This window comes from Phaseolus vulgaris, chromosome 9, assembly GCF_000499845.2.
Source record: "Phaseolus vulgaris cultivar G19833 chromosome 9, P. vulgaris v2.0, whole genome shotgun sequence".
NCBI classification, from domain to species: domain Eukaryota; kingdom Viridiplantae; phylum Streptophyta; class Magnoliopsida; order Fabales; family Fabaceae; genus Phaseolus; species Phaseolus vulgaris.
Window position 1 is genome coordinate 523316 of NC_023751.2, and position 144179 is coordinate 667494.

At 33.1% G+C, this 144179-nt stretch overlaps 14 protein-coding genes across 20 annotated transcripts; 5 read left to right on the forward strand and 9 right to left on the reverse strand.

Annotated features, from left to right (window-relative positions):
- Positions 1-515: 515 nt before the first annotated feature.
- Positions 516-3475, forward strand: LOC137820406 (arginine decarboxylase). The gene has a single exon (XM_068624485.1). It carries the CDS (start codon positions 1132-1134, stop codon positions 3184-3186), a length of 2055 nt encoding a protein of 684 aa, XP_068480586.1. The 5' UTR covers positions 516-1131; the 3' UTR covers positions 3187-3475.
- Positions 3476-14574: 11099 nt separating this feature from the next.
- On the forward strand, positions 14575-17469 carry LOC137822626 (uncharacterized). Of its 4 annotated transcripts, none has more exons than XM_068627539.1 (9): positions 14575-14834; positions 15076-15150; positions 15715-15739; positions 15835-15867; positions 15947-16068; positions 16184-16314; positions 16617-16831; positions 16921-17132; positions 17207-17469. In XM_068627539.1, the coding sequence occupies exons 1-9, from the start codon at positions 14832-14834 to the stop codon at positions 17294-17296; spliced, it is 906 nt and encodes a 301-aa protein (XP_068483640.1). In that variant the 5' UTR covers positions 14575-14831; the 3' UTR covers positions 17297-17469. The 4 variants fall into 4 exon arrangements, with proteins under 4 accessions (XP_068483640.1, XP_068483641.1, XP_068483642.1 ...); XM_068627540.1 differs by having other exon boundaries at positions 17211-17469; XM_068627541.1 differs by having other exon boundaries at positions 16993-17132.
- A 9792-nt stretch (positions 17470-27261) lies between these two features.
- LOC137821776 (small ribosomal subunit protein bTHXm) lies at positions 27262-27724 on the forward strand. Its single transcript, XM_068626529.1, has one exon. It carries the CDS (start codon positions 27319-27321, stop codon positions 27565-27567), a length of 249 nt encoding a protein of 82 aa, XP_068482630.1. The 5' UTR covers positions 27262-27318; the 3' UTR covers positions 27568-27724.
- Positions 27725-30773: 3049 nt separating this feature from the next.
- LOC137821855 (NADH dehydrogenase [ubiquinone] 1 beta subcomplex subunit 9) lies at positions 30774-33444 on the reverse strand. Its single transcript, XM_068626635.1, has 5 exons — positions 33194-33444; positions 33074-33115; positions 32726-32807; positions 32089-32144; positions 30774-31065 (listed from the first exon to the last, which is right to left on the reverse strand). Exons 1-5 carry the CDS (start codon positions 33317-33319, stop codon positions 31024-31026), a joined length of 348 nt encoding a protein of 115 aa, XP_068482736.1. The 5' UTR covers positions 33320-33444; the 3' UTR covers positions 30774-31023.
- Positions 33445-34786: 1342 nt separating this feature from the next.
- Positions 34787-40985, reverse strand: LOC137821854 (kinesin-like protein KIN-7E). Of its 3 annotated transcripts, none has more exons than XM_068626631.1 (15): positions 40195-40985; positions 39679-39905; positions 39363-39452; positions 39179-39279; positions 38961-39074; positions 38812-38893; positions 38669-38736; positions 38515-38580; positions 38304-38428; positions 37393-37729; positions 37005-37106; positions 36765-36894; positions 36009-36640; positions 35299-35618; positions 34787-35206 (listed from the first exon to the last, which is right to left on the reverse strand). In XM_068626631.1, exons 2-15 carry the CDS (start codon positions 39896-39898, stop codon positions 34927-34929), a joined length of 2667 nt encoding a protein of 888 aa, XP_068482732.1. In that variant the 5' UTR covers positions 39899-39905; positions 40195-40985; the 3' UTR covers positions 34787-34926. The 3 variants fall into 3 exon arrangements, with proteins under 3 accessions (XP_068482732.1, XP_068482733.1, XP_068482734.1); XM_068626632.1 differs by having other exon boundaries at positions 40469-40898; XM_068626633.1 differs by having other exon boundaries at positions 40375-40897.
- A 6554-nt stretch (positions 40986-47539) lies between these two features.
- Positions 47540-49506, forward strand: LOC137820554 (uncharacterized). The gene is made up of 5 exons (XM_068624696.1): positions 47540-47777; positions 47863-48253; positions 48465-48474; positions 48573-48909; positions 49385-49506. Exons 1-5 carry the CDS (start codon positions 47540-47542, stop codon positions 49504-49506), a joined length of 1098 nt encoding a protein of 365 aa, XP_068480797.1.
- Positions 49507-51642: 2136 nt separating this feature from the next.
- Positions 51643-52697, reverse strand: LOC137821982 (fructose-bisphosphate aldolase, chloroplastic-like). Its single transcript, XM_068626810.1, has 2 exons — positions 52540-52697; positions 51643-52107 (listed from the first exon to the last, which is right to left on the reverse strand). The coding sequence occupies exons 1-2, from the start codon at positions 52648-52650 to the stop codon at positions 51829-51831; spliced, it is 390 nt and encodes a 129-aa protein (XP_068482911.1). The 5' UTR covers positions 52651-52697; the 3' UTR covers positions 51643-51828.
- A 780-nt stretch (positions 52698-53477) lies between these two features.
- On the reverse strand, positions 53478-57404 carry LOC137822071 (endoglucanase 24-like). The gene is made up of 4 exons (XM_068626974.1): positions 56722-57404; positions 55364-55663; positions 54652-54813; positions 53478-54481 (listed from the first exon to the last, which is right to left on the reverse strand). The coding sequence occupies exons 1-4, from the start codon at positions 57136-57138 to the stop codon at positions 53876-53878; spliced, it is 1485 nt and encodes a 494-aa protein (XP_068483075.1). The 5' UTR covers positions 57139-57404; the 3' UTR covers positions 53478-53875.
- Positions 57405-71074: 13670 nt separating this feature from the next.
- LOC137822067 (zinc finger CCCH domain-containing protein 19-like) lies at positions 71075-84807 on the reverse strand. Its single transcript, XM_068626971.1, has 10 exons — positions 83766-84807; positions 83576-83655; positions 80889-81073; positions 75992-76913; positions 75772-75899; positions 75067-75126; positions 74937-74987; positions 74272-74342; positions 73373-73527; positions 71075-73283 (listed from the first exon to the last, which is right to left on the reverse strand). The coding sequence occupies exons 1-10, from the start codon at positions 84491-84493 to the stop codon at positions 71218-71220; spliced, it is 4446 nt and encodes a 1481-aa protein (XP_068483072.1). The 5' UTR covers positions 84494-84807; the 3' UTR covers positions 71075-71217.
- A 1664-nt stretch (positions 84808-86471) lies between these two features.
- On the reverse strand, positions 86472-90037 carry LOC137822068 (protein LATERAL BRANCHING OXIDOREDUCTASE 1-like). Its single transcript, XM_068626972.1, has 4 exons — positions 89651-90037; positions 89277-89524; positions 87108-87435; positions 86472-86862 (listed from the first exon to the last, which is right to left on the reverse strand). Exons 1-4 carry the CDS (start codon positions 89894-89896, stop codon positions 86626-86628), a joined length of 1059 nt encoding a protein of 352 aa, XP_068483073.1. The 5' UTR covers positions 89897-90037; the 3' UTR covers positions 86472-86625.
- Positions 90038-91689: 1652 nt separating this feature from the next.
- LOC137822069 (protein LATERAL BRANCHING OXIDOREDUCTASE 1-like) lies at positions 91690-95829 on the reverse strand. The gene is made up of 4 exons (XM_068626973.1): positions 95468-95829; positions 93351-93598; positions 92347-92674; positions 91690-92153 (listed from the first exon to the last, which is right to left on the reverse strand). Exons 1-4 carry the CDS (start codon positions 95708-95710, stop codon positions 91917-91919), a joined length of 1056 nt encoding a protein of 351 aa, XP_068483074.1. The 5' UTR covers positions 95711-95829; the 3' UTR covers positions 91690-91916.
- An 864-nt stretch (positions 95830-96693) lies between these two features.
- Positions 96694-101223, reverse strand: LOC137820104 (zinc finger protein GIS2). Of its 2 annotated transcripts, none has more exons than XM_068623924.1 (4): positions 101038-101223; positions 98785-98998; positions 98357-98449; positions 96694-97516 (listed from the first exon to the last, which is right to left on the reverse strand). In XM_068623924.1, the coding sequence occupies exons 2-4, from the start codon at positions 98907-98909 to the stop codon at positions 96946-96948; spliced, it is 789 nt and encodes a 262-aa protein (XP_068480025.1). In that variant the 5' UTR covers positions 98910-98998; positions 101038-101223; the 3' UTR covers positions 96694-96945. The 2 variants fall into 2 exon arrangements, with proteins under 2 accessions (XP_068480025.1, XP_068480027.1); XM_068623926.1 differs by having other exon boundaries at positions 98785-99410; positions 101038-101175.
- A 3494-nt stretch (positions 101224-104717) lies between these two features.
- Positions 104718-105988, forward strand: LOC137820555 (uncharacterized). Its single transcript, XM_068624697.1, has 3 exons — positions 104718-104796; positions 104910-105001; positions 105482-105988. Exons 1-3 carry the CDS (start codon positions 104718-104720, stop codon positions 105986-105988), a joined length of 678 nt encoding a protein of 225 aa, XP_068480798.1.
- A 15848-nt stretch (positions 105989-121836) lies between these two features.
- Positions 121837-122523, reverse strand: LOC137820558 (uncharacterized). Its single transcript, XM_068624699.1, has one exon. It carries the CDS (start codon positions 122521-122523, stop codon positions 121837-121839), a length of 687 nt encoding a protein of 228 aa, XP_068480800.1.
- Between the last annotated feature and the right edge of the window lie 21656 nt (positions 122524-144179).

Consider the following 144179-nt stretch of genomic DNA (forward strand, 5'->3'; position numbering starts at 1 on the left):
TGATAACCACTGGATATTTCATTTGATCTAAAATTCTATAAATATAATTTTCTGCTCTAAAAGAGTATTAAATTTCATCTTTTAAGACATTTAATATCGTATATATAGCTTTTAATAACTTCAGTAGGATTGAAGAATATTCTCCAAAATAATTTATTTTAAAAGTGTTTAATTAATTAATTAATGTAATATTAATTATGTTATTGTATTTGATATTTTTGTGGAAAGAGTTAGAGTACTAAAATTAAATAATAGTGAAAGAAGTTAAATTATTTGAAGATAAGAGTTGTAGGAGAATAATAGGAGAAGATGAAATGCAGGACAAGTAATAGCTGGAAATGGCGAGAAAGAAAAGGGTTTAGGAGAGAGGTCCCACAGTGCAGAAGCCACGCGGCAACTCGACGCTGATTAATCGCAATAATGATGCAGAATCCTTCTAAACTCCAAAAACATTGTAACTACATTTAATTTAAGCATAGTTGAAAGGAAAATGGATAATTTTTTTATTTAAGTGAAGGGTGGTGTGGGAGCGTGATAGACACGGAAATGTGAATAATAATGTTGAGGCCCAGGGCCCAAAAGCCCATTACGTTGCTTCCCTAACCAACCCACCCGTCTTCCTAGTTGCTTCCCTCGTTCACAGCCTCTATAAATTGGCTTTTACGTTCATGCAATTCTCGCCCAGTCGCACCTTCGTAGAAGCCTTAATTTTCTCTCTCGTTCCTAATCTGTAACTCCTTCAAATACTGTTCCAGCCTTGTACTCTGTGTCCTTCCCTCGTTTGCGGTATTCACTTCCGTATTTTCTGCATTTTAGTTTTAGATCTCTCTCCAGCACCAGATCTGGTGCAGGGAGTGGGTTGGGTTGGGTTCAACAATTGTGTGAGTCTTGCTCCTGAGGGGTAGGCGTGGGGATACCAGAGTCTTTTCGGGAAGGAAGAGAGGGGACTCTCCGTTTTCAATAGATCTTCCACTGTCTTCTTTTGAGGGGGAAGCCGGGGCCTCGGCCTCGGCGGCTTTCAAAGCCCCCACCTTCACAACCCTATCAACAAAACCCTAACCGTATTCTTTTCTTTTTTCCCTCTATTTTTATTCATTTTCTAATTCATTTTGATCGTCGCCGCCACAAGAGATGCCTGCCCTGGCTTGTTGCGTGGATGCTGCACCACCTCCCGGCTATGCATTTGCCGGTGACATCTCTTTTCCGGCGCCGGTCGCCTTTACCGACGTTCCTCTGCCTACGACAGACGACAACACTAGCCATTGGTCGCCGTCCCTCTCCGCCGCTCTCTATAACGTCGACGGATGGGGCGGCCCCTACTTTGCCGTCAACGCAGCCGGGAACATCTCCGTGCGCTCCCACGGGTCTGCCACCCTGCCGCACCAGGAGATCGATTTGCTGAAGATTGTCAAGAAGGCCTCCGATCCTAAATCTATCGGCGGCCTCGGCCTTCAGCTTCCCCTCATTGTCCGCTTCCCGGACGTTCTCAAGAACCGGTTGGAGTGCCTGCAGTCGGCGTTTGATTACGCAATCCAGTCTGAGGGTTACGGCTCCCATTACCAAGGAGTTTACCCAGTGAAATGCAACCAGGACCGATTCGTGGTAGAGGACATCGTCAAATTCGGTTCGCCCTTCCGGTTCGGTCTGGAGGCAGGTTCCAAACCGGAACTCCTTCTGGCTATGAGTTGTTTGTGCAAAGGCAACCCTGACGCGTTGTTGATATGTAACGGCTTCAAAGACGCGGAGTACATTTCTCTTGCCCTGGTCGCCAACAAGCTCGCCCTCAACACCGTGATTGTTCTGGAGCAAGAGGAGGAGGTTGATTTAATCATTGAATTGAGTAAGAAGCTTTGCATTAAGCCTGTGATTGGGCTGCGTGCGAAGCTCCGAACCAAGCATTCTGGCCATTTTGGTGGGACTTCAGGCGAGAAAGGCAAGTTTGGTCTGACCACCGCTCAGATTCTGAGGGTTGTGAAAAAGCTGGACCTCGCTGGCATGCTGGATTGCTTGCAACTGCTGCATTTTCATATTGGTTCTCAGATTCCCTCGACAGCGTTGCTTGCAGATGGCGTGGGAGAGGCTGCACAGATTTATTGTGAACTGGTTCGGCTCGGGGCGAACATGCGGGTCATCGATATTGGAGGTGGACTGGGCATTGATTACGACGGTTCCAAGTCGTGTGACTCTGATATATCAGTCGGGTATAGTCTGGAGGAGTATGCTTCCGCGGTTGTTCACGCGATTCAGTGTGTGTGCGATCGAAGGTCCGTTAAGAACCCTGTTATCTGTAGCGAGAGTGGAAGGGCCATTGTGTCTCATCAGTCGATCTTGGTTTTTGAGGCGGTCGGAACGAGCACTACCGTCGGCGGAGTCTCTTCGGCATTTTCTGCCCCATATGTGGCGGGGGATTTGTCGGAGGACTATCGTTTTCTGTCGGAGGCGGCGTTTGGAGGGGACTATGAAAGCTGTTTGGCGTACACGGAGGAGCTGAAGGAGCGGTGTGTGGAGCAGTTCAAACAGGGGGCGGTGTGTATGGAACAGCTGGCAGCGGTGGATGGGTTGTGTGAGTTGGTTAGGAAGGCAGTTGGGGCTGGGGAACCTGTTCGGAGATACCATGTGAACCTGTCTGTTTTCACTTCCATTCCTGATGCGTGGGGCATTGAACAGGTGTTTCCGATCATCCCCATTCATCGGTTGGACGAGAAGCCTTCCGTTAGGGGTATTCTCTCGGATTTGACTTGCGACAGCGATGGCAAGATTGACAAATTCATCAACGGGGAGTCCAGCCTGCCGCTGCATGAAGTTGAAGGAGGTAGTTACTATTTGGGAATGTTCTTGGGTGGGGCCTACGAGGAGGCGCTCGGTGGATTCCACAACTTGTTCGGCGGTCCCAGCGTTGTGAGGGTGTCGCAGAGTGATGGCCCTCACAGCTTCGCAGTCACGAGGGCCGTGCCGGGTCCATCCTGTGGAGATGTTCTTCGAGTGATGCAGCACCAGCCCGAGCTCATGTTCGAGACTCTCAAGCACCGTGCATACGAGTATGTCAGCCACGACAATGCTGCGGTTCTGGCCTCTGGGCTTGCTCGCACTTTTGACAGGATGCCTTATCTGGTTCCCCTGTCTTCCTTTGGTGATGCTGACGCCGCTGCCGCTCCCGAGGACGAGGGCGTGCCGTGGTCTTATTAGGGCTCGTGTTTGCTTGAAATGGGTTTCGCATTCTCATTCCATTTCTGTCTGTTCGTGTTGCTTGTTTGTTGTCGTTCGTCGTGGTCGTCGAACTCTTCAATTTTTCTTTTTCAGCTTTCGCTGTTTTTAGTTTAGCACAGGATGCAGGACAAGGACAGGTTCAGTCAGTTATTGTTTTCTGCATTTTGTTTCGAATCAAATGTCTATTACTTTCGTCAAGTTCTAGAGTAACAAATTTTATTGTTGCCTTGCTTGTTATACTTAGAATAAAAATGTTCTGTTATGGACATTCATTTTTTTTTTCGCACTTTTTTGGCTTGTTTGTGTTTTGTGGCTCAAAATTGAACTGGCTTCATCGTGTGTGTGTATTGAGTGCTGTGTGGTGAGGCATGGAGATAGCGTAGTAGAAGAAAAAGGTTTAAAGGGTTTATTCTGATAGTGATGCCATTATTGTTGGTGGGGGGGCCTTCTGAAGATTTTTGGCGTTGTGTCGTTACTGAACCTCAATGGATGTTTAAAATGCGGTAGGTAAAGTATATGATGCATGTGGGTCGTGGTCTTCTTATTCCTAGTTACAACAACTTCAGAATTGGCATTGGCATTGGCAGGTAGTAATAGAGAAACTAATTTGCTTGTTATCTTGTTTGTTCAAGATTGGGATGCCGTGCTGCATTTGTTGATTTCTTTGCGTGTGGGGTTGATTGGATGCTTGGCGTAGCCCAATCATGCAAGACACGCGAGTTCTATGAAGGGATGTTTTTATAAAAAAGAATTCTATTCTCTATAACTTTCACAAACATGTTACTGTTACATTACATATGCTTCTGTAGCATATTAATATAATTTACTGTTTGATAAAAAAAGGTTCCAATCTCTGTTGTCATAATAAGACAACAAGTTTTTAAACCAAGAAGCCTGCTTGCCCGCTTAATTTTTACTTCATTAAAAACATTTATATATATGGAAGGTTGACCTCAATCAGACTTCTCTCTAGGATGGAAGCCCTCATGAAAACATCAATAGCAATTAATTTTTTTAGATTTTGTATGCACTAACATGGTGGTGGTAATTCAAACAGGTAGCCTGTTAGGAACATGCATGCTCGGATTTTGTATGTACGCCCAATACTAAGTTTTGGTTGAACAAAAAATAAGTTTCGTATTGATTTAATATTTTAGTTATATGATTTCCTTAAAAATTATACTTATACTATTAAGATTTTAATGACTTGTTATATCTAGATGTGTCAAATAAAAGAATAGAATGTAGGTTGAATTCTTGACCACTTCAACTTGGCCCACAGTTGACCAGAAGATATCCCACAATTTTTAGCATTGAGGTGGAAGAGTGTCGATTGTATATGTTTGGTTGAGAAACTACTAAGAGGACATATAATCTCCAAGTCTTAAGTGTTGAAACATGAAGAGATTCAGTCGTATAAGTAAGTTGTGTAGGCAAGTTACCATACACTAACCCAATGCCAGATATTTACATTGTTGTTTAGTTACCACTTTGAAAGATTTCCCCCACTTGACTACCGGTTATAATATCATGATGCTGACCTACCACCACAATACTAATAAACTTATAATTTCCCCTCTGAATTTGTTTCTTTTGTACAAGATCTAAGATAATTTCGTCAAAGGTTATATCTGATCTGAGCATCAAAATCTTATCTTTTCGTTTCCCTCACATGGCTAGAGAAAGGAGATGTTGTTCAGAAATGTCGATGCAGAGTCTTCTACAACATCTAGTTCACCAAGTTTCATTCATCCATCTTTGGGAAACTAGTGACATAGAGGTAATTCTACTGTTTCATCTCGATGCCCTTAGTAGTATTTACTTTCTTAGATAATTATTAGCTGACTATCAACTATATATCATTTTTACATTTATTGTATGAAAAAACTGAGTGAAAACAAGAAACAATCCATTAGAAACAACCCAAATTTCAGTCTTTCACTGCGACAAAGTAATAAAAAATGATTGTTTCATAAATTAGGGCCGTACACATATACTAGCCAATAATTATACTTAAGTTGATTATGGCTATGAGTGTCAAAAGATAAAGGAGAGAGAACAGTCCTTTCATAAATTATGGCCGTATAGCCAATAATTATACTTCCGTTGATTGTGGCTCTCAGTGTGACATTGAATCTCACTAATGCTATTACAAGAATCATAATTCACTTGAAAAATGAGATTATTTATTCTTTCATACACAATAATTATACTATACATACATGACCCACCACACCCTCCAAGTGTTGTCGAAATTTACCCAAAAATGAATGTGTACAAAATGTTTATCTTATTTAGCATTTATCATTTTCTCTGAACATAGAATTAAATATTAGGTTCAAAAATCTTGACCAGGCTTCGGACACAAATCACATGTTAATCTTGCATTGCATACGTTCCCTACAAGATTTATAATATTAAAAAAAAGTTTAAAAAGATAGAATACTTTTGAAATGAAAATTAAAAACTCAATTACATGAATCCTAGTAACAGCTTTTTCTTTAACTGCTGTGGCACGAATGTTCCCATGTGATTAAATTTTTGTTGTCGGGTAAGATTTACATATGCTGGAGCTACTGTTGTTTGTTTCTTGATTATTTAGTTATGCATTGCGCATGTATATTGGTTAAGAATGAAAGGCTGTGATGTACACTCTGCATGCTTATCTACAGTTTAAGGTTGTGGTCACGCTTAGTCCTTTGTTTTGTCCACGTGTTTTGTGTTGTTTATTTTGTTCTTTCGGGTTCATGCAATGGACTTCAATTTTAAAATATACTTGCTTCAACACTCCTGTCTCATGTACAATTTGGTGTTGTATTATCTTTAATCTTTGCAAAAGTAACAGCTCACTAAATATCTCCATCACAAGACAAAAGAGATTACCATCAAAAGATAAGAAAGAAGCTCCATAGAACGTGATACATTGATGAGGTTTTTCTTCGGATTTTACTTTTTATTAACTTCTTTTTAATTAATATATTTATTATTTAATCCCTACAAATTTAAATTTTTGTTAGAGATTAAAGGGTTTTTTATTCACTACTTTTCTTCCACATATTTAACACACTCAAGTTTTTTTTCTGACTCGCAATATAATCTTAGATTTTTAATTTTCAAAATTTAAATAAAAATCAATTTATGATATTTGCAAAAAGGAAAAATGTATTCAAATCAAATAAACATTAACACTGTCTTTATTTATTTATTTACATATTATTTTTTGTTGACGCATTAAGTTTCGATCACAATGAATAATTAGTATTTTTGTCACTGCATTATAAGAACACATGTTCATTTTATACAACTGATTTTATAATAAATAAACACTTAAATAAATAATTTATATTATACTTAAAATTTATATAAATAATTTTTAACAAATAAATTATATTTTTAAATTTACAATTATAATACTGTGATATATTATTATTATTATTATTTAAATTATTTTTTAAAAATATTGGAAGTTAAGATAGAATTGAAAGCATTTAAAATAATAGATTGAAAAAAAAAATAAGAAGTTAAATTTAATGATTTAGTTGATGTTAAAAGCATGTGAGTTTGTGGAATGTTTTCATAAAAGGTAATTCATAAAATTATTAATTTTGTTTTTCTAATTCATATAAATGAACATAAATTTATATAGTTTATATGGTTGGTGGAAGTATCACTTTTGCTTCTCAAAAGTACCAAGGTAAGTTCTTTAGATGTTTTTACTCTGTTGTGTGTCTAAATGTATTCTAGAATTATAAAAAGTTCTTAAACATATTTTAAACTATACACATACACTTTTTTTTTCTTAAAGCACAACAGACGAAGCCAATAATTCCTTTAGTAGATAAAAAAATCACTTGCCCTTTTGAATTTTAGAATCACATAGTTTTTAGTTAGGCATGTAAGTTGAAGATTTTAGAGGAATAAGAATAGGGTTTTTGGAATATGAATGGAATAGATAGGAATGCGGAATGAACAAGTTCCATGCTCAGCATAATACACCACAGGAATAGGCATATAGTGTGTTGTTATCTTTACCATTATGCATGGTGCTTCGAAGGTGAATAACCACTTTATGGGACCATTCATTGAGTTGACAGAATTAAAGTTAAACCCAAAAGCATCTTTTAATCTGTTATGCTGTTTATGGCGGTGAATTAATTTCCCTTAAATTGCTCTCTGTATATTCTCTGTATATTATGTATGGTCCATCTTCATTAATAGTAATAATACTTTCACTTTAGCCACTTTCCAACTACTGCACCTTCTCCAGGAGGAACAGATCAAAGCTTTGAAAGTGCCCAATTTTAACTGAAACACTGCACGGGTATCATATTCCACTTTCTACAGTTTCAATTGGTTAACAATTTTCAAATGTTGCTATGTTACTCTTCATTTTTGTAAACCTTAGTGACAGAATAGTCAAAAGGAATAATTTACTAGGCATGGTTTCGTCTCATCTTTTTATTCTTTTTCAAAATAAGAAAATAATATATTTATTTTCATGTTTGATGCTATTCTTAGATTTTTTTTCATCAATAGAAATTCGGCTCAGATTTACAACATTTATTCTCATAAACTAATAATATACTTTTCATGTTTTACATCCTTTTCACTTTTATGATGAAGGAATGAGAAAAATTATTTTAGTAATGGAATTCATAAAAATAACAAGAGGCAATCAAATATATTTTTAAGAATATATTCTAGTCAAAATTTCGTGTGATTGATTGTATTAGAATATTTATGCTTATTATTTTCCTTATATAACCACTACAAAAATTTATAATTTTAGTAGAGGTTTATTAGTGGAGGTTACTATAACCTCTAGGAAGACACACTTAATAGAGGTTATTCAAATTTCTAATAAATTACACACTTTTTAGAGGTTTTTTTAAATTTCTGGTAACCATCAAGTATTTTTTTAATAAAAATAAGCAGAAGTAAAGAATTGTAATTATGTTCCTTTCAATTTGCTCTTGCTTCTCCTTCTTTTTAATTATACTATGTAATGTATATCCTAGGTTTTCATTTCCTTCCAACTCAGAGCATTATTTTTCGTCTTGATTTTTAACAGGTATGCCTTCTTTCAAAATTCAATGGCCTCATTATCTTCTTTCCCTCTCTGTTTTGCCTTTTATTTTCTCCTTCCACCTCACCACCACCATCATGTATCGAGCATACTCTTTCTCTTCTTCTTAATCTTTCTTTTTCAATTTTTTTTCCTTTATTTTTTTTGGTTGGGTTGAGTGTGGGGAGCAAGAGAATGGAGAAGAAGAAGACTCAGAAGGTTAAGGGGAGGACACAATCACGAAGCTCTGGGAACAAGTAGCTGAGGCAGAATGCTGTTGCACCGATCTCGGGAAAAAGAGAATGACAATGTTGCATACTAGGAAGAGTGCGAAGGGACATCACGAGAATGCGAGGATTTCAATAAGTGTTTGTGATGTTGCCTTTGAATTTGGTTAACCACGGTGTTGGTTTCATTGGAATCCTCAAAACCCCTCACCTATACGATTCCATTTCTGAATTCAAGGTTGAGTCTTTATCCATGGAATTGATGGTATGTTTCAATTTTGGGAAGTTGCCTATTTGATCAGTTTTTTTTTTATATCTTGCGTTTTTGTTTGACTTGTCTTTGTTGGTGCAGATTTTATTTGAGGGAAATGGGTTCATGTTTGCTTGCAAGGGTATAGATTCAAAGAAAATGTGCGTGCTTATTTTTCGGTAACGGGAATGACACAAAAGAGAGGTCATTATAATTTTTTATTAAGATAATTGAATAATGATTACGGATTAGGGAGATGTTCTCCACACAAGCTGGACACACTAAGCCTGTGTTTGGATTGAGGGGATGGCACTCTAGCCGCAGATGGATGTGGAGTGCCACCCCGTTTGAATTTGTTGATGGTGGAGGGTGAGGGTGAGAGTTAGGGGAAAGTTGGCCAAAATGAGGGACCTTTCAGAAGTGAAGAGAAAGGAGAGGGTGAGTGAGTGAATGCCAGGTAGGATGAGTGCAAAGTCATTTGTGCCTTCAGTATTGTGTGTGAATTTTGGACGTATATGAGATGACTTTTCAGCAACGTGGAAGCATGCATGCACAGTGGTAGGTGAGGAAGCTTTTCAGCAAGCACATGAGATTCCTGACCATGGTTCATGAATCTCTTTAACCAACTTCAATGCTCAATGAATGCATAACTAAGTTGGTGAGAGAGAGGATGACCGTAATAAAGAGAGTGGTGCAGCACTATATATCTGGCATATGCAGTTCTTCACAAAGCACAAAGAGTTCTTCACAAAGCACAAACAACATATAGAGAGCTTGGAGAGGGTTGTGAGTAAGCATAGTGGTAGGAGAGTGCGCTTGGTTTTTCGTCTCTGACCTCAGGTGAGCTTTGTGTGAATTTTGTTTCATGCATAACCGATTAGCACTGAAAATGAACGTATCATATAATCGATTATGTAAAGAAAAATAATTGATAATCGATTATGCTCATGACATAATCGATTACCTGTAAATATTTTCGTGAGAGAATCGATTATGGTGATTTTTGAACTACATGCATAATCGATTATGTGACATAAACTTTTGGATAATCAATTATGTGCTGTTTTGAACAGAAGTGATAATCGATTATGTTTCTTAATTTTTCAGATTTTTGATTTTGTGTTTTTTAAACTAATTTTTGAATGATTTTTTTTTCAGACATAGTTTCATCTTCTTAGACTTGCATTGTATTGTGGTTTTGTTATGCTCTTTTGAGGTAATGTGGGTTTTTTTTTTAAATTGTATTTGGATGTTTATTTTTATTTTAAATTTAATTTGTTTAAATTATTTTAAAATACTTGTTAATTAGTTTTTAATTTTAGATGTGAATGTTTAAAAAAACTAAAATAGTTATATTAGTAAATTAAATATTGTGTTAAGTTGATTATCTAAAATTGTATCCTGTTAATGGAAAAATTTCATGAAATTTGAATATGTTATTTTTGTGATATAAATTGAATTTACAGATTGAAATTAAAGATCTGAATCTATTTTTTTAAAATATATTTATTAAAAAGATTATAAAAATTATTACAGTAATTTAAAAAAACAGAAAAACCAAATATACAGAAGATTTTTTTAACATTTAACAATGTTAATAAATAAATTTATGAATGTGTACATAGTAATTATTTTTTTTTAACTTTGAAGCTGTTAATAAATAATTTTTTTGATTTAAATTTACAGAATAGATTATTTTTTTGAAATTATTATTTTTACAGAATGTAAATATAATTTTTTAATGTTATTTTTTAAAACAAATATTGTATTAATTAAAAAAACAGAAAAATATTACATAATAAGTTAATTTTTTTAATAAGATGCTTACATAGTTACTATTTTTGAACATTTAATTCTTTATGAAAAAATAGATTTATTTATTTGAAATGATTATTTTTACAAAATGGAAATAGAAATTTTCAATGCTATATTTTATATTTTTGGACATTTTACATATACATACCATAATTATATGAAATACATATAATTTATTTATCATAGTTTACATAAATTTGTTAATGTTATTATGAAAAAATTAAAACAAATATTGTAGTAATTAAAAAGAACAGAAAAAATTACATAATAAATTCGATGTTTTAATAATATGTGTAGATAGTTAATATTTTTTTAACATTTAATGCTTTATAAAAAAACCATTTATTTATTTGAAATTATTATTTTTATAAAATAGAAATACAAATTTTTAATGTTATATTTTTTTATATATTTTTATTTATTTTACATAGACATACCATAATGTTATGAAATATATATAATTTATTTCTCATAATTTACATAAATTGTTAATATTATTATTTAAAAATTAAATCAAATATTGTAGTAATTTAAAAAAAAACAGAAAAAGGTTACATAATAAATTAGAATTTTTAATAATATGGTTACTTAGTTAATATTTTTTGAACATGAAATTGTTTATAAAAATAGATTTATTTATTTGAAATTATTATTTTTACAGAATAGAAATAGAAATTTGGAATGCTATTTTTTATATTTTTTAAAATTTAGTTCTTTATAAATAATACATTTGTTTATTTATAGTTAATATTTTGACATAATGCATGAATGCTGTAAGGATCTAGACAAAATTACTTTAGAGTAGAAGTGGTATATTTTAAATGACTCCTGAATAATTTTAAATGAAAAGGGCATATAAATAGAAATTCAGTTATTCAGGTTTCATTTTAAAAAGAACCATCATCTCTCTAGAAAGTTCTTTTCCTTTCCTCTCCCTTCCCTCTACAATTCTGACTTCCTCGTTCATCTGTTCGACGATCAAAGTCCACCATCAGATTCCTGGCAGTGAGTACTACAAGACTGCCCGATCAGAATATCTGATAGAGTAAGTTCATTTTTGCTCTTCTCTTTGAGGCAAATTTGGAACTTGTTAGGTTGTTTTCTTCTTTGCTTGCATGTGACCCTTTTAGCTTCAGGGTTAATCTCTGTTAGCTCAGGGTCTTAGTGATATAGTTAGATTTTTTATTAGGACTCTGTGTTCCAGGTTAAGTTACCTTTGGGTTCTTGGTGGTTTTGGAGCTATTAGAATATCTGCTAATTTTCAGGTAAGGGAAGCTAGCCTTAATTTCCAATAGAACACTAGGCTAGAAGATTTGAAGGTGAAATTGGATATATGATTGCTGTTATACAACTATAATGTTGTTGAGTATTGGTTGTTGATGTTGATTAGAGTAATTTTAGCTATAACAGGGACTTTGTTAATTTGGGTGCTATGTGGTGTGATTTCGATCAACCTAAAATATTTTCGTTCAAACCAAAATTTCTGGATGCTCTCTGGTGTGATTTCGATCAACCTAAAATATTTTCGTTCAAACCAAAATTTCTGGGTGCTCTTTGGTGTGATTTCGACCAACCTAAAATATTTTCGTTCAAACCAAAATTTCTGGATGCTCTCTGGTGTGATTTCAATCAACCTAAAATATTTTCGTTCAAACTTCTGGGTGCTCTCTGGTGTGATTTCGACCAACCTAAAATATTTTCGTTCAAACCAAAATTTCTGGATGCTCTCTGGTGTGATTTCAATCAACCTAAAATATTTTCGTTCAAACCAAAATTTCTGGGTGCTCTCTGGTGTGATTTCGATCAACCTAAAATATTTTCGTTCAAACCAAAATTTCTGGGTGCTCTATGGTGTGATTTCGATCAACCTAAAATATTTTCGTTCAAACCAAAATTTTGTATACATATATGAATATTGCTATTTTTATTATTTTAGCATAGTTTATTTTAGATTATTACTATTGTTGATAACTTTTTGGATATATTTAGATTATTAGAAAGTTAAATTATATGTTATGATTGTATGGTGTATTGATGTGTTAAAAGAAGTGTGCAATGATGTGAAAGTAAGATCAAGACATAGTATTTTCAGGAAAGAAAATACCGTGTTAGGATTGTTTAGGATGTGCATTGACTAGGGATTCGTCTAGAAGGAGATATCCTGACTCTACTGAGATAATGGAATCATATAGATGAAGTTATTCAGGTGGTGAGAGTCGAAGGAGGTTCATATGGATGGGTAAGTTGTTTGAAAGATAACTAACTTGACCTGTTATATGAGTTAACCCTGTCATACTAGGAGAGAGATGATAATGAGATTATTTATGCGCATAGCTGTGTGGATTTCACAGTGATTTAGTATGACAGGTGCCGATCTCTGAGTCTAAGTCAATGCACGAGTCTTCCAGAAGTAGGGTCAAGTGTCTATGTGAGATGAGTCCGTGGAAGTCTGACATGTGAAAGAGGAATATTAAATTTTAATAGACACTTGATGATTTGAGAATTTGTATGAAGCTTGATGATTTATGTTTTATTAATTTCAAAGAGAAATTTTATAGAATTTTATTTGATATGGCTAGCTTACCCTGTTATTTGTGATGATTGTGTATTTACACGGGAGCAGATGATGTTACAGGTGATTGAGCTCCTCCTCAGTGAGAAGCTGGATGATGAAATTATTTTAGTTGAAATTTGAATATTTGTTTTAATTTTATGTAGATATTAAAGTTTTATGAAGAAAAATATGTTTTGCAACATTTTAAGAAAGAGTGGTGGACATATTTGTATTATGTTTATATTTTCTTTTTAATATTTTATACAGATTTTAGTTTTTAGATGTGAGAAAATTTAGGGATGTTACAAATGCAAATTTGACATGTTATAAATTGTAAATGTTAATGTTACATAAGTTTTTATAGAAATTAATAATGTTATAAAAAGTTTTATTGTTACATAATGGAAATGTAATTAAAATAATTAATAATGTTATAAATTTTTTTATTGTTACGGAATGTAAATTTAATTTAAAATATTATAAATATTATTGTACTAAAATCCTAAAAAAAAATTAAGAGAAGATATATTTCTTTGTTGATTGATTAAATTATAATTTTTTTAGTCTATATTTATTTTGTTATATTAGATAAATTAAATGATAAGTCATTTAGAGAAGAATGTTTATTATAATTATTTAAAATTAGATATTAGGGTTACTGTATTGGTGTAGTTTTACATCGAAACGGTAATAGCATTCGGTATTATTAAATATTATTAATATTATTAAATATTATTAGTATTATTAATATTGTTAAATATTATAAATAGTGTTAATATTATTACTTTAGATATCTGTGGATAATAGTTGGTAGGTAATAGAAATAGAAGATATAGAAGATATAGATGCATTACTTTCTGCTCTTTAAAAGCTAAAATTTTAGCCTCTGTTTTGGAGTCTAAACGTAATAATCCAAGTACCCATGTCGACCCGTAAGCACAAAATATATTTAAACAAAATTTTGATGAAATATTTAAAAAAATATGAAAAAATAACGATAAGGATGAGAAGGCTAAGCAAGTGTGGGTTAGGTAGGAGCAACTCTCCTTCATTAATTTTGCATCTCTAAATATTATTTTTGGTATAAAACCGATGTTTGATTGGAACAGAATTCTTAGCTACGTGGGTTTTGTTATTTTTAAAGAAATTTCTGCACATTTTTATACTAACGTCACCCTAAATCTTAAACCTTAAACTCTAAACTATAATCTCATTACTAAGCATTCTTGCATAAAAAAATTTATTACATATCACAAACATTCCACGCAAAATTTTAATTATAAGTTACAATATATCTTATTTATTTCACAGGTAAAAAAAATGATTTCTGAAAATATATTTTTACCATGCAAATTTTGTTTATAAAAAAATTAAAATTTGTTCTGTGGTGATAGAAGATCCGATTCTACGCTTCATCTTGCGTACTTGTTAAGCACGCTAAGAACATATACGATGTAGATAGATAGATCTAGCTATCTAAACTCACACCAAAAATCAATCACATGGTTATCTTATACCTTCAAAAACAACAGTAAACATCAGTTTTTCTAGTTTTCTACTTCTGCAAGCTCCCTCCCATTTTCAAGTTTCCACCCAACTGCATTGAATTTCGTATCTTTCATAGAATAGCCCAATTTCTAAGCTTGGGATTTGGAAGTTTAGTCGTCTACTTTATATATTCAACTCTTGATACGTGTGAGAGGAGGAAAGAAAATGGTATTCTCTGCATAAATACTATTTATTTCAACCCGTTGAACATTATCTAAATTATTCATTTCAGCTACGTTACTTCTAACAAAATTTCTGTGTACTTCGTATTTTTTTTCAACATTCTTTAATCTATTTCGGCGTCTACACGTTTTTTACAGTTTAATTAAGAAGCATGCTTTAACCCGTATTAACTCTCTAGTTTACACAGACAGTGAAATAGAACCGTGATGAAGTTTTGGTATTGCAGTTTATTGACGGATATCACGGGACATCATCATTTGAGCAGACATATACATGTTACTCTGCTTCATTTGTTGAAAAGGTCACCATTTCTTAATTACCACATCAATACTACCTTGTTTATGATTAGGATAAACTAAAACTTACTTGCATGGATTTGTTTGTGAATCTAAGTTACGTGGTTATTTTGAGTTTCAAAAGTTTAGTACCCCGCTTCTAGCGTAGACCTTTGCAACGCATGAAAATGTTACGAGTTTTCCTTTCTTTTTTTAAGTTTAGTTGAGTTTAGAGAATGGGAAAATAATATGCATGGTTATAAAACTTTGCTCAATCTGCCACTTTTCACGAGTGAATGTGATAGAAAAATTATTGAGTGATATTGAATTATCATTTGTTCATCGTTCAATTAACCGTTATAAGATATATCATAAAATGTTATTAATTGTTTTGTATTAAATTTAAAAATTTAAATACGTGTTAATTAGATATGAGTTGAAAGAATAAATAATGATTATTTTACAAAACATTCAATGTAAACTGCAGATAACTTCATCCTTTTCAATAAATTGATTGTATGAATGACCCAGAAATGTATCTTACAGAAAATTATTCTAACTGTCAGTTCTTTTCTTCATGAATTCTGCAGCCCGAAATTGAAAATGGTGATAAAAGTAAGTTTCCACATCTAGCCATGTTTGGTTTAATACTGTATACTCTTTGTTACTCATCTAATGAACTGAATATGCTATGATTGTTGCTGCTTCAGTTATAATGCCTCCTTCAGCCCTTGATCATCTAGGTTAGTTTTTCAAGTCTAAACTTACATGTTGATGTCCAACTGAAAAATAACATGACTGATATCGAGTGTAATCTTGCAGCATTTTTACGTATTGATTATCCTATGATGTTTAAACTCACAAATGGTGCTTCTGAGCGGGTTTCTCATTGTGGGGTTCTGGAGTTCATCGCAGATGAAGGAACTATATATATGCCATACTGGGTAGGACTTTAGTCCTTAAGAACTGAAACTTTGTGAATGTGCTTGTTACAAGTTGAATGGATCTCCAGCTCTCTAGTTTCTTAATGCATTGTTTTTAACGAGATGTTCTATACAGATGATGCAGAATATGCTTTTGCAAGAGGGAGACACTGTACGAGTGAAATATGCATCACTTCCAAAGGGAACATACGTTAAATTACAACCCCACACAAAGGACTTTTTTGATATCTCCAATCCAAAAGCTATGTGAGTTGTCGATGATCGAATTAATACATATTAAACATTATAAACTAATATTTCTTCAACACATATCCTTGTAGCAGTGTCAATTCAGGGCTTATGGCCATCAAGTATCAATGGAAGTATTATGCGTATTTCAATATTTGCTTAGATATATGGCATAGAACCAATATGGTCATTAGTGTATTGTTCATTCTATAGACATTGTTACATCTTCTGTATATATTTATTAGACACCTTCTCTATGTTATTCACCAGATAAATAGAAGTATCAACCTTTTAGACTTTGATCTTATTATACGATGCAGCTTAGAGACCAGTTTGAGAAAATTTTCATGCTTGACTACTGGAGATACTATCATGGTGACATACAACAACAAAAGGTATTACTTGGATATTATAGAAACAAAGCCTGCTAATGCTATAAGCATCATCGAGACAGACTGTGAGGTGGACTTTGCTCCTTCCTTGGATTACAAGAATCTTGGAAAGCCTACTATTGCAGACAAAACACAAAAGGAAGGTGGATTCATGTTCTTTAGTTGGTGTCTTTTTGCTTATGATCTAAGTTATTTTCCCTGAGAATCTTACTTGACTTTTATCTCCTCACAGGTAAGTTCAATCCATTTGTTGGGACTGGCAGACGCTTGGATGAAAAACCAATTCCTCCTGTTTATTCATCAGGGCATAAATACAAAGGAGCTGATGTTCCAAATGTGAATGCTGTGTCTTCTGCAACATCTAGTTCACCAAATTTTGCTCGTCCATCTGAGAGAAAAGTAGTATTTGGATCAAACTTTTACCGTACAAAAGAAACAGGAAAGGTAATTCTGCTGCTTCTCCTCAATGCCTTCTTCAGTTTTCCCATTAGATGACATCGTTGTCCTATTTATTGTAGGAAGAGATGGAGCCAAAACCAGAGCCACCCCGTCAGAAGCAACTAAGATTTCAGCCTTTCGTAGGGAAGAAGTATTCCCTAATGGGTTGAGTGATATAAAATCAAAGTATTAGATTATGATATGAATCAAATAAAAGAACAAACTGAGTATCGAAGTTGCCTTTGGTAATCAAAAGTAAAGGAAATAGAAGAATGCTACATTCAAATATCAGGCGCATGCCACTTTTATTAACCAATAATGATACTTACCGTGTTGTGTACTAGTTTTAATGTCCATTGCTACTCATAATCTTGGCTTCTTTTCCTCCCTAAATAATGTGTTATTGAATTAATGTTAGTAATGTGGTCATATTTCTTTGTGAGGCATGACTAATGTGTTCACATGATAACCTACTATATATAATACTAGTACGTTGACCCGTGAAACGCACCGAATTTTTCTAATATTTTATATTAAATATTAATATTAAAAATAATAAATTTATTTAGATATATATAAATTATTAAGTTGATGAAATGAAATTAAATATATTGCAATAGTATAAGTTTCTTTTAGTATATTAATGAATTTAATATAATATAATATAAATAATAAAAAATTCATGAATATATTTTTGCCATAATAAATACATTACAATATCAATATAATAAAATAATTTGAACAAATACATTATTATATAAACAATTATCTAATACTATGTATCTATTACGTATTTATGGTGAAGTCCTCTTCACCAACCTCATGTTATCTTCATACTATAATTTAATCTGTAAAAAAAACTCTCCAAAAAATCTTTGCAATTAAAAAATAGAATTCAATAGATTATACCAAGTACAATTATTACAAAAAACTATCAGTAAATGTGTGTTTCTTCCCGTAACAGATTGTAGGCAAAATCATATTAAATTATGAATTCACCTTTTATGATATAAATTAAATTAAAATGTAATGTAATATAATACAAATAAAACATAATGAAATATAAATACAATGAAATACTATTATATAAATAACTAAAGACCTTAAAAACCATACAACAATAATAAACATATATACATTATCAGGTTTCTAGATAAAAAAAGCAACAATTATAAATAATTTGAACAAATTTACATTATATAAATAATTATCTAATATTATGTTCCCATAAGATATTTACGAAGAAAATGAAGTATTGTTCACCAACTTCATGCTAAGTTAATATGAAAAAATCTCTCAGAATAATTATTGCAAATAAAAAATTAATTCATTATATTATACCAAGTACAATTATAATAAAAGTAATAAAAAAATGTGTGTTTCTTCCAGAAACATATTGTAGGCGAAATCATATTAAATTATGAAGTCACATTTTGTCATATAAATTAATACTTGTGCACATAAATCTTTATTGTCAATTTATATAATTCATAATTATATAATATATAGATTTGTGTCTCCGTGTCCCTGTGTCAGTATCTATGCTACATAGATTAGTAGTCCACAAATTAATTATAAATAAAAAGGAATGAATAAATTTTTGCCATCACAAACACATTACAATAGAAAAAAATAATTTGAACAAATTTACATTATATAAATAATTATCCAATATTATGTTCCCATAAGAAATTTACGAAGAAAATGAAGTATTGTTCATCAACTTCATGCTAAATTAATATGCAAAAATATCTCAGAATAATTATTGCAATTAAAAAATTAATTCATTATATTATACCAATTACAGTTATAGTAAAAGTAATAAAAAGGTGTGTTTCGTCTAGAAAAATATTGTAGGCGAAAATCATATTAAATTATGAAGTCACATTTTGTCATATAAATTAATATTTGTGCACATAAATCTTTATTGTCGATTTATATAATTCATAATTATATAATATATAGATATGTGTCCCCGTGTCTCGTGTCCCCGTGTCCCGTGTCCCCGTGTCAGTGTCTATGCTACATAGATTAGTAGTCAAAAAATTAATTATAAATAAAAAAAATGAATAAATTTTTGGCATAACAAATACATTACAATAAAAAAAAAATTGAACAAATTTACATTATATAAATAATTATCTAATATTATGTTCCCATATGATATTTACGAAGAAAATGAAGTATTGTTCACCAACTTCATCCTACACTAATATGCAAAAATCTCTCAGAATAATTATTGCAATTAAAAAATTAATTCATTATATTATACCAAATACAGTTATAGTAAAAGTAATAAAAAATGTGTGTTTCTTTCAGAAACATATGGTAGGTGAAAATCATATTAAATTATGAAGTCACATTTTGTGATATAAATTAATACTTGTGCACATAAATCTTTACAGTCAATTTATATAATTCATAATTATATAATATATAGATTTGTGTCCTTGTGACCCCGTGTCAGTGTTTATGCTACATAGATTAGTAGTCAACAAATTATTTATAAATAAAAAGGAATGAATAAGTTTTTGCCATAACAAATACATTACAATAAAAAAAATTGAACAAATTTACATTATATATATAATTATCTAATATTATGTTCCCATAAGATATTTACGAAGAAAATGAAGTATGTTCACCAACTTCATGCTAAGTTAATATGCAAAAATCTATCAGAATAATTATTGCAATTAAAAAATTAATTCATTATATTATACCAAGTACTCATATAGTAAAAGTAATAAAAATTGTGTATTTCTTCCAGAAACATATTGCAAGCGAAAATCATATTAAATTATGAAGTCACATTTAGTCATATAAATTAATACTTGTGTACATAAATCTTTATTGTCAACTTATATAATTCTTTATTATATAATATATAGATACGTGTACTTGTGACTCTGTTTCTCCGTGTCAATGTTATGCTACATAGATTAGTATTTCATAAATTAATTATAAATAAAATTGAATGCATAAAATTTTGCCTTAACAAATACATTACAATAGAAAAAAATAATTTGAACAAATTTACGTTATATAAATAATTATATAATAGTATGTTGCCATAAGATATTTACGAAGAAAATGAAGTACTGTTCACCAACTTCATGCTAAGTTAATATGCAAAAATCTCTCAGAATAATTATTGCAATTAAAAAATTTATTCATTATATTATACCAATTAAAGTTATAATAAAAGTAATAAAAAATGTGTATTTCTTCCATAAACATATTGTAGGCGAAAATCATATTAAATTATGAAGTCACATTTTGTTATATAAATTAATACTTGTGCACATAAATCTTTATTGTCATGTTATATAATTCATAATTATATAATATATAGATTTGTGTCCCCGTGTCCCGTGTCCCCGTGTCAGTGTCTATGCTACATAGATTAGTAGTGCAAAAATTAATTATAAATAAAAAGGAATGAATAAATTTTTGTCATAAAAAATACATTACAATAGAAAAAAATAATTTGAACAAATTTACATTATATAAATAATTATATAATATTATGTTCACATAAGATATTTACGAATAAAATGAAGTATTGCTCACCAACTTCATGCTAAGTTAATATGCAAATATCTCTCATAATAATTAGTGCAATTAAAAAATTAATTCATTATATTATACCAAGTACAGTTATAGCAAAAGTAATAAAAAAATGTGTGTTTTTTCCAGAAACATATTGTAGGGGAAAATCATATTAAATTATGAAGTCACATTTTGTCATATAAATTAATACTTGTGCACATAAATCTTTATTGTCAATTTCTATAATTCATAATTATTTAATATATAGATCTGTGTCCCCATGTCCCCGTGTCACGGTCTATGCTACATAGATTAGTAGTCCACAAATTAATTATAAATAAAAAGGAATGAATAAATTTTTGCCTTAACAAATACATTACAATAGAAAAAAATAATTTGAACAAATTTACATTATATAAATAATTATCTAATATTATGTTCCCATAAGATATTTACGAAGAAAATGAAGTACTGTTCACCAACTTCATGCTAAGTTAATACACAAAAATCTCTCAGAATAATTATTGCAATTAAAAAATTAATTCATTATATTATATCAATTAAAGTTATAATAAAAGTAATAAAAATGTGTGTTTCTTCCACAAACATATTGTAGGAAAAAATCATATGAAATTATGAAGTCACATTTTGTCATATAAATTAATACTTGTGCACATAAATCTTTATTGTCAATTTATATAATTCATAATTATATAATATATAGATTCGTGTCCCAGTGTTCTGTTTCCCCATGTCAATGTCTATGCTACATAGATTAGTAGTCTACAAATTAATTATAAATAAAAATGAATGAATAAGTTTTTGCCATAACAAATACATTACAATAAAAAAAAAAATTTGAACAAATTACATTATATAAATAATTATCTAATATTATGTTCCATAAGATATTTACGAAGAAAATGAAGTATTGTTCACCAACTTCATGCTAAGTTAATATATATGAACATAAAATAATACAGAGATAAATAATTAAAGTATAACAAACTGACAAAATTTGTTTAGAAAATTAGTAACAATAAACAGTTATGTGTAAACAGTTATAATAATAATTATTATTTTGATATTTAGAATAATTAAAAAAAATTATTTATTTAAGTAGGACATTAAATAATTTAGGATTTTTATGTGATTAAAATTCTTAAATTATTTAAAAATATTACTATTATAAATTTTTATCCAAGTATGACATTCAATAATTTAAAATTTGTGTTTATTTATATTTTTAAATAATTTAAGAATTTTATGTATTATAAATTTTTATTTAAGTATGACATTCAATAATTAGAATTTGTATTTATTTCTAATTTTCAATAATTTATGTATTTTATTTATTGCAAATTTTTTATTTAAGTACTACATTTATTAATTTAAGATTTGTATTTGTTTATAATTTTAAATAATTTAGGATTTTTTTTATTTCCATTAAATTAAGTATGACATTTTTTATTTCCATTTAGGATTTTGAATAATTTAGGAATTTAATTTATTTAAAAAAATTATTTATTTAAAATATTAAATCATTTAGATTTTGTATTTATTTAGGATTTTAAAAACATTATAAATGTTATTTATTATTTAGGATTTGTATTCATTTAGAAATTTGAAAAACATAAAAATTTAATTAATTTAGATTTTCATTTAAGAATGACATTAAATAATTTAGAAATTTTATTGATTTTCAGTTTTTATTTAAGAATGAGATTAAATGATTTAGGAATTGTATTATTTTGAATTTTTATTTAAGAATGACATTAAATATTTTTTGGACTTATATTTATTTGATTTTGAAAAACCTATAAATTTCCTTTATTTTAGTTTTTTATTTAAGTTGGAAATAAAATAATTTAATATTTTTTTATTATTGAGTATTTTGAAAACTTATAAATGTTTTATTTATTTGAGATATGTATTTATTTAGAATTTTGAATAATCTGGTAACTTTATTGATTTTTGATTTTTATTTAAGAATGACATTAAAATTGAGTGAATTTATATTTATTTAGGATGTTAAAAAACTTATAAATTTGATATTTTTATTTAAGTAGAAAATAAATAATAGGACCAGAAATAGTAAGAAAACATAATGAAAGTATTGTCAGAAAGGTAATTAATGTTGTTGAAATTTTAAAATTTTAAAATCTGAAAAATTAAATATTTGAAGATTAATAATAATAATAATAATAATCCTGGAATTGGAAATAAGTGTGCAGCAGAAGAAGCCAGAAAAAAAAGATATGAATCAGAAAAGTAATTAATGATCTTGGAATTGTAAAATTTGAAAATATGAAAAATTAAATATTTTAAAATTATTATTAATAATAATAATCTTGGAATTGGAAATAAGTGTGCAGCAGAAGAAGTCAGAAAAAGAAGATATGAAACAGAAAGGTAATTAATGATATTGGAATTGTAAAATTTGAAAATATTTTAAGATTAATAATAATAATAATAATCTTGGAATTGGAAATAAGTGTGCTGCAGAATAAGTCAGAAAAAAAGAAGATATGAGTCAGAAAGGTAATTAATGATCTTGGAATTGTAAATTTTGAATATTAAATACATTAAAGTTTTGAATTTGAATTTTGAATTTGAATTTTGAATTTGAATTTGAATTTGAATTTGAATTTTGAAGAATAATATAATGCGAATAATCTTAACGTTAAAGTTTTTCGGAGGAATACATTAATGCGAATAATAAAATTAAATACATTAAATATAATTAAATACATTAGATTGAAGAATAACTTTTTATGAAGTTTAACTTATTTATGCCAACACATTATTATAAACAAATAACACACATTTCATGTCTCTTTTCAAAGTAAACTATAAAGTAACATATTGAAATAAAAAATACAAAATAACATTCCATAATAATATTTAATATGAAATTACAAAATTTGACCATGTATCTAAACAAAACTTGATAACAATTAATTTTCTCCGGTGGACATTACAACAATTTGCAAATTACATAACTCTATAATAGTAATGGAAGCTCTATAATCAAAACATTGTCTTTGGAAAATTAAATTCAGAAGAATACAATCTTGAATTTTCCTAGCACTTACAACACCATCATATGAATTCCACTATGAAAGATCAATTTGTGGTCTTCACAAAGTGCATGGATATGACAAAATTTCCTCCATCCCAACAAAATTTTTTGCTGCACATCTTTGAGAGGAAGTCAAAACCCTAAGTAGCCCAAAAATAACTTCATTAACGATTTTATCAGAAAAAAAATGAACAATGAAAACAACTCTGAGAAAAGAGGAAGGAAAAGATTTCACCTTGATGCTTGAACATACTATTGATATGAACGAAAATTCATTCCACTTCCACTACACAAAGCTGCACAAACTGAGAAATATAGATGAAAAAAAGGTGTAAAAAATTTGCCACAGAAAGTTTAACAACAAAAAGGAGATCTCTTTGAGTGGTTTAACAACAAAAAGGAGATCTCTTTGAGTGGAAGTCCAAATCCTAAGTAAACAAAAACTCCATTAACGATTTTATCAGCAAATAAACAAAGAAGTGGTAAAAGAGATGAAAAGAATAAGCAGAAACATGAAAATAATGAAACTTTGATAAGAAAAACAAAAAAAAAAATATCATTTTTATGCTATGAAACGTAACAACAAAACACAGGATCAACAATGTGAAGAACAAAGAAACAAGAAACGGTAAAAGAGATGAACATAATCAACAGAAACATGAAAATAATGAAACTTTGATAAGAAAAACCAAAAAAAAAAATATCATTTTTATGCTATGAAACGTAAAAACAAAACACAGGATCAACAATGTCAAGAACAAAGAAGCAAAGAAATAGTAAAAGAGATGAAAAGAATAAGCAGAGACATGAAAAAAAACGAAACTTTGATAAACAAAACCCAAAAAAATATCTCTTTGAGTGGAAGTCCAAACCATGAGGACAGACAAACTTACCCTGGAAAAGATTTTACCTTGGTGCTTGAACATACAATGGATATGAACGAAAATCCATTTCACTTCCACTACTGGTTGCGGAAGAAACTGAAATGAAATGTAGATGAAAAAAAGAAACTGAAATGAAATGTAGATGAAAAAAAAAACAGCAGAAACATGAAAAGAACGAAACTTTGATAAGAAAAACCCAAAAAGAATAAATAATAACCTGGAGAAATAGGATGGAGAAATAGGAGAGAACCGCAGGAAACCCAGAGAAGAACCGTGCAGGAAACCCAAAGAAGAAAAAAATCATCAGAAACATGAAAAGAACGAAACTTTGATAAGAAAAACCCAAAAAGAAAAAATAATAACCTAGAGAAATAGGAGAGAAGGAAACCTAGAGAAGAACCGTGCAGGGAACCCAGAGAAGAAAAAAAATAATCAGAAACATGAAAAGAACGAAACTTTGATAATAAAAACCCAAAAAGAAGAAATAATAACCTAGAGAAATAGGAGAGAACCGTAGGAAACCCAAAGAAGAACCGTAGGAAACCCAAAGAAGAACCGTAGGAAACCCAAAGAAGAACCGTGCAGGAAACTCGAAAAGAAAAAAAATCATCAGAAACATGAAAAGAATGAAACTTTGAAGAAAAACCCAAAAAGAAGAAATAATAACCTGGAGAAATAGGAGAGAACCACGGGAAATCCAGAGAAGAACTGTGCGAGAAACCAGAGAAGAGAAACCGGGGAAGTTGAAAAATATGGGAGAGAAGGAAACAAAGAGAAGAACGGTGCAGGGAACCAGAGAAGAGAGACCGGGGAAGTTGAGTAATAGGAGAGAAAAACGCTGAAAGTGTATATAAAGAAATGGAGTATTTAAAGAAATGGGATTTTGCACACGTGTAAGTCATATAGAGTGCCACTTGTCACTCCCAGAATGAGTTTCAGCTTGCTATTTTTAGTTAAAATTTGAATTTTTTTCTTTTTGAATTTTTTTTAAAACTTACCCTGAAAGTGCCTTCTATTTGTTATATTTATAGATAATATAAAAAATATATATTTACAACCTATATAGAATAAGGTTGTTAATGTATCATTTTTCATATAATATATTACGATATTTTAGTTATATGGGAAAGATAATTGTAAAAAATTGTATAGTATTTAGTTTTCAACTTACACAGTTATGCTAGTTCATTTCTAAACTATTATGTACAAGAATATATGTGATACTTACGCAGTTATGCATGTAGCATAGCCTAAGTAACTGATCATAATATTTACAACTATCCTGTTTTTGTATGGTTTGAGTTAGAGTAGATTGATGAAAATGTGTTAAAGTTGTTCCAGACTAGACTAGGGTAAATTGTAAAATTTGTAAAATTGTGAGAGGATTCGATCGAATATAATCATTTTAAAACTTAAAGAGTTGTAATGTAATACTTTTAAAATTAAAAATAACAATGTATGGTTTTAAAATGAGTGCCGATATAATTTACTCAATAATTAAAATATTTCCAACATGTTACTATATAAAGAAAATAATTTACACTTGATTATGAATATTGTTCTATGAATATTATTAATAAATATCTAACTCCACACATATTTTTCTGGGCTATATTCAACAAGTTGTGAAATAAATTTTATTATTTTAATATTTCAATATTGTAAGAACTACTGTTTATATTTACATACTGTTTCTACTTTATAAATATTGAACAATATTTGAAATATTATTTTTAAGATATATTTTTTGTTAAAAGTTAAAAATGTTGAAATGTGTTTTTAATAATTTAACCTTCCAAGTCAATTATAATAGAGCTCATCTAGTTCACTCATTCAAATGAAATTTATTTGAGTGGAAATAAAAATATAAATCTGGTACCAATAAAAATTATTTGATTCAAATTGAAAATTAGACTAAACTCAATCCATCATGCACACTTGCCATTTCTACTTTTTTTCAATTTATATTTTGAATTTATCTGTTATATTATGGTTCAATTTAGATACAATTTAAATTATTTTCACATTCTCATGTAATCATAACCTGTTGTTGATTTTGTTATTAATAATAACTACTTATTTATATTTATTTTGGTTTTAATTAAATTTGCTGTTATATTTTTAAAATGTACTTAATTTTTTTAAAAAGAAGATAGTCATATTATCTTAATACAATAAAAGAAGTTAATGGTGTAAAACACGAAAATAAAAGCATAAAAAAATTGTTAAATGAGGAAGACAATGTTAGGCAAAATTACCATTTTTTTCTTAAGAAAATAGATTATGGATTCTATAATCTATATTTTCTATTTATATCTCTTAAATTTTAGAATTTGAAAGGTATTGAAAATACCTTCTGAATTTTGTAATCTACAAATATCTTTCGGATTTTATAATTAAAATATATTATTTTAAATAAATTTATTTTGAATTATAAAATCTGGAACGAAAAGTATAATTCGAAGTTTCTTCACATCATGAAAAACATCAATAAAATAAAAGATATTTCTGGTATTTTAAGAGGGGTGCGCAAGAAGCTTTTAGAAATGCAGGACAAAACAGGCGAAGTTGGGTAAGGCCCATAGAATATTGAAACGTAGCCCGGCCCACATGATTTGGCATTCCATTGCAAGTGTTGTCATTGGAAAACCAATGCGGGTTCAGAGGAGGTAGTATGGCTTCAAGTGGTGTGAGCGTGATGCAGCGGTGCAGCGTGGCTGCGCGGTGGTTCATTAAGGCGGAGAGGGCGGCGGCGCCTCCCCAATTGTGTGGGCGCGGGGACAAGAAGACGAAGAAAGGGAAGAGATTCAAGGGATCGTACGGTAACGCTCGGCCGAAAAAGGAGAAGATGATAGAGCGCATAAAGGACAAGGTGGAAGTTCCCAGGTCTACTCCTTGGCCTCTTCCTTTCAAGCTCATCTGATACTCTTCATTCTAGGGTTTACAACTCATGTACTTTCACTATCATTTTCTATTCAATGCTTCACTTTCATACTACTTGTTTTTACCTAAAAATTCTTCACAGAAAATTAATTCTAATGCTTGTTGATTTGTAATACATATAATGTTCTTCCAGTTAATTATGCAAATAGTCAAAATAAATATAGTAAAAGAAGTCTTGAATAAGAGGTTGTCAGCTGTATGAGTGAGTGGACAGGTCTATATTGGACGCTTCACTAATCTTATTTAGGATTTGCTGAGAGACATATGACTCTTTGTAGATGCAGATATTGTCAGAAGATTGTGGAGGAAATCTTCTTTTTGGATTTGATTTCGTTAGAAAACACAGATATTTGAGCTTAGATGGTTGATTTCTGAGTTGCAGCTTTTCCTGAGAGATTAGAATGCATGCTACTTCACTCGGTTATGGAGGACTCTTTTATGGAAGAAGTGTGGAGTAGATTTTAATTCTCTTCCTTTCATATAAAATCAATTCTATGCTAGGCATAGGTTTATATACGTGTGAGAGAGAGGGGCGGGGTCGTCTTTGTTGAGAGTGAGAAGAATAAATATTATCACACAAATCATGTTTGCAAACTGCTCATTATACATTTGTTAGGTTCATTTGTATTACTTCGAGAATCCTGGCTATTGTATAGTATAAATGCTACACAAAACTCCATTGCAAATGCTGTCACACCCAACATGTTTGTTAACCGAGCTATTAGCCCATGTATGTTATGTGATAAATTGTCATTCACACCTTTGCTCAGCCTTCATAGAATAGGAATAACACATTCGTATGGTGTTGATTTGAAGTAGCACAACCATTTAGTTTTCTTTCTAGTTTTATACCAAATGAGTGATTTCTTTCCTGTTTATGAACATACGAGAGTCTGACTGAACCGTAGTTGGATTCCATTTTATCATAAATTATGAATCAAGAATCCTGTCAATAAGTGTTTTAACATTTTATTTTAATAGCAGGATTTGCTCACAGCTTATTATTAATTCCAGTGTAAATAACCACATAAGTAGGATATTGTGATCTTATTTAAACATAAAGAAATTTAGTTCATCACATAAGCAGCATATTCTGATCTTATTTAAACAAAAAGAAATTTAGTTCATCATTTTTGTTGATGCTTCCCTTTGTTTTGACGATTCACTTGAAGAAAGACTACCGTTAAGAAACTGAAACAGTAAAAAAAGTTGTTATAATCAAATATTGTAATTCCAACAGAAAATATGTAATATCTTGTCATCCCTGTTTTCTTGCAATAAAATTTTGAAAAGCAATGTCTTTTCTTCTACTAAGCCTCTCAATTCTTGACACTTGACGTTACACCAACCATTCCTCTATGGTAATTCTTGGTCAAGAATAGTGGAACTGAGTAACATCTTTGTTTATAGAAGGTTAGAAATAAAGAGCTGCCATTTGTCTGTGTAAGTGTAAGCAGTGAAGTCTGATCTACATCTACTGATGAAAATAACTATTCCAACAAGGACCAAATAGAGAAAAGAAAAGACCCTGCGGTATGCAGACCTGGATTTATTCAGCAAATGACGTTCAATTGTAAAAAAACTGGTCAACTTTTAATTTCAGTTTCTGATGAATATCAGTTTCCTTCGGGTATTGTAGCTCCTCTAACAACCTAAGAAACAAATCAGCAACTATGGGAAACCCTAGAGCCAGAAGCAGAAAACCTGAAATCATAATCAATGCTCCTACGCACGAAATCCATTGGGTATGTAGAGGGTGTTTTTGTAGTGCAGTTGTGGTTTGATATCCATAGTGGATAGTCCATAACAGTAAGGCCATGGCTATGAGAGCCACAGTTACATGCAATGTTGTTGCACGGGCACCTGAAGAAGTGGTGTTAGGGGACATCTTCGTCGTCCTAGTTATGCTTAACTGCGAGTCCTTGCTCGTAAGAATTCTGTCGAGACACAAATGAACACAAATTGTCTGAACGATATATAATGTGTTTGGTGGATGCCTATCAATTATATTTATATACTGAAGTAAAGTCATACAACTCTGGGACGCAGAGGTTTCTTTTGTTGGTGCTTCTCACTGAAAAAGATGTATGCTAATTTAAAGGAAATTAGTAACCTATACGCGTTTAACACCAAACCAAAATGATTTGGAACATCGTATTGCGACGGTGTATTCGAGATGTCCAATATGCAGGCATCTATTCGCCATAGGATACATATTCGACATAGATAACCACTGCAAAACATACAAATTTTTCATACTCAAATTATAATTAATACTGTTAGGAATCTTGAACATACATAAAGAAGTATCTCTTTTAATATGGTTTATTTCATACTTAAAATGATACTACCAAAATTGAATACTGAATTACGTGATTAAATATAATAATACGAAAATGCTTATTATACCAAAATCATATACTTTGGAATGGTAAACGAGACTATAATAAGAATATTTTTTGAGTCCAACATATAATGTGTATAATAAAAAGAAAAGTGCTTTAAAATATTTTCAAGTAATTTTTTATTTATTTTTTAATGCTTTAATAAAATAATTGTTTACTTATTTATAACAATTTTTTTCTGAAATTGACCTGGTGATTTAGAAAATGTACATAAACAGAATGAAAAGGAATTATAGAGCATTGTAAAAAGTGTTTTGTTGAAAATTATACTCTAACAGAAATGAAAAATAATTAAAACATCGTAAATGAGAAATATGCAGTAGAAACGATTAGAACATTCAATTGCGGATCCTAGCTGCAATCCAATATCACCATCCCGATTCTACCACCACAAGCCAAATTAAAAACTTCCCTTTTTGTGGTCACATCTTAATAAAACCAATAACACTCCCACCAGTTCGATTAAAGACAACTGAATATAATCTCGTTCCTGGTAGATATCAATTGATCAATTCTAAGATTCTACTCGTACGTGATACTGCTTCACTTGCTACGGAGCCAGAATTTTATTATCTAATAAATTTCCTTCCATATATTATATGCATTATATCGTTCTCGTTTCAATAATAAAAACCTTTCAATCAAAATAATGTTTCCAAGTCTCGTTTGAAGTAAACTAGCTTTCTTTAACCACTGATAGTGCAGCACAGCAGTTATAATATGGTTGCAATGATACCGGGAAGAGACCAAAATTCAGATTTTGATAGAGGGTTGTGCAATATGAAAACTCCAAACTCGCACTAACATGAATAAATGACAGAATCTTAAAACATTCAATGATCCAAGTACCATCTGTTTCAGAGGTGGTCAAATTTTTCAACATCATAAAGCATGGATGGACTCAATCTGTATCAACATATGCCTCATCACATAAGGGTAAATTAGGGTGATTTTAATCTACAATTCAGAATACAGAACAGTTTGATTGCAGAGACCTTTATTCATTGCAAGTGTGCTAACAAATTCAAATTTCAGTTATTATCTTCACGGCCATAATCATAAACGATCTCAATCTGCATCGAAAACATTATACCAAGTCAGTCAGAAATAAGCATATTCCGCATCAATAAATTGGAACAACTTTGGGGATATCATACAGAAGTAAGCGAATGAGGAACATGAAAAAACAAGCCTAGGAAGGATACCCTCTACCCACAAATGGAGAACTTCCTCGTCCTATCCCTCATCACATTTTAAGCATATTACCCTATCTCATACCACTTCACCGATAAATGAAAGACCTTGATATTCTTGCACAGGGGGAGTGAATATCCAACAGTAGATTATACAACGATAGAATGAATTATTTCAAAAGCCTAACTATGGAAGCTGGCCATGCACAAGAAATGAAATTCATAGCAGAATGAATTCTTCATCTTCACGATAAGATTATTACGACCACCTGAGATCTCAATTATCCAGTCTTGAACATTCTATTTCATCACTTACTCAAGTGAAAATTACAAATCCACCAAATTTAATCATAGCAGAAATAAAGGAGGGGGGAAGATGCATTGTTAACTTCTAAAATCATCATATACACACATTGCATATATAATGCAGAGATGAGATACATTCATTCCCAACTACGAGCATTGACACGATAAATCACCTACTGATCATGAGTTCAGAGCCTTTTCCAAACAAAAAGACCACAAAGTGTATAAAGTGATTAAATACATTCATATACACATTTGAAACATCGTGATATCCTCACACAACAGGGAAGATGAGCCAACTGGATCATCTGATGACTATTATGAGAGGTATGGACACAATGTCCCATGATAAAAGAAAAGTGTGGGGGCGTTATGCATGTATTTTAGTCCTGTTGCACCGGACAATGTGTATATCTATCATCAAAGGAACCTGTCCTGAATTCCACCACACATAACTACATATATACGATTTGTTTTAAAAGTATTAACTGAAGATAAAAAAAAAATTCAATGATGTCCATGAAAGTAGCAAAGTAAATAAGTGGTCCACCAAAATAATGGAAAAGATAGACCTATTGTATAACCATAACAACTTACCCCTTGAGGTGGAGCTGGGTTGCGAGTAAATTTGGAACCACCGGGAGCCCAAGGAACTATTATAAACAGAAAATAGGTGTAAAATGGGTCAATAACTGAAGTGGACTAAATAACAAAACAGGAAAAACCCTAAACAGGAAAGAGAAGGACCAATGAGAGGAGCAACATGCAGATAAATCTACTATCAACACTAGAATAACTAAAATATGGGCAATGTCTGCCTCTTTGCCTAAGCTCCAAGGTATACTGTAGCGTAGGGTTAATTAATCATTCAAAATAACGCCGTTTTTTTTTCCTACAAGTTTAACAGTTTGATTGCAGTGACAAGCAAAGATACCAATCACGAAGAATATAGCTAAAAATGTTATGATGGCAGTCCCCTCTATCTCAACTCACATGAGCGCTCTTTCAGTATGCCCCTCACCAAACTAAATGGAGATACTTTCAATCGTGAAGCTATGTTTAAAGCAATGATTATTTACAATTATAGACATCAACAAAACATTATCAATTATATCTCTTTACCGATCCTTCGAAACACTACGAAATAGTAAAACATTCACAGAAATAATATTTTGTGGTGGATGTAATATTATCGTAGGAACAGTGTTGGCAAGGAGATGAGTGACATGTTTACCTATGTAAGGATCTGGATGACGAAAATTGTTGTAGGTGGCTTCAGCATCCGCTATGAGCCTATCAATTGTATCAGGATCTTCCTGTATATGACATCGAATCAACACAAAGCAAGCTCAACAGCACATGACAATAGACAAGAAATCGAATGCAAGGATTAAATTGTTACACAAATCCCTAATCACAAGATAATAGACCAAACAGCAAATAGCAAGGAATTAAGGTATGTGCGGATCAGAAACAGCTCCTACCAATAAACAAAGAAAATGTAGCCAATGAATGGTAAGTGGAAGTAAAAATTATAGAATTCATGGCAGGGAGAGATTGAGGGAAGAAGGGGAAAACGAACCACGCGTTTGTTTTCCTCGAATCTATCGCGGAGGATTGAAGCCTGGAGAAAGGGTAAAAAACGAGATTAGAAGTGAAAAATGGGGAAAATGGGAAAGGAGTGAATGAATAATTAACACACGTCGTCGTAGAATAGGTGGCGATGTACGGCCCAATTAAGAGTGTCTTTGAGGGCGCGTCGGTACAGGATCCGAACCCTCTCCTTCTGCGCCGCGCGCCGAGCAAGGTACGCCACCGTCGATGCCATGCGAATTTCCCTTCTCTTCTCCTCTCTGTTTTTTTTTACTTCACTTCTTCTCAGTTAGTTTTTGCCCAGGGATTGACAAAATGGCAAACAACTCAATCGCTGCACCACGTCGTATCCCAATTGGACCAGAGCATACCAGCATTGGGCCTTCTCGTTTTTCATGGTTGGGTCCAATTTCTATTTATTTTTTTTTTATTTTTTTTAATCAGCGGGTCCAATTTCTTTTTGGCTTTATCTTTTATAACTCATAATTTTTAAAATGACAATTTTATTTTTATAAAGGTGACTTTCGAATTACCTGTAACATTTTTTTTTTAAATTTTCATAACATGATTTTTAGAATAAAACTTTAAGTACAAAATTTTTGGAGCACAATTTTCAGAACAAAATTTTTGAAACATATAAAATACATTTTAAAATGAGCTTTTCAAAACAAATTTTTTAAAATAAGATTTTTGGAACATATAATATGTTTTCTAGAACATAATTTTTGAAACAAGATTTTCTGACAGAAATGTCTTTTTGAAATGAACTTCTCAAAACGAATTACTTTTTAGAAAAGTTTTTTTCTCTCTTTCTTCTTCTAAAAAAAGTGATAGTAATCATGGGAGTGCAGGCAGTAAGGAAGGGTATTTTAATTTTTTTTGCTGTTAGTTTGGAAGTGCAGGTAGTAATCATGGGAGTGCAAGAAAACAAAAGTCTTAAGCATTAAAAATCCAGGCTAAATCCACCATAAAAAAGTACACTAAAATGATAAAAACTATACTTTTCTATTTTTATTTTAAAATGTAGAGTAATAGATTTATAACTCGTGCAGGGGGTAAAGATATATTATTAATATATTAATAAATAAATAAATTACAATGTAAATATTAATATATAAAAATATAATTAGTATATATAAAAAAAAATTAATATAAATAACACATGAACATAATATAACCTAATATAAATAAATAAATTGTTCGAGTATAAAGCAATTGGTATAAATTTGGAAAAAAATAAGTAGTAACTAATAACTAATTATAAACATTTATGTTAAAAAAAATTCATAAAAGATCAAGATTATAAATAATGATTAAAAATGTACTTTTCTACCTAAAAAAAGATTTGGTAAATAACACATTAAATCATGCTTTGACGCGGATTTATCATATAGTTCTATTCCTTTTAAATATTGTCAAGTAAACAATATTTTTTTGTCCTCTTTATTACATTTTCATTTTTATAAGAATCAAAATTTCAACTCTTTTTTGGTTATAACTCTAAAAGTAATAACATATAACTGTTGATGAGTAAAATTGTTCATATATACTTTAATCCTTTTCAATATAAGCAAACTTATTTGAAATGGTAAAATTATTACTTTCAACATTTTAAGATGGAAATGGAGTGTTTAAGATACATTGGTTATTTCATCTTTTAAGGTGAAAGATAAGGTATCTCTCTGGTTTTATAAGACCTTGCTATTGGAACATAAAATTTAAGATTTTGAAATCATAAACACAAAATGTATCTTGAAAACATGTTTCTACCAAAACCAAATAAAATATTAATTAGGGTGTAAATTGTAAAAAAAATGTTGATAGTAATAAAACTTGTGGTGTTTATGACATTCGATGTGGTGAGAAGCTAAGGGCGAACATCTCCTTGAGGCCATTATCACCCTGCCAAGTAAACCTCATTAACATTGCAACAACTGCAGCACTCTCCATCACATGCTTCGTATCGGTGTTCCTCCATATGCGATTCACCAGCTGCCTCCTCCTGCGCTTTGAATCCAATGCAATGCCCCACTTCCTTAACAGCTTCCTCTTCTCTTCCTCTGACAGCCTTCTCTTCATCAGCTTCACCAGCGTTTCTCTCTCCCTCTCCACACCCTTTCCACTGTTTCCCAAACAAACACATTTATGTCAGTCAAACTCAACATTAAGCAATCATCACGACTAACATGTATATTAGATGCCCAGAGAGACAACCTTGAAGCTAACGCCACTGTGGGAGCATCCTTCGCCCACTGATTTCCACCACCAAATGTTCCTTTCAGGAAACATAATCTTCTACGCTCCACCTCCATGTAAATTGAGTCTGTCGGATCACCTCTGAACAAAAGAAAGAAGTAAGTCCTGTGGAACAATGATACATTGCAGGCTTCCCACAGTTCTAATATTTCTGTCTGCTGCTGCTTGAATTGTAGAGGCCATTCCATAGGAGAACCAGGTGCCTCTAACATTGAATCCACTCCTACATCTTTCATATTCTTTTCAAATCTAAAATATGTTGTCTCTGCCTTCTTATCCTACAATTCAGAAACCCGAACAAACAACATCAAGGGCCGACAACATTAATATTCACTTTCCAGATCAGATTCACACCAATCAAAAGATAACAGTAGTAGCAGATATGGTTGTGTGAACTTATTATGCATGGCTGCTGCAAGTGTCAATATGAATGTCTAGATAAAGTAGAAGTTCAAGATTTTTACAATATTTGCTAACGATAATGAAGAACTCCAAATAATACATAATTCACAGTTGTATCGGCAACTGGCCAATATTGCATTATCAATGCCTTTTCAGAAAAGAAAAATGGAACAATTCAGTTATTTCAAAGAAAATTAATAAATGGTGTAAACTTTTCTTCTTAAGTTTTAAGAAATTAGAAAGGATTTGAAATTACTCATTTGCACCTGATCATCATCAGCAAGGTGCTTCTCGTACTCAATTTTGACCATTTCCTTCATCCCAGAAACAAAAGTTTGGAGGCTAGTAATATCTTCATTGGTGAATGTTCTTGTGCTGTTGGTTCTTAACTCATCCGTAGACGGAGTTCCAATAGAAGGCGTAGAGCCATTCATTGACAATTTTGTGGAAGCACCATAAGTTAATGGAAGGAACTTTCTGGGCAATCCATCTGGTCTTCCATGAAAGCATTTTTCAAAACTACTGCCCGGAGTCCTCACAATTTCTCCCACATTCCCAGGAGAGCCAGTCGAATAGAATTCCCTACAACTCCAGCTCCTTGTTAATTTAAGATTCCTACAATCTGACACTGATCCTGACATAGACAGAGGAGAACCATTACTCGACTGTGCATCATCGAGTCTCTGCTCCAAAACATCTTCGTCTTGGTTCAGTCTCTCTTCCGCATCTTCACTCACAGGAGTCAGTATCTCCTGGCTTGTTACATTTTCCTCTGCATACCATGTTAATGCCAACATCCCGCTGTCACTTACTGGTGGATCAGGATACTCCAAGCCATCTTTACTCGATTCCAATAATCCAACACTTTGAATTTCATTGCAATATTCATCAGGATGTTCTGTACAAACAAAAGTTATCAACTGTTTACATATGGTGCGGTTCTGTTCTACTTTTAAAAGGTTATATAAACAATGAACTTCTAATAGATTACTTCCTATTGACAAAGGGAAGAAACAACTTACTATCAGGACTACTTTCACTGTTTCCATTGTTATAGTGAGAATTGTTGAATTCTCTAATGCGTAAATCAGAAGGATAGATGCTTGATGACTCTGATATTGAATCGTCATATTCCCAGGTGTCGACCCTTTCCTACATATTAAAACAATTGTTGATGCTAGGCTGAATAATAACAAGGGAAGAAACCAAATTCAGAGGTCTAATTTCTTATATCAGTTTACTAATTAGAAGAATGAAATTACTTTTTTAGTTTTCTGATTATTTCCAACCATGCCCAGCAAATCCTCAACTTGAGATTGAGCAAGATCACGTTGCTTAATTAGCTCCTGAATCTCCCTCTCCATCTGAATAATTGAAAGTTTGAAACCCACGTTATCACCATCCAAAGAGTAACAAAAACGTAACATGCATAAGGGTAAAAGATGTATGTGGAATCTAGAGCCTAAGTCGATGAGACGAATTTTAGATATGAGGACACAAGTATTGTTCAGTAAGACAAATAGACAATTGACCAGAAAAAAGAGGCTAACAGAAAAGAAGTTCTGAATCAATATATTCAAAGTTCCTTGTCTAGAGATATCAACAATTAACACAAAATGAATATCGTATGAATTAAAAAATAATTATGACCTTTTCTATTCGGAGATTTTTCTTTCTCAACATTGATGCACAATCACAATTGGTTGAAGGTGGACAAGGAGTTCTCAACTCACTCTCTAATCTAGCTACCTCTTTCTGCAGCTGCTTGACCAATACCTTATCAGACATCACTACATTAACCTGTGCTTTAGTGGTCACTTGTTTTGCACAACAAGCAAAAAGAAGAGTGTTTCTAGTTTGCTCAACGTGACACCGGGCAGGGCTCAAAGTGCAAATGATGGCTGTTCTAGAATTGCCACCTAAGGAAGGCTGTAATATGCGTGTCAGCTTAGAATCTCTGTAATTAATGTGTCCGTGTCGTCCCTTACTGCATTCAAGCACATGATATCAGCCAACAGAAACTACTAAATTTAATATTTGAACAGCTTCATATAATGTGTAGTCCATCAGATAAGTTTTGAACATGCATGTTTTCCAGTGAGAAGCTCTCTCTATTTAGTCACAACACAAGGTACAAAACACGTGTCTTGCTTCTTCACACAAATTTTTATTTACTGGATAAGTTAACATTAACTAATATTCAAGTCTATAAACGGAGCTCAGTATCTTGTGATTAATAAAATGTCTATCTTAATGCTCTTCTCTTTTCTGAAAGAAAGGATATTTACTGCTATGAGCCAATGATGATATCAATGGTTTCACAGTCAGTTCTTGCATACAAAATATAAAGTTCACCTTGAAACCTGATAGGTCATCATGAAGTCAAACAACAGAGATATGATTATTAATCAACAATGAAATAAGAGGCAAGCATCCATAGGACTTACAGTTCAATTAAACAATCCCACAGCTGAATTACACACTCCAAATGTAGGTTTGCTAACAATATTAGAAGCTGAATAAAAAGGTACACAACATAGGCTTAGAAAGAAGGGGACAACCTAAGTTTACGAATGACTGTTCCAAGAGTGAGTAAACTCCGGTTTATATGACAGCCTTCTTTCAATCTGGACCCAGCAGATAATGCCTGAGATGCACGCTCACTTCCTGCCAAATCAACAAAATTCTGCAGAGAAAAGAAACAAAATAACGGTAAAATCTCCTAAACATTTTATGTTGAATTAAACGAAGAATTTAAAAATTCAAACATACCAAACTAGCAGCTAGGGTGGTTGAGCTGCTTTTACCCATGAATTCTCTGGCAGAACTTTCAATGGTCTACACGGTTACAATTCCAACAATAAAAGTCTACATGTGCAATATATAAAACAAAAGTTCTAAACAGCAAGGGGGGAGGCACACACACCAGTCTGATAATTTGGTGAGATCGAGAACTCTTGTCATTGAGGTATGTCTCTCCTACTTGTCTCTGTGCTGCAAGAATATAGTGGGAAATGTAATGTTATAAACCAACTTGCATATCAAGAAAGTTGTGAAAATTTATTTTACCTTCACAGAATGATAGAAGCTCTTTCAAATGCATCCAGTCCCGTAGAGTCTCTTCTATAAGTTTCTCTACAATAGGTCCTCTCTGAAAAATCAAGAAACAGATAAATAAACAATGCCATTTATTTCAATTCAATAACATACGCATTCACCTCAGGATCATCACGCAGCCTTAGTGGTGTGTTCTCACTGCTGAGGAGGTCCCTAATAATTTCGTTGTAGATTTCAATTGCTGAGAACTTCAATACAAATGCTCTTTCTTCATGCTAAAAAGGTCACAGTAATCTTGTATTATCACAAACAAGAGTTACCGTGAAAAATGACAATGAAGAGTTAAACAGCTAGATCAATAAATTTGCTCTCCAACTACCTTTCTTATATAATCAAAAATATCTGCAACAGCATATTCAGTTATTCCAATCATCGTGTATGTCTTTCCACTACTTGTTTGCCCATAGGCAAAAATACTTGCTGAAAGAATGTATAAATAGGTATTTGAGTCCAAGTAAGGAGTATGAGTAGAATTGAGTCATGAGAAAAAGTTAAATGCTTACAGTTGATTCCGCCAACAACTGAAAGAGCAATTGCTTTTGCCCCTTCTTCATATACCTGCTTTGTGGAACAGTCACCCCGAAATACTCTGTCTACAACCAAATCATAGTAAAAATTAAGAACATTTTGTCCATACTCTCATATACTGTGTCTTAAACTTCCTCGACAATGCTTCCAAACACAATCATTACAAAAAAACTAGGCAAAATGTGTTTCGAAGACAGCAAATTGCAGCATTTTTAAAATTAAAGAGAAAGGAAATATAAAGAATTGGCATATTTGGGAATAGAATAGCAACATAGATACTCGTTTGCTTACCAAAGGTGTAGGCGCTTGGGAATGTGGAACCTTCCCGAAGGGTGTTCCGGTATAAGATAGTAGTGTCATTGATGCATTCCCAATCTGCTACTTCATTCACTTCAACTTCCTTCTCATTCAGAGGCCTCAGCCTCACTAACACCAGAATCTTCTCCTCATGGCCTCCCACTCCTCCCATCTTCTCCCATTTAACTAACTCCTCTCCAGTAACAGCTCCCATTTCTCACCTTTAAAAGTGAAAACAAGTGATGTGGTTGATTATGAAGATTAGTATTTCTTGCCAAAAAATGCAAGATAGTTATAGGAAAACAGCTGGCAGTTCACAAAAATACCAAGCCCTTAAATATGAGCATTATCCACGGGAAGCAAACCATGAATGAGAAGACAACAACCCATTAACTTAAGCTCATAAATAAATAGGCAATTACAGCAACAAGAAGCTAACTTTAGAAAGACCAAGATAAACAGAATACTAACTAATTACTATTTAATCATCAATAAATTCTCACTGCTCACTTCGCTTGTAGGCCTTATATTATATCACCAGAACTTCTCTTCAACAACAAAGATAGATGATGAACCATCATCTAGAGAAAGAAGAGGAAATAAAAAATATTTTAATCCTTCCTTCACCAAACCAATTGCAGTGAAAGAATAAAAAAACTTTGATCGTGGCAACCACTTAATGTCTGAGACCTGAGAACGAAGTTCAACAAGACAAGACCATGAATCGTTTCGTTTGTTACACGGAGCACTCGTCCCAACAAACAAGAGCATCCCTTTCACTCACCCCTCTTTTTCTTCTTTCCAACAAACACGTACGGTCTATATTCCAACTTTTTTTCTGTCCTTTAACGTCTTCTTCTGATGCTGAGCGAACCGCAACTGAAAGCTTAACCACAAATGCGAATCGACAAGTCACAACAACGTAAGGGAACAGCCCAAGAGTAAAACAAACTAAGATCAACGCAGCATTGATCTCTCTCTTCAGATTTCGCTACATGGGACCCCAATGCCACTTACTCAACGCAATTAGCTGCTTCAGAGTTCAAAGTTCGATCCTTTGTGTAAATGTTTAACGACCCACGACCTGAAAAATGAACATGTGCAAATGTTGTCGGTTTTTTTTATTGGTTTGGTTTGGCTTGACACAGCATATGTTGTGTCTGTCTCTAACTCACCTTAAACTTGGGAGCAGACTAAACCACTTACTGGCCACTGAGCTTTAATTTCCATGTCAACCTTATTACATCTTCTTTCTCTCCTATTTTCACTCGTACCATATACACATTTATTTTACTCCTCTTACACCCTCATCTTTAACAACCATTTTAACGACCAAACATTCTTCGTAGCTGCAGATATTTACCATACATACATACATTTATATTACTTTTCTGTCGCAAATTAATTGCAATTTTAATATTTTAATTCATTTCAAAATAAATCATATTCTTATTTTATAGTTTTCTCATCAGTAATCATTTTTTAAATTTGTTTCTATATAAATCAATATATTGACAGTTCAATCACCACATTATCTTACTTTTCATTTATAGTATTACAGAGAATGTGAAGCTCTTTTTATTCACTCTAACAAATTGATATTAATGATGCGGACTAAAAAAATAGAAATAGACAAAAAAAAAAAAACAAGGTTACGAAAACTGAAATTAAAGATTATAACCTAAATATCTTAAGTAAAAAAATTGAAAAGTGAGATAAGTAAAAGTATTTTAAAAAAAATGCTTTCTTCTATTTTTGTTCTATCCAAAACTGCAGGAAAGGTGTGGTAAATTTTTTTAAAAAAAAACTCCATAGCTACATACATCTAAAGAAAGGAGCCAACTTCAATGGCGGTGTTATATCGTGAACTCATTTCCTCACTCACTGGAAAGTAGAGAGTGAAAAGAAGAGATGCGTGTTTCCTTCACATCTTCACTTTTTCTATCTAACTACCAAACTTACACTACACCCATGTTCCATCATTCACGCCACTTTTTCGACACCGTTAAAATTTAATTTTAATATAATAGAGTGCACTGAGTCACCCAAAAAGTGTGCATTTAAAAATTATTGAAAAGAAAATAAATAAATAAATTTAGGGCTTGACAACAAAACCTAAGAACTTGTAAGAATAATTGCTAAAACGAGTTTATGTAAAACCCTTCTATATCTCTCCCATTTATTTATTTTTCATACAAACCAATTTCTCGCTCTAAGTTGAATTTTTCTTGGAAGTACGCGTTTTTTCATGTAATTTATCTTTAATTATCTTTTATTGTTGAAATTATATTGGAAAAAAATATTTTTTTTAGTGGAAAGGGTTTTAGGGAGATAGTTATATGTTGGTATGATTAAAGTTTGAACTCTTAGAATATTTTAGCCAAGGCTTTGGTGCATGTTGAGTTAGAGTTTATCCTTTAGTTGGTTTGTGAAATTTAAGTACATGAATTGATTTTCAAGTTGATGGAACTGATATGTGATATGTGGCGTGTATGAATTCAATATTGTATTTTACACTATATATGATTTTGGGCTAAATGAATTTTAAGTCATATATGATTTTGTTTAGTGTTTAGTATTATTTCCAAAAATAATATGCTGAGTTTTTTTTAATAGGTAGTAATTATTGTATAAGAAAGAAGAAGAAAAAAAGGTCTTTACTCTAATTAAGATCATGACTTAAAATGTGTAGAGAGAATGGAAAAATGTTTTCTCCAATACTGACAGACCCACCAAAAGTTTATGAAACTTCTTTTATGGAGTCTTAAATTCATTCATGATCTATGAAATCAATAAATTGCTGATAATCCTATATGAATGCCATAGATTACCCAAGTTTATAGTACACCTTTAAATATAATAATAAAAGGAGAAAATAATCTATTAAATAATACTATATGATCGATTTCACTAAAATATTTTGAAACTGCTTTATAAGAAGAGAAAAATATAACTGTACACATACTTAAATACGTTTTTAACTCATTTAAAATAAATGAGTTAAAATTTCTTTACTTTTATCTTTCCAAAATAAAAATTACTAATTTTAATCTATATTATTATACGACATCAAATAATTATTTATATGTTGCAAGAAAAATTAAATAATAATATATTTTAGTATTATAAGATAATATTGATGCATGGAGATATATATTTTATTTTCTTTAAAAATAAATTATAAATTTTTAAATTAATAACGTTCCAATAGTTTACATTGAAGATGAGTACAAACATAAATATTTATATATTTATCTTATCTCCTTGACTAATTTAAAAACTCGAGTATATTAACGGATAGTGAATTATAATATTTTTCATCAAAATTTAATAAATTTATTATATATAGTTACATATGATTAAATGAAAACATTCATATAATTTTAGGTAATAATTTGTGTGTGTGTATGGTTAGGTGGCTAGTTGCTTTGCAGTAATAGTCCATTTGGTTGGGACAATAACAAAAAGAAATTGACCTTGTATCTACCTGTTGCAGTTAAGGTGTTTGAAGAGATTAAATGAGGATGAAGTTTAATTACTAATTAAGTATGGGTGTAGCTTGTTGATGAATCCATAATTAACATTCTTTTCTGCACCACATGCAAAATTGTCAAGGTCTAAGATGATAAAGTAAGACTTAATCCGAAGAGAATTTGAAAAGGTCCACTTTCATTCCATTGCATGTGTTATTGCGTAAATCAAGTAACTGTATTTTATTTTGGGCCACTATCAAATAATTAATAGATAAATTAATTGGTACATTTGTTTTATTTTGCTTATGTTCTCAATTGGGGTTGGAGCTTAAAGAACTATTGAGAGAATTCTTCTTTTACCTTCGATCGGTCAGATCGTAGTTCAGCTTCCTTCCTCGCAAGCACCTAGCTCTTCCTCACTCGTCTCACTTTCGTAGTCCAGACTCGGAGAGTACCTGCAGAAGGCACTTTGACGTTAAGTCAGTGAAGGTGTTCGACGCTCAATTGTCAGAGCACTATAGATGATGACGTACCTGGACCTTGAAATGTGTGTTATTTATATTACCTTTGGTGGACTTTCTTTATTGAGTCATTTAAAAATGCATTACTTAGTTCTTAATTGTGGGTTAGCTTGATTAATCCTGCTTGAGCGTAATTGGGTTGGTTTGGTCAGTCCATTGATTTGGATCACGATCTCGGTCGACCCAGTAATGGGGACCGAGACATGACATCAGTTGTACGGTCCTTATTGGTACAACTTCCTTCTTTGGTGCCTAGTATGATATTAGCGACATGAAAGATTCTGAAATAAAGCATTTATGTTTACTAATTCGATGTTAAGTTTCAAAAATTTGGAAACAAATGACTAATTAAATTGATTTGTTTAAAAGAAATGGAAAATTAAATGCAAGATATTAATTTGCCTAAGTTGCAACTTATATTTAAAAAAAAATTGAATTTTGTATATCTAAATCTAAAACATTTCTAGGTAGCACAACCAGAAAATTTTGCCACGTGTTGCACTCACGTTTTTTTGCAAAAAACAATTCAAAATTCAATTTTACTTAAAATAGAAATTTGGACATGTGTCATGCAATTAGCCTTTTAGAGAAAAAGTTGGACACGTGACATGCAATTAGCCTTTCAGAGAAAAAGTTGGACACGTGTCGTGTGGTGATGACTTTTTACGGCAAGTGCACCGCGTTTGTCAGAAGTAATAATTGTCCCTAAGGACGGATATCGATCCCACAAGGAACAATGAATTATCGAGTACAATATTAGCTAAATATAACAACAGAACAATAAAAAGAGTTTGAAGTGATGATGTTGACACTGATCAATAAGAAAACAAACAAAGAATTAGTTGCTTCAATTGAAAAATAGGGATTAGGTTTCATCTTTTTCACTCTCATGTATTTTTTATTAGCATGTTAATATTAAGTTCTTTGATTGAAGTTGATGTCTGTAGAAAATTCATTTATATCGATCCCTCGCATATAAAATTCTTAAGAATTTTTCCTAAATATCGATCTCTCGCATACTTATAAAAACAACTTAGAAATCACACTCAGACGTTAATGGCAATTAACATTTCAAGTCTATCTCTAGCACTCAAATATGGCTATGTATTGATGTTTAGGTCTGAACCCTAAAAATACCTCTCGGTCAGATTTAAGATTCTCAATTTGTCACGGAAAGTTAAAAGTAAAACAACAATACCAATAATCAATCAAGAATCGAATATTAATATATAAAATATCACCTCAATACATAAGAGTTTGAGCAGATTATTCTCAATCCCAAAGGGTAGAATTAGTCACGCATACTTCTAGCACATTTCATTCTCCCAATTGGGTTACAAGTGTTCTCCTCTCAATCTGGCACACTAGGGTTGAGCCTTTAACCCTCTATTTATCATAGTTTTCTAGGGTTAGGTTGCTTCATGTGTCGCGCTAATGGGCTAAATGATAAAACATAAAAAAGGCCCAATATTTTTTTGCATCTTTTTTCATTCTGGGACCTTCCGACTTTATCTTTTTAGCTCAAATTATTCTCCTTTATTCCAAATCTTCAATCTTCCATAGAAATCTGCAATTAACACCAAATTTGGGAATAAAATGCTTTTATTCCAATAAAGCTCATAAAAATGTAAAATGGTATAAATTCATAAATTAGGGATTATTTTATATGTAAATTAGCAATAAATCCTCATAAGTGGCTATATTTTAATATGAAATATTACTGAAATTATGAATTATCATGTGGTCATGCATTCAAGCTGGCCCAGAGTGAAGCGGCCCACACAAGCCGAATGTATTCAACTTCTACTTCCTGCAAAAATTAGGGTTTCCTGGGTTTGCTATGACTGTCGCTATCTTCTTTCTCTTCCTCTTTTTTTTCGTTTTGCTTATGGTTGCCGCTATCTTCTTTTTTTTCTTCTTCTTTTCGTTTTCTTCTTCATTTTATTCTGTTGTTCGTTTTTTTTCTCGTTGTCTGGGTTTTAGATTGAGTTTGATTTTTGCGTTTCATCTTCCATTTTTTGCTTTTTTTTCGTTTTCTTTTGTCTTTTTGGGTTTTCTTTTTTGTTTTCTTCTGTTGTTTTGGTTTATTTTAATATTTTCTGCAAATGTTTATTCGTTTTTGTTTTCTTGTGTTCTTTGTGTCTTGGTTTCGTACAACAAGGTTTCATTTTTCCTTTCATTTGCTATCTGTTTTTTTTCTGTTTCTAGGTTTTGTAGCACAAGCTTTCATTTTTTCCTTTCATTTGCTATATGTTTTTTTTTTGTTTTTACTTTCGTTTTCTTCTGTTTTTTTTGTTCATCTGTTCATCTCATTTTGTTCACTGTTTTTTCTTATTTTATTTTTTTGTACAAAAGTTTCTTCATTTTCTTCTTTACTTGTTGTTGGGTTTCATAACACTTTTTTGCTCAATTTTTTTTTTCCTTTTTACGTTTTCTTCTGTGGTATGTGTTCATTTTCGTTTTCTTCTTTGCTCGGTGCTGGGTTTCGTACCACTGCATTAATCTGTGCTTCCACTTTTGCGATTTTGCTCCAAGTGTGAAAATGTTTAAAAAAAAGTATGGACTTTCTTTATTGGGCCATTTAAGAATGCATTACGTAGTTCTTAATCATGGGTTAGCTTGATTAATTTTGCTTGAGCGTAATTGGGTTTGTTCGATCAGTCCATTGATGTGGACAACGATCTTGATCGACCCAGTAATGGGGACCGAGACATGACATCAATCGTACAGTCCTTACATGTACAACTTCCTTCCTTTGTGCCTTGTATGATATTAGCGACATGAAAGATTGTGAAATAAAGCATTTATGTTTACTAATTCGATGATATGTTTCAAAAATTTGGAAACAAATGACTGATTAAATTGATTTGTTTAAAAGAAATGAAAAATTAAATACAAGATATTAATTTGCCTAAGTTGCAGCTTATATTTAAAAAAAAATTGAATTTTGTATATCTAAATCTAAAACATTTATAGGTAGCACAACCAAAAAGTTTGGCCACGTGTTGCACTCACGTTTTTTTACAAAAAAAAAATTCAAAATTCAATTTTACTTAAAACTGAAATTTGGACACGTGTCATGCAATTAGCCTTTCAGAGAAAAGTTGGACATGTGTCGTGCAGTCATATGCATTCAAGTTGGCTCAGAGTGAAGCAATCCACACATGCCCAATGTACTCATCTTCTTCTTCCTGCAAAAATTAGGGTTTCCTGGGTTTGCTATGGCTATCGTTATCTTCTTTCTGTTCTTCTTCTTTTCGTTTTCTTCTTTGTTTTATTCTCTTGTTCATTTTTTTCTCGGTGTCTGGGTTTTATATTGAGTTTTAATTTTGCGTTTCATCTTCCATTTTTTGCCTTTTTTCGTTTTTTCTTTCGTTTTCTTCTATTTGTTGGGTTTTCTTCTATTGTTTTTTTTTTTTCTGCAAATGTTTATTCGTTTTTGTTTTCTTGTGTTCTCTGTGTCTTGGTTTCGTACCACAAGGTTTCATTTTTCCTTTCATTTGCTATCTATTTTTTTCCTGTGTCTGGGTTTCGTAGCACAAACTTTCATTTTTCCTTTCATCTACTATATGTTTTTTTTGTTTTTTGTTTTTACTTTCATTTTCTTATGTTTTTTTTGTGTTTATCCGTTCATCTCATTCTATTCACTGTTCATCTGTTTATGCACGTAGGTTGTTTCAACAATTTGTGGTGGATTGTTATACCATGATTGAAGCACAACGTTTGTCTTTCATCAGGTCAAATCAGAAATTAATTCGATCTGAAATTTTGAATGGCCTACAAGAAGCAATTAATAGGTGAGAAACTGGTCCTTCTTGTGTTGGTAGAAGGATTGTTTTGCCTTCATCTTTTACTGGTGGAATGCGTTACATGTTCAACAATTGTCAAGATGCTATGGCCATTTGTAAAAGATTTAGTTATCCTGATTTGTTCATAACAATAACATGCAATGTCAATTGGCCTGAAGTTCGTGATGTTCTTGGTCCAAAAGGATTTAGGTCAGATAGACTTGATATTGTTTGCAGAGTCTTCAAAGTCAAACTTGATGAAATGACGACAAATTTCAAGAAGAATAACTTTTTTGGTCAAACAATTGTAGGTTATTACATTATATATTTATAGTTAAGTGTTAACAGTATGAAACTCCCATAATTAATTTGGCATACTCTCTTCCTTTGTTTCAGGCATGTACACCATAGAATTTCAAAAAAGAGGTTTACCACATGCTTGTATACTATTATGGTTGGATGGATCAAACAAGATGCATAATGCAACAGACATTGACAATGTCATATCTACTGAATTACCTCACCCAAATCTGTATCCGAAATTGTTCAAAGTTGTTACAAGTTACATGATACATGGACCATGTGGAGTCGCTAAATTGAATTCACCATGCATGAAACAAGGTAAATGTTCAAAATTCTTTGCGAAAAAGTTTACAATTGTAACTACTATTGATGAAGATGGATATCCAATATATAAACGTCGCAATACTGGATTTTTTGTGGAAAAAAATGGTATCCAAATGGATAACAAAAATGTTGTTCCATATAGTCCCCATCTTCTTATGAGGTATGAAGCACATGTGAATACATAATATTGCAATAAGTCAAATTCTATCAAATATCTTTTCAAATATGTCAATAAAGGTCTTCATAGGGCTACGGTGAAAATTAGCAATGGTACTACAAAAGATAGAGAAAAAACGAATGTTCACAAAATCAAGGATTATTATGATTGGTGAAGCTGTTTGGCGAACTTTTGGTTTTGATATACATCATAGATGGCCAGCTGTACAAAGGTTATCATTTCATTTGCCAAAGAAACAACCAATTTTTTTAAAGATGATGATAATCTTCATGAATTGTTGCAAAATAATGAATCTATGTAGACCATGTTTCTAGCTTGGTTTGAGGTAAACAAAAAATATGTTGATGAAAGGAACTTGACATATGCTGAATTTTCAAGCAAGTTTGTATGGATTGCTCAACAGAGACAATGGAAACTGAGGAAGCAAGGTTACAACATTGGTAGACTAACCCATGTACCACCTGGATGTGGAGAACATTATTACATGAGGATATTGTTGAATATTCAGAAGGGTTGTGTTGACTATGCTAACATAAGGACAGTAAACAAACAAACATTCAATACATATGAAGAAGCTTGCTATGCACTAGAAGTATTGAAAGATGACAAAGAATTCATTAATGCAATAAAAGAAGCAAGTGAATTAGCTTCTAGTCATGAACTCAGGCGACTGTTTGTTTCATTATTGTTCATTAACATAATGTCCAAACTGAAAGTGGTTTGGAAAGCTTCTTGGAAATTAATGTTAGACGAAATCTTATACCAGAAAAGAAAAGACTTACGGTTGGTAGTTATTGAATTTCTAAAATGCTATAATTAATTACATATTTTCACTATAAATTATGAAAGTGATGCATATTTTGAAAAATAATGTTTGGTCTTCAGTTCGAGGAGAAGCAACTACATGATCTTTGCCAATTAAAAATACAAGAGTTATTAATGGGCGCTCATTACAAGAGTTTGTTTGTTTGCCTCAACTTGGTCCTTTTGTTTCATGTTTGTTTCAAAATAAGTTTATTATGGATTAACTTAATTATAACAAAGATGAAATGGAAAGAGAGTATTTGTCATTGCTGAAATGTCTCACTATTGAGCAATTAAATGTTTATGAAGAGATCATTTCATCAGTTGTTTATGAAAAAAGTGGTTTCTTCTTTTTATATGGTTATGGTGGAACTGGCAAAACTTTCATGTGGAGAACATTGTCTGTTGCAGTTAGATCTACAGGAAATTGATTCCTTTAGATACCGGTATACCATTTAAATTCTAGAGAAGACAATTTTCAGTAGCTTTATGTTTTGCAATGACAATCAATAAAAGTCAAGGTCAATCATTGAGCAAAGTTGGTTTATATCTTCCACGTCTAGTTTTCACTCATGGACAGTTGTATGTTGCTATTTCTAGAGTTACAAGGAAAAAAGGGTTGAAAATTCTTATTCTTAATTAAGATGAAAATGTAACAAACAGGACAAAAAATGTTGTTTACACTGAAATTTTTGACAATATTTGAAAGCAATAGAATTATATGATAAACCTGCGTGGTAGCATGATTTAATGTGTTCTTCACCCAAATCTTTTTTCTGTGTAAAAACCTGCATTTTTATTCATCATTTATAATCAAGTTACTGATCTTTTATGATGAATATTTTTTAACATAAATGTTTATGATTAGTTATTACTTATTTTTTTCCAAAATCTATACCAATTGAGCAGTGCCCGAGTTAAAAATCTAGTACAGTACATAAGAGGGGTACATTGATCCCTTCTGATTCAGTTTCTTTTATATAACTACCGTAATTTCCACATATGAGTAAATTTTTAAGAGATTATACAATTGGATAAATTTTGTTTGCAAAAATTACTTTAAAATGAAATAATCACTTCATATCAATATTTTTTTATTTCATAGTCGTGCGCACGAAATGTGATTTGATTTTTTTTTTTTAAGTTGTGTTACAAAGATGTTTTTAATTTTGTTTTTTTTAATTGTGTGATTTTTTTTCTCAATTATGTTGAAGTCGATCTTGTAGCACATTTAATAATTTTTTTTTTAAGTTGTGTTTGGGTTACCGAGTTTAATTTCGCTCGAAGATTATTGGTCAAGAGTATAATTTCTTTCTACACCTTCATAATTATTGTAATTCCAAAAGTACTATTCTTCAAATATTTTTAGGTTTGTTGAAGGTGAATATGGTTAGTGGTGTGGTGTTTTACAAGGAAGGTTGTAGTATTTGATAGTTTCATTAATGGTTTGTTTGTATCTAACAACGAAATTTTAGAAGGCGAAAGAATGTACTAAAAACACACGAATCAAGAAATAAAAAAATATAAAAATTGAGACAGAATTGTATTAATGTTCTTTTTTTTACATATATGCCAAGAATTGCAAAGAATGTGCTTTTGAACTCACGAATCAGGTTCTTTCTTCACATAATATAAATAATAATAATAATAAAAATATTAATAAATATATAAAATGATAATTAAAATAAAAATATTAATAATTAATTTATGAAATAATAAATATAATTAAAAATAATAATTAATAACGATAAAAATAAATAATAATAAAAATAAAATTAATTTATAATATACATTTTAGACCTTTTAAAAATTTAAAAATTTTCACACAACTATCACATCACTCGCAAAATTCAATAAACTTTCTTCACAAATTTACTCTAATCTATCCCAATCCAAATAATCTCACTTTTATCTCAAATCACTCAAAATTCATTCTCTCAAATCTTAATTTCTTTCCCAATCCAAACACACTATAAGAGTTGCGGTGGTGGTTTGTATTGTTGGTTTTGTGGTGAGAAGGTGAGCTACAGCGTTTGTTTTTTTGTTTCCAAAATGTAGGATCCCTTCTGGAATAATAAAATTTAGAATATAAAATGACATTTAAATTGTAGAATTTAAAAATAATTCTGAATTTTATAATTCAAAAGTTATTTTTTAATTTAAAAATAATATTTAAATTGTATAATTGAAATCAAATTCTACAATTTTGAATCCACTTTATAAATTTGAAAATATTTTCAAATTATATTATAGAATTCACAATAAAAAAAATTGATTTCTAAATTCATAAATAATTTTTAAATTATAAAATTCAAAATTCAAAATTCATTTTCTAATTTTAAAAATTACTTTAAAATATAATTGGAATGTGATTTAGATTTAGAAATAACTTTTTAACTGTAAGAATTAAAAATATTGTCAAAATAATGGAGGGTGATAGAGTCAGGCTTAATTTTAGTTTGATTAAGAGTAAATGTGACTTTTCAATAAAGTTGCAAGAAGAAGTTACAGAGTTGGAGAAAGAAAACTCTTGTTCTACATATACGGGTTGAAGTACAAGATTCGAATTTAGTCGGCAAGAAGTTCATTCATTAAGTTGAAAAGGTTCAAGTAATGATTATGAATAAAAATAGTGTCCAAGACCATAAAAACTACAGCACAGTTTAGAGAGATTAATGTTCCATCCTCCAACAAACACCTTGGGTTACTGGAACATGTGTATCACATGGATTGAATTGAGTGCAGGCAGCATCTTAGTAGGAGTAGCCTTTGACGAACATCCCCTCTGTGGCTTCCTCAGATTCACCCTCTCCAGTGTACTTTCCAAGCTGAGCGAGAGAGTTGGACTTGGCACGGAAAAGAAGCGCGTCTTGTGCTGCTTTCACGTTCTCTGGCCGCCCTTCCCATGTCTTCAAGCAGGTGTTTTGAAGGGCTCTGGCATAGGAGAAGGACACGTGCCATGGATTTGGAGACTGGTTCATCGCATTCAAGTTCAAGGTCGCTTCAACCTCAGACTGTCCACCGGACAAAAACTGCACAATTCAAGGCAACACAACTTTTTGTTTTGAGTCACTATTACGAAATGAACTTTAAACCTAACTTAATCCTATAAAACCGACTCAATCGACTCAATGAGGTGAGGATTGCACCCACTTATATATTATAAAAAACTATAATCTATAGTCAATGTGTGATCTCCAACACACCCCTCACGTCGAGGCTACCAACTCGTGCATGAGACTATATATTATGGGTGATCCGATAGCGGCCAATAGCAGATGACACTATAGACCTAACACAAACACTCGCTATGATAGGCTCGAAATGACTCCTCTGATACTATATTACGAAGTGTACTTTAAGCCTAAGTCAATCCTATAAAACTGATTTAATGAGGTGAGGTTTGCAATGACATAACATAAACATTCATGGAGGTTGGAAGAGTGCCTTTTTTAAGCACTTACCATGATTCCAGGGACTGCAGGTGGGATTCTCCTGTGAAGGAGCTTGAGGGTGTAGTCAGAAACTTGCTGAGGAGTGGCCTTATCCTTGGACTCAGCTCCTGGAGTAACCATGCTAGGCTTGAGGAGAATACCCTCGAACAGGACATTGTTCTCAGCATTGTTAATACATTCCAATTGTATATTTGGAAATATGTATTTTTAATTCAAAAATATATTTCAAAATATACATTCCAAAATATATTACCAAATTTTACCATCCACAATCTAAAATACATTAATATATTCCAAATTATATATCCTAAAAGTTATTTTCTAAATCTAAATACATATATATGAATATACGACCCTAAATATAAAATATTGGACTTCATTCTTGGTCATGTCCACGCTTCAAACTCTTGTTTTAGACCTGCAACCATATTTAATGTATTTATAGTTTTTTAAAATATATTTTTAATCTCTGTAATTGTTTTTATCAAACTTGGTGTTGGTTCTCATCACGTCTTCCATTTTCATTGTACTTCTCCAAATTTATTTTCATTATTGTACTTCTTTAAATTTGGTCATTTCTATTTTTGGGAAGTTGGTCCCATTAAGTTGACCGTGAAGGTATGAAAGTCCTCGAATTTAGCCTCTTATTATGATTTTTAGTGGAGAGGTTTTTATTGAGGGTTTCTGAGTAGTAAGAATATTTGAAGTATAAGATAATAATAATATATGGTTTTGTTTGTAGTTTGGGAAGAATATCACCTATTTATAAATTTTTTTATTAAAACATTAAATAATTATTATAAAATATAAATAGATTTTATAATCGAATAATTTATGATAAAAATTATGATCCCATTTATATATCTTAAATATTATATTAAAAGTAATTATTGGTATAAATGTATCTACTGTAATTAATTGGGATATCTACCCCCAAAATAGAAATATAAGTCAATCAAAAATCAAGTCACGCATCACTGTAAATGCAGCAGACACATGATTTTCCAAATAATCATGATCAGGAATCATAAACCCATACACTGTGATGTGCTGAGAAAAAAAAGGAAAGAAAGAAAAATCCAAAGTATGACAATATCACTCATATTTCTTGGCAAAAGCAAGAAATAAGAAAAAAAAACACGTTGTAGTAATTGAGCTTGTTGCTCTTCATCCTTCCCAGTGAAAAAGTCACGAACACCTTCTGGGACTTGAAATTGTGTAACATTCCTCCTATGTATCCAACACAAAGCAAGCCTCTTCACTCTTTTTTCTCAAGATGAGAGACATCTTTTCTGTATATATTTTTTTTATTTACAAAAGGTAAGTAAGTTGGATATGTACCCAATCAAGGATTGGGATTAGCAACAAAGTATGCTAAAATCCCAACAAATGGTGCATTAATGTATGTGGTTGGTTCGGACTTCCTAAAATCAGCCCTATCATCCCCATACAAATCATCTTCTCCGGGTCCTCCCACAATGGCTCCCACGAGAACATTAGGATTAGGATTGGACGAGTTGAAGTAGATTGAGCCTTCTTTGCAGGCAATGACTTGAGGATGGTCCTTGATGGAGGGTAAAGAGGAGCCACGATGGTGAATACGCTGTGGATATTTGTTGCCATAGCCAACCATGTACGACATACCCATTGGGTTATCACCCAAAATGTAATCAACTTGCTTCTTAGCACGCTGGCGAAGTGTTTGTGCATTAACATAGATGTTCCCACAATTGATGGTTTGTGAAGTGCGTGATAGGTAATTAGCGTAAACCAATTCAAGGAAAGCAATTGAAGTTGCATGCTGCAAGTTGCTACCCCCTGGCCTGTATATGAGTCCACCGGGAGTGTACTCTATATGTGAGCTTGAAGTTTCGGGTATCAGTGTGCACAGAAAGCTCTCTGCCGAAGTCTTGTAGGAATCAAGAGATAACACCTTGCCTTCTAGAACTTCCTAAAAATGGGAAGTTTTGTTAGTGAAGAGATATATGCATAGCCCCTTTAACTATTTGCATGAGAGAATTATGTGAATGGTATATATACGAGTACTTGTCACAATTTATAACTTGTGTCATTCAAAGACTGATTGTATTCATTGCAAGGGTAAATGGGAGACTGACTAACCTTGGAGACAAGAACATTAAGGCCAGCATGCTTGTTGTCCCAACCGAACTCATTTATATTTTCTTCAGCACCTAGCGTTTTGCCATTGCTTTGAATGTAGTTCAGGAAATTGTCGTCTTCAGTGGCCCTCCTTAGCCATGCGGCTCCCCATAGCAATTCGTCCTGTTCGTGTTAAGTAAATCACAACTGACATGTCAAAATCCAAGTGATTCCAATCACTCAAATTGTCACAATGTCAATTCTATCAAACACATACATATATATAGTAATTACATAGTACATATTGCTTACAAATGGTATAATATTTGTCCAATATAGTTTGATGCTGGCTAAAAATTGGTCACATGTCCCTTTGAGGTCGTCCCAAAGATTCTCGTGACCCATGTTATGCGAATAAATTAGATCAAAGCAAACAAGTAATTTTGTTATTAAATAAAGTTTAAACAGATTTTAGTTTTTAAGTTAGTATAGTTTTTCCCCTAACGCTAAGACCCATGAATGAACATGAAATTGTTGAATTTTGCAGGATGGCATCGTTTTTATTTGTCTCGATATTTTTGCCAGTGCTGTGTAGATAAATATATGTGAATTGTCCATTAATCCTTTTCAATGTCTCGTGGACTGAAACTTGCAAACAATACTATTATTATGGTTCATTGCATCTAAAAGGAAAAGGCAATCCCCTGTTGAAAGTCACAAGTGAATTAATTACCTGATATCCATCGAAGTCACAATAATATGGGCAGACACCATCCCTAACATTAGCATTGTCACTGTAGGCACCCCTATAGTTATCTGCAAGTTGAAAAGCCTTGACAGCATTTCGTAGCAAAGTCTCTGAATAAGCAGGATCCGATGAACGAAAAGCCATGGATGAAGCAGCCAGTGCCGCAGCAGTTTCACCAGCCACATCTGAAGCTGGGTTCGGTGCATCAACAGCATACACAGTCCTGCTTGTGTCCATGTCCTCGGGTCTTTCCCAACAGCTGTGGTCAGAGATTGGATCACCCACCTACACCATACATTCACACATTGTTAATTATCATTAGTTATTCTTTAATTTTAGTTACTCGTTAAATTCACAGGGAATTGAACACACTGCCATCCTTGGCGCGTTGGTAATGCATATTCTTTCGGGGGAAAATTAATAAATAAATTAAATTTGGCGTTATGAAATCAGTAGAGGACAGTTGATAAGCCGTAAGCCGTGAAACTCACGGACTTCGAAAAACGGTCCACTCGTGCATCACCAAAAAGACAAACAAATAATTAGAAAATAATACACCTACTTTTTAATTTTAGTTATTCAATTTCATTTTATGTCACCTACACTCGCGTATTCTACGTGAGAAAATAAAAACGATACAGACACCACGAAAAGTTCTTACATTAACTTCACCCACACCCACCCAAACACACCATTAGATTACGAAAAATCAACATAAATTTTACTTCATGTAAAACAATGTCTTTTATGTATGATGAAAACAACACATTTTGAATCGTAGTGCTGAACTTTACTAATTTTATCTAGAGACGCGGTGTATTCATAACTGTTAAAATAGAAAACTAACTATTCAAAAATTTTATAGTAAAATAGTTTTTTCCACTTCAGAGGACCATAGCGGGTGGTAGATTTGATTTATTCTTCGATTATAAGTAAACAAACAAAACAAAAAGCCAAGCCATCGTCCATGATTACAGAATCAACTGAAATAAGCAGATAGAAATAAAAATATTTTTCTCATGTAAGTTTTATTATACATATATTATTCAATAAATTAAGAGAAATGTAAATTTGAAGAGGTCATTGATTTACCATTCAAGCTAGTGTAGCAAGAAATAACAAAAACTGACACTTGCTAAAATAAAATATGGATTATATGAAGTAAGTAAAATATATGTAAAAAACAAGGAGATGGAAAGGGCATCCATTCATAACTTGAGCCCGTGATCCATGGACCCATTATGAGGTAGGAGAATTTACGAAACAGCCATTGGCATAAAATGTTGGGGGAAATGAAGTGAAGAGTAATGTTGGTTATGTGAGTTGTTGATTTAGTTAGTTACCTGAACGAAAATGCGGTTGGGCTGAGAAACGGTTTTGAGCAAATAATCGGTAGCCCAACGGATTGCCACCAGCGCGTTTCTGTGCTCGTTGGGAGGCATCATGTCTCCAAATTCGATAACACTCCAGGAGAGCATTGTGGTGGTGAAGGCCATCGGAAACCCGAACTTGACGTTGTCGCCGGCGTCGTAGTAGCCGCCGGTGAGGTCGAGGTTGTAGGTCCAGCCGTCGCCGAGACCCGAATTGGCGCGCCACTGCATTCTCTGGTCCTGCGGCAAGAATCCGGATCGTTGCCCCTCGAAGAAGAGGATTGCCTTGGACAATGCGTCCTGGTAATCGTGAGCGGTGCCAGAATTAACGGAGAGAGAGAGAAGAAGGAGCAGAAGAGGTGGAAAAAGGTTGGGAATGGAAAATGCCATTGTAGTGTGCGATGGTGGTTAACCGTCAAAGGTTGATGTTATTTATAATGCGGATTCACGGGGTGAGAGTTGAAAGCAAAGTTTGGAGGGAAGAGGAAGGGTATGTGTGCGTTGAAAGCGCCGACAGTGAAAGTAGAGAGTGTCAGTGAGGTCACATGCAAACAGGAACACTATCGCCGAGAAGAAGAAGAGAGGTGTGGGAGCTTTTATTTCTAGTGGGTCCCTTCCTATTTCTTAACTCGCTTTTATTCTTAAACACCCCTCTTAATTACGCTCTTTCGCATCCATTCTTTTCAATCATACTACAATTAACGTTTCAAGCTATCGCACTTTTTAGGATTCTCATGTATCTAACACAATTTTTAAAATAAATATTATTATATAAATTTTTATTATAATTATAAGAATAAAAAATAAACCTTTTTAATCGAAAATCATAAAAAAAATATTTTTTCACTAAAAAAATTAAAACATATTAATACATATAAATATTTATTATCAATTTATATAATTCATAATTTTAATATATAAATTTATATTTCATTTCCTATATGTCGTGTTTTAGTACTACATAGCACTTAACTCTTTCTTACATTCTTCTATAACCCTGTTCAAATCTGTTTATACTTCCTACCACATTACATAGTATAAATTCTTTATCTAGTATCATTTTCACTTTTATTTACCTATAGCATTCTTTTATTTTTATTTCTCTACGTAGCACCCTTTTGTTTTTATTTTTCTATATAACACTTTTTTATTTTTCTATTTTTCTATCTAGCACAATTTCAAAAATAAATTAAAAATTAAAAAATAATAATTAATTTTGAATGCATTAAAAAAAATATTTTTAATGTTTAAAATAGTTAGAAATATAATTAATGAATAAAGAAATGAGTTTTTACAAAAAAAAATAATAATAATAAATTTAAAATTTTTAGTTTAAAAATTATTTTTTTAAGAATGAAAAAAATAAAAAAATTAAACTCTACAACAATATAAAAGTTGAATCTATAAACATAAATTAGTATTTATTTTTATTATTATTGATGATGTAATCATGTTAATTTCAAGTAAAAAATACAACACATAATTATAAAAAAACAAAGTTGAATAGGGACTGATATGGACATAAGAGAACAACACAATCGAACAAAAAAATATTCATATTATCAAACACTAGGACACACATAAAGAACTTGTTCCAACATTTCTGGATTATGCACTTCTCATCATTAATTATGTTTCATTTCGTACAAACTATTTAATGTACCATTGAAGAAAATATTAAATGAATGACCATCTTTTATTTATTTTTCTTTTTATAATCAACATATACTTATTTAGTATGATCTTATATCTCTTATATTTATCTTAATAGGTTTTTTTTTTATATATTTTATCTTTATCTTATTTTGTTTTGCCTTTATTTTATCTTTTATGTTTTTAGTTATTATTTTTTTTTCTGCCATTCTTTATTTATTTCTGTTTTTATTTTATTTTATTGTTGTTGTTTTTATTTTCTAGACTTATTTATTTTTGTATTTTTTTTTCTTCTCATTTTTAAGAATTAAGGATAACATTTGCATTAGTTTTTTTTTTTTTGGATTTTGCATTTAAGGTAAATACTTCAATATTATTTGTGTGTCCACTATTAATTAATACTAATTGACTTTGTTTTTTTATAATTATGTCATGTATTTTTTACTTGAAATTAACATGATTACATCATTAATAATAATAAAAATAAATACTATGTTTATAGATTCAACTTTTATGTTGTTGTAGGGTTTAATTTTTTATTTTCTTCATTCTTAAAAAAAAATTAAACTAAACATTTTAAATTTATTACTTTTTTATTTTTATTTTGTAAAAACTCATTTCTTTATTCATTAATTATATTTCTAACTATTTTAAACATTAAAAATATATATTTTTTAATGCATTCAAAATTAAAATTATCAAAAAAATAATAATTTATCATTTATTTATTTATTTATTTTTGAAATGGTGCTAGATAGGGAAATAAAAAATAAAAGGGTGCTAGATAGGAAAATAAAAATAAAAGAGTGCTAGATAGAAAAATAAAAACAAAATGGTGTTAGATTAGGAAATAAAAGTGTAAATGGTGCTAAATAGGAAATTGAGCCTAGATGGGGCTTACTAATGTCTGGCTGGAATGTGATTCTGCTTTGGTTTGTGTTGTGTTTACTGCTAGGACAAATGTTCCTTGGATGCTTCGTAGTCGATGAAATACTTGTCTTAATTACTGTGGGAAAATTAGGTTTACGGTTACTCATATTTTTCGTGAAGGAAATGCGTGTGCTGATAAGTTGGCTAATTTAGGATTTTTTTCATAGAGAATCTTTTCTTTGGTATAATAGGCTTCCACCTTGTCTGTTCTTAGAATTCTTTATGAATAGGTATAGTCTACCTATGTATCGTTTTTGTTAACATATGAGTTTTGGTCTAGTCCCCGTATTTTTGTATTTTCTTTCTTTTTTCTTTTGTTTAATAATATTTTTTTCATATGATGGTAAATGATTGTTGTTACTTGATGTGTCAACCTAGCTGAGATCTTAAGTGACATAGTGATGCCTAACATGAAAGTTTTTATTTAAAAAAAAAATTGAGCCTAAATAATGTAACCAATAAAACGAATGATTAAATGCATTGTAAAGCCGAAATTGAGATGTAAATAAGTAAAAAATATATAATAATATCCTTCTTAAGAAATAAATACAATATAGAATCAACAGATTTAAAAAAATTATTACAATACAACGATATATTAAAAGTATAGGTTCGTTTAAACACATTTAATAATTCTAATATGTAAAATATTACACTTTTCTGGATACATGTTTATTTTATACACGCAACTTTCTTACGAGCTGAAAATCTTTAGCATTGAATACTTTAACATTCAACATTAAATACATTTATTATAATGATAACGAATTTTCAATGACCTAATATATGCACAATAACATGTATATCAAGGAGACTTTTCATTTTTTTATCAGCTGTCAAAAATAAAAATATATTATATAGTTTTATATAGAGATGACAATCCAGACTCATAAAATAGGCTGATAGAATAGAGACATATGAATAAGACCGCATAATGAAAGTATTTTTAATAGATCATAAATATAAATGTAAAATCTCATTAACTATAAAAAAAACTTGTTAAACAATTGAATTATTTTAAATTAGTTTTTCCAATAATTCATACAAGCATCAAGTCCTTCAAAATTATAAGAAACAAAACTCTTACAATATCTTAACATTCAATTCAACTAAAATAACATCAAATACATTAAAGAGAGTCAATTCAACCATGTATTGTAAGCCGTATAAAAATAGGTATGAAAATAAGTGTATTACTTTTAGAAATTAAAATTTTAAGGTATTTGAATTGATCAAATACATCAAGTCCTTCAAAATTATAAGAAACAAACTTCCTACAAGATCTTAACATTCAATTCAACCAAAATAGTATCAAACACATTAAAGAGAGTCAATTCAACCATGTATTATAAGTCGTATGAAAATAGGTATGAAAATAAGTGTATTATTTTTTAAAATTAAAATTTGAAGGTATTCAAATTGATCGGTCTCGCCTGATATAAATATTAATTAATATAATTAATTTTACAAATAACATTTTAAACTAAGATTTTTTTTTTTTTTTTGGAACATTAAAATTCGGTTTAGTTGAGGTTGAAAGATATAGTTTAAATTAAATAAATAATAAAAATATATTTTGAAAATATTTATAAATAAATTTAAAATCATTTAGTTTCCATTCTTATCAATTATGTCTTTTTAAAGCTTAGACTCTGTGTTATGGTTCTAATCAGTTGTCCTTTTTATGATTACATAGTTAACGATCTAACGAAAAATAGATAAAAATATATCGATCAAAATTTTGATTTAGGCAAATTTTTTGTTTCTCTATAATTTATTTTGTTTTTTTTATGTGATTTTTATATTCCCTTCAGCTAAGTCAACTAAGGATAATAATATTTAGGTGATCTTAACAAACGTAGATATTGACGGTATAAACTTAATTTTTGGAGTTTTTTCTACCTAAGTTGGAAAGCTTGTAAATGTTACAGTTTTTTTCCTTAAAATGCAAACTACTTCGAAATGAGGGAACTAATAACTTACCTATGTTAAATCACTTTGATTCAAATATGTATGAAATTGGTTAAACATTGCGAAGTTGAATTAATACTCTACAAATTTGAAATACTATATTTGTTGAAGATGAAACCACTTGGTTTATCCTAGTTTCATTTTAAGTAGAAAACAAATTGAGTTTGATGGTTAAAATTAGAGGTATTAAAATTGGTGTTTTTTTTTATTGGTGCAACATTTATCTTGTTGTTACTATTATTATTATTATTATTATTATTATTATTATTATTATTATTATTATTATTATTATTATTATTTTCTGATAAAAAAACTATTATTATTATTTTCATCTGTTTGTTAAGTTGGTTGCTCAATTAATGCTAAAAATTGATAATGTTAATCATTTAAGTTGTCATTTGAAGTAAGTTTTTTTAGGTGATAATTTTTTTCTCTTTATAAATCATATCACTCAATCAATAAAAAAAAATCACTCAATCAATAAATAATTATAATTTTGAAGTAAATTATGAAATTTTTGTGGCTTCATAATCATTTCACTCAAGCAATGGTTGGTTGTTCAAACAATGGGATACAACATTGATTCTCTTTTCATTAGAAGTTGAACATTTAAACGTTGGATATTCATTTGAGGAAGTAGTCGAGTTAAAGTTATTATCTTTAACATTGAAGTGATATAAAGTATTACTTAAACAGTGAGTTCATAGCTTAAGTGATGAACTTTTTCTATTTGGTAAATATAAGTATTTAAGTGAGAGTTTTTTATTCAAGCGAAATATATTTGTTTTCTATTAGATATTGTTGTTGAAATTTAATTTATATTATGTGGCTGTGTGTATGTAATATGTATGAAGTTATGTGTGTATGTAATATGAATGAAGTTATTATATGGAGATGTAATAAATGGATGCATATGAAAGTTTGATGATTGATGTAAAATTTGTTCAAATATGTTAGGGGTATTTAGTGTCAATATTGCATCTAGTTCTCAATTGCACCTAGTAAGTCACATTTGTTGTGGTTATTTTTGACAATTCAGCTAAGAAACATGAAGCATTATCTATGTGTCTTTTGTTATTATGCACATTTTTATTGAAATTAGTTAGGATAACTATATTTGTATAAATAAGAACCTATAATTGTCAATTGAGAGGGTGTTTAATTATCATGGAATGATCTTTCACTTAAAAAAAAACTTGAAGTAATAATCTTTATTTGATAATCAATCTTGTCGTAAATGTATATTGAAGTTTATTAAAACTTAAATCGAATTATATTATATTTTATGGATTTTTTTATCTCTTTTATGCTATTTTTTAGGATAATTTATGATAACCACATTATTTTCTATTATGAATTATTATATATGTGGTAAATAGGCATGATAACTAAGTCACTTTTAATCATAATTTTTTTTCATTATTTTCATATTTAAAAAATAAAGAAAAAATACAAAAATATCTTATTTTCAGTATTTTGTATATTTTTTGAAAGTTTTAACGTCATACCAATAATTAATGAAGGAAGAGATTATTACAAAATAGAACAGAGATGAACAAAATGGAACAAAAGAGTAAACTGAAGAAAAATGATATGAGAATGAATATCTCTTCTTTCTTATTATTCAAATCAAAACAAATGGTCTGAATATATACAAGTAGTACACTCATTCTAGGGTTTAACTAAAGAAGGAAATAATCAATATTAAATAGTAGAATCATATCACACAAAGATAAAATAAAGGTTATTCCTTATATAAAGAGAAATAACTGATAATTAGAAAAGACACCCAATTAATATTATGATCCTTCTGTAACTCTTGTATCTGTATCCTTTAATACCCCATCACAAGCTGGAGAGCAAATATTGATGAGACCCAGCTTGGAACAAATATTCTTAAAAGATCGAGGACTTAAAGCTTTAGTATAAATATCAGCCAGTTGCTCTATGGTGGAAATGGGAAGCAAATGGATGAGACCCTTCTTTAATTTTTCTCTGACCACGTGACAATCTATTTCTATATGTTTTGTACACTCGTGAAATACTGGATATGCTGCAATGTATCTTATGGTGGTCATCTTTGCTACTGGAGAGAAAGTATCGAGGTAGTCAATGCCTTATGTTTGTGTATATCCCTTTGCCACTAACCTTGCTTTATACCTTTCAATTGTTCCATCAGCCTTATATTTTATTTTGAATACCCATTTGCAACCTATGGCAGCTTTGTTCTGAGGCAGAAGAGCAGTCTCCCAAGTTTGATTTGACTCTAAAGCAGATATCTCACATTGTATAGCTTTTCTCCAATAGTCATGTTTCACAGCTTCAGAATAAGTGTTTGGCTCAACATGTGAAGAAAGAGACATAACAAAAGATTTGTAAGAAGGTGATAAATTGTTATAAGACAAAACAAAATTCAAAGGATATTTAACGCTTGAAGATGTACTGGAAACATTAAGATTACAATGATAATCCTTTAAATACTCAGGTGATTTTTTTATTCTTGTGCTCATTCGGACAGATGGATCTAATTCAGAACTTTGTTCTATATCATGATTTTCATTGAGGTTTTGGTCTATATGGGAACAATCTTCTTCTGAAACCTCAATTTGTGACTCACAATTATTATCACTGCTATTTTCAACATTACATTATCACAAGGTGTATTATCACAAGGTGCAAGAATGGCTTGTGATGGCTAACTTAAGACAAACTGATCTTCAACAAACAAAATTTGATCATTAACGTCAGGATTGTTAGTTTCATTGCTAGTATCTTGAACCCTTTGGTATGGAAAAACATGTTCATAAAAGACAACATCCCTAGACACAAAAATTTCTCTTGATTGAATATTCAACAAAATATATCCTTTTGTCCCCCGTTGAAAACCAATAAAAACACATTTTGATGCTCTTGGATCAAGTTTTCTTCTATTTGTTGACAAGGTGCTAGCATAACATAAAGAACCAAACACCTTTAATCCATTAAAATTTGCATCAGTTTTGAAAAGCATTTCATGAGGAGAAGAATAGTTTAAAACAGGTGTGGGAAGCATGTTTATAATATGCGCAACATGTATCACAGAATATGACCAATAAATATTGGGTAAATGAGATTGTATCATAAGAGCTCTTGCTACATCTAATAAATGACCATGTTTCCTTTCAACTATACTATTTTGTTGTGGAGTATAGACACATGATGTTTGATGTATTATTCCTTTACTGACAAAAAAATTAGTCATGGAAAATTCAGTTCCATTATCACTTCTTATTATTTTTATTGTTGTCTCAAACTGTGTTTGAACAAAAATAACAAAATTTTCCAAAACCTTAACAACTTCAGATTTTTGTTTCAAAAGAAAAATCCATGTGTACCTCGAATAGTCATCAACTATGGTCAAAAAATATTTATGACCATGAATTGATGGTATTGAGTATGGTCCCCAAACATCTACATGAATCAAATCAAAACATTTTTTTTGATTTAGATGTACTAATGGGAAAAGAAAGTCTTTTTTGCTTTGCAAAATGACAAACATCACAAACAAAAGATTTGTTATATTTAACAAAGGAAAATTTATTCTTGATAACATCAATACATTTATTTGAAATATGACACAATCGAAAATGCCAAAGGGTTTCTAGATCACTAGCACTGACATTAACAGTATTGATGGTGTGTGTACATTCAAGGGGTTTAATTTGAAATTTCTGGTAAGATGGGATCCTGAGTATATAAAGTCTATCTTGCGTCTTAGCGATTCCAATCATCTTCATTGTTATTTTGTCATGAATGTGACAACCATTAGAGTCAAAGGTAAGAATACAAGATAGTTTATCAATCAATTTTGCTACGGAAAGAAGATTAAAATTGAAGCAAGGAATGTACAAAACATTGTCTATGACATGATTTTGATTGAGAAAAACACTTCCAGAATAATTGGCAATGACTTGATTTCCATTTGGTAATTTGACATAAATAGGATCAATTTGATGATATGAAGTGAAATAAGTTAAAGATGAACAAATGTGATCAGTAGCACCACTATCAATAATCCAAGAACTAAAAAGAAGAAATAAAATTATTACATGTTTGATTGGAGGGATTGGAGGGAATAATAGAGACTTGATTAGAAGCATTGCCACTGGATTTGGTCTGTTGTAAAAGAGCTAACAATGTTTGATACTGGTCAGGAGTAAGACCAATTTGTTGAGACTCCACTTCTGACTTTGAACCTTCATGATTCTGCTCATTATTATTGAAATTTGTATTCTGAAAAACTGCATTAGTATGACTCTGATCATGATTCTGATTTTTGAACTTGAAATGAGGTGGAAAGCCATGCTTTTTATAGCATGTATCAATGGTATGCCCTGTCCTTCCACAATGACTACAAATTTTGGAAGTATATCCTCTTCCATTGCTTCCTCTTCCGTATCCAGCACCTCTGCCATAGGTTGTAGCATGCATTGTTTTTATAACCTCCTTTGCTAGTAGCAATCATTGCCTTGGATTGATCACCAAATATTTGCCTCTCTTCTTGTGTAACAAGAGAGCAAACTTTATTCAAGGATGGCAAAGGGTCCATCAATAAAATTTGAGTTCTCACAGTCGAATAATTATCATTTAGCCCCCTTAGAAATTTGATAATCAGGTCTTGTGTTTTATATTTAGAAACATTCACAAGAGTATTGCATTTAGAGGCACATGAAGAAGCAGATAGCGGGCGGAAAAGATCAAGTTCATCCCAAAGAATTTTTAACTGAGTGAAATAGTTTGTAACAGTCAACTCACCTTGTTTAAAAAGAAGAAATCATCTCCTGGATATCAGAAATACGAATCATATCTCCTTGTGAGAACCTTTCCTTTAAATCATTCAATATGTCAAAGGCATTGTTCATACAGATGATGCTCTACGCGATGGATTGAGAATCCACAAAACAACCAACATATTGGCTCTCTGCCATGTTGGAAACAATGATTTGGTACGATTGGGAGCTTGTATAGTTCCATCAATGAAACCTATTTTGTTCTTTGAAATTAGGCTAATTTGAAACGAACGAGACCAATGATGATAATTTGGTCCCTCAAGAATAATAGGGACAATAAGAAAGGAAGGATTATCTGATGAACTAACATGGTAAGGTGAACTAAGATCTTGTGAGGGATCATCAACCTCACCCATGAATAAATGTAGCAAGCAGAGCTCTGATGATCAGAGCTCTGATACCATATTACAAAATAGAACAGAGATGAACAAAAGGGAACAGAGATGAACAAAAGAGTAAACTGAAGACAAAGGATATGAGAATGAATATCTCTTCTTTCTTATTATTCAAATCAAAACAAATGGTCTAATATATACAAGTAGTACACTCATTATAGGTTTAACTAAAGAAGGAAATAATCAATATTAAATACTAGAATCATAACACACAAAGATAAAATAAAATAAAGGTTATTCCCTTCTATAAAGAGAAATAACTTATAATTAGATTAAAAAAGACACCCAATTAATATTATGATCCTTGTGTAACTCTAGTATTGTATCCTTTAATAGAGATTCAAACATTGTTAATTATATATTTTTTTAAATATTTTAAAATTTAAAATAAGTAAAATTAAGTCTATATATAGAATTTTAGTTTGAATTATTTATACCTATATAAAGATTCTCCATTTTAACTACTTTAAATTGTTTTTTATTTTTTTAATCCTTTTAATTACTTTAAATTATTTTTCTATTTTATTTTTCTTAATATTTTGTTTTATTAGTTTATTTTGGTTATACATTTTATATTTTTAGAAGTTAATAAAATAGTTTTTTAATTTTAAAATTTTATTTTATTTGTTGTCACTATCTGGTAGGATAGTAGAGAAATTTGTTACTTTTCTATTTTAAACTGATATTTTTCTTTATGAAATAAGTACTTTTTTAATTTTAATATTTTATTTTATTTGTTATCACTTAACTAACTAGCAAGAAAATTGAGAGATTCGTTAATTTTATTTTATTTGTGGTGTCACTTAACTGACATTTCAAGCGAAAAGATTGATTCTTCTATTTAAACTAGTTATCAAAAGTAATTTTGAATGTAAAACAATTTTTTAATTTTTTCTCTTTTATTTTATCTCTCTCATTTCTCAAATTCCTTGAAACACAATAACACATAAATTTATATTTATATATATAATAATAATAATAATAGTAAAAATAAAAATAAAAAATACTGATTCACTCGGACATAGCGCATGTGTTCGCTAGTTTTAATAAGTAGAAAAGGTAAGAGTGAATAAAGAAAGTAGTAAAACTTAGGGTCCTTCCCTCTATACCTGACAACCAAAAATGAATGAATATTGTACCAAAGTATTTATTGTAAAATCTGTATCTGTTAGAATGAATGTCCAGGCCAAAGAGAGATTGGTCTCTACAGTGCTTTCAAATTTTTTATTAATTCTCTTCCTAATTTTGTTGCTACACCTACGACTGCTACAAACATATATTTTGCCTAAGGTTTAAACTAAAGAATGATGTATATAAGACTATATATATATATATATATATATATATGGAAGTAGTTAATTGGAAGTTGAGTGGTTTTATGGTAAAGAAAAGTTGAGAAGGTAGTGGGTGGTGCAGTGGATTCCAAAAACATTGATACTTATCTCTCCATCCAAGATAGCCGAAAGAGACAGAGTCAATTGTTTAAGGTTCTTTAAACCTTCTCAACCCAACACAACAAAATGGAATTGGTTCTTCTCATTTTGCTGCATCACTCAAAGAATTTTATTCTGCTTTAACACACATCTTCATAACTTTAGTAGAACTCAGGTTCCACCCCCACCATTTTTTCTTTTATCCTTTTTAAGAACCATCACTTCTTTTATTTCTTACTATTACTTATTTCTCATTTTTTTATCAACACAATCTTTTAATTTAGGATTCAGTTCGATCATGTAAATGAAAAATAAATACATATTTATTTTTACCTAATCACCTTATCCACCTAAAAATACATAAACTAAAAATATCTTGATTTAATTTTTAGGTTTTCTAGTTATAATATTTAGAGTTTAGTCCTTTTTATAAGTTATGGTTTATTAATTTTGTTATCCCAAATTATAAAATAATAATGAAATCTATGCGCAAAGATTCAAACTTAACCTAAATAAACCTCAACTTATACAGCATTTTAAAAAAAAAATACATTTGTATTAAATAAATCTTATTATTATATAATTTATAAATTTTATAGTTATACGATTATGATTAATAAGACTATTTATCAACTTCTTTAATTTCATTAAAAAATACGACTTTCTCTTTTTTATCCCTTCTCGTCTTTTCATTTTTCATGCGTTTTCTTTATTAATATAATTAACTACTCCGTCCAAACAAAAGTTAAATGATTGAGTTGATCCAAATTCTATTGTATTTTCCTTTTAAGAAAATCAAACTAATTAATATTAATCAAAATCGGAATATATCTAAAACTTCAGTTGATTCGTGCATACACTTTAATGTGAAACATGATTATTAAAATATAAATAAATTGTTAATATAATTAAATAGTAAAATTGAAATCACATACGAAATATAAGTTATAGTTCTTACCTATATTAACTTTTTATTAACTTTTTTATGAATTTTTATATATTTTTAAATTAAGTTGTAATTAATGTGTTAATATACAATTTATTTAAGATATGAAGAAACATAAACAAGTTTCTTATAAGTTTATTTTCTCTTCGATAATTATAAGATTTTTTTATACTACTGTTTTCAATTATTTTTATCAATATACAAGTTATAAATTAAAACACACATTAAATGTAAAAGAAAAACACGTTATCAACAAATAAAAAATCATTATTGATATAATTTTTAAGACAATTATTATATAAATCAACAAATTATGCACACAAAGTTCATAATTGCTGATAAAAAAAGAGTTCATAATTAAATAACATATATAAACTTTTTTATACTATTGCTAGTATACTATTTACATATTAGATAGTAGACTAAAATAATCAAATCATATTGATATCAATATTGTATATCAACACTATTTTTATATGGTATCCTTGTCAATAAGTCATAATGTGGACTATTTTTAAAAGTAAATTCATCACAACTAAGAATACTAAATTAATTGACTAAAAATGATTTTTTTTTTAAATATTAAGACTAAAACTACATTTTATCCCAAATAAAAATAAATAAATAAAATCAATATATTAATTTATATTTTTTTTAAAATGGTTAATATAACTCTCACTATCATTTCTCTTGTTTGTAACAAGTATATAAAATATTAAAATAAATAGATGTAATTAATAGTAAAAATAATGAATATTTTTTAAATTTTAAATAAGATATACATAGCAATATTGTTTCTTATATAAACATAAAGAAAGTTATAAAAGTGAAGGAATACTAAGCTTTCCGTTAAATTATGACGATAGAAATAGAAAAGGAAAATTATATTATGTACGATTTTTATTATTATTAATAATATACGAAAGCTTGTGAATCTTATGTGTCGTAAATTATTGAAGGTGACTTTTATTCCTTCTCCGAGTTTTGAAGCAATAACTTAGATTGGTTATTGTTTATTGAAGTAAAGTGGTAGAAGTAATTTTTGTAGTAATTAACAGATAAAAATAGATAGAGATTGGAGTTAAGAGTTAGAGATCGAGCTTCAATGGACACTTTCGTGGGTCTTTACCACTCAATAGGTCTTATTATTCTTACTTCTAAGAGTGTACACTGCCATTATTTTTACTACATCCTATGTAAAATAGGATTTTCAACCTTATTTAAAGTTATGTACTATTGACTTACCAAATTGTCGAGTCGGTATCAAATCTTGTCGCATTGAATATTTGGCTGGTTAATTCTTTGTGTCTCAACATTAAACCTTTTGTCACTTCAGCTTTTCGGTTAGATAAATCCTAGTCATAATTAATCGACTTTTTAGTCCAACAAGTCAAATTTATAATAAAGGTTAATTATAAAGAAAACCTAATTACTTTCTAAGAACATGAACATGGTTAAGAGAACATTGAGTCTATATCGACCTATATTAACCCCTCTAAGTAGGGTCAATATCAAAATGACGAGATATCATAATAGTCGAATACTCTTATTAGCAATATCAAAGGTGTAGTAAATGATATTTGTGAAGTGCATATGAGTAACTTACATGATGCTATATACTTGAAGTTAAACAGTGATGGAGACGTTGATCCATCCTCACATAGAGCAGCTTGTGGTGGAATGTTTCGTGATTCTCAATGGTCCAGAGGTGTGATGTTGACACAGCTGAGCTAAAAGCAATTGTAAACGGACTTAAATTGAGTTATGAAGATGGCTTCAGATTTCTGGTGCTAGAATCTTATTCTAAGGTGGTGTCTAAGCATAAGCGATGGATTTGTTATTTTTCATGATGTTGCAGTTTTTGTTTCACACCTTACGGGGTGATGAAATTGTTTACCAGCTATAAATTCTTCTGTTGGGTTTTTGCTCACAGCTGTTACAAAAAAAAAGAGTCTAATTAATAAAATCGATGACCATCGGCGCAAGAGATCACTCTTAAAATTATTCCAAGTCAATCATGTTGTAATGCTTTCCCGCAATAACCTCAAAAGAAAAACGAGATAACCTCAACTTTCTTTCATTATTAATAATCTAAAAGCCAGTTCAACTTCTTCAACTACTTAACTCTCGCAAAAGACATCTCCAAGAAACACAGCCCCAAAAAGACAATTAAGCAAGGTAAATAAACAAGATACTACAATGCACAAGTTCTACATACATGACGCATCCTTATACAACGTTTAGCAATGAAATTGCAAAATACTGTACAGTAAGAGATATTTCTCTGCCACTAATTAATTAGAGCCCTACAACTAAGTGTGTAGAAAATCACAAGAGTCCCCCTTCCTGCAATGTCCACTCTCATGATACTTGCAAACTCCTCGTTGTCCCCCAAAAGGAGGCCTGGAAGGAGCTCCTCTGCCAAATGATGACTGCCTGTTCCAAGATTTACCACCATAACCAGAATCTCTACCGTGTGTACCACGATCCCCTTGGTTTGGGAACCGGTCTCCATTATGACTTTGCTCACTTCCCCACATGCCTGGATTCCCAGCTGGTGGAACCCAAACAGGATTGGCATTTCCAGGTGCTAGACCCTGACCAGATCCAACCCAACCTGCATTCACATTTACATGGGAACGGCCTTGACCAGGTCCAACCCAGCCAACTGCATTCACTGGAGGTAGCCCCTGACTAGGAGGTAGCCCCTGATTAGGAGCAGCCCATCCTGGATTTGAATTTCCTGGTGCTGGCACCTGCGTAGGCATCCAGGTTGCGTTCATATTGGCAGGTACAACACCACCCCAGTTCATATTCTGATTTCCTGGCATGCCCATTCCCCAAGGCATATTGGGTGGAGCTGGAGAAGGAGCTGTGATGTTTGGCTGACTACTAGAAGCAGGTGGTCTCCAAGGCTCGGAGGTATTCATGCCCAGAAATCCAGGTGTGGGTAAACTGGGAGATGGATTCCCAGTGTTAAACGAGGCAGTGTTCTGCACAGATGAGGCATCAACCCAGGGGCCATGGGATGCTGGCTGGGCAGGCATAGCAGCAGGATTTGGTTGGGATGATACACCTCCCCAAGCCTGCAGTTCTGGCTTTGGAACCCCAGCAGAACCCCACCCTTGAGCTTCAGCATGAGAGTTGTGGCTACGCACAACCTGGTTTTGCATATTTGTACCTGCCATTTTGAGGTCAACCCCTGAAGGCAGAACAGGTGCCACTGCTGCCGGTTGAGGATGTAACTTAGAATTATCTATAGATGCTGAACTAATACCAGGTTGTGAAGAGCCTTTTTCTGGATTCTGCACAGCATGCTCTGCGTGCACTACCAAAGAGGCCTGCAAACCTCCATGATTGCCTGGGAATGAATTTCCTATGAGAGACCCAGGCAACTGGACAGGTGTTGGTGACCATTTATTTTCAAAAGCCTGCACCTTAGTCACACCAGGGGTAGTCTGAGGTGTAGGTGAAGGAAGATTTGTTGCTTCATTTCTACTACCAGCATCAGAACCCCAGCCATTTGCAGGGTTCTTGGGGACCTCAACTGCCAATGGAGATGTTCTATTTGCTAAAGAATTCATATTATCTTTAGATCTCCAACTTCCGCCCGTTGTTTGTCCCGGAGAACCCAGTGTACTATGTGAATTTAAAGATCCACTATTTTGATCAAATGATGGTCTTTCTCCAACTTGACCTTCCGTACCTTGTGCAGACTTCCTAGAGTACGAGGCTGGGTAATGTAAATCATGCACCTTTTGAGCCTTATCCACCATCGATGGTTCTTTAGAAAAGTTCCCTGCCAAAGCATCTGTTACGAGTATAGAATCATCTTGCTTCTCAGTTGTTCTCCAAATCCTCAAATCAGCAGGAAAGTATCCTGTGTTACTCCATTTGCGTAACTGTACCATAGAAAATGGTCCCTGAACTTTTCCGGAAGGATCCTGGTAATGCCATGTCTTTTCAGTTTCATTAATTTTCAAAGCTGAAGGAGTTATTCCGGCAGAAGATGGTGTTGCAGAAGCTTCCAATACAGCAGTAGAGAAAGAATCAGATGTTACCAATGATTGGTTACTTTTAGCACCACTCTCCAAGCTTGAAGAGAGTTTTTGCCTCTCCCAGCTATTAGATAGTTGTGATTCCCTATCTCTTCCCGGGTGCAAATGAGTATCATTCAGTACCTCATTAACATTAGAAGCATTTTCACCTTTGACTGAAAATCCCTTACTGGACAAATTTCTGCTGAGTTCCTGATTCGCATTGGAATAATTCCTCGTTCCACTCCAAGAATCATTTGAAACAGAAACACTTCTTGGAGAAACAATATCTCTCCCCCTCCTTCCAAAGGAAGTAGACCCTCTAGGTCTCATGTAGTTTTCTGCAGACGTAGAAAAAAAAAGGAGTTTACAAGTCCAAACTTAATTTTATTTAGTGAATCCTACAAGTTCAAACTGTTTTAACAACTACCTCGTCTTTTATCATCCATTTCATCTTCATCTTCTTCAGACTCATAACTGGGATCCATGTTCGGATCCACATGTATCTCTGGAATTTCCTCCAACCTACGTTGACGTTCTTCAGGTGTCTTCAAAAGCTGCAATTTCTCTACACATTCTCTGAGCGTAAGAGCAGTGGATTAAGGACCAAGACAAAATAAAACTAAGTTTTTTTTGTCAATTTAACATAATCATAAAAAACGTTTGCTACAAATAATATGATAACTATATTATAAACTAGTAGGGGGCAGCAAACATTATCCTGTAGGACAAAAAATTAAAACGATCATTATCCATTTAAATCCAAAGACTGGTGCTAGACAGCATAAAAAGACAATGAAAAATCCTTATGTATAGAAATTGTTCAATATCACCACAAACATTGTCTGAGAATTCTTTCAAAGCATTTATCCAACCATCCATCCATTTAACTGAATAAAGCCAGAGAAATTTTAGACTTCATATACAATAGACCAATCAACTTTAATTTCTTTATTTTGGTCACGTTTCACCAGGAAGCTAAGCTCCTCAAGCCGGTACAGAGCAGTTAATAATTAATAATTTACAGTTGAACTTTACTAATAATTTATGAATTATCAATTCCTAATTTATATGGAGCTGTGACAACAACAAATTTATAAAAGAGAAATACAAAATCAATCCACAGATTTCTAATCTCTACATCCTGATAATGTCATGGATGGGTGTTATAAACAAGACTGAAAGATGAACATTAAATTGGAGGAAAGAAAATCAACCAATGACGCAAGAAGTCAAAATACAACAAAAGGAAACGAAAAGCAACGAGGGCAAAGTACCGCCAGATATATCATTATACATATTTGAATATTAGATTAAAGAAAAGGATATTCTTTTCGGCGTCCTTTCTCACTGGCTCTATCACGGAGATGACTCAACCGCACTATCTCAGTCTCTAGCCACTGTATTACAAATATAAACATTTGAAATAGATTACAAATACCAGGAAATATATTTCAAAATTCACAGATACATGAAATGAAATGAAATGCAGATTTACTGACAGCACACCAAAAATTTAATTTGACAATTTAAAACTAAATTGGGACAATAAGTACACTACCAAAGTGAAGTTATCTTCTATTGACTTCTAAAGTGAATGTCAGTCTTTTTTTGAAGAGTTTCCTGAAGGTCTATACTAGGCCTAACAGATTTCAGCTTGAGATGATCAACAAGAAGTTTTAACCACAGAAAGAATATCATGAACCCTCCTACTTGTGATCAATGCAAACTAAAGGATGTAACCAGATAGAACGTAAGATTTTCTCAAGACTCGTGTTAAGCAGGAGTTGAATTTTCAGCAATCTAATAACAATTAGCATACTCACAGAAACCTATACATCGTTAAAACTGAATTTTTCAATTGACAGTTAGTTTCTTGAATACATCAAACAAATCATAGGTATAAACCACACACTGAGAAATTAGGATTTCTAGAAAGATGCATAAGAAAACACCTCACATGGTCCGAATAAAGAGTATAGAAAACAACTTACATCTTTTACTCTAACAGCCTGAAGCACCAATGCTTTGTCCTGAATGTCACCCTAGAAGAACAAATTTGAGTCATCAGTACAAAGTATAACATCTGATACCTGAAAATGAGTTTATTGAACATAAAATTACCACAGTCAGACGATTTATGAGACCACACTTTATGCTTTGGCGGAGACGTTTGCATTCATCCTAACAGAAAACCAGTCAATGTCTTAAGGAAGGAAATACATTAATTAATATATGCGTATGTTTAATTTGTTCAGATTATCAATTCTGAGAGAATCTAAAATACACAAATAATTAATTTCCACCATCATATGGTTAAGATTCTACTGCCAAATTAGTCATCCAAAGATTCGTGTATCACTTTCACCTCATTAGACATCTACAGAGTGTCACCAAATTAGTCCCTAAAATCTAAAACATCAACACATTCATCACTATGAAGGATTATAGTGGTGGATACAAGAGGAGATATTAAGTGTTTTCAAGGGACTAACTTGTAGGTTTTTATTTTGAAAAAGTACTATTACGGCACACTGATTTTGAGAACCAATTTAAAGACTCACTCCATGGTTAAAAAAAATGGTTGCAATGCTGTCCCTGTAGCCTATTTTCGACAAATTGAAACAACCAGCAAGAAGTATAGTAGATACTCAAATGCAATATTACCCTTCATTCAATTAGAATGTACTAGTGTTTGCGGATCTATATTGACCATTATCATGCCATGTTTTAAAGTGGGTAAGATCTACTTTTAAAATAAATTATTTTATTTAAGCATAACAGAATACCATAAAAAATGGAAAGATAAAAATACTGTCATTGAATCACCTCTGTGAACTCCTGATTTGAGATAATATCAATTGATACAATCTCTGTCTTGTTTAAATTTAAGATTTCTAGCAACGTATCTGTCATCCTTTTACCAACTTTATATGGCTCTGCTGCTTTGCATGTACCTGACCGTGTAGATAATTAAAAAGAAAACCAAAAATTAAAGTTTATTTGATATTGCACATATTGATTGCAATAATGTTATCTAGATATTTACCTACAACCTGAACCAGCCTATACAAGTCTTGCTTCTGACCACTACCAGAAATTCTTATTCTCACAAAAGAACCAACAACTTTATCATGAAACTTCTCTGTATCTTCAAGTAGATCTTCAACCAAATTACGTCGTAGATAAATTAAAGTAATATTATGGTTATCAATAGCTGCATAATCATCAACGTTAGTTTGAAGTCCTCTCTCATCACCCTTTTTGCGATTTTTACGCCTCTTATCTTTGCCAGCTTTCATATACGAATTGGGATTCCCATCTCCTTCCAAATGACTAACTTCTGTGTCAACAACACTTCCCTGCATATCTTCGGCCTGAGAATCCTCTTTTAGAAGGAAATGGGACTCAAGAAGCTTTAACATCTCAAAATGCCCCACTCTTGGTTTACCAAAAAGATTTTGAAGTCTTGCATCACATATAATCTGACTTTTTCGGCGCGGATCTCGAAGCTTATTTCTTTTAATATACTCAAGCAAAAGAGCCTGCACATCAAACTGAGATAATACAGACTTATCTCCATTTCTCATGTGCATAACAAACTCCAGAAGCTCTTTTGAAGCCCACTCCGCGCTGTCATTTCCAGATGGCCCATCAGCACCAGACACTGTGACTGCACCATGCAAGTTTCCTTCTTTGGAACGGGACTTACCCCGTTTCTTTGCCTTTCTTCTTTTAGAACGATTTGAATCATTTTCATAGGAGCTATCAGAATCTGATCCTCTATCGTTAGGGGCATCAAAAAGTTCATCCGGTGATTCCTCTTTAGAATGAAGCATATCAGATCCCTTCCAAGGGTTTTTAGCTTGAGTGATTTCATCAAATGTTAGAGACAGTTTTTCTTTTAGATCTATGTAGTAGTCCTTGAAGAGATACTCCCAGCTGTTTTTGTCATCAAAATCTATTTGTCCCTGCACCAAGCATGAAAAATAATTATTACTAGCAAAAAGGAAATGCCTGGTGTAAAGTCAATATAATATATCTACATTTTATGTTTAAAATATACTATTCATAGGGGACATGTCAAACTCTTACTGAATCACGGGGAGCCCCTAACAGACATAGCCTATATAAACATCCAGTAGATAAAAGCAACTATTTTACAATGACTAGGCCAGACACTATTTTTGTTTCATAGTAACTTGGTTTCTAAATGCTCCTTCCGATAAACTTATGGGGATGTTGTGGTTAGTATCCTTAGGTACATTAAGAGTGCATAAGGGGACGGGGATTTTGGGGTCAGTATCCTTAGGTACATGAAGAGTGCACCAGGGGAAGGGCTACTTTTGTACAGACACAGGCTATACCGCAGATGACAGTTGTTATGATACCCTAAGAAGATTTGGGTTATTGTATACTTGTTGAAGGACACTTGGTGTCAGTGAAAAAAGCAGAGCAAAACATTGTTCAAAAATCGAAAGCAAAGGTCATGTACCACACCATGGCAGCATCAAACAATGAACATCAACATATGTGACAAAAGCCGTTGTTTTAGGAGCTTCAAGCCAACCAAAGTCTTTTCTGTGATAATCACAACTATAGAGATTGACAGACATTTTATGAAATGAAAGGTTCATTCAACTGAAAAGAATGACCTTACCTTTGTCAACTCCAACAACCAGTTAACTAAGAGAGATACTTAAATGACCTCAAGTTACTTTATTCATAAACAAGTTTACCAGCTCGGTACATATAGGCTCCTAAAGAGTGGGGAATGTTAGGGTTTAACACATGCGTCATAGTTATTATACTTCATGCGTATATTATATAATTTCTCAAAATTACTCGGTATTGTAATCTGTCTTGTATCCAAAATAGGAAATCGTGCCAATAATCAGACTAACTAGTCACATGTTAACACAATTAAAAAGCTTTTGATCCTAGTAATTTTCAAGCATATTTAAATTCTATATTATGAATCTCCAATCCCCCAACAAAACTGAAAAAGTCAGATCCCCGCATCCATCTGTTTTAAACCCCATAGTCATCAATCTTAGATAGCAGCCAGCACCAACTGGATACCAGATATTGGAATGACCATAATTCTGAAGACTATAGATACGAGCTAAATTAATATTACACATATAAAACCTCAAAAAATATATAAAAAAAGGACTTAAATACGCTTTTAGTGCCATTAAAACTATTGAGTTTTGACTTTGGTCACTATAAAAATTGTTCATTCCTATAAAATTTGAAATCACTTCTTTTTGTTCTAATGAAGTGTGAATTTCAGTTTTGCCCCTGTAAAATACTTTTCTTTGATTTTCATCCCTCTGAACTTTTCACTAACAGTTTTTAGTCCATAATATTCATTTTAAGATAGATGAATAAAATTTATTTTACGAATTTCAGGAGTTTTTTTAGGTGACAGATGCCGACTTTGTATTACAAAACTAGTATTTGTGACTTCGAGTGACAATTCAACTTTTTGTTCAACACATAAGTAGTTAGTTAGTGACATATAACACTAGGAATCAGAAGTAATATTCAATTTTACATGGACCAAAACCAAACCTCACATATTTAGTCCCTTCAATAAAAAAACTTTTCCCTCTTAGTCAATGTTATCGATAACCAGTTATAGCAGCGCCATAGCAACAACCGATGGCGGATGTACAACTTGTCTTCACAACATGGCAGTGACGATGCGAGTTTCTCATGACAAGTCCTTTTTTATCCACGGAATGCTAGCGCTGAATGTAGATAGCGAAAAAGGCGGAAAGAAACCCTAATGTGTGCAACAACACGAGGCATGAGACCCATCCAAAAACGAAGTAGGTTGTGCACCGACACAAGACCCATCCGAAAATGAATTAGGTTGTGCAACAGCACAAGACCCATCCAAAAACAAAGGATTTAGGTGGTGCGAGAAATCCTAATATGCAACAACAAGAGAAACCCTAACATTATATCATGCCAAGTATTCATTTTGTTAAAAGGAGCTCAGTCATACCTTGCCCAATTCAACCTAATACCCTACCCACATTAGGGCAACCTCTCCTTCTGTTTTATTCACTCTAGTTGTTGCTTGCCACTCACTGCTAGTTGTCGCTAACAATCCTGCTAGTGCCTTCGTCACCGCTATTGCAAGTGTTTCAGGTGTTGGAGAACCAATAAAAGAATGTAACAAAAGTGGTGGTATTGTTATTGGATCTTCCCATGCTTCTAAGAAAGGTCCAAGTGCAACTTCAACCCAAATAAGATTCAAATTGGGGTGGGGTTGAGAATGAAATGCATGATAACTCTGACTCGGGGTTTGAAAAAATTACTTAATTTTGACATGAGTTTCTCTAAAGGGGAAGAGGAGGAGGGATATGCCCAAAAGACAATTATGTTGGAATTGAAGAGTCACATAATTAGAAATTTAAGACATTTTTCTATATTTTGTTGTTATTTGAAGTTTTGAACTTGAAATTTGTGGTATAACAGAGGCAGAGCAAGTCCAGGAACCTTTCCTTGACTTCTGTATTTTTCAAGCATATATCAATATTTAAATTCTATATTATGGATCTCCAATCCCCCAACAAAACTGAAAAAGTCAGATCCCCACATCCATCTGTTTTTAACCCCATAGTCATCATTCTTAGATAGCAGTCAGCATAGTAGTTAGTATCTTACAATTCACGATACGTATCGTACTAAACGATACGGTTTCACCCTCCCGCAATACGAATCGTGTGAAGATTTTTTTTTGTCCCTAAATCTTAGTTGTATCGTGCGATTTGCACGAAGAATCACTGAATCGCAAAACGAAACGATTCCGTATTGTGTGAATCAGTGTGGATTTTAAAAAATGAGTAAATAAAAAAATATAGACATAATTTTGTTTAATAACATGTATGCACCACATTATTTTTTTAGAGGTTGTGTTTGGTGAAATTGTGTGGTATATATATATATACATATATAGACATATATATATAATTTATTGTATCTTGCATGTATACATATCTTATATATTTAAGTATTTATTAAATTTTTTAATGTTTATGAATTTTACGATTCACGATACGATACGAAACGATTCATAATATCAGCTCTCCGATACACTACTTGTATCTCGATTCTACTACCATAGCAGCCAGCACCAACTGGATACCAGATATTGGAATGACCATAATTCTGAAGACTATAGATACGAGCTAAATTAATATTACACAGATAAATGCTCAAAAGTATATAAAAAAATTACTTAAATACGCTTTTAGTGCCTTTAAAACTATTGAGTTTTGAGAACTGGACCGAAAGGAATAGATAATGAGATACCAACTGACAGAACAGAAATGGAAAATATAGAAATGGGTATGCCCAGGCTTAGCAAACAATGCAGAGCTTGGCTGGCAAAAAAACAGTGGCCATAGGTATTAGTAGGTTTGTGTTAAAACAGGAAAGAGAGCATTGCATATATAGGAACCTGATTGTGTTAGTAATTAAGACAGTTTGAATGATAAACATACTTTATGAAGCAATTTTGGCCAGAGTTAAAGAAAGTTTGATTGGTTAGTAGAATAATTCTTTGGACAAGGTGTCTAAAATCCATCATGGTCGCACAACTATAGCACATAAAATGCAGCAATTTTGGCCACTATTGCTGCTGTGACGGCCTTTACTGAAATCCACTCCATTATTTAAACTTTGTATAGCACAATATTGCCAAGTTAATATGCAAGTACATGAATGTGGAAAAAATCTAAAATATAACACAAGATAAAACATGAGAGAGAAATCAGCAACAAGAGTAGTAAATATTAAAATAACAAACACTACCACTTTGAAACTACATGAAGCACTGCAAAAGGATAAAGAATAATTCCAAAACGTACATCATTTTCAAATAACAATTTGCATATGACATGAAAAGGAGGTAGGAAGGGATTTTGTACCACATTGCTCCCCTGCACATTCTGTTCAATCAACATTACGGTTCTCATGCATGTCTCACAAAATCCCTTGTTTCCCCTGACACATAAGATAACAGCATCTTTGATGCATCCCTTGCACAAAGAAAACGTACATGTATAGCACATATAGTTTGCATTCCTCTCACAGTTGCTGCAAAGATGCCAACCTAGGATCATGTGAAGATCAAACATATGGAAAGTCAGATACAGTAAAGCAATGTATTACAAAGATGACTTGCAAGTCTGATACCTTAGCATTCAAAATAAGATCAATTATGGATTGTTTCAGTGGAATATTTATGTAGTTGGTTCTCACCCCTTAATGACTAGCTTTTGAAAGTGAGTTCTGCAAGTACTTGGATGCTCATTTAATTAGTATCATAATTGATTGTCGATGCCTCAAAAATGGCTACCTATGGAGGCTTCTGACTAGTGAGAGTTTTGACCAACAAAGAAGTTGAGTGTAGTTTCTTAGAATAAATTGTTGTATACTGAAAGTCATATTGAGATGTGCTTTTAGGGGAGGTTCTATGATAGGGACTTGGACATTATGAGTACCTAATAATGTACCTAAGGGAAGCTTAATGAAGTTTTCAAATGTTTGGTTCCCCCCATAGCTAGTTTTTTAGGGTGGAATCTCCGAGTATTTGTATACTTATCAATTTAGACACTTGTCACACACCTTAATTGTGTCCCAATTAAAAAATAATTTATTCCAACTCAGACACTTCGTCGACATAGCATACATAGACACCTCTCTCACATGGGGCTTGAGCACGGGGCCAACACTATTTATTGGCTAAAGACTTGATAGACACTCCTATCATAAAAAAAGTAATTTATGTTATAAAAATTGCACGTCTCAACATTTTTTTCTGAGCCTCCTGTTATGGAACTTATTAACTAGTTGTTCTATCTATGAAGAGATTTGTTTCTTAATATTCCAATTGTGAGGGTCATTATTATGTGAAAGCAGAAAAGCAAAACAACTGTTTTGTAGAATGTAATGTAGATAAATCTTAATTCTCAAAAAAGAATTTTGACATGTAGATGGACTATATATACACATGCACACACACAGAGTCATGTCCATGTATCCTATATTTTGGACATTAGTTGTGTATTGGAGTCTGAATCGTGCCAAATGTATGTCTCCCTTCTTCATAGTACAGGATAGACAAAGCAAACAATGTGAACAACCATCTAACTCGACAAGTTAATTTTGATTATTGTAATCCAGTTACTGTTGGGCAATGAGTATGTTAATATAGATGTAAGTCCACATGATAGGATACATAATGATAACATACAAGGAGATATTAGAGTGGCACTTGTTGAGGAAAAGGTGATGAAAAATGATTAAGCTAGTTAGGACACTCGCAAAAAGAAGATCATTGGAGACATTGGTGGGGGGAATAGATAACATGATTTTTAACCATGTGAAAAAGGGGTAGAGAGAGGACCACGAGCATTGGAGGAAATTAATAAAAGGAATCTATTGGTAAATAGTACCCTTGAGAAATTGGTGTGTACTCAAAGTAGCCCAGTATTGTCATGTAATCCATATAGTCAATCTTTCCCAGTAGAATATGACTGTTGTTGATGTTATTGAATGTTGTACAATAAAGTGCTAACCAAAGCCAAAAATAAGGGCAGCATATATGAGAATGCAGGAGTGGAAGAAACACACAAGAATGAAAAGATATGTGAAAAGCCTATCAACAAAATGAGGACAGAAATGGATCTATGAGGTTTGGTCATGTGAAAATAAAACTAAAAGACACTTTAGTGCAAAAAGTGGGTCAAATGGAAGATAGTGTAACTAAAAAGGGTAGTGCAAAACCTTAAAGACGTTAAAAGAAACCATTGAATGGATCCCAGATTTTATAAAAAAAATGTTCTTTGATAGAGCGCAATGAAACTAACTGAGTTCATATGGACAACTGCGCCTAAAGGGAGAAGGTAACCCCACAAAAGGGAGAAGGTAACCCCACAAAAAATCCTTCTATCTTATTGAGATCATGGTCAGCTCCAAAAAAGGACACCCTTTCTAACTTTTGAGGAATATTTTACCCAAAAACACTCAACAATTATGTTCCAGGTGTAAAAACGGATTTTTAACGCAATATCATGGCAAGGCCGCTGTAGCACCAAAAAGATGATATCAAAAACTCCTCCACCATATGAATTCGATGGCATCCCAGGGTTGCTCCGCTCTGCTACCCACTATAGCACACTATTGACTACTGTGTAGTAGGCACTAGTACCCTAAAAGCCTAGCCAAAATTGAAGTTGTGGATCATATTTTTAAAACCTCGAATTTAATTTATATATGCTACCGATGCAAATCATCTTGTACACGTGCATCTAATAGCATTTGACAACTTGACCATATGATTTTATTCATTAATGTGATGGCGATAACATAAATTCCTATTGGGTGTTTTAGGCTAACAGTGTATGGAAATTAAAATCGTCTTAAATAACTTCACAACTTCAAATGTTAGGTGTCACCTACATGACACCAACAAATATTCAAACTCCAAGCCCAACTGTTAGTTTGATCTCCAAAACTTAAAAGAGTTCAAAGAATAACAAGGTTATAACACAATTAGCAAATTAGAGCAAACAATGAACTGACTGACCACAGAATAAGGTATGAAACATACCGCAATTCCATTTTCCCTTGGCTCGAAAGAAAGCCTCATCACGATTAACGCAGGAAGGATGGTATGCCTTGGGACATCCCCTGTTGAACATCAAAGAAAAGGCAAGGAATTTCCATAATAAACGTAAAAACAATGGATACAACTAGAAAAATAAGAACAATGCGACGACAAGTAAAAAATTAAGAGTCACCTGCGGTCACAAAGCACAAGATCACCCCCATCGAAGCAAATGAAACAAACATCTTCTTCCGTCTTTTTCCTGGACGCAACTCTCCCTGTAGCTTTAGCATTCTTCCCAGCCCCACGCTTCCTCTTTCCACCACTCACACTCTTCTCCTCCTTCTCCTCTGTATCTTCTGTTTTTGTCATTCCAGCATCAGCATCAGCATCTTCTTCTTCTCCTTGTTGCTGTTCTTCTTCCCCTTCGTCCTCTTCTTCTTCTTCCTCATCCTCTTCAGCTTGTTGCTGTTCCTCTTCTTCCTCCTCCACTCCTTGTTGCTGTTTTTCTTCCTCCTCTTCCTCCTCCTCTCCTTGTTGCTGTTCATCTTCTTCTTCTTCTTCCATCAAAGCGTCTTCATTTGCGTCTTCGTCCCCAATTTCGTCCTCTTCCGCATCAATTGTCAAATTCGCTTCCTCTTCCACGTTCTCCATCTCCAAAGCCATGTCGTCTACATCGGTTACCTCAGTCCCCTTCTCCTCAATTACCTCGTCCATCGCATGCGTCCCAACGCCCGCGTCGGATTCAACCGCCGTCTCCATCGTCGCATCGGGTTCAACAGCGACAACCTCTTGAGCAGCGGCGGCGCTCAGCTCCCCTACGGTATCGGGCTCAGGGTCTCCCACGGCTGCGTAGGCGTCGGTGTGGCATTGTGCATCAGAGTGTGGTTGGAGTGGAGCTTCGTCATCGTCGGCATCCATGGAGAACAGAATAGGGATTGTAGGAACAACAATTTGAACGTTTAATTTAGGAGTGAATTAAATAAAATTGAGAAAATGAAGAGATTTAGGGTGGTTGAGGGTGTGTATGTGTGGAGAGGGTATACAGAAGAAGGTGACGGGAAGGGAATGGGAATGGGACGGAGAAGGGTGCGAATGCAAAGCGAAGTGCTTCTGTCTCGTCTTTCTCAAAGACTAAACTATCCTTCATTCGTCCTCAGAATCACCATCTTCTTGCGCTGTGCCCTAACAATCACACCAGGTCCACCTTCGGCCCGATAACTTCGCTTCAGATTGCTTTTTGTTACAGTCTCTCAAACACTTTTTATTCCTTTCTTTTTCTATTCGCACCTTCCTCCCTCTTTTTATACAAATATTTTCTCAAATCAAGAAGATATCTTTGAAAATATGTAGATTTTTTCCGAAACTGGTTTCTGATATATTATTCAAATATTTCATGATTAAGTTCTTCGATACATTTTTTAAATAAATCACTTGATGAAATTTTTAGTAACTTTTTATTTTCAGATGCTTTCTTTATGTTATGATTGAATTTTTAATATTATTTTAGAATTTTTTAAATAAATTTTATCTCTCAAAATGTATTATTAATTATTAATATAATAGTGAAAACATACTATAGTGCACGTGTATGTTCACCGTTCTTTAACATGCATAAATATTGGATGAATAATTTAGAACATGACCATGATAACTCAATTAATTTTAATTGGAATGGTATAATCAATTAAAAGTTTAAAAAATATTTGTATAGTTAAGTATACTTAAAATATAAATATATATATAAATATGTATATGCATATATTTTAAATAAAAGTAAAAAAATAACAATTTGAAAAAAAAGAAATTAGTGTTTCATTATTAGTAGAATAATATTATTGGTAAAGACACAACAAATGATCAGAAACCACGTCCTCAAACAATTATGGGTTATAAATTGTATTTTTTTTTCCAGCTCAATTTATTTAACCTAGTGTTTATTCAATGTATTTCCAAAATGGGTTTTTTAAATGTGTTTAAATGATTAAAATACATTTTAAAAAATGTTTTAAATAGTATTTTCTTTTACGTGTATTAAAGGCATTGTAGTTATTTGATTAGTTTTCAAGTATGTATTAAATGCATTGTAAATATATAACTTATATTCAAAATATATTTAAGTATCAATTATACTCACAATAATTAGTATATTGTTTATTTAGATATCACCACATATCTTTACATAACACCATTCAATCATATAAAACAATATTAAATAACGCATAAAATTATTTTCATATTCTACGGAATGACTCGTGAACATGGTTACCAATTAAACTACGTGAATTAAAATCAAAGAATCAAATAACAAAATTACAACCTCGTGTGTATATATATATATATATATATATATATATATATATATATATATATATATATATATATATATATATATACTATATTCATGTGATCTTATATCTGCATCCTATGAAGTTCAGACACTCCTCTTAAATGTTGTATCGGACACTGACATTCGTATGACACTTGTAGGACACGTATCTGTGAAGTGTCTAATTCAAAAAATATTTGTTAGATTTCTGACAATTCTAATACGGTTCTAACACAATTTTAAAAAGAAAAAATACATTAACTTTCTAAAAATTCAAACTTTATTGTATAAATTGTGAATCAGTCACGAAAAACATCTTCCTGCTTTAAAAAATAATCTTGAACAGACTTGTGCATATAAATCTTTATTGTTAATTTATATAATTCATAATTATATAATATATAGATCTATGTCCCCGTATCTTACATTTTAGAGATTTTACGTGTGGTCTCAGCATTTCGTATCTATGTTACACATCATATGTCACCGCCATTTAATATCTCCTTTGTCCCCTCTCTCTTCCTCGTTCTCATCTTCTCATTCCTCTTCCTTCCACTCTCTTGCGAGAGATAGTGGAAAAAAGTAATTTTATTTTCGTTTTCAAACTGCATCGTCAACACAATAGAAATTTAAACTCTGTGTTGTTCTATCTCTATATATAGCACCATTGTTCTTTTTTTATTCAACTAAATTCTGAGAAGTGTTCAGTTTGATCGTTCAGAAGTTAAATCTTGAAAGCTTCAATTGCCCTTTTGCCTTGCTGATAATTCTGGAAATATATGTCAACATAATTCTTCATTGGTTTGTATAACACTGGCCTTGACTCGTTCACTAGCTTGTCCACTGGTTTAATCTCTTTTTCTGAATCTGGGAGGAAGAACATTGCCACTGTCAGCCTTTCCTTTTCTGCATTAACCACTGCCCTGTGCAATGGACTCTGGAAAATTCCATTGCTCATTATCTGTTAACATCATTCATGGAATCATGGACAAGCTTTAGTGCTGTATCGATCAACTCTATTCATTACATGAATCAATGAATTTAAAGTATAACACCAAATTCATATAAACTTTTAATGAAGTAACTTAAACTGTTAATTCTATGTTATTCTAGATATGCGAGATTACTGTAATTTATTTTCCATTTTCTGCAAGAATACGTGGAAATGTTTATCCAAAACAGGACTTAAGAAATCCTAGTTATTACCTCTATTTGATCACCAACATTAATCACAAGAGCATCAGGGATAATTGGAACTTTAAACCACTTATCATCTTTGAGGACTTGTAAGCCTTCTACTTCTTTGTCTTGCAACAGAAAAGTTATGGTGGATCCATCTGCATGTGTCTTCAAACCGAGAACATGATCAGGCATTGGACATGGAGGGTAGTAGTTAAATCTCAGCATCGTATCTCCTCTGTCTCCACATTCATTCAGGAAGCAATCCTCTTCCAAGTTCAGGGACTTTGCCATGGCCTTAAGAATTACTTCACTTAGCAGCTTTATGCTTTCAGTATACTGTAAAACAGTACTCCTGCATTCAGACATCCACTGATACAATGTAATGTAGATACGCAATTGATGGAGGAGCAATACTTCTGTCACTAGCCCAAGAGAAAAAAGGAGGAAATTGCTATGCTTGGTTAAACTTCAAATATAGGTCTAATTTTTAATAAACTTCCTAACATTTGCTTTTCTTTTTAAAAATAATTCAAGCATCTTAACTTTTGAAGAAATATTATTCGATAATTTTGAGGTACAGAGGTAATTGATGAGAGACTGGATTCATTTGTTGTTTTCATTATTTTCATCGGTGGTTGTTTCATTGTTGGTATCTATTGAAAAAAAATGGAAGAGTCTGACAAAAGTTATAAAAGATTTAATTGCATATCTGATTTTGTTGATAGGTATGAAGGATGCAAGAGACCCTTGATGGAATTCTTATTCTAGTGGATCACCAAGGAGAAAAGCGAATCACATTAAGAGGTTCATCTTGTGTTTTAGTTTCAATAATTTCGTTAATATTTTCTTCTCCAAGTAAAGGTAGAGAAGGTTGAGGATAGGTAGCAGTATCATGCAGAATATGAGATTGAGGAAAGTGATCATCGTAAAAAAAGCATTCCATGAGACATCAATGTTGTGAGTTTTGAGATTATATGCAATGTATCCTTTCGGGTGTTAGGGTTTTGAAGAATTCTTGAAGTTCTTGTTTAGGAAATTCATATTTCCTATAGCAGACACTTTTTGTTTGACATGTTTTTTTCACAGTGTGTGCAGGAAACAGCAAGAGGTTGCTGCATTAATGTTGGTCTCGAATCCTGTAATGAAACTATTGTCAACTATTTGACCTTTTTGTTGAACTATAAGAGAAAATTTTAGTAGTAAGTGAAATTAGACCCATTTAAATAACATGTGATCTAACATTTTTGTATTTAATTATTTAATTCTTGTAAAAAATGCATAACATGATTTTTTTTTCTCTCAGAACAATTAAAGTAATCATTCCACAAGTGTATTTTGTGTTATAGGAGTATTTAGAGTTAGGTCTAAAATTCTCAAGCTCATCTATAACTCTTAATTTTGTAAAGAATTATATGATAGCGAAATTTAAGATTTAGGGTTTAGGGTAGAATACGAATTTACAAATACGAATTTCTTTAAGATATTTTTTTTAAAAAAATCATAATTTTTATCTTTCCCACTTTATCTATCCATAGAATGCTTTACAAAACCGCCATAGTATTACAGTCATGAAACCACCATAGCATTACAGTGTTTTCAAGGTTGATAAGAGATATTTTCTTTTAGGTTCAACGACAGTCCCATCACAAAGTCAACCTTATTCTTAACCTCATCGCAACAATCGCATAAGTGACAATTATTAGAATTAAGAACAGGAGAAATCAAGATGTGGCAGGATTTTCAGTAGGTGAAGATGTCATAAATCAGAAATACGCAGAACTCTTCTCTCTGCTCTTCAAAAGAAGAGTTTTAATGTCATCTTAGATTTATTTCTACAAGATAGCATCTTAACATTCATGATGAAATATGAAAAGATGAATGTGCAAAGAAGAGAAGAACAAGGGAAGGCATGGACAAAGAAAAACTAAATCGTTGAAGAAAAACTAAATCGTTGAAGATAACAAATCGACTAGAGATGAGTGAGTAGATTTAATTATATATAAATGGATACAAACCTTACCTCATAAGCCAATTTTTGAGGATTGAGTTATGATTGAAGTTCACTTGAGAACCACTTAATGAGGTTTAAGTAGAATCTTTCGGTGGAGCTAGCTATTAGTATCAATGTCCTAGCCAGTTATGCAAAAGAACATTCAGGTTTTCTAAGAGTTGAAGAGGCTAGGAGTTGTATACCTGAAATCATCGGGTTTTTGAGGCCAAAATTTGAACTCCCTCTGGTCTTCAGGCAGCACCTTTAGGTATACTCTGTCAGTCCAATCAAGTCTTTGATTTGCCGAATATATTATATCATTGCCATACCCTTGAACATTTTTTGGTTCCCTACCACATTTTTCCTTTTCCTCCTTTGGAAGATGAAAGAATTGCTTTGAAACTTCTCTCACTTTTTCCAGAAACGACCTTTCCATTCCATGGTTTATTGCCTGACAATTCCACACAGCATATTTGTTTATAATAGATATTCCAAGATGATTTTGCCAATTTATATCAAAGAATGCAGCCCCTCTAAATTTACACGTGTGGTGACATAAAGTAATTAAAAGGGATACCTGAAAGCAGCCCCATGAATGAAGTGCAAGGTGGAGTTTAGCAAGCTCTTGTTGTGCTGCAGATGGAGATGAGAGAAGATGAAGGTCAAGCACAGGAATACATTCATCATCTTGTGATGGAACAAGAGCATCACGAAATCCAGCACCACCTTCCTCGTACAAGTAATTTTTTGGCAGATTTTGAGGATTCAACAGCAGTTCTTGGACAGGTTTGCCAATTATCTCTACCACACCGGATTCCGCCATCACATATGTGAAGAAGAGTTGTAGGAATGAAAAGGTCAAGGGGATGAACTTGACTAAAGAAGCATGGTTTTATCTTTTTTATATGCTTTTGCTATTACCATGGTGGAGATGCATAAGCATCATTATTTTTTTAGACTAAACAAGAGTCGTGTTGTTTCTGTTTTCATTAATTATTCTTTTTACATCAAACTACAGGAATACAGGAACACAACGCACGAGATTATCTGTATTTTTATTTTTATTATATTCATATTTTTATTGAAAAATAAAAAATCAAATAATAAAAAAATAACAACAACTAAATCAAATAATAAAAAAAATAAAAATTATAACTAAATATCAAATAATAAAAAAAGATTATAATTTAAAAAAAATACGAAGATATAAAAAAATCTGTTTCACGTAGAAATTATTTTACGTTTAAGAAACTCTTTCGTTTCATGTGAGAGATTATTTCATAATTAAAATTTAAAACTGTTTTCATAAAATGACAATATATTAGTATTAAAAATAAAATAAAATTAATTATAAGAATAATTAATTATTTAATAAATACTTAAAAAATAGAAAATGATTAAAATATATAAAAATAAAATAATAAAAATAAAATGAGAAAAAAAATTATATAAAAAAAAATTATAATTGAAAATCGTATAGACAAAGATTCTTTTAACACCAATACATCAATTAAATAAATAAAAAAAGAAACCTATTAGTATCAGACTCTGTCACATGTAAATTGTTTCAAATGTTAGAAATAAGCAAAAATATATATTTTTAAATTATGACACTCGCAAAAGTGTTTCTATTTCTACCGGACAGACACTGCATTATTGTGTATTGTTTATTGTATTCAAATCATTAATTTTTTATTGTAATTAACATACTATTGTGTTGGTTATTTTTTTAAAAATTTTAAATTAATAGGTATTTATAAAAATACTATGTAGTTTAGATTCTTAATTTTGATCAGTAATTTTTTGTGGTGAAGATTTTTTTTTTCTTTGAATATGTTGTCAAAAGAATATGTTATCGCTGTATAAGTTTATAATTAAGGGTTATTATAAGTTTAGAGAGATTTTTAGGAATGGAGAAAGGAAGTTTTGGTAGTAAAAATATTACCTCTATTGAGAAGTTAATTATCATATCTGTTTAACAAAACAGAATATTGACTACATGGAAGAATGATTAAGAATAGAATGCATAATAGTTGTGAAATTATAGATGTTAGGATGATGTGATTATATATAATTGTGAATAGTTTATAGTAATAATTTTTGTAATAAGTAATACATTTTTTTATACCGGTAAGGAGCAAGTAAATATTTATAATTCTTATTATAACCAGTGGAAAAATTTATTATATTAAAATAACATAATTTTAAAAAATAAAAAATAACCAGTGTTTATTTCTTATTTCTTAGTTGAGGAATTATACAACTATTTTTGTATAAAAATCCGTAGGATGGTTCATATATTTTATCAAATAATAATCTTGATTGGAGATGAGTGAGTGCGAACCTCGAGCCAATTTTATGAAGTTGAATTAAGTTTAAAGTCCACCTTTTATCGGACTGTTATCGAATTATAACAGACTGTTATCGAATCATCCATAATATGTTGTCTCACGTACGAACTGTCAATAATATGTTGTCTTACGTACGAACTGTAAAATCTTTGTAAAATCTTTGAAAAATGTGTTGGAGATCGGTTTTAAGGGTCAATGTAAAATCTCTAAGAAATAAAATTATATAATAAAAAATAAACTAAAAATAAGATTGTCGATACAAAAATAGTAGTAATTACAAAAACAATATTATATATAAAATGCATAAACATCAAAACAACATATTCACAAGAAGTTGCAGGGAACTGCAATTATTTCGAGAAGGATACATGTAGTAATTATCTAACAACTAAACATGCAATTTATACTAAGAGATCATAACTTGGAATTTGGCTGCATCTTTATTCTCTTTTATCTGACTAAATCAAGAGAAGCACTGGGCTTAATCAAAACTTAAATCTTTGAAGCTTCCATTGGTCTCTTCCCTTGCTGGTAATATTGGAAAAAGATCTCAACATAATTTTTGACGGGTCTGTATAACAATGGCCTTGTCTCGTCCACTAGCATATCCAACGGTTTAATCACTTTTTCTGGATCCGGGGTGCAGAACATTGCTGCTGTTAACCTTTCCTTCTCTTTATTTACCACTACTCTGTGCACTGGGCTCCGGAAAATTCCATTGCTCATTATCTGTTATTAATCACATTCAAAACAAGCTTTTCTGTTGTATCAATCAACTCTATTCACAGGTTTGCTCTTTGCATGAATCAAATGATGAAATTTCATTCATGAATGATGCAGTTATAATATGAATATTCATCAATTAAAGAATGATAGTCACAAAAGTCTAACTAGAATAAGAAACTTCAGTTATTGTTATTACCTCTATTTGATCACCAACATTGATAAAGAGAGCATCAGGGATGATTGGAACTTTAAACCACTGATCATCTTTGAGGACTTGGAGGCCTTCCACTTGTTTATCTTGCAACAGAAAAGTAATGGTGGATCCATCTGCATGTGGCTTGAAGCCGAGAACATGATCAGGCATTTGACATGGAGGGTAATAGCAGAACCTCAGAAACATATTAGATCTCTCTCCACTTTCATTCAGGAAGCAATTTTCTTCCAAGTTCAGTGACTTAGCCATGGCCTTAAGGATTACTTCACTTAGCAGCCTTAGGCTTTCGGTATATTGTAGGACAGTACTCCTGCATTGAGATTCCCAGTGTGATTAATAGGAGAGTATGCTTGTGTCACTAGTACAAAAGAAATGGATGAAATTTCTTATTCCTTTTCCAAAAACAATAATGCTATATATAAGTCTAATTTAATTAGATAACTTAGTATTTAGTTATATGAAAATAAAATAAAAGAATGAATTATCATAAGTTAAAACCATTTATTTTTTTTAGTATAGGTATTTAAGAAGAAATTTATCCTAAACCTGTATATGTATTTTAGTTTTTTTTTGGAGCCAATACAGTATTGGATATTAAAAGAACATTTCATGCATTACAAGAAAATCACGAAATAGAAAGATTTTTAAATAAAAAAAATAATTAGTTATTATAATAACTAAATTAGAGATCATTTTAGGAACTCAAAATTTTGTGTCTAATTAACAATCAAGTTTTTGCTATCAAATTTTAGAATATAAATAATTAGTAGCAAAAACTTTGATTGCTAATTAGACATCAATTTATAAATCATTTAATAATAATAGAAATTAATTTAGAAATCAAAAATTTTTTAGTCTTCAAAACGGTCTCTAATGTAGTCACTATAAAGACTAATTATTTTTTGTCTCTAAAAATTGATTTAAAAATTGATTTGTATTTCATGATTTTCTTGTAATAATGGTGAGGAAAATAAGAACGTGTATACCTGAAATCATTAGGGCTTTGAGGCCAAAATTTGAACTGCCTCTGATCTTCAGGATGCACCTTTAGGAATACTCTGTCAGTCCAATCAAGCCTTTGCTTTTCTGAATATATTGTATCATTGCCATATCCCTCGATGTCGTTTGGTTCCCTTGCACATTTTTTCTTTTCTTCAGTTGGAAGTTGAAAGAACTGCTTTGAAACTTCTCTCACCTTGTCCAGAAACGAGCTTTCCATTCCATGGTTTATTGCCTGAATCCCGCAAAATAATTGAGAATAACAGAAAATAATGCCATCACTAACTTCAGTGTGATTTTACAAACTCGTGAAGAAAGCAACTCAACTAAATTTAGCAATAACCTGAAATAACTGAATTCTAAGTTTACTCCCTAATACATTTTAACATAAAATGAACCTTTCTTGTAGTTTTGTAGCTTTTAATCAACACCATTCAATTAATCGTTAAAACAAATGGGCATCTAAGTTTAATTATTTATACTACATATTTAATTATTTATAATACATATTCTCAATTTTCGTACATTCAAACAACTACATACTTCCAATTTCTGTATATTTAAACAATAATTATTTATTTAATATTTTATTTATATTATATTTAAGACAAGGTCATCAAATAATAATTATTTGATTAATATTATATGGCAAATGCTTCCTACATCCAATCATATCCAATATTTTTAACCTGGACCTAACATATTTTTATCCAACATATTTTTTAATTTTCAAAAATACCCTTTATTCTGGAAATAAAAATCTAAAATTGAAAATAATATATTTTGAAAAAGTAAATCTGGTCGAGGTTATTGAGTTTCAGAAATAAAAATATAGAAACAAAAATCAAAATTCTATTCCAGAAAAAAAAATAAGAAATTGAAAATAATACATTCCAAAAAAAATCCAGAAGAAAGATTATTGTGTTCCAAAAATAAAATTCGAAAAAAAAATGAAAAATAAAAAAAATTCATAATAAAAAAATTCGTTCCAGAAAAAAATCCAGAACATGAAGTCCGAAAAGTATTTTTATATGCACCTCATTTTTTTAAGAAATTTTTGTCATTCCACGAAATGGGGTGCAGAGTGATATAGTGCAAGAAGCAATTGCCATATTATATTTAGGACAAGTTCATTCAAACAATAATTCCTTGATTAATATTATATTAAAAATACATAAATAAATCACACTATAAATCAATTATAAATTATTAACTCATTCAAACAACTACATCCTACCAATTTCCGTATATTTATTTAATATTATATTTATATTATATTTAAGACAAGGTCACTCAAATAATAATAATTTGATTAATATTATATTTAAGACAATTCATTCAAACAATAATTCCTTCATTAATATTATATTAAAAATACATAAATAAATCACACTATAAATCAATTATAAATTATAGATTAGCTACAATTCAGTTGAAAGTTTTTTTTGAAAACACTCCTCACGAGTTGTCCTTTCCGATTTATTTTGGGTAGGAACATTACACTTCCCGTGGCGGGCTCCACCGGACACCTCCGGCGGCTCCATCGGAATGTTCCGTAATAGTTTTGTTTGTAATAATTTTGTTCTTAAAAAGAACCACATTTTATCACCAATTTTTTGTTCTTAAAGTAACAACATTTTATTAAATTCTTGTAAATTAGGTTTGTAAATTAGGTGGATTAAAAAATGAATCGTAAGTGTTTCGTAATAGTTTTATTCTTAAAACAACAAGATTTTATTAAATTCTTGTAAATTAGGTGGATTAAAAAAGGAACCGTATATAAATTATTTTTAGCACCATTTTATTTCGGGCAACAATTTATTTCTGGTAAAAAGAGATACATGTTCCGTAATAGTTTTGTTCTTAAAAGAAGAGTTTTATTTTGAAAAAAAAAATTCTCGTAAATTAGGTGGATTAGAAAAGAAAACAGTATATAAATTATTCTTAGTAACCTCAACTCAATCGATTCGATCGATCTGGAACTTCTATATTGATCTCGGACTATATTGATTTGGGACTATATTGGATTCCTTCTAAGGTGACTGGGATTGGATTTATAAAGTTATGAACAGAGATTGTGTTTAGATGATATAGAAAGGGATACCTGAAAGCAGCCCCATGAATGGAGTGCGCGGTGGAGTTTAGGAAGCTCTTGTTGAGCTGAAGAGGAAGAAGAGAGGCGAAGGAGATCGAGCACAGGAATACCATCATCCTCTGATGGCATAAGAGCATCTCCAAATCCACAACCGCCTTCGTCGTACATGTAATTTTTTGGCACATTATCAGCTTTCAACACCAACTCTTGGACAGCTCTACCTACCTTCTCTACCCCACCGGATTCGTCCATCACTGTTTCTGTTTTGCGGAACTTGGAAATGCTCGCTTTTATGATTTCATCGACCGCGCTTTTGAGATATATGATATATTTCCTTTTTTTTTTCAAATAACGACACGTATCGCTTAGTGTCAATGAAAATAAAAAAGAAGAACATCAAGATTTTCTTATCTTTTCTAACAATTTTTTTAAAATAAAATCAATTTTCTTTTAACACGGCTTTTTTCGATATACATCAATTAATTAAAAAACAAAACCTAATGAGAAAATGTATCAAAAGCAATCACATGTAACCAACGAAAAAAAACTCGAGAATCGAAAAAATTATTCTAAATATACAGATCCATAAATGTATTCTAAAATTTGAACTGTGATTTTTTTTATTTAAAAAAAAGAGCATTTTTGTGAACAGCAGGTTCAAAAACACTGTACAAGAAGCAATTGCCTTAAAGTAGTTCAGTGTATATGTTAAGCCGTTTTATTTAATTTCTAATTTCTTGCACCAGAACTTTTAGGTGTTTTATAGGTAAGTGACGCATTCTTACTTTGATGTCAAAACCGCTTTAGCAATTTATCGAATAATTTACAGTTATAAAATCTAATGGATAAATCACAAGGACAATTCAAAATCAGAACACTTATCACCACCAAGTCCAAAATCAGAACATTACCCAATTTACTAAGTCCTCGTCCAATCTACAAAGATATAGTATCAAAACAAAATGACTAAAGGAAATAAATAAGTTATTTCATTATTTAGACATTTTATGATGGAATAAAAATAATTTCATCACGTACATCAAATTGAGAAGTAAAAGTAATTATTTCATTTGATCTTGTTTAAAATAAGGTAAGAGTGAAACTTGTTATATTACATTAACTAGTCCAAACATTGTCGCAGTACACAATGCTTAGACAAATTTTAGAAGAATATATAAATCTAATGACAATATGTAAATATAAACCCATTAAATACTTGTAATGTACTAGAACAATTAAAGATAACGTCATCACGTAACTCTGAATGCATACAATATCACGTCTTATAGCAACTTTTATTCCTAGCACAGGCACAATATCATAAACTCTAAATGGCCGATAAATTGGCATCATTGTCACGTCTCTCTAGCAAGTTAAAAAATAGTAAAAAACCAAACACATACACTACCAAGACTCATCAATCTGTCCTTGGCGAGAAAATCATAGAAAAAACATCCATACAACTGAACGCAGAAAATTTCGATCCATCAATACCTCCTGGGGTAGCGATCCATAAACCGACCTGAAGGGCATTCGTATGCCAGGTGGCCGCGACCTCCACAATTGTGACAAATCATCAAGGGGCCCATGCAATCCCTACTCATGTGACCTAATTGCTGGCAGTTCCTGCAAATCACATCTCGGTAACCACCACCACCACCACCACGAGCTCCACCACCACCTCCTCCTCCGCCGCCACCACCACTGCGATCTCCAAGAACATTGGCTTTTGGACACTGTCTAGCCACATGCCCGGAAACATTGCACAAGTTACAAATAGGATCATTAGGACAATCACGTGCCAAGTGGCCTGTCTTCCTACAGTTGTTGCATGCCTTATCATTCGTACATTCAGCTGCAATGTGGCCCTGCTTATAACAGTTGTTGCACAACCTCAAGTCTCCTGGAGGCATTGGAGGAGCGGTGCATTCCCTAGCACGGTGTCCAGCTTTGCCACAGGTATGGCAAATGCCCTCATTTGGACAATTACTGGCCATGTGGCCAGGTTCTTTACAGTTCCAGCAGAGTGACTTTGTGGTACATTCAGAAGCAATGTGCCTGATAAAACATTTAAAATCATAAAAGTAAACCCCAGTCAGCAGATACGATATAATTGAGAGTTTGAAATCACAAAATTTGAGAAATGGATAAACAAAAGCATACAAACCATATGAAAATTGTAAAGTCAAACAACACAAGTTTCAAACTTAAACATATCAAAGAGCAGGTAAAAGCAAAGAGTATCTGCCTCTGTCCCGGAGTGGCAGAGGCACCGTTAGAATGATAAACAAGTCACTATGGCAACACTAAGGCGCTCATACACATACTGCCATCGCATTCAGCAAGCAAAACAACTTTCATCCACGGGAAACACAAAGAACATGGCGCATGGTTGCAATACAAATTTAGACCGAAGTAATACAATACAATAGTTTACAGATAAACACCTTGAATTTAAAGATGCCACTGTGGGATGGAACCTAAGAGGTGAATTAAGGCAAATCAAATCTTCTTTTACAAAAATTCAGACAACATAAAGATACTGAAGTTGTAATGCTTCAATAATATACAGCAAAAAAAAAAAAATCTTGAAATGAAGCTCAGTGCCATCCATGGAAAGATGATAAATGTAGAAAGAAGGACAAATTTAATTTTAAGAACAAAAGGGTAACCACATTGACCTAACATAGAAATAAAATAAAATAAAAAAGGTGAATGATAATAGGCATATTCCTGAAAGTTAACCACAGTCAAATTATGAGCAAGAAGAAAAAGATTACTGACAGGTAAACAAATTTCACTGCAAAAAATATCAGCAAAAGAAGTGTTAAAGCATAATCATGTTAATTGAAATCTAAATAAACACAACTTCAAAGAAACATTGAATGAATGCCATACCCAGGGAGGCCACAGTTGTGGCAAATTGCGACATTAGGGCATTCCCTTGCATAATGACCAGGCCTCTTGCAGTTCTTGCACAGATTGTCTCGGCTGACAAAAAAAATCAAATTAGTGTTGCCACAGTGAGAAATGCATGTTCGTGTTCCAAATGTCAAATGGCTGTGTAAATATAACCCTTCTGCTTGAGAGTAAAAAGTGTATTACTTAAGTTCCCAACTAATCAAAGCAGCAGCCAGAACAAGAAGAATGCATGCCGCAATAACAGAAAATAAATGGGACATACTTAGGGTTTTACAAACAGAAAAATAAAGATTCAAAGCCTCTTCTACCAAAAGCATACTCCAATCTTCTTCAACTGCCCCTACCAATACATTTAAGTAGAAAAGCAATACAGCAAATACATAGTTAAATTCCAAAAAGAAAACCTGAAACCCCGACGTGAATCCCTCCTGTAAGGTGCATCACGGTAGGAAAATCGATCAGATCGGATCTTACGGTCCATTGGGCTCCTGCTTCTGCTCCTGCTCCTGCTGCGGCTGTCTGAACTCATTTTCACCTTTTTTCTTTCCTACCCACAACAACAACTGATCAGCGAAACCACCTCCACCACAACCAACAACACCAGCCACCGCCTCCTTCCTGTCCACATCACAACCAACATCCAATATCATCCTTAAGCCAACTAGCGAAGCCAAACCCCCTACCTCCCCTTCAAAATATAAAAACCGCAAATTCCAACAGTATAGAACATGAAATTTTCAACATGCAATCCATCTCACATTCACATCAATCAAATACCACTGCACTCAGCACCAAAAAATTTGATAGCAAGCCCTTGGACACCATTCTTCATAATATTCACGTGCTTCTCACAAATAATATATTCCCAACATAAGATCACTCTACCTTTGGAAAAACAACAGAAGCATATCACTTCATCTTTCGGCAAAGCTAACCCAATAGAGTAGAGGGATAAGGTAAAATATTGATTCAGACAGAAAAGCATCTGGAGGCCTAGTTTTGGTTTGGTGAATGGTGAAATACTATTATCCTGTAAAGGCAATTGAGGAACAAAATAAAGAAAATGACCACTTAGAAAAGAAAGGAGACACATATGGTTATTTATAGACAGCTACATCTTGTTAACGTAAAAATACGTGTGCCTTTAAAATGAAAACAAGTTCTTCAGCATACTTCCCTCCCTAAAAGAAGAACCATCCTTGTGTTGATTAGGCATTATATGGGACCAGGTTAACTTCATCCAACATTACATCTACAGATTATTTGCATCTCCATATTTAAAGTGAAAAATATCCTTCTCTAGAAGGTCCAGGTTGTTATGAACTAGCATTCCTAAAGACTCGAGGTGTTGGATAAAAGCGTGTGAATATTTTATATGTCTAATATGCCCCCTAACGCTAGAGCCCTTTCATCTTGAATATGGACAATGCTCCAAAGCCCATCCAGGTTGTGCAAAGATACAAATTTTATTTAGAAGGGATGGTCATGGTCATAGAGGCTCTGATACTATATCATGAATCAACTATCACAATAACTTAAGATGTACGTGAATGGTTCCGAGTCCGACATGGATTTCAAAAGCCAACAATTCAAACAGATGGTGTGGCTATAGAATATTCAGTTACACTGCTGATAAACCATTGCAACTATGGGAGATTTTCCCTTTTTGGTCCATGTACCATACATTAAATTGTGATGGGGATCCAATAAAGAGGAAGTTAGAAATAATTTGATTATTACCAATAAGCTTATCATAGAGTACATGACACATTATTTCTCAAGAATTAAAGTTCACAAAAGCCAAAGTATCATACAATGGCATCCTATATTGTAAATTTGGGCATCTTCAGATTTGGCACGATGAATGGTGAATCAGTTGGTCCAGAGTATGGGTGGCTCTATTTCATAATTAAATTCGGATGTCACACAGCAAACTATATATATTTTTAGTTGGTCTTCGGATGTCACAAGTTACCACAGGTGCAATCAGCAGAACTAAGACTTGTTCTCTACTTAAGCCAGACAGTTCTAGTGCAAGTAACATAGAATATATCCAAATTTACTGTCCTTGGTTGGTAATTCCAAACAAAATATTATTCCAAATCCATCAGCTCCAGAGGTAAAACATCTCCCTGGAATTCCACTTCCCAGTTCCCAAGATCCACCACAGCTAGAAATTTATTTCTCACAATCAAAAGTACTAGTTAAAATTTGAGCTTGATTATCATTTTTTTCCTAAGCATCATCAAGAATTTAAAGCAAGAAAACTGTATTGTGCATACATCTGAGAAAAGTTGTTTCTCTGCACCAGGAAAGGAAAGAAAGCCGTTCAATCTTACACTTAGATAGTTAACCATTACCAGAAAACACACACCAAACGCCACAAATCCTTCAGGCCCAAACCTAATTAAAATTACAGATTCGAAATCGAAACCCTACAAAGTGCAGATAGCGGTCACATCACATGTAATCAGGGTAAAACGAAATTCCCATCAATGCCGAAAAATGAGGGCAAAGGAAGAAAATCGTACACGAATCAATAAAGGCGTACTATGAATCCGAAGGGAATTAAAACCTAACCCTAACCCTAACATAGAGCCACATCGAAATGAATAAATATTAATATCGCAAAATTAAAGAGGGATTAAGGGAAGAACCTGAGAGAGCTACGGCTGAAACGCTAGATGGAATCGGCGGTTACGTTATGACGACTATATGGATGATCGAAAGTTGATTTATGAAACGCCTCTATTTGCAACACACAGCCGCAAGGGTTTTTTTTTTTTTCATTCTCTGTTGCAGTCACGAAGGAGGGATATAAATACATGGTCACCCTCCTCCCCTTTTCTTAGTTGATTTTTATCATTAATCATAAAAGTTACTTCGTTTTATGATTTTTAGATCTACATTTCTTTTTTATATATCCCATAAATTTTAATTTTACAAAAGATGGGATAAAATTAATTTAATTTAATCTGTTAAATTTTTTTAATAAAAATCTATTCATATTATCTTTTTGAAATGTTTTTAGTTGGTCTTAATCAAGAAGACGTGGTCTACTTAAGACTTTGTTGTAAGTGAGTAGGAAGACAAAGATGGTAATAAATGTGAACAATAGTATTAAAAGTAAAAATATAAAATATGATAGATTATTGACCATTTTATTTATAATTATCATTTATGACAATGAAAACTCGGTTATAAAATGCACAGATCCGACCGTTATATGTGACATTTCCATCTTTTTGACCGTAGGTAAAGAATGATATCTCATTCTTAGAATATCTCACAATTTTATATAAAAAAATAACATAATTATAATATATATATATATATATATTTATAAAATTAAATAATTTAAGTAGTAATTATATTTAATGACATTGTACGTAATCTAATGAATATTTTTTCTATTAATAAAAATATTTTTATTGTTTATGAATTAATATATCTACTTGTGGTATTAATATACTTTCACATTTTCAAAAGGAAAATAATTGTTGAAGTAGTTTGAAAGTTTACATTTAAAAAAAAAGAAAAAAATGTGTTGTGTTTATTTTCTTAGAATAAACTTTAAAATATATTTCCTAAAACTTTTTAAAAAATAATAACAAATTAAATATAAATTATAAAAAAGTTGGTAATTAAATATGGTTAGATTATCTAAATTTTTATATAATTTTTTTTCTTAAATAGTTTGTTATTTTAAGATTGAAATGATATTTATAAGACCACACCTATTATTGATTAATCCTATTTATAAGATACACTTATTATTGATTAATCTCTATTATAAGACACACTTATTATTTGAAAGTATTTGTTTATTAATTAATATTTTAAAATATTTATATATTTATATTATTTTGAATTAAATATATTTTTATATAATATTGTAATATGAAATTAGTTTTCGTTTAAATTTTAGATCATTCAAATAGATATATTATAAAAGTGATTGAAATGGATATTTTTTTTATGTGAGATAATTGTTATTTTTTTTTTCAATATTGATTATTGTTTTGGGATGTCGAGTGTAGCTACCTCCAATGAAATTGATGAAGTAAAATTTCAAATTGAATCAATTTTTTATTCTAATCATTTTTATACTACGAACACTTAAATAATCAAAATTATTTTAATATGGAAATGTTGGTTAATTAATGAGTGTTAAGATTTTATTCATGTTTTTAACACTAAAACAGGTACAATAAGGACTCCAAAAATATTGTTTTAGATATATTTATATAACTAATACTATTTTTTATAAACATTACTTTTTTTTAAGGCTATCTAATTACTTTTAATACTTGTTCGGTTGAGACAATGGTTGATTAAAACGATATTGAGATAATATTATTCTTCTAAAACACTAAATAGATGTCACTACAACAAAACCAATGAAACTTGTTTGTCTAACCAATGTTCTTTTTTATAACCATTATGTATATTCTTTTTAGATCTCCATACCTTTCTTTTGCAATTATATATACATATATGTTCCTACTAGGGAGATGGGACCTAGAGAACTATTGAAGTCTTTTTCTCCTTCCTTCGGTCGGTCATGTTACTGGGTGATGAGCTGGGATTCCTCTTGTCCTCCTGCTTCTCCTTCGGTACTCAGTCTCGGGTGAACATCGGATGGTGGGGGTACCTGCGAAGGCACTCCGACGCTCAAGTTAGAAAAAGGGTGGTCAGCTCTTAGGTAGGTGAACAGTAATAAATGGCATACCTTACTCCTTGGGATGCGTGTTATTTATATTATTCTAATGGGCCTACCTTGTTGGGTCCGTTTATTGAGGTGGATATCACTTAGGGTTGCATTACCTAATTCTTAATGATGGATTAACTTCGCTGACCTTGGTTTGAGCGTTAATGATAATCAGGGTTGGCCGTCGGCCAGATCCTCAGGTATGAGTCGGCCATCGGCCAGATTTCCCTGGTCTCGGTCGTCTCGGTCAGGTCTTTTAAGGTCTCAGCCAGGTGGATCGTCGGCCTCATCGTTCGGCCAAGTCTCTCAGGTTTCGGCCGGCTCTCTTGGTCTCGGTCAGGTTGTCTAGGTCTCGGCTTTGCCCATACTGGTACACTTGTCCCCCAAGCTCGAGGGCGGATATGTCAGATGTGCCTGATGAGTTTTTAATGATGGTGTCGGTCGGTTTCGTGGGCGTGTGGTCGTTTGGTTCCCCGAGGTGTGACGTGACTAGGTGGCATGACATGACCTCAGGCGTCGTGACGTGATGTGCATTGATGAGGGGTTTTTTGGGCGGGAAGGTTTGTGGACCGTTGGATCTAAGAGATCTAACAGTTGAGATTGGTTCGTCGTTTCGAATTCTGAGGCCCATGGGCCCTATAAATAGGGGTCCTCTACAGTGCCGAAACCTTGTGCCTCATTTGTTTGAGCGAACTGATAGCCGAGTGATCTCTCACCCTTAGCTCCGAGACCCGAGTTACCTTTCAACCATCCTCTCTCGCCCAGTTTAGCTTATCAACCGAGGTTAGTTATGTCTTGTGAGCCTCGTCTTTCCCCCCCTCCCTTGGGTGACCCGTCTTCTCCCGTCGGTCACCCTTCTTTTAGGGAGTCTTCCGAATCATCTTCTTCCTCTTCGTCATTCACCACCGACCCTGCTTCGGTTGGGGTGGCGGCCACCCCTGGTGGAGGTTGTGAGGGAGGATGCCCCGACCAACGCTGTTGTCCGATCGGGCTCTCCTCCAATGGTCGTCCCCCTAGAGGATCTTAAGTGGGTGGATCCTAGGGTATTAGATATTTCTTCCGCCTATGGGACCGAGGAGTCTGTGACAAAGTTTTTGCTCAAGCACCCAATTTTAAAGGCGGAAGAGTATTCTTCTTACTTTAGCATCCTGCCCTGTGGGGCGACCGAGAGAGTGTGCATGGGGCGGCCTGGTTCCGACCCCCCTTTCTTTTACATGTACACTTGTTTTTTTGTTGACCTTTTCGTTTCTCTTCCCTTTGATGAGTTTACGATGGGTGTCCTTCGGACACTCAACGTGGCTCCCACCCAGGTTCACCCGAATACCTGGGCGTCCCTTCAAGCCTTTCGCTTGTTGTGCGACGTTATGTGTCTTCACCCCACTCCCTCTTGTTTTCTTTCTTACTATAACTCTCACCCTGCCAAAAAGGTTGCTTGGCATTCGTTGGCCGGCCGGCCTGGTAGTGTCCTTTTTTACCTCTTCGCCCTCTCCTATAAGCGTTTCAAGGAGAGGTTTGTGAAGGTTGTGATTCGGCCCGAGGCGACCTCCTTCTTTTTTGACTCGGTCGGTCGGTCAAGGTTCCCCCTCTATTGGACTGCCTTGTTACTTTAAGGAGTGGTCGAGGCCAATGGAGGGTGAGGACGAGTTGGGGGTCCTTGCCCTTTTTGACGCCCTCCCGAGGAGGCTTCTGTGCCAAGAGCTGATCGGTGCGTATGCCAAGTCTGCGTGATGGGCGACCGTGAGGGGTACGTGTCTTGGTCTGTCTTTGTCGATCGGTCTTATCCTAACTTGTTTATAACTTGTTTGCTTTGTTTTGCAGAAATCATGGTTAACGAGCGACCGAGCGCCGTTAGCGTCCTTGACAAGCATCAACAGAAGGTAGCCGATCGGAAGGGTCGTCGCAACCTAGAGGTGCTGCCGCCGAGGCACGATAGGGCCGAGAAGTCCAAGGGACCGGCCGGGTCTTCCCACAAGTCCAAGAAGCGACCGAGGGAAGGTGGTAACGTTGCCACCACCGTGCGCTTGCCGGGGTCCATGCCGACACCACCCCCTTCTTGTCGGGTGGTGGCCGAGGTGGTGCCACCCTCGCCGAGGGCTTTGGTTCAAGGGGCGGTGGGCTCGTCCTTGGTCGGAGCCTAGGCTTCGCCCACGCCCTTCGACCTCTTGGGGAGTGGCTACCAATTCACACGAAGGGTTCATATGGCGCTCCTGGAGGAAGCCCGGGAGTCTTTCCGATATGTCTCTCCCTCGGACCTCTTGAGGAGCGGCTTCGAGCTCTTGTGCTGCTCGATAGTTTTCGTTCAGCACAGTCTTCAGGGGCGAGACCGCCATGTCGAGGCCGTGTCGCACTTGGATCACCAACTTTCTGAAGCCACTCAAGACCTGAAGTAGTCTTTGGCCGCAAACAACGACTTGACGACCAAGATTGCTAAGGAGGCGGTCGAGAGGGAGTTGGCGCAGAATGAGGCCACGGAGGCAAGGCGTCAGCTGGAGGCCGAGAAGTTGAGGGCGGCTGCCGAGATAACCGCACTGAAGAAGCTGACTGAGGAGAGGGCTGAGAAACTCTCGGCCTCGGTTGCTGAGGTGGCCGCCCTCCAAACTGCCAAAGATCAAATCGAGGCTAAGCTCGACGAGAACTATGAGGAGGCAGAGGAGCTGCTGAAGCAGTGCTTTGAGAGAGTCATGCGTCAAACGCACGTGCTTTATGGCGGGCCGTCGACCACTGGTAACTTTGACCTTGATTGCGAGGTTTACCAGGGTCGGCTGATGCCGAGTGCTGAGGCGGCTGCCTTTGCTGCTCAAGAGGGTGGACCGGTCGAGACCGAGGAGGGGGAGGCCGAGGTTCTTGAGGGGGAGGCTGAGGCCGAGGAGGGGGAATGCGTAAAAATCCAAGATTAGGTTTCCCTTTGGTCGGGGTGTGGCCTTTTCTTGTCTTTTGGTTTCCTCCGAGGCCGGGATGTGGCCTCCTCTTTTTTTGCTTTATGATGTATTGTCCTACTTCATTGTTTCTTTCAATATATCGTCCAACTTTCCTTTCGTAATGACTTCGCGTAAAAATTCACGAGTTAACCAATCGGGCTTTAATTGAATATGGCGGTTGGCCACATTTACTGTGATGTTAATCGAACAAGTAAAGCATGGGCGATCGGCCATTAATTGTGAATGTTAATTCGAGCAAGTTCAATTGGCGGTCGACCATTAATTTCGAATGTTAATTCGAGCAAGTTCAATCGGGCGTTCGACCATTGATTACGATGTTTAAGCGAACAAGTAAAGAATGGGCAATCGGCCATTAATTGTAGATTGTGAAATCAAACAAGTTGAATTGGGCAGTCGGCCATTGATTGTAGATTGTGAAATCGAACAAGCTGAATTGGGCGGTCGGCCATTTAATTGCGATTGTTAAATCAGATAAGTTGTGTTGGGCGGTCGGTCATTAATTGCGATTTGTTAAATCGAGCAAGTTGATCTGGGCGGTCGACCATTGTGATTGTTGAAACGAGCAAGTTGATTTGGGCGGTTGGCCGTTAATTGCGATGTTAATCGTGGGGGTCAGCCTCTGCAGGGTATGCCGGTTAAGGCTTCATCCAGACCGAGCCGAGAGAGGTGTTGGCGGGGTGTGCCGGTTAAGGCTTCGTCCAGACCAAACCTGGGGGATCGGTCTCGACAGGGTATGCCGGTTAGGGCTTCATCCAGACCGAGCCGAGAGAGGTGTTGGCAGGGTATGCCAGTTAAGGCTTCGTCCAGACCAAACCTGGGGGTCGGTCTCGGCAGGGTATGCCAGTTAGGGCTTCATCCAGACCAAGCCAAGAGAGGTGTTGGCAGGGTATGCCGGTTAAGGCTTCATCCAGACCAAACCTGGGGGTCGATCTCGGCAGGGTATGCTGGTTAAGGCTTCATCCAGACCGAGCCGAGAGAGGTGTTGGCGGGGTGTGCCGGTTAAGGCTTCGTCCAGACCAAACCTGGGGGTCGGTCTCGACAGGGTATGCCGGTTAGGGCTTCATCCAGACCGAGCCGAGAGAGGTGTTGGCAGAGTATGCCGGTTAAGGCTTCGTCCAGACCAAACCTGGGGGTCGGTCTCAGCAGGGTATGCCGGTTAGGGCTTCATCTAGACCAAGCCGAGAGAGGTGTTGGCAGGGTATGCCGGTTAAGGCTTCGTCCAGACCAAACCTGGGGGTCGTCTCGGCAAGGTATGCCGATTAAGGCTTCATCCAGACCGAGCCGAGTGGTTGCAGAAGAACTTTGCCAGTATTTTGATGAAAACGCCTCGTTAAAACCTCCTTGGTTGGGTGAGGAAAGAGTGTGTGACTTTATTTCTTTTAGCTGTAGTAGAACTTGACGGCGTGGCATTCCACGTCCTTGGTACAATTTTGCCCGAAAGCCATTCTAAATGATAAGCTCCCCCCTGTGCGACTTCTCGAACTCGGAAAAGCCCCTCCCAGTTGGATGAGAATTTCCCTTCATTTTTTCTCGCGTCGCTTCGCATTCTCCAGACGAGGTCGCCCTTCTGGAAACTCCTCGGCCAGACCTTTGTGTTGTACCGTCTGGCCGCCCAGATTTTGCAGCGGCCTCTCGAATCCTGCTTTTGTCACGAAACTCACTTACCAAGTCGAGGTTGACAGCTAGGCTTTCCTCGTTTAGGTTGAGGTCGAACATCTGCCGTCGTATGGTGGGCTCGGCCACCTCCACCGAGATCATGGCCTCGGTCCCGTATGTCAGGTTGTAGGGTGTCTCCTGCGTGGTAGTCTGGGGGGTGCACCTGTACTTCCAGAGTACCTCGATCAGCTCCTCAGTCCATCGGCCTTTTGCCTTGCCCAGCCGCTTTTTCAGCTCGTTGAGTATGACTTTGTTGGCGGCCTCGACCTGCCCATTGGTTTGTGGGTGTTCTACCGAGACCGTGATAGACTTGATGCCCAAGTCGTCATAAAAGAACTGTAGGCCTCGATCTATGAACTGTCGGCCATTATCAGTTATTATTGTGTGCGGGACGTCGAACCGGCAGACAATGCTCCTCCATACGAAGTTTTGTTTTTTTTTTGCCGAGATGGAGACAAGGGGTTCGGCCTCGATCCATTTGGTGAAGTAGTCGACTCCCACCAAGAGGAACTTGGTCTGCCCCTTTCCCGGGGAGAAGGGACCGATAATGTCCATCCCCCAAATGGCGAACGACCTTGTGTGGTGGAGAGGGCCGAACTCCTGACACTTGGCGCATTTCTTCACGTATTCGGCACAGTCGCCCTGTATGGTCGGCCAATAGTAGCCGGCCCTCAGAACCTTGGCGGCCATCGTTCTTGCCCCGGCGTGATTTCCGCATATCCCCTCATGGATCTCGGCCAGAATGTACTCGGCCCATTTGTTGGTGATGCATTTTAGCAGGGGGGTCGAGTAACCTCTCCGGTACAAATCTTCGTTAATCATGGTGTACCAGGTGCATTGTTTCTTCATCGCCTTTTCTTGGTCGGCCTTGCATGTGCCATCCGTTAGATACTGGATGACGGGTGTCATCCAGTTGTCGACTTCGGCCTCGACCTCTTCTATAGCCAGGCACTCGGCCTCGGCCTCAGTCACACTAGGGTGTCTCAGCCATATTTGTACGACTGACCTCTGGTAGCCCTTTTGTTGTCCTCCCTCGGTATGTGTGCCAAGGGTGCTTTGCTGAAGCGGGCGATGCTGTTTTTGGCCGCGTGGTAGTACCGTTGCAGCAAAGGCTCTTTAACTTCGAACTCTCCATTGACCTGACCGACCATCACCTGGGAGTTGCTTCTGCATGTAACTTCGCGTGTTCCCATGTTGTAGGCTAGGTTCAGCCCAGCGAGCAAGGCCTCGTACTCGGCCTGGTTATTGGTCGCCCGGAATCCGAATTGGAGGGCTTGCTCCTGGAAGAGGTCGTCCCACCCCTCTAGAATGACTCTCGCTCCACATGTTGTTTTATTTGAGGAGCCGTCCACATAGAGCGTCCACCCGCCCGAGAGGGTGGGCAGTGGTGTCAGCTCGGCCGAGAAGTCGGCCAGGCATTGAGACTTGATGGCGCCCCTCGGTTCGTAGCGTATGTCGAACTCGGAGAGTTCAACTGACCAACCTATCATCCTCCCTGCAAGGTCCGGCTTAGACAAAATTTTAAAAATAGGGTAGTCGGTTCTTACAATTATGGAGTGATTTTGGAAGTAGGAGCGCATCCGTCTTGCTGTGAGGACTAGGGCGAGAGCCACCTTCTCTATCATCTGGTACCTAGTCTCAGTCGAGTGGAGGGTTCGGCTGACGAAGTACACTGGTCGCTCCTCGCCCTCGGTCTCCTATACCAGAGCAACGCTGACTGCTTCCTCCGAGACTACCAGATATACAAGGATCGGGTGGTCGGGTCTCGGCTTCTGGATGACGACCAGGGATGTGAGGAATTCCTTGAATTGTTTGAAGATTTCCTTGCATCGGTCGTCCCATGCAAATTTTTTGCCCTTTCGGAGCAACTAGACCATCGGCCTCGTCCTCTCGGCTAGGCGGGGGACGAACCGGGAGAGGTCGGTCAGCCGCCCTAGGAGCTGTTGTACCTCCTTCACGTTGTTCGGACTCCTCATGTTGAGTATGACCTGACATTTTTCGGGGTTGACCTCTATCCCCCGGTGGGTGAGCATGAAGCCTAGGAACTTCCCTCCCTCAACCCCGAAAGTACATTTTTCGGGGTTGAGCTTCATGTTGACTCCCCTTAGGGCCCTGAAGACCTCGTCCAGGTCCTTTAGATGTTGATCGAATGAGTCAGACTTCACGAATATGTCGTCCACGTACACTTCTACCGCCCGGTCGATTAGGCCTTTGAAGATTTTGTCCATGAGGCGCTGGTAGGTCGCCCTTGCGTTCTTGAGGCCGAACGACATGACCTCGTAATAATAGTTGGCGTCGGCCGTCATGAAGGCCATTTTCTCCTTGTCCCTGGGGTGCATGCTTATCTGGTTATAGCCAGAGTAAGCGTCTAGGAAGCTTATAATTTTGTGGTCGGCCGCCCCGTCCACCAGTCGGTCAATGTTTGGGAGAGTGTAGGTGTCCTTCGGACATGCGTTGTTGATATTTATGTAGTCGACGCACATCCTCTAGTTACCGTTCGGTTTGGTGACCATGACGACGTTGGCCAGCCATGTCGTGTATCGGGCCTTCCTTATGAACCCGGCCGACAGGAGCTTGCCGACCTCTTCCTTTGTCGCGAGTCGCTTTCCGTCGCTCAAGTCCCTCTTCTTTTGGGAGATCGGGCGGGCTTCCTTGAATATTGACAATCGATGGGTGATGACATCCGGGCTCACCCCCGGCATGTCGATCGGCGTCCATGCGAACATGTCGATATTCTTTTTCAGCGCGACATGCATGATCTCGGCCTCGGCCGCTGCCAAGGTTGTTCCTACAGCCGTGTTGTGCTCTTCGTCGAGGAGGGGAACTCTCCTCAGCTCCTCTCTCGCTTCTAGCCTGTCCTCGGTCGCCCGGGGGTCGAGGTCTACGAACGCCACGGTTGGCTCGATCTTCCTCGGTCGGGCCTTCCTGGGGGAGCGGTCCTTTCGGGAGGACTTTCTCACCTTGAGGGGAGAGGTGTCGGCCCTTAAAGGCTCCACCCGGAGGCTCTCGGCGTAGCACTCTCGTGCTTCCTTCTGGTCTACATGGACCGTGAGAATGTCCCCTGTCCTTGAAGGGAATTTCATTGCGAGGTGAGGGGTTAATACTATGGCCATCAGTCGGTTGATGGATGGTCGGCCAAGGAGGATGTTGTAGGAGGTGTAGGCGTCGATGACTAGATATCGGATTTTGATGGTCCTGATGTTCTTTCCCTCTCCGAAGGTGGTGTACAACTCGATGTAACCCTTGGTACCCACCCTCTCGCCCGAGAATCCTACCACGTGGTCGTCGTATGGCATCATCTCGGCCTCGGCTATCCTCATGGCCTTGAAAGTTTTCTAGTAGAGGATGTCTACCGAACTTCCTTGGTCCACAAGGGTCTTCCGTATGGTGAATCGGTCTATATCGACCGCTATCACCATCGGGTCGTCCTGCTGGCGGTAGTCTACGCCTTTAAAGTCCTCGTCCGTGAACGTGATGGGTGGCATCCTCGGTCGGAATGCCATCGCGTTTACCTGGTGTACCGCCCGAAGGTGCTTCTTTCGGGCGTTGTTCGTGCTTCCTCCCCCGGCTATAGTGTTAATAACCTCTCGGTTACCTCTCCTATCGGCCTCCTTGGGGGGGTCGTCCCTTTGGGGGGGGGGGGGGGGGGCGTCATCTCTCGCGGTTTGTCGGTCGCCTCTGTTATCTTGGTCATTTCGGCCACGTTGATGTGACCTCGTCCGTCTAGGTGGATCCGCCCGGCGAGGTGGGTCTCGGCCATTCCTGACGAAACGGCAGAGATGACCAGCCTGAATAAGTTCCTCGATCTTATCCTTAAGGGCCTGACACTCCTCGGTCGAGTGTCCGATGTTTTTGGTGATACCGACACTGCTTTCTCCGGTCGGCATTATTTGGGCTGGTCACCTTCCTTGGAGGGGGGATCAACTCGGCGTTGAGGGCCTCGTCCAGAATCCTCCCCCTCTCGGTCGTCAGGGGTGTGTATTTTGAGAACCGGATTGACCGGTCTCGGTTGTCCCGACGTCGATCATTTCTTTGACTCGGCCGCCCCTGGCGGTCCTTTTCTTCCTTGTTTCTCTCCCCGCCGGCCTCGGCACGGGCCTGGTTGCGGAATTCTCGGAGTTCTTCCAGCTGCATGTACTTAGCAGCTCTCTTTCTCAGCTCGTCCAAGCTGTCGGCCGGCTGCATGCATAGGTTGTCGGCAAAGGGCCCTAGACGAAGGGTCGTCAGCATGTGGTGCATGGCAACGTCCGGGCTCAGATTCCGGATACTCATTGCCACCTTACTGAACCTATCCACAAAGGTTCTCAACAATTCTCCCTTCTCCTGGCGGATGCCTACCAGGGCGATGGAGGTTAGGTGGTGCGGCCGACTGGTCGCAAACTGAGTTTCAAACTTTGCTACGAGCGTGGCAAAGCTATCGATGGAGTTGGGTGAGAGCTTGGTAAACCAACTAAGGGTTGCTCCCTTCAAGGATGTGGGAAACACTCGGCACAACACGGCGTCGTCCGAGGTGTAGAGACTCATATGGGTGGTGTAGGCGTCCATATGCTCGTCCGGGTCGGTCGACCCGTCATATCGGTCTCGGTTGAAACCCTTCCACTTCTCAGGCAGTGGGACTTCGATGATGGTGTTAGTGAAGGGGTGTCGGCGGTTCGGGTCGGCCGTCAGGGTCGTCCGGGTGGACCTGATCAGGCATGACTCGTCGCCCATCTCGGTCTCTCGGGGAGGGGGTCGGCCTCTCGTCCCCTCGGTCACATCTGGGTCGGGGGGAGAGGTGTAGGACTTGCCGACAACGTTCGTCGGTATGACAGAGGGTCCTCCCTCTCCCAGCTTCTTTTTCATTTCTTCGTTCTCCCTCCGGAGAACTTGCAGCTTCTGCTCGTTTCTTTGAGCAACTTCCTCGGTCTTTCTTCTCATCTCGGCCATCTCTCTCTGGAGAGACAGCAACAGCATCGTCTGGTCAGCTTCGGTCATTCTCTCCATGCTTCTGATTGAGACCATCTACTTTTTTCCTTCAGCTAGTTTCCCTCGGGCCCCACGGTGGGCGCCAATTGTTCCTACTAGGGAGATGGTGTTGGGTCTATTAATGTCTAAGTTCAAGAGGGGAGGGGTGAATTGAACATATAAAATTTTCGCAAACACAAACTGTTTTCAGTATATCAGGGGTAAAAGAACAAATTGATTTTAGAATGAACAGATTGATTCTTACAAAACAGTCTAACACAGACAGAACTGCACCAGATTGGGATTAAGATCAAATAGTGAAAGATAGCTAAATCAGATTGGTTCACTTTTACCAGTTTTGAAGAACACACACTGAGCCAAAAGAACAATCCAATTTATTCAACACAAAGCTTTATAGACAATGAATATTTTACATGATTTTTATGAAGAAACCTGTTGGTTCTTAATTCAATTACAAACTTATATTCAGAAGCTTTGTTTATGATTAGAGAACTTTTCCAGATTAAGAAGAACGGTTTTTATTAAGCCCAGAATTAACAGATTTGATTTCAAATGAACAGATTTCGTTCTTGACAGAATTAAGCAAAAACAGAAACAAGTGCAGGGATGAGAAGAGAAACACAAGAGAGTTTTTATACTGGTTCAGTCATCAAGAGCTACGTCCAGTTCACCTTACTCCAAGGTGGAATTCACTAAAACAAATACACTCAATTACAACATACACAACAGCTCTTGAACCCTTCGAGAACTTCAACAAACAATGCTGAAAAACACTATTCCAGCACACCTTGCACTCCAAGAAACCCTATCAAGAGTGACTAACACTTATACCTATTACAAGAATGAATAAGGGAAAGATTACACTTGAAATTGTGTTGCAAAAACATAAACCAGTTGTCCTATTTGCTCCAAGACAGTACCAACCCCTTCATCCAGCACAAGGTTCTTCAAGAACAAGCCCACATGTATTTTTCTTTTGAAAAACCTTTGCAAAACCTTTTTAATCCTCTTCCTCACACAAGAAATGTTTTATCTCCGTTAAAACTGTGATTGCTCAACATATCTTCATGTGAGAAAAGCATTTTATTTTATAGAGAACAGTTTCTAACCACTTTTCAAAAAACAGTTTCAGAGCAATTATAAGAACAACAGATTGATTCTAAAACAACAGGTTAAATGTTAACAAAACTGCCAGCTCAAATTAACTGAAATAACAGACTGAGCTTTACCTTTGGTGCCCTAACAGAATTTCAAAAAGCCTTTTTAACATAGCAAAAATAAACCTATTGTTTCTCAAGAAAACAGATTTATTTTTGTACTGAATCAAACCTCTTAAGAAAACTTTAAAAAACTTTTCCAAAACCATTTAACCTTATTATGTGCTTGATCTTACTACCTTGATTTGGCATCTAGGATGGGTCATGCAGCAAAAGGAAACCTTGAATACACACAAACATAAAGTACAAGATCATCTAAGACACATTTCAACCTTCAAAGCAAACTAGCTAAAGACTACATCAAACACACCAATGCAAGGTAGAGATGAGCTTCATCCATCTCCAACAATCTCCCCCTGTTTGATGGAGACAAAAACCCCTTTGCTTTGCATACTTGATGATCAAAACTGCACTGTACTAGCTTTCAAGCAAACTGCACAACGACATTTAGAGATAAAACCAGAATATAACAATATATGAGTTTTGTGCTACCTCCCTGCAGCTTGAACCAAATCATCAACTTATGTAAGCAATCTTTCATCTGTCCTTCTCCCCCTTTGGGTTCATCAAACAGAGTAGAACATTGAATAAAAGAAGCACACCATACACATGCATAACAGTTCAAACTAAAACCAATTTATAGGTCCATTACAAACCAAAACAGAATGAAACCAGTGCAGAAAAAATAGAAAACCCAATTGTTCAACAAGACATAAAGGATAAAGACTTTGAAAGGATCACTTGTTATAGTGGTAGAGCTCGGCTAGCTGCTCCTGAACTCCTTCAATTTGGTCATCCAATATATGAGTTTTGTGCTACCTCCCTGCAGCTTGAACCAAATCATCAACTTATGTAACCAATCTTTCATCTGTCCTTCTCCCCCTTTGGGTTCATCAAACAGAGTAGAACATTGAATAAAAGAAGCACACCATACACATGCATAACAGTTCAAACTAAAACCAATTTATAGGTCCATTACAAACCAAAACAGAATGAAACCAGTGCAGAAAAAATAGAAAACCCAATTGTTCAACAAGACATAAAGGATAAAGACTTTGAAAGGATCACTTGTTATAGTGGTAGAGCTCGGCTAGCTGCTCCTGAACTCCTTCAATTTGGTCATCCAAGTGTTGAAACCTGGCTTGAGTCATCTCATAGTATTCCTTTTGGTCGTATGTGAGTGTATCCAGCCTACTTAGAACTTGCCTTTCGAACATGGATAGAGGTTCACCTCTATGCATAGGTTCCTGATATGCAACCAATGCATTATGGCTTGTAGCAACAACATCCTCATTTGCGAAAGAGTGAACTGGTGACTCATCCATGAGCTGCACACCATCAACATTTTCTTCTTCTTCATCTCCTGGATTAGCTGCTTCATTCTCAGATCTATTTGCAGCATTCCTTCTAAAAATCCAGCTGTCTTCCTCCTTTTGGAACCCCATTTTCAAGAGAGTGGAGTTGTCTATTTCACTTGCTGCCTTAATGGTGTCATTTCTCTCATTTGCAGTATCAACTTCAAAATAGTCAATTAGTTTTGATACAAAAATTGCATATGGAAAACGATAATCGGGAAGCCTTGTGGATTTGAGCATATGCTCTACCATTGTACTTACCCAATTTACCTTGAGTTGATTCATTATACAGTATAGCAGAATCAAATCCTCTTCATGAAGAGTAGCATGATTGCTTCCTTTGGGAGTAAGTTGCCAAGCAATTATGTAGGCTAGGAGTCTTGGAATTAAGGTCAGATTACCAGCATGAAATCTAGCTACTGGTTCAGTAGGATTTCTAACACAACTCCTATAAAACTGCATCTTGTTGAATCCTTGAATTCCAACAGTATTCCCTTTGCTAACCTTTATTCCTGAATACTTGATTCCTCACACATTGCTCCATATTTCCCTTGTAATTTTTAGCTTCACTCCTTTCACATGGGAAACAAGGTTCTTGCCATCTTGAATGAGGTTGTTGTAGAACACCTTCACTAGGTCTGGATAGACATTTCCAGTCATTTCCAAGAAGCTTTTCAGTTTTTGATGCTTGAGCAGAGTTTTTGCTTCAGTCAGATTTTTTTCCGCAACCATGAGAATTCCAGCACCTTGGGCACATTGACTTGCTTTCTGCTTGTCTCATGTATGAACCTTGTCATAGCTTCAGAATCTCCAGCAAACCAATTTTCCAGAATGCCTTGGCTGCTGTTAGGTTGCTCTTTGAGTTTCTTTCTGTGTGATGAGGATGCCATGCTTGATCTGTTGTTACATGCACTTATCCACCAAAAAAAATCCCAGCTAGAAAGAGGATCAGTAACAGTTCACATGATCATTTGAAGATAGAAATTAAAACAGTAATTTATTTGAACCTGGACAACTTGTAGTAGGAATGAGAAGGTGTGAAAAAACAATTGATTAGTGCCAGATTTATACAGGGCTTAAATCAGATTTCAAAAAAAAAAAAATCTCAAGTTTTAAAAGAAATCAATTCAATTAGATCTTCTACAGATTTTATTCTTGTGTGATACAGCAGGTGCAGGTGTTGATTGACCCAAGAATATATTGGAACCAGCTTTCTGTTTAGCAAATCAAATCTGTTGCACCTACAAGATACCCAATCAGTTAGAATATCCACATATGACTGTCATAGACCTGCTGGTTAATAACCGTAAAAGCAGTCAAAGATTAGGGAGAGAGAGAAAAGTAAATATTTCTCTTTCCTAGTCACAACTGTGATTCTGAAACAGAGAGAGAACACGTTAAAATATAAAATAACAGATTGAAATTTTTACTGCAGAAGACAATTTAAGCTAATGATACCCAATTCATTTAGAAGAAAATAAAACCTATCTTTAGCAAGAGGTTTAGTAAAAAGATCAGCCAATTGAAATTCAGTGCCAATGAATTTGATATCACAAGTTCCATTAGCTATATGTTCTCTTAGAAAGTGATGTCTAATTTCAATATGTTTAGTTCTTGAATGCATGACAGGATTCTTAGACAGATTTATAGCACTAGTGTTATCACAATTTATAGGTATCTTGTTTAATAGAATCCCAAAGTCACTTAGTTGCTGCCTTAGCCATAAGGTTTGAGCACAACAACTTCCAGCAACTATGTATTCCGCCTCTGCTGTAGAGAGAGCAACACAAGCATGTTTCTTGCAATGCCAAGAGATTAGACTTGATCCAAGCATGTGACAAGTCCCACTTGTGCTCTTCCTATCAACCTTGCAACCTGCAAAGTCAGAATATGAAAAACCAGTTAAGTTTAAAGATACATTGTTAGGATACCATAATCCAACATCCTTAGACCCTTGCAAGTATTTCAGAATTCTCTTTGTTGCATTGTAGTGTGATTCCTTTGGATCAGATTGATATCTAGCACATAAGCACACAACAAACATAATGTCAGGCCTGCCAGCAGTTAAGTATAATAAAGAACCGATTAAACCCCTGTACTTAGATTGATCCACTCTGCACAATCTTGTTCCAGCTGACAGCTTGTTAAAATAGGAGTGCTGATTGCTTTGCATTGATCCATATCAAACCTCTTAAGCAGCTCCTTGCAGTACTTTTCTTGACTTATGAAAATTCCATCCTTGAGTTGTTTCACTTGTAGTTCAAGGAAGAAATTCATTTCCCCTAACATTGACATCTCAAACTCACTCTTCATTGTTTTCACAAAGTCTTCACACATCTCTTCATTTGTGGATCCAAAGATAATATCATCCACATAGACTTGCACAAGTATAATGTCTTCTCTTTTCTTCTTTATAAACAGAGTTTTATCAAAATTGCCACAGTTATATCCTTGAGAGAGCAGAAACTCACTTAGTCTCTCATACCATTGCCTAGGTGCCTGCTTCAATCCATATAAAGCCTTCTTGAGCATGTACACATGCTCTGGATTTTTATGATCTTCGAACCCTGGAGGCTGAGATACAAACACCTCTTCATTAATGTAACCATTTAAGAATGCACTCTTAACATCCATTTGAAACAGCTTGAAACCTTGTATGCTGGAAAATGCTAGGAGTAATCTGACAGCTTCAAGACGTGCTACTGGTGCATAAGTTTCACCAAAATCTATTCCCTCTTCTTGGTTATAGCCTTTAGCAACCAGCCTTGCTTTATTTCTAGTGATAGCCCCATGTTCATCCATCTTGTTCCTGTACACCCACTTGGTTCCTATGATATTCATTTCATGTCTTCTTGGAACCAAAGTCCACACTTCATTGTATTCAAACTGGTTCAGTTCTTCCTGCATTGCTGTTATCCAATTGCTGTCTTGTAGTGCTTCTTCCAGACTTTTAGGCTCAATCTGTGAAACAAAGGCCACTATTCTGCAGAAATTATTAAGTGAATTCCTTGTTGAGACTCCTTTCTCAATTTTACCAATTACATTGTCAAGTGTGAGATCCCTTGGAGTCTTCCATTCTTTAGGCAGTCATGCATTCACAGTAGATTCTTTGACAGTATTTGGATTAGTTGCATCAAGCTCACTAGATTTACTCTTTTGCAAAATGGTTCTTAAATCATCCACACCAGGTTCATCCAGAACAGGTTTAGGCACAGTACAATCTGTTTCATCAAATACAACTTGTATAGATTCTTCTACTGCAAGCAATCTTTTATTTTAAACTCTATAAGCATGTCCATTTATAGCATAACCAATATGTATTCCTTCATCTGATTTAGGATCAAATTTCCCCAGATTGTCTTTACCATTATTTAGAACAAAGCATTTGCAGCCAAAAACCCTAAGATGACTAATGCTAGGCTTCCTACCTTTATACAATTCATAGGGAGTTTTCTTAAGAATTGGTCTAATCAAGGTTCTGTTAAGCACATAAGAAGCAATGTATACTACATCTGCCCAAAAATATTTAGGTAAACCCGATTCATTTAACATGGTCCTAGCTAACTCCTCTAATGACCTATTCTTCCTTTCAGCTACACCATTTTGTTGGGGTGTCCTAGGAGCAGAATAGCTGTGTGATCCCATGTTTTTCACAATATCTATCAAATTTTGCATTTTGAAACTCTCCCCCATGATCACTACGAATCTGTTTTATTCTATTTTCATTTTCATTATGCAGAACCTTAGCTAGTTTCTTAAAGGCTTTATATGCATCATTTTTAGAAGCAAGAAACAAAGTCCATGTATATCTTGAAAAGTCATCAACAATCACCAAAGCATAGTAATTTCCAGCTAAGCTAGCAGTTCTAGATGGTCCAAACAAGTCCATATGTAAAACATCCAAGGCTTTATTTGATGAGAATAAAGAAAAAGAGGTTTTTATTGATGAAGGAAGAGGCCATTCACCATCACACTTGAAGTTCTTCCTTCTAGTCTTCTCAAAATTAAAAGAAGACATAAAATAAAGAGAGGCCCAAGCCCAAGCCCAAGTCCATCTTATGAAGGGCAAGGCCAAGTTTTAAATAATAAAGAATATTGTTTGAAGGTGCTTAGAGGAAAACATAAGAAACCTTTTTTGTTAAAGCATCTTTTTAGGTCCTTAGTTAGGAGTATTAGGGGGGGTGCGTTAGTAGATAGGTGTAGGAGTAAATAAGGAGGTGCCAAAGTGAGAGAAGGGATCACACCTTCCTCATGACTTGTTTAGGCGCCATTTTCATTTGAATTTGGGGGGAGTTTTTGAATTTATTTAGCTTGCATTTCAGCACCTTTAAGCTATAAATATAGGTGCTGCCCTTGTACATTTGAGATTTGAATTTTAATTAGAGAAACTATACTTAAATTTTGAGAGAGCATTGGAAAGCTTTGAGCCTTCTTCTCTAGTCTTATCTTGATGGTTCCATGGTTACCTCAAGTGGCGGCTTGCACACTCATCTAGGAGCATCCATCCTTCTAGTGGCGTGATCATCCAACCATACATCCATCTTCATGAGCTTTCTCCTCTCCTTCCTTCCTTCTCTTTTATTATTCATGTTTTAAGCTTGTGTTCTTGAGTTTTGGTTCGGTTATTTGCTTTTTCCAGCAGCTGTTATTCTTCTTCTTTGTTTTGGTTCGGTGCCTTTTAATTTCCAGCACTCCTATTCAGTTTCCTTGCCTTTTAATTCAGTTTGTTCGGTTCATAGTTGTTCTTATTCAATTCTATTCGGTGCTTTTGCTTTTTATCTCTTTTTGGTGGTTCAATTTGACAATATGTGGAACTTCCATGAGTTTGGATTTGGTGCTAGTTTTGGTGAGTTCTTGACTTAGAACATTGATCCAATTCTAAGAAAAAGTGCCTAACTATTGTCCAACTCAAGTTGATTCCTAAGAATGTCAAGAATCATTCTCTTCTTTGCTATTGGAATCACATCATGTGGTATCACATCATATGTAAAACATCCAAGGCTTTATTTGTAGAAACCACATCTTTAGATTTAAATGAAGTTCTTATCTGTTTTCCCTTTACACAAGCATCACACAATCTGTTATTTTGAAATTTTATGTTTGGTAAACTAGAAACAAGTTCCTTAGACTTCAGCTTATTCAAATGATTTGTATGCATATGAGCTAGCCTCCTATGCCACAACCAGGACTCATCACTTTTAGACAACAAACACTCATTTTCAGAACAACTATTCATAATATCTAAGAGATAGATGTTGTTTACCCTTTTTCCTGTGAAAAGCACCTTACCAGAAATTTCATTTTAAATTGTACAAGTGTTGGCTTTGAAATTAACCTTGTATCCCTTATCACACAGCTGGCTAATGCTTAGAAGACTATGCTTTAGCCCTTCAACATACAGTACATTCTCAATAGTGGTTGAGTCTGCAGTACCAACATCTCCTCTTCCAAGAATTCTTCCTCTATTATTATCTCCATATGTGACGTGTCCTTCAACTTTAAGTTTTATATTTGTGAATTGGGTAACATCACCAGTCATGTGCTTTGAGCACCCGCTATACAAGTTCCACTGATTTTTCCTGCTGTTTTTCTGCAAAACAAAACAGATTTAACATATATGGTACCCCTTTCAAGTTTAGGGTCCAACATGATTAATACCTTTCCTTAGGAAGCCATTTGGCCAACCCTTTAGGAACAATGTACCTTCTAGCTTTACATGTTCTAGATATATGTCCAGACTTCATACAATAAAAACAAGTTGCAGAAAGCATTGTATTCGAACAGCTAAAAGAGGAAAAACCTGTTTTGGAAGGAACAAAAAAACTGGACAGCTTTTTCACATTGTTTTTCATTCCAAGATTATATCCTAGACCATTTTTATTAAAAACAACATTCTGTGAACATAATAAAGTTTCAAGATTTTCTCTTCCTTTGGTGAAATTTGAGAGTGTTTTTAACAAACATTCAACCTGTTTTTCCAGCTTCTTACAATTATCACAGGTTTTTATTGATGCATGCAAACATGTTAATTCAAGGCTAACCAATTCAGTTTTAGCTTTGTGTAATTCTTCTTCAAGAGCCTTAACCTTAGGTTCCAATACCTTATTTACTTTATTCAGTTTGTTACATATGACAGCCAATCTATTTGCTTCATCATGTGTTTCTTTAAAGGCAATTAATAGCTGATCATAATTTTCAGAATCAGTTAAATAGTCACTTACTGAATCAGATGTTGATCCTTCATCATTCACCATGAAGCACAAATTTGCTTCTTCACTTCCAGTTGAAGAGTCACTTGTTGAGGATACATCATTCTCTTCCCAAGAGATATAAGCTCTCTTTCCTTTGCCTCTTTCTCTCTTCTTGCTTGCTGATTTTTCTTTGTTTTGATTGTTTGGGCAATCAACCTTTATATGACCTGGTTTGCCACAACCAAAGCAAGTATAACTAGAAGAATTTGAGTCATTGGATTTAGAATACCTTTTTCTTTGTTGAGTTCTGTCTCGGTTTTTTCTTTTCAGAAACCTGCTGAATTTTCTGGTGAGCAGACTCAAGGTCTCATCATGTTCATAATTCTTCTCTTCCTCACTTGTATCATGTTCCATGGTAGTCTTTAAGGCAATTCCTTTGGCTCTTTTCTCCACTGTTTCTTTTCTTTCAATCTTTTGAGTTCTAACTCATGTTCAATCAATTTTCCAAATAGTGTTGCAGTAGACATCTTGGATAAATCTCTGGATTCAGAGATTGCTGTTACCTTAGGCTGCCAGCTCCTATCAAGGCATTTCAGCACCTTTATGTTGAGCTCTTCCTTGTCAAAGACCTTACCAAGACCAGTAAGATGATTCACAATATGTGTAAACCGTTTTTGCACATTTGCAATGCTTTCTTCTGATTGCATCCTAAACAACTCATATTCTTGAATGAGTGAATGCTTCCTCGAACGTTTCACATCATCTGTGCCCTCATGGGTTACCTCCAGTACTTCCCACATCTCTTTAGCTGAGCTACATTGGGACACTCTAAAGAATTCATCCATATTCAGTGCAAAGGTGATGATGTTCTTGGCTAAGGAGTCATATTGAGCCTTCTTCCTTTCGGTTTCACTCCATTCAGACCAAGGCTTCTTCACAGTTTCTTCTTTGACAACCTGCATAGGTATAAAAGGTTCACTGACAACTGCATCCCAAATACCCATATCAATAGACTCCATAAAAAATTTCATCCTAATTTTCCAGAAAGCATAGTTAACACCACCAAACATAGGAGGTCTATTAATAGACACACCTTCAACAAAAGGCATTTTAAACTCAAACATCATGCATACACTTGAGCAAAATACAAGCCCTAACTCTTGATACCAATTGTTGGGTCTATTAATGTCTAAGTTCAAGAGGGGAGGGGTGAATTGAACATATAAAATTTTCGCAAACACAAATTGTTTTCAATATATCAGGGGTAAAACAACAGAAACAGAAACAAGTGCAGGGATGAGAAGAGAAACACAAGAGAGTTTTTATACTGGTTCACTCATTAAGAGCTACGTCCAGTTCATCTTACTCCAAGGTGGAATTCACTAAAACAGATACACTCAATTACAACATACACAACAGCTCTTGAACCCTTTAAGAACTTCAACAAACAATGCTGAAAAACACTATTCCAGCACACCTTGCACTCCAAGAAACCCTATCAAGAGTGACTAACACTTATACCTATTACAAGAATGAATAAGGGAAAGATTACACTTGAAATTGTGTTGCAAAAACATAAACCAGTTGTCCTATTTGCTCCAAGACAGTACCAACCCCTTCATCCAGCACAAGGTTCTTCAAGAACAAGCCCACATGTATTTTTCTTTTGAAAAACCTTTGCAAAACCTTTTTAATCCTCTTCCTCACACAAGAAATGTTTTATCTCTGTTAAAACTGTGATTGCTCAGCATATCTTCATGTGAGAAAAGCATTTTATTTTATAGAGAACAGTTTCTAACCACTTTTCAAAAAACAGTTTCAGAGCAGTTATAAGAACAACAGATTGATTCTAAAAACAACAGGTTAAATGTTAACAAACTGTTAGAAAAGATGGCTTTAAACTAGAGGGGGGGGGGGGTAAATTGTTTGAAGAGGGTTTTCGCAAACTTTTCAAAACTATAATGAATTTATCTCAGGAAACAATTGATTCAGAAATTCAGTTCGCCAAAACAGCAAACAAAAGCTGTAGTACCAGAAAAACAATCGGTTGTTTCGCAGAAACAATCGGTTGTTTATACCAGCAAACAACAAATAAACTGAAATTAAAGAGTTAGAGATAGAGAGATTGTACACAGTTGTTTAAACTGGTTCACTCCAAACCCAGAGCTACATCCAGTCTTCTCAGAACCCTGAGGAAATCCACTAAGCAATCACACCTTGATCACTTACACAACAACCAAGAGAATGACCTTGAACACCTCAAGAAACACACTCTCCTTGGTCAACACACCAACACTAAGATTACTGATCTTGATACCCTAAAGAACACACAGTCAATCTCAGCAAAACACAGAAATGAATACTTGTTCAACAGAGTACAAAGATTACACTTGTTACAGAAGATAATCTGAAATCAATACAAGCAGAATCCTATTCCATACACTTTGATCAATCACAAACTCTTAGCAATCTCAACTCTTTGAAAAACTCAAAAACTCTTAGGAAAAACTTGTCAAAGATTCTTAATTCTCAAATCTATTTTTCTGAATATATTCAAAGATGTAGTTTGTTATCAAATCTTAACAAACTCTTAAATTGCATTAAAAGATTGGTCAAAGCATTTAATGACTGGAGTGTAAGCAGTTAAATCATTTAAAGCTCAGTCAAACAGAAAACAGTTTTTCTGTTATGGTCCCAAAACAAACAATCGGTTGTTTTGGTACTTAACAGTTCAACCATTTTAAAAACAGTTTTCAATCTTTTTCTCAAAACACCTAAGTATAAACAATCGGTTGTTTTAACTTAGTTTGAAAACATTTTACTTTAACAAAGATTGAGAATGCTAATGCTTTAGATTTAATCAAAGGGTGGATTACAACATATAAACTACCCTAAAGCTAAGCTAAACCAGCACAACAACATCAAGAACAACCAAGGCTTCAACATCCTTCAAAGGGTTTGGATTCTTCACAACTTGAACACCACTTGGTTCAACAATCTCCCCCTATTTGATGAAGACAAATCCCTGATGCTTGTGTTGTACCTGATTAAATCTGAAGCAGTTCCTGCAATAAAACTTTGAGCAAAACATTGAACTTCTGATATTTTGTTAGCGCACAGATAAACAGTTAATAACCTTCAGAACTAAATATCAGAAAAATATTACATAACCCAAACTGTTTTAACAACTGAAAACAGAAACTTAAAACACAACATATATCTCCCCCTATTTGTCTTCACAAATAGACAAAGATAAGATATAAAACAAAATATTGTTTGGATTAGATCAGAATTAAAGCAGCAACAGCAGAAAGAAAGAAATTTAAAAACCAAATGTAACAGCAAGAAAACAATCGATTATTCTGATAACCAATCGGTTGTTTTTCCTTCATTCTTCTTCATCAACAAACTGAAGATCAAAGATTTGATTCTGAACAACTTCAATTTGTTCATCCAGAGTCATGAATCTTGCATCCATGTTGTTGAATCTGTTATCAATGTTCTGGAAGTTGCTAACACACAGATCATGAAGATTTCTTTGATTCTCCCCAAAAGTATCAAGCCTATTGATCATGTATCTTTCAAAAGAAGACATGGTTGGCATTCCATCTTCCTGATCTCTAGCACCAGCACTAGGTCCAACATCTTGATAATCTTCAGGTTGATCTTCATTTTGAACATCCATATCAGCAGGTTCATCTTGTTCAAGATTAGCTGCACCACTAGATGAGGCACCATGATCACCATCCTTGCTTATCCATTTTCAACCTACTTTTGTAAAACCCATCTTGCTGAGTGATCCATTGCTCAACTCTTGAGTTGACTTGACCAACTCAGAAGTTTCATCTTCAAGATTAACTTCAAAATAGAGTAGAAATTTAGATATCAAAACAACATATGGATAATGATAATCTCCTAACCTCATGGCTTTTTGCATGTGTTCTTTGATGATATGGATCCAATTGATTTTGATTTTCTTGGTGATGCAGAAGATATATACCAGATCTTCTTCAGTTAGCACAGAATGATTACTCCCCCTTGGAGTTAGAATCCAAGTTACAATGAGAGCAAGCAATCTCTCATCAAGCTTCAAACCTCCAACCGAGCATGTACTAACTTGAGCATGTTTATTCTTCAAGCAACTTTTGTAGAATTGGATTTTGTTAAAATCCTCCACCACTCCAAGGTTTCCCTTGTTGATTCTCAGACCAGAGAACTTAAGACCAGCAACAGCAGTCCATACTTCATGAGTTATCTCCATTTCTACACCCTTCACATGAGAAACTAGATTGTTTCCCTCAAACTTTAGGTTTGTGTAGAACACCCTCACCAAATCTGGATAAATGTTTCCCTTCATCTCTAGGAACTTTCTGAGAGATTGATCCTTGAACAGCCTTCTCAAATTATCAAGCTTTTGACTTTTTAGCTAATCAAAGCATACAACGTTGGGGTTGTTTATCTTCTTGATACTTGTTTCATACCTATACTTCTCAATGAGATCATTGTCTCCAGAAAACCAGCCTTCTAGCCTTCCTCCAGACCTTACAGCCCTTGTTTTGACTCTCTTTGAGGTGGGAGGAGTTGATTCCATGATGGCAGAGACGAAAATAGAGGAGAACTCACTTCACAGATTTTTGCAAGAGATGTTGCAATTGGTTGTTCTTGTGGAAGAAATCTGCACCAGATTTTATAGCAGTAAAAGAATCAATTTGAATTTAATTTCATTCAATGGGTACCTGGTTTTCAGAGAGAGAGGACTTGACTCTGCTCTGCACAGAAAATGTCAGAAAAAGCTGAAAATCACATGGTCTTCACATGTGATCTTTTGACTAGTCATTAAGGCTCTTGAAATTCCAAGATTTTGGAATATATTCCTTTATGACTGTTGTAACTTCTCTGTGAACATAATCAACTTTCAACACAGATTCTTTGACCAAGATTCTCTCTTTTAAATTGATCTGCAACGGATAGAAATTCAAAATAGCAATTAAAACAATTTCTTCATTGTGCTGTCAGACCCAAAACAATCGGTTGTTTTTCTGCAGCAGTTAAAAACTTGTTTTTGAATTTTAACCATGAGCAGAAGGAGTTCAAAGCAGATGACATTGATTATAAAAAGATTGTTTAACCATAAGAAAGAACTTTGAAACAGAAATTAAGAACAAATAAAGGAAAGTCTTATCCTTATGTTGATTCTTCAATGAGCCATGTGCTTTATGATCAAGAAGCCTCTTTTCACTGTTGAGGTCTTTTGCATAACATTGATTCAGCTTCAATGACTGCCTTTTTCTTCAACAGCTTGATCAGATGACTCAATCCTTCCTTTTTCTTTAGTTTTCCTGCATAAAAGATTTCAACTAGCAAGATTTGGTCCCCTAACAAATTTGGGTCCGTTTGGCTTTTCTTTGCAGTTAGAAACATCACATCCCTTAGGAATCCATTTCATAAAACCTCTTGGAACAGAATATTTCCTTATTTTACAGAACCTAACAGAGTGACTTTTCTTCATGCAATAAAAGCATGTAACAACCGGTTGTTTCGTCTTAACAATCGGTTGTTTCGTCTTAACAATCGGTTGTTTTTATGATTTTCTTGAAAAACTTTTTGAAAACTTATCTTGCTTGTTTTGTGGATTAAAGCCTAAACCAACCTTTCCAAAAACACAGCTTTGAGATGCCAAGACACTTTCAAAGTTTGATTTCCCCTTTGTAAGCTTGTCCACAGTTTCAACAAGATAATGAACCTTTTTCTCAAGATTTTCACAATTTTCGCAAATGAGAGTATCACACTTACAAGAGGCATTTTTTATATGATTTTCTAATTTTTCAAAATCACTTTTTGCTTTTTCCAGATCCTCTTCAAGTGATTTAACTCTCTTTTCAAGCCAACTGTTAAGATCTTTCAATCGGTTGTTTGAAAGAACCAATCTATTAGCTTCATCATGTGTTTCTTGAAAAGCTTCAAGCAATTCAATGTAATTTTGTTCATTTAAGGAAGCACATGAAATTACCTCACTTGAGCTGCAAGATTCATCATCATTTTCAGCTACCAAACATATGTTTGCCTTTTCATCTTCACTTGATGAAGAACTTGATGATGACACCTCATTTTCATCCCAAGCTATGTAGGCTCTTTTTGTCTTGCCTTTCTTCTCCTTGTAACTAGTCTTTTTCTCTTTGCTCTTGTTTGGACAATCCGCCTTTATATGACCTTGCTCACCACAACCAAAACAAATACAGTTATTTGAATTGAATTCATTGGGTTTCTTGTTTCCATACCTATCCTTGTTGTTGTCTTTGTTGCGGTTTCTCTTTAGGAATTTGCTGAATTTTCTTGACAGCAAGCTAAGGTTTTCCTCATCACTATCATCACTGGAATCTTGCTTTCCCTTGTGTTTGGATGCTTTCAGGGCTATGCTCCTTGTGTGCTTATCTTCACTCTCTTGAACATTGAGTCTATTCATCTCTAGCTCATGTTCCCTAAGCTTTCCAAACAAAGAAGCAACACTTAATGATGTTAGATCTTTAGATTCAGAAATAGCAGTTACCTTTGGTTGCCATGCTCTATCAAGACATTTCAAGATCTTGATGTTCAACTCTTCTTTATCAAAGGTCTTGTCTAGGCTCATAAGGTGATTGATGATGTGCGTAAATCTTTTCTGCACCTCAGCAATTGTTTCTCCTTTAAGCATTCTAAACATCTCATACTCTTGGATAAGAGCATGCTTTCTAGCTCTTTTCACCTCATTTGTTCCTTCATGAGTGACTTCCGAAGTGTCCCACATTTCTTTTGATGATTTGCATTGCGAGACCCTGAAAAACTCATCAGAATTTAAAGCAGAGATTATAATATTTTTGGCAATGCAATCGAATTTTGCCTTTTTGCTTTCTGCATCAGTCCATTGAGACCATGGTTTCTCAATGACAGATCCATCCTTTTCAAACTTTGGGATAAAAGGACCATTTTCAATTGCATCCCAAATTCCTTTGTCAAGAGATTCCATAAATATTTTCATTCTTACTTTCCAAAACTGGTAGTTCAAACCACAAAACAAAGGTGGTCCATTAATTGAAGCACCTTCCTCAAAAGGTAGTTTATCAGCCATTAAAAAGATTTTTAGGATCAACTTGAATAACTTTCAAGAACCAAGCTCTTGATGCCAATTGTTAGAAAAGATGGCTTTAAACTAGAGGGGGGTGAATTGTTTAAAGAGGGTTTTCGGAAACTTTTCAAAACTAGAATGAATTTATCTCAGGAAACAATTGATTCAGAAATTCAGTTCGCCAAAACAGCAAGCAAAAGCTGTAGTACCAGAAAAACAATCAATTGTTTCGCAAAAACAATCGGTTGTTTCGCAGAAAAAATCGGTTGTTTCGCAGAAAAAATCGGTTGTTTATGCCACCAAACAACAAATAAACTGAAATTAAAGAGTTAAAGATAGAGAGATTGTACACAGTTGTTTATACTGGTTCACTCCAAACCCAGAGCTACATCCAGTCTTCTCAGAACCCTGAGGAAATCCACTAAGCAATCACACCTTGATCACTTACACAACCACCAAGAGAATGACCTTGAACACCTCAAGAAACACACTCTCCTTGGTCAACACACCAACACTAAGATTGCTGATCTTGATCCCCTAAAGAACACACAGTCAATCTCAGCAAAACACAGAAACGAATACTTGTTCAACAGAGTACAAGGATTACACTTGTTACAGAAGAAAATCTGAAATCAATACAAGCAGAATCCTATTCCATACACTTTGATCAATCACAAACTCTTAGCAATCTCAGCTCTTTGAAAAACTAAAAAACTCTTAGGAAAAACTTGTCAAAGATTCTTAATTCTCAAATCTGTTTTTCTGAATATATTCAAAGATGTAGTTTGTTATCAAATCTTAACAAACTCTTAAATTGCATTAAAAGATTGGTCAAAGCATTTAATGACTGGAGCGTAAGCAGTTAAATCATTTAAAGCTCAGTCAAACAGAAAACAGTTTTTCTGTTATGGTCCCAAAACAAACAATCGGTTGTTTCCTCGAATCAATCGGTTGTTTTGGTACTTAACAGTTCAACCATTTTAAAAACAGTTTTCAATCTTTTTCTTAAAACACCTAAGTATAAACAATCGATTGTTTCGACAAAACAATCGGTTGTTTTAACTTAGTTTGAAAACATTTTACTTTAACAAAGATTGAGAATGCTAATGCTTTAGATTTAATCAAAGGGTGGATTACAACATATAAACTACCCCAGAGCTAAGCTAAACCAGCACAGCAACATTAAGCACAACCAAGGCTTCAACATCCTTCAAAGGGTTTGGATTCTTCAAAACTTGAACACCACTTGGTTCAACAAAAACTGCCAGCTCAACTTAACTAAAATAACAAACTGAGCTTTACCTTTGGTGCCCTAACAGAATTTCGAAAAGCCTTTTTAACAGAGCAAAAATAAACCTATTGTTTCTCAAGAAAACAGATTTATTTTTGTACCGAATCAAACCTCTTTAGAAAACTTTAAAAAAAATTTCCAAAACCATTTAACCTTATTATGTGCTTGATCTTACTACCTTGATTTGGCATCTAGGATGGGTCATGCAGCAAAAGGCAACCTTGAATACACACAAACCTAAAGTACAATATCATCTAAGACACATTGCAACCTTCAAAGCAAACTAGCTAATGACTACATCAAACACACCAATGCAAGGTAGAGATGAGCTTCATCCATCTCCAACAGATGGGACCTAGAGAACTATTGAAGTCTTCTTTTCCTTCCTTCGGTCGGTCAGGTTACTGGGTGATGAGCTGGGATTCCTCTCGTCCTCCTGCTTCTCCTTCGGCACTCGGTCTCGGGTGAACACCGGATGGTGGGGGTACCTGCAAAGGCACTCCGACGCTCAAGTTAGTAAAGCGGGTGGTCAACTCTTAGGTAGGTGAACAGTAATAAATGACATACTTTACTCCTTGGGATGCGTGCTATTTATATTATTCTAATGGTCCTACCTTGTTGGGTCCGTTTATCGAGGTGGATACCGCTTAGGATTGCATTACCTAATTCTTAATGATGGATTAACTTCGCTGACCTTGGTTTGAGCGTTAATGGTAATCAGGGTTGGCCGTCGGCCAAATCCTCAGGTATGAGTCGGCCATCGACCAGATTTCCCTGGTCTCGGTCGTCTCGGCCAGGTCTTTTAAGGTATCGGCCAGGTGGGTCGTCGGCCTCGTCGTTCGGCCAAGTCTCTCAGGTTTCGACCGACTCTCTCTTGGTCTCGGTCAGTTTGACCAGGTCTCGGTCAGTTTGACCAGGTCTCGGTCAGGTTGTCTAGGTCTCGGCTTTGCCCATACCGGTACAATATATATATTACCTTGACCCTTGCAATGTATAGGAATTTTTTGAAAATTTTATATTTAAATGCTAATATTATAATAATAAATATATTACATATATTAGATTAAATTTATTTTTTTAAAATGTAATATTAGTTATAAAATAAATTATAAGTTAAAATTAAATGAATTAAAAATAGATATGATGGGTATATTAAAAACACAATATAGAAAAAAATTAACAATAATTAATAATTTAAAACACTTAGACGTCAATAAAATGAAATGAACTATGAATTATATTTATTTTTTATAATAATAATTAACCACAAAATCATATGTGTAAAATTTTATACTTAATTTATAATATTATAATATTAAAAAAGTAAAGAGAAATAATGTTGATATATTACATTTAATTTGACATTGAGTATAGGTCTATCATAATTATAAATAAAAATTACATCAATTATTACTAATTAATCTAGGAATAGATAAAATTGACAAAAACAAAAATATTATGAACAAAATTATTGATCATTTAGGATGATGGTAGAGTCTCATGTTAAAAAAATAATTAAATAAAATTTATTAAATACAAAAATAATAAAATATATTAACTAAATATATCTTTTATTTGAATATTCTTTATAACAAAATGCTCTGAATGAAGTTTTATTTTGATGTGACTATGTTTAATTCATTTCATAGCTGCAAAAATAAACAATACAATATATGTCAAATACAATATGCATGTAAACAATACAATATATGTCAAATATAATATGCATGTGGTAGTAATGAAAATTAAAAATCATATATTAGTGTATGTGCTTTATTATGCTTGTTAACCAAATAGAAAGTGGTAAAAATAAAAAATAAAAAAATACAAATGTAATTTCATCAGTTATTTTGAAAGTTCTTAGACATTTCTTTTATGGTATTTTGACATTTTCAACTTTGATTTCTTTTAAATTTTTTTATTACAAATTATAATTGTCCATAATTTTTTTTTAAAAGTAACGCATTAGAATTAAATATATTGTAAAAAAAAAACAACATCAAATTACATAACTTTGGATAACTTTGGAATGTAGGTAGTAAAAAAATGCAAGCCAAAAACACTAAATGAATTAATTTTGTAAACAACATGTACATTACAATAATTTGAACTAATTTCAATAATCCAAAGTCTTATCTAATATAAAGTTCACATAAAACGTATATAAGCAAATTAAACTCTTGACCACCAACTTTATGTTGTAGATCCATCTCCAAAAATATCTTGCACTACTTACTGCAATTAAAAATAAAAAATAATTACATTATACGAAGTCCAACTAATGTAAAATGGATAAAAAAAAATGTGTGTTTCTTAACAAAAACATGATTTCGATTAATGACACATTAAAATATGCGCGTCCACTTTTTTTATATAAATTCAAATCAAATATAATGTCACATGAATATTATGAAAATTTTGAACTACAATAAAATAGAACTGATAAAAAAGTGAATACATGAGAGTAAACATGGATGCCTCACCAAATTTGTGCTAAACCGTTAAACAATTGAATACATCACTGAATAATTAATAATTAACAATATAATCACAATCAACATTATAGAATATTAAGTCAAAATAAATAACAAATAAGAACAAATCATGAAATAGTTTTTGAGTTTAATGTACTGGAAATTGTTATAGCGGTAAGCATATCTAATGCCAACACATTATAAATATGTTAGATAATGAATGACAATTTTAACACATGTCAGATAATGAATGAAAATTTTAGCACATTATAGTATGCATATTGCAAGAAATGCAGGGAACAAATACAATGAAAAACAATTACATAATTAAACATAATAACAATAATAATAAATATTAAGACTAATTAATTGTTCTGGTTTTCAACAAAAAATAAGTAATAGTTCTGAAATAAACCACACCAAAAATAAATATTTATCTTTGTTTCAAAGCACCGGAAACGATTAGACTAAAAGAATAAGAAATGAAATTATTCGCGTTAGCTAACATAATGACTTGTCATTAGTAGCAAAACCCTGATATGAGAATAAGGGTTCATGTTATCACATCCAAAGATAATTTTTTCGCCTTCACAAAAAGAATGAAGACAACAAAAATTCTTCCCGCCGCTGCCAAGTTTAATGGTTATGGTAGAAAACTTTCCTTTTAAGACATTGCATTCGACCTCCTTCAGCAGTCCATGTAGCGTAACTTTTATGAATCTCCCTTTGCAAATATATTTCGCAAATGGAATAGTAATATCCTTCAAGAACATCCAAATAATAAGTCGACAAAAGAAAAATAAAATATAAGGCACGACATTTAAAAAAAAAGGAATGCTAAACTCACCAAATAAGTGACATGGATGTCTAACAAAGACAACTTTATGAAAAAATGGTCAAAGGGACCAATGGTCAGCGGTTCCCTCCCTTCAACTTCGTCCAAATAACAATTTACACCACTTTCAGAGGCCTCTCCCATATAAACGTTATATGGAAAGTGTTTTGACCGACGTAATGGAATAAGATATAATGGTTGTCTTTAAAGCCATAAAAATCACTCAAAGTCCACCATCCACACAACAATTCGGGTGTCAATAAATCCTCGTTATAATGTACTATATGGACGTTCTGTGAAGTATCTGCAAGGGTCCACTCCTCACCAAGTTCTTTTTGAAACTCTATCGTGAATGCACGATCAACATACCTAAGTTATACATTTTTAAATAAACAATAAAAAGTCAGAAACTTAAGAAACTGTGTAAAAGTAGTAATTTAAGAAAATAAAGAAAAAAAATACATACTTCACTGCAAATGTTCATTAAGCAAAACAGAGCTTGTGTGTCAAGTCTAAGAATTTATTCGATAGTGGGCGCCATGAAAGTGAATAGTAGAGAGAGCAATAAGAAGTAAGTAGGAAAGAAAGTAAGATTCTCATTAATAAAAAATCGGACTATGTTACCTATTTATAGCCAAATATCAGTCATGACTCTTGGTGTGTCTATGTGCCTCAAACAACATGTCCTTTTAGTTGAAATAGAGGAATTAATAATTAATAATCATTAACAATAATAATAAATAAATAATATAAAAAATTAAATAATAATTTTGAAAAAAACAAATAAGAAAAGAGTAAATTTAAAATAATAAATAAGATGAGTATTTTAAATAATATTAAAATTAAAATAAATTTCAATTCTGTAAAAAAAATATTTTTCAGAATTTGAATTGTTTAATGTTGGGATGAAATGATTACTTGTTGCACTAAATATCTAAGAAATTTGCATAGGAAGAAGAAATGAATATGTTGAAAATACGGTATAAGGAATAGAGAACAACCACAATGTATAAAGTAATGACTTAATTGCTCTAACAAGTATATAATGCACACATGTATCAATAAACATAACGCTTGTCAATAAAATGATGTATAAGTATTTGTTCCATTTAATACATTTACTCAAATAATGAATTTGAGAATTTTAAAAAAAAAATGACAATGAGAAACATAACAAGAAAAAAAAAACACTAAAATGATAATGACTTCGACCTAAAAACCAACATTACAAAACATACATACAATATGCATGGGAATAAGAAATTGGAATATCTATTAAGAGATGTAGCTTTCATCTTCTTTTGTTGAGCATAATATTGATATACACTCAACAGTTTGGTAAATAATGCATGTATAACCAAAAAAGTTGTAAAAATTAATGTACATAAAAAAATAAAAACAGTACAACTAAACTCATAAAAAATAAATTGTACTGCATCTTATCATATTATGAGATATAACGTATCAAAATAGAATTCATGAGAAAATTATAATTAAACATATGATTTGAAGCAGCTAATGTTTTAGTTGACATATTTTTGTCGTAACAATATTATATTCAAATTGTCAACCATTTCAATAAGCCAAACGTAATTATCTTAAAAATTAAAGTGAAAGAAAAATGAGTATAAGGATCAAGAAAAACACTTAACATGTACATAAAAATGATGAGCATAAAAAATAATAATAAAAATGGATGTGAAGAATCTGATGCTATAGTTGGCATGTTTTTGTCCTAACAATATTATATTCAAATTGTCAACCATTTAAATAAGCCAACTGTAATTAACTTATAAAGTAAAAGTGCAAGAAAAATAAGACCAGACTAAGTGCATAATAAAAAATCGGATTTTCTTACCTATCTATAACCAAATATCACTCATGACTATTCACTTATCCACTGCCTCAAAGAACATGTATTTTTCAGATCAAATACAATATTAAACAATAATAAAAAGAAATATAAAATTAATAATTAAAAATCAATAACAATAAGAATAATAAATAAATAATTATAAATTATAAATAATAAATATTAATAAATAATAATATATAATAAGTAATTAAAATTAAAAGGTTAAAATTTAAATAATATTAAAATTTAAATAAATTTTGATTTTGAAAAAATTATTTTTCAGAATCATAAGTTGTTAACATTGTTTTATGTTAGGATAAAATGGTTACTTGATGCATTAAATATCTAAGAAATAAGCGTATGAAAAATAAATGAATATGTTGAAAACAGTGTATAAGGAAGAGAGAACGTGTATGCAAAAAAGAAAAAAAAATAAAGTAGTGACTTAATTGCCTTGATAGGTATTTAATGCACACATGTATTTAATGCAATGTTGTATATGTATTTGTTCCATTCAATACATTTAATCGAATAATGAATTTAAGAATATAAAAAAAATGATAAGAGAAACATAACATAAGAAAAAAACAACTAAAATGATAATGACTTCGACCCAAAAAAAACATTACAGAACATACATAAAATATGCATGTGCAGAAGAAATAAAAATACATAAATCTATTAAGTGATGTAGCTTCCATCTTCTTTTGTTCAGCAAAATATTTATATATACTCAACAGTTAGGTAAATAATGCATGTATAACCAAAAAAAGTTGTAAAAAGTAAAGTACATAAAAAATTAAAAAAGTACAACTAAACTGATCAAAAATAAATTTTATTGCATCCTATCATATTATGAGATATAACATATAAAAATAGAATTCATGAGAAAATAATATTTAAATATGAGATTTAAAGCAACTGATGTTATAGTTGACATATTTTAGTCGTAACAATATTATATTCAAATTGTAAATCATTTCAATAAGCCAAACGTAATTAACTTAGAAATTAAAAGTGAAAGAAAAATGAGTATAAGAATTAAGAAAAACACTTAACATGTACATAAAAATGATGAGAATAAAAAAATAATTATAAAAATAGATGTGAAACACCTCATGCTATAGTTGACATATTTTTGTCCTAACAATATTATATTCAAATTGTCCACCATTTAAATAAGCTAACTATAATTAACTTATAAAGTAAAATTGCAAGAAAAATAAGATCAGACTATGTGAATAATAAAAAATCGGATTTTGTTACCTATCAATAACCAAATATCACTCATGAATATTTGCTTATCCACTGCCTCAAAGAACATGTCTTTTTCAGATCAAATACAATATTAAATAATAATAAAAGGAAATAGAAAATTAATAATTAAAAATCAATAATAATAACAATAAGAATAATAAATAAATAATTATAAATAATAAATAGTAATAAATATAAATAATAATATATAATAAGTAATTACAATCAAAAGGTTAAAACTTAAATAATATTAAAATTTAAATTTGTAAAAAAATATTTTTCGGAATCACAAGTTGTTAACATTGTTTAATGGTAAGATAAAATGATTACTTGATGCATTAAATATCTAAGAAATAAGCATACGAAGAATAAATGAATATGTTGAAAACAGTGTATAAGGAATAGAGAACGACCACATTGTATGCAAAAAAAAAGAAAAAATAAATAAAGTAGTAACTTAATTGCTCTGATAGGTATTTAATGCACACATGTATCAAAAAACATAACGTTTGTCAATGCAATATTGTATATGTATTTGTTCCATTTAATACATTTATTCAAATAATGAATTTAAGAATTTTAAAAAAAAATTGATAAGAGAAACATAGCAAAAGAAAAAAACAACTAAAATAATAATGACTTTGACAAAAAAATAAATTATAGAACATACATATAACATGCATGTGCAGAAGAAATAAGAATACATAAATCTATTAAGTGATGTATTTTACATCTTCTTTTGTTGAGCATAATATTGATATATACTCTAAGAGTTATGTAAATAATGCATGTATAACAAAAAATGTTTTAAAAATTAATGTACATCAAAAAATAAAAACAGTACAACTAAACTCATAAAAAATAAATTGTATTGCATCCTATCATATTATGAGATATAACGTATAAAAATAGAATTCATGACAAAATAATAATTAAACATGAGATTTGAAGCAGTTGATGTTGTAGTTGACATATTTTTTGTCGTAACAATATTATATTCAAATTGTCAACCATTTCAATAAGCCAAACGTAATTAACTTAGAAATTAAGAGTGAAAGAAAAATAAGAAAAATGAGTATAAGGATTAAAAAAAACACTTAACATGTACATAAAAATGATGAGCATAAAACAATAATAATAAAAATGGATGTTATAATTGACATATTTTTGTCCTAACAATATTATATTCAAATTGTTAACCATTTAAATAAGTCAAATGTAATTATAAAGTAAAAGTTCAATAAAAATAAGACTAGACTATGTGAATAATTAAAAATCGGATTTTGTTATCTATGCATAACCAAATATCACTCATGACTATTCGCTTATCCACTGCCTCAAAGAACATGTCTTTTTCAATTCAAATACAATATTAAATATTAATAATAAGAAATAGAAAATTAATAATCAATAACAATAAGAATAATAAATTATAAAATATAAACTAAAATTTATAAATATTAAATAGTAATAAATAATAAATAATAATATATAATAAGTAATTAAAATCAAAAGGATAAAATTTAAATAATATTAAAATTTAAATAAATTTTAATTTTGTAAAAAATGATTTTTCAAAATCACAAGTTGTTAACATTGTTTAATAGGTATTTAATGCACACATGTATCGATAAACATAACGTTTGTCAATGCAATATTGTAGATGTATTTGTTCCATTTAATACATTTATTCGAATAATGAATTTAAGAATTTAAAAAAAATTGATAAGAGAAACATAACATAAGAAAAAAACAACTAAAATGATAATGACTTCGACAAAAAAATATGACAGAACATACATACAATATGCATGTGCAAAAGAATTAGGAATACATAAATCTATTAAGTGATGTAGCTTCCATATTCTTTTGTTGAGCATAATATTGATATATACTCAACAATTAGGTAAATAAAAATAGAATTCATGAGAAAATAATAATCAAACATGAGATTTGAAACAGTGATGTTGTAGTTGACATATTTTTATCGTAACAATATTATATTCAAATTGTCAACCATTTCAATAATCCAAACGTAATTACCTTAGAAATTAAAAGTGAAAGAAAAATAAGAAAAATGAGTATAAGGATTAAGAAAAACACTTAACATGTACATAAAAATGTTGAGCATAAAAAAATAGTATTAAAAATGGATGTGAATCATCTCATGTTATAGTTGGCATATTTTTGTCCTAACAATATTATATTCAAATTGTCAACAATTTAAATACGTCAATTGTAATTAACTTATAAAGTAAAAGTGCAAGAAAAATAAGACCAGACCATGTGCATAATAAAAAATCGGATTTTGTTAGCTATCTATAAATAAATATCACTTATGACTATTCGCTTATCCACTATCTCAAAGAACATGTCTTTTTCAGTTCAAATACAATATTAAATAATAATAAAAAGAAATAGAAAATAATAATTAATAATCAATATCAATAACAATAAGAATAAGAATAATAAATTTTAAATTTTAAATAATAATATATAATAAGTAATTAAAATCAAAAGGTTAAAATTTAAATAAATTTTAATTTTGTAAAAAATTATTTTTCAGAATCATAAGTTGTTAACATTGTTTAATGTTAGGATAAAATGGTTACTTGATACATTAAATATCTAAGAAATAAGCATACGAAGAATAAATGAATATGTTGAAAACCATGTATTAGGAAGAGAGAACGACCACAATATATGCAAAAAAGAAATAGAGTAGTGACTTAATTGTTCTTATAGGTATTTAATGCACACATGTATCCATAAACATAACGTTTATCAATGCAATGTTGTATATGTATTTGTTCCATTTAACAATAAGGCAACTGAAATTAACTTATAAAGGAAAATTGCAAGAAAAATAAGACTAGACTATGTGCATAATAAAAACTCAGATTTTGTTACCTATATATAACCAAATATCACTCATGACTATTCGCTTATGCACTGACTCAAAGAACATGTCTTTTTTAGTTCAAATATGTTAGAATGTATGACTTTAAAGTAGAGGGGGGGGGGGGGGGTGAATTGTTTAAAAAGGGTTTTCGCAAACTTTTTAGTCTAGAATGAAATTCCTTTGAGAAAACTTGATTCAGAATTCAGTTTGCCAAAAACACAAAGCAATTTAACACAACACCAGAAAAACAATCGGTTGTTTATACCAATTAAAATATACAAACTAAAATTAAAGAGATGAAGGGAGAGAGAGATTGCACACACAGTTTATACTGATTCACTCTTAAACCAAGAGCTACATCCAGTCTTCCCAGAAACCACTGGGGAATCTACTAAGTAACCAAACCTAGATTACTTACACACACCACCAAAGACGTGACCTTGATCCCCTCAAGACACACATTTCCTTTGGCTTAGCGCATACACCACCAAGAACATTGATCTTGACAACCTCAAAAGCACACAACACTTCTTGGCCTATCACACCAAAGTTTACACAAAGTACAGAAGGATTACACTTGTTACAAAATGATCTGAAATCAATACAAATGAAATCCTATTCCACTCTCTCTTGATCAAAGCAATCTTTAACTCTTTAAATGCAAAATCAGTGAAAAACTCAAATCTGTTTTTCTATGATTAAATCTCAGTTCTTGTTTGTTACAAAAGCTGAACAAACTCTTTATAGCTTTCAAAGACTGGTCAAAGCATTTAAAACAGGAGCGCATTCAGTTACAAAATCATTTAAAGCTCAATCAACACTCAAAATAGTTTTCTATTATGATTTGAAAACAAACAATCGATTAAATGTGCTAATCAATCGGTTGTTTTGGTTTGACAGCAAGTCAACCACCAAAAACAGTTTTCAACCTTTCTTAAAACACCTAAGAGTAAAACAATCGATTGTTTTTTACTTAGTTTGAAAAACACTTTCAATTCAAAAGGTTTGAAAATACTTAAGCTTTGTATTCAATCAAGAGTGGATTTACACAAATAATGTACCCCATATCCTATTCTAAAGCACCTCAGCAACAACAAGCACATCCAGCCTTCCATCAAACTCAAAGGATTTGGATTCTTCAAAGCTTAAACACACCTGATTCAACAAAATACACTATTAAATAATAATAAAAAGAAATAGAAAAAAAAATTAATAATCAATAACAATAACAATAAGAATAATAAATTATAAATAATAAATAGTAATAATAATAAATAATAATATATAATAAGTAATTGAAATAAAAAGATTAAAATTTAAATAATATTAAAATTTAAATAAATTTTAGTTTTGAAAAAAATATTTTCGGAATCATAAGTGATGGCAAATTCATGGAGCTCTTCTCGGAATCATGTGAAAATGGGTGCGGAAGCCATGGATGTAAATGTGCAAGATCCTCCTAGGAGCTATGGTGATCTTGAAGGTGCATGATGCGTATGGAAGTAGGGAGGTTCGGCCAGCCCTATGGTAGGTGATGAAGGTGAAGATTAGATCCTAGAAACTAGGGAAAAGCAAAGTATGACACAATGTTGGCAGCATAACTTTACTCTCATTAATCTTCCAAATACAAGAGTTAGGCATCTCCTTTTATAGGCTAAGGAGGCCGTGAATGTTAAGCTAATTTTACATGAAATGTAAGCAAAATGAAATGGAAAAGTGGAGGCACATGGGCACATGAGCACATGGAGCACATGGGTGCACATGGCTTCATAAAACCGTCCCTTGATTAGTGAAGGCTTCTAGAAACCTTTAGCTAATCAAGGTTAACTCCTCCTTAATTCTAATGTGCAGAAAAATAAACATTTGTCCACATGGCTATGCTATTTACACCCCAATTAAAGCTAAACTACACTTGTTGGGCCTTCACGGAATTTGTGCTAGTAAGCCACTCTCCCATTCATAGCTTTGATCCAAGTCTTCTTGTCCTAGACGATCCTAGCTTGTCCTAGATGCTCCTAGCTCGGTCTTCTTGTCCTAGATGCTCCTAGCTTGGTCTTAGACGCTCCTAGCTTGGTCTTAGACGCTCCTAGCTTGATCTTGGACGTTCTTGACTTGGCTCTTGCTTTTCATGAAAGGTTGTGCTTGACCCTCCTCCATCAATAAGTTGTTAACATTGTTTAATGTTATGATAAAATGGTTACTCTATACATTAAATATCTAAGAAATAAACATATGAAGAATAAATGAATATGTTGAAAACAGTGTATAAGGAAGAGAGAACGACTATAGTGTATGCAAAAAAGAAAAAAAATAAAGTAGTAACTTAATTGCTCTGATAGGTATTTAATGCACACATGTATCAATAAACATAACGTTTGTCAATGCAATGTTGTTTATGTATTTGTTCCATTTAATACATTTATTCAAATAATGAATTTAAGAATTTTAAAAAAATTTGATAAGAGAAACTTAGCATAAGAAAAAAAAACAACTAAAATGATAATGACTTCGACCCAAAAAAAACATTACATAACATACATAAAACATGCTTGTGCAGAAGAAATAGGAATACATAAATCTATTAAGTGATGTAGCTTCCATCTTCTTTTGTTTAGCATAATATTGACATACTCAACAGTTAGATAAATAATGCATGTATAACCAAAAAAGTTGTAAAAATTAATGTACATAAAAAATTAAAAACAGTACAACTACACTCATAAAAAATAAATTGTATTGCATTCTATCATATTATGAGATATAACGTATACAAATAGAATTCATCAGAAAATAATAATTAAACATGAGATTTGAAGCATCTGATGATGATGTAGTTGACATATTTTTGTCGTAACAATATTATATTTAAATTGTTAACCATTTCAATAAATCAAATGTAATTAATTTAGAAATTAAAAGTGAAAGAAAAAATAAGAAAACAAATGAGTAAGACGATTAAGAAAAATAGTTAACATGTACATAAAAATGGATGTGAAGCATCTGATGCTATAGTTGACATATTTTTTTTCTAACAATATTATATTCAAATTATCAACCATTTAAATAAGCCAACTGTAATTAACCTAGAACGTAAAAGTGCAAGAAAAATAAGACTAGAACATGTGAATAATAAAAGATTAGATTTTGTTACCGATTTATAACGAAATATCACTCAAAACTATTCGCTTATCTAATGCCAAAAAGAACATGTCTTTTTCAGTTCAAATACAGTATTAAATAATAATGAAAAAAATAAAAAATTAATAATTAATAATCATTAACAATAACAATAAAAATACGAATAATAAATATTAAATTATGAAATATAAATAATAAATAGTAATAAATAATATAAAAAAATTAAATACTAATTTTGAAAAGAACAAAAAAAAATAGTAAATTCGAAACCTTAAATAAAATGAATATCTTACATCTAACTATTTATAGTGCAATATATTTTATGACTTTTCACTTATGCATTACCACATTCAACATTTTCTTTTTAGAATCATATTAATTAATAATTAATAATTACATTAAAAATAAAATTAATTAACATAAATATTAATTATAATCCCACTAAAAAATTAACATACAAATAATATCTAATACATAATTATAAAATATATATAATATATCCTAAGTTTTAATATTTGCAATAATAATAAAATAATAATATTTTTTATCTACTCTATGTAATATAATTTCTTATATATACTAATATATATTAAGTAATTAAAATCAAAAGGTTCAAATATAAAATAATATTAAAATTTAAATACATTTTAATTTTGCAAAAAAATAGTTTTCAAAATCAAAAGTTGCTAACATCATTTAATGTTGGGATAAAATGGTTATGTGATGCATTAAATATCTAAGAAATAAGCATATGAAGAATAAATGGATATGTTGAAAACAAGGTATAAGAAAATGAGAACAACCACAATGTATACAAAAAAGAAAAAGAAAGTAATGACTTAATTCCTCCAATAGGTATTTAATGCACACATGTATCAATAAACACACCGTTTGTTAATGCAATGTTATATATGTATTTGTTCCATTTAATACTTTTATTCAAATAATGAATTTGAGAATTTTTTAAAAAAATTGATAATGAGAAACATAACATAAAAAAAAAACCACTAAAATGATAATGACATTGATACAAAAAAAACAACATTACAAAACATACATACAACATGCATGTGGAGAATATATAGGAATACATAGATCTATTAAGTGATGTAGCTTCCATCTTCTTTTGTTGAGCATAATAATTATATATACTCAACAGTTAGGTAAATAATGCACGTATAACAAAAAATGTTGTAAAAATTAATGTTCATAATAAAATAAAAACAGTACAACTAAACTGATAAAAACTAAATTGTACTGCATTTTATCATATTATGAGATATAACATATAAAAATAGAATTCATGTGAAAATAATAATTAAACATGAGATTTGAAGCAGCTAATGTTGGAGTATGCATATTTTTATCGTAACAATATTATATTCAAATTATAAACCATTTAAATAAGCCAAACGTAATTAACTTAGAAATTAAAAGTGAATGAAAAATAAGAAAACAAATGAGTATAAGGATTAAGAAAAACAGTTAACATGTACTTAAAAATGATGAGCATAAAAAAATAATAATAAAAATGGATGTGAAGCATATGATGCTCTAATTGACATATTTTTTTTCTAACATTCTTATAGTCAAATTGTCAATCATTTAAATAAGCAAATTGTAATCAACTTAGAAAGTAAAAGTGCAAGAAAAATAAGACTAAACTATGTGAATAAAAAAAAATTGATTTTGTTACCTATTTATAACCAAATATCACTCATCACTATTCGCTTATCAAGTGCCAAAAAGATCACTATTCGCTTATCAAGTGTCAAAAAGAACATGTCTTCTTCAGTTCAAATACAATAATAAATAATGAAAAGAAATAGAAAATTAATAGTTAATACTCAATAAAAATAACAATAATAAAATTAAAAAAAATAAAATATTAATTTTGAAAAGAACAAATAA

Coding starts and splice junctions, on each gene's coding strand:
- LOC137820406 (XM_068624485.1), top strand. CDS start 1,132: ATGCCTGCCCTGGCTTGTTGCGTGGATGCTGCACCACCTCCCGGCTAT.
- LOC137822626 (XM_068627539.1), top strand. Junction 15,151..15,714: donor CTGCTTCATTTGTTGAAAAG/GTCACCATTTCT, acceptor TGAATTCTGCAG/CCCGAAATTGAAAATGGTGA. Junction 15,868..15,946: donor TTCAGCCCTTGATCATCTAG/GTTAGTTTTTCA, acceptor GTAATCTTGCAG/CATTTTTACGTATTGATTAT.
- LOC137821776 (XM_068626529.1), top strand. CDS start 27,319: ATGGCTTCAAGTGGTGTGAGCGTGATGCAGCGGTGCAGCGTGGCTGCG.
- LOC137821855 (XM_068626635.1), bottom strand. CDS start 33,319: ATGGCATCGACGGTGGCGTACCTTGCTCGGCGCGCGGCGCAGAAGGAG. Junction 33,116..33,193: donor GCCACCTATTCTACGACGAC/GTGTGTTAATTA, acceptor CCCTTTCTCCAG/GCTTCAATCCTCCGCGATAG. Junction 31,066..32,088: donor ACCCAGCTCCACCTCAAGGG/GTAAGTTGTTAT, acceptor TTTTCGATGCAG/ATTGAGATCGTTTATGATTA.
- LOC137821854 (XM_068626631.1), bottom strand. CDS start 39,898: ATGGGAGCTGTTACTGGAGAGGAGTTAGTTAAATGGGAGAAGATGGGA. Junction 38,581..38,668: donor CTCACCAAATTATCAGACTG/GTGTGTGTGCCT, acceptor GTAACCGTGTAG/ACCATTGAAAGTTCTGCCAG. Junction 37,107..37,392: donor AAAATCTCCGAATAGAAAAG/GTCATAATTATT, acceptor TCAATTATTCAG/ATGGAGAGGGAGATTCAGGA.
- LOC137820554 (XM_068624696.1), top strand. CDS start 47,540: ATGCGTTACATGTTCAACAATTGTCAAGATGCTATGGCCATTTGTAAA. Junction 47,778..47,862: donor TTTTGGTCAAACAATTGTAG/GTTATTACATTA, acceptor CCTTTGTTTCAG/GCATGTACACCATAGAATTT. Junction 48,910..49,384: donor TAATGCAATAAAAGAAGCAA/GTGAATTAGCTT, acceptor ATGTTTATGAAG/AGATCATTTCATCAGTTGTT.
- LOC137821982 (XM_068626810.1), bottom strand. CDS start 52,650: ATGGTTACTCCAGGAGCTGAGTCCAAGGATAAGGCCACTCCTCAGCAA. Junction 52,108..52,539: donor CTGCAGTCCCTGGAATCATG/GTAAGTGCTTAA, acceptor TGAATTGTGCAG/TTTTTGTCCGGTGGACAGTC.
- LOC137822071 (XM_068626974.1), bottom strand. CDS start 57,138: ATGGCATTTTCCATTCCCAACCTTTTTCCACCTCTTCTGCTCCTTCTT. Junction 55,664..56,721: donor CCAACCGCATTTTCGTTCAG/GTAACTAACTAA, acceptor TGTATGGTGTAG/GTGGGTGATCCAATCTCTGA. Junction 54,482..54,651: donor TTAATGTTCTTGTCTCCAAG/GTTAGTCAGTCT, acceptor TCCCATTTTTAG/GAAGTTCTAGAAGGCAAGGT.
- LOC137822067 (XM_068626971.1), bottom strand. CDS start 84,493: ATGGATGCCGACGATGACGAAGCTCCACTCCAACCACACTCTGATGCA. Junction 76,914..80,888: donor ATGTGCAGGGGAGCAATGTG/GTACAAAATCCC, acceptor TGCTTGGTGCAG/GGACAAATAGATTTTGATGA. Junction 74,343..74,936: donor AGGCTGTTAGAGTAAAAGAT/GTAAGTTGTTTT, acceptor TTTGTAATACAG/TGGCTAGAGACTGAGATAGT.
- LOC137822068 (XM_068626972.1), bottom strand. CDS start 89,896: ATGGCGGAATCCGGTGTGGTAGAGATAATTGGCAAACCTGTCCAAGAA. Junction 89,525..89,650: donor ATTCATGGGGCTGCTTTCAG/GTATCCCTTTTA, acceptor TGGAATTGTCAG/GCAATAAACCATGGAATGGA. Junction 86,863..87,107: donor ATGTTGGTGATCAAATAGAG/GTAATAACTAGG, acceptor TGATGTTAACAG/ATAATGAGCAATGGAATTTT.
- LOC137822069 (XM_068626973.1), bottom strand. CDS start 95,710: ATGGACGAATCCGGTGGGGTAGAGAAGGTAGGTAGAGCTGTCCAAGAG. Junction 93,599..95,467: donor ATTCATGGGGCTGCTTTCAG/GTATCCCTTTCT, acceptor TGCGGGATTCAG/GCAATAAACCATGGAATGGA. Junction 92,154..92,346: donor ATGTTGGTGATCAAATAGAG/GTAATAACAATA, acceptor GATTAATAACAG/ATAATGAGCAATGGAATTTT.
- LOC137820104 (XM_068623924.1), bottom strand. CDS start 98,909: ATGAGTTCAGACAGCCGCAGCAGGAGCAGGAGCAGAAGCAGGAGCCCA. Junction 98,450..98,784: donor GATTCACGTCGGGGTTTCAG/GTTTTCTTTTTG, acceptor TTTTTTTGTCAG/CCGAGACAATCTGTGCAAGA. Junction 97,517..98,356: donor CACAACTGTGGCCTCCCTGG/GTATGGCATTCA, acceptor ATGTTTTATCAG/GCACATTGCTTCTGAATGTA.
- LOC137820555 (XM_068624697.1), top strand. CDS start 104,718: ATGGAGGGTGAGGACGAGTTGGGGGTCCTTGCCCTTTTTGACGCCCTC. Junction 104,797..104,909: donor TCTGTGCCAAGAGCTGATCG/GTGCGTATGCCA, acceptor TTTGTTTTGCAG/AAATCATGGTTAACGAGCGA. Junction 105,002..105,481: donor AGGGTCGTCGCAACCTAGAG/GTGCTGCCGCCG, acceptor GACCTGAAGTAG/TCTTTGGCCGCAAACAACGA.
- LOC137820558 (XM_068624699.1), bottom strand. CDS start 122,523: ATGCCTTTTGTTGAAGGTGTGTCTATTAATAGACCTCCTATGTTTGGT.